The sequence below is a fragment of the Phascolarctos cinereus genome, unplaced genomic scaffold, assembly GCF_003287225.1.
Source record: "Phascolarctos cinereus isolate Bilbo 61053 unplaced genomic scaffold, phaCin_HiC Scaffold_4;HRSCAF=312, whole genome shotgun sequence".
NCBI lineage: Eukaryota > Metazoa > Chordata > Mammalia > Diprotodontia > Phascolarctidae > Phascolarctos > Phascolarctos cinereus.
In genome coordinates, this window is record NW_027555847.1 from 561,481,205 (window position 1) to 561,625,383 (window position 144,179).

General features: G+C 38.0%; 1 long non-coding RNA gene and 1 pseudogene across 1 annotated transcript; both read right to left on the reverse strand.

Annotated features, from left to right (window-relative positions):
• Positions 1-5,912: 5,912 nt before the first annotated feature.
• Positions 5,913-67,470, reverse strand: LOC110224054 (uncharacterized). Its single transcript, XR_013485739.1, has 4 exons — positions 67,404-67,470; positions 66,789-66,918; positions 22,451-22,547; positions 5,913-6,026 (listed from the first exon to the last, which is right to left on the reverse strand). It is a non-coding gene; the product is annotated as an uncharacterized LOC110224054 (long non-coding RNA).
• A 71,062-nt stretch (positions 67,471-138,532) lies between these two features.
• LOC110192013 (large ribosomal subunit protein eL32 pseudogene) lies at positions 138,533-138,938 on the reverse strand (annotated as a pseudogene).
• Between the last annotated feature and the right edge of the window lie 5,241 nt (positions 138,939-144,179).

Sequence of the window (144,179 nt, forward strand, 5' to 3'; positions counted from 1 at the left end):
TTACCCCTAGTAATTTGCAGGATTATAGAGCTCTGATGTTGAGTTTGAGAAGAAAGACACAAATATGACTTACCTCCTCATCAATTAAAGGTCTTTCAGTCTATTCCTCTAGTCTTGGTTTTGCTACTAATAAATTGTGTGAACTGGAGTGAGTAACTTAATTGTATGGATCTCTGATTTCTTATCTATATTCTTAAAAGTCTTTTTCATTTCTAGATTCTATTATTTTAATGCTATATCATGAGTTTATCTCTCCCTCTCAATCTCTTATATGTGTATATATGTACATGCATGTATTTTATGTATATATAAAGGAAGCATATTATATATGTGAATAATATGTATGTGTCCCAGGCATAGAGAGATATACATACATGTGTATATGTATGTGTGTGCATAGAGACAGACAGAGACACAGAAAGGAAGAGAGAAACAAAGAGGCAGAGACACTTCCAGACTTGGATACAGACACACAAGGAGACAGTGGCAGTAGTGGATAGAGGATTGAGCTCTGTGTCATAGCCTGAAGCATGCCAGATTTGTGACCCTAGGGGAGTCACAAAGAGATAGATAGATAGGTAGGTAGATAGGTAGGTAGATAGACAGACACATATGCATAGATAGATAAACACATATAGTTAGCTACAGGTATCTATTTCTATCTATCTTTAAGACATAGATAGATAAAAAGAAATAGAAACCAGTAGTTATCTAACTCTATCTATAGATATATCCAAAGTATAAATGTTCATGTATGTACACACATATATGTATATGTATGTATACATGTAGGTACGTGCATATATTAATATGCGTATATTAAATACATGGTTTATGTTGTTATAGACCAAATGTAGCTAAGTGATAAATGTTATATATACTTATATACATATCTGAGTATGTATATAAGTACATGTATATACATGTATATGTATATATAACTATGTGTGAATATATGTACTTATATGTACATAAACACGAAAGCATATACATATATTCATACTTGTACATATGTTTATATACACAGTCAATCCTCAGCATTTGAGTGTTTACCTTTCACATCTTTAAGCATTGGAGTGATTTTATTAATAACCTCATTTTCATTTTTGTGTTGTCAACTGTGCACATTTGCTGCTATATGTAGCAGAGAAAAAATGAGAGGCATGATGTGTGCAAGTTTGTGGAATGGCTGGTATCCTACTAGGATCTTTACTGCTCTTATTCACTCTGCTGTCGTAGAGTAAAGAGCTTCCTGGTGCATTGGGAGTGTTGCAGGAGACATCTGGACCTCATCAGAATCAGCGTCTTCTGAAAGCAGCACCTTCTCCCTTGGTTTTCAGAAGTTGGGCAAGGTAGAGAAGTTTACAGCAGTACAATTTCGTCTGAAGTCAATGGGCTTTTTTGTTTTGTTTTATTTTGTTTTTAATTATTGAGATGTTAGCACAAAATGTTATAGAATTCTAAGGAATTACTAGTGAGGAAAAAAAAGATGTTATCACGTTACCAATTTTACTTTGTAGGCTCCATTTTTGGCTTACTTCATGGTCATCATATTAGGAAAAGTACTTATTATCAGAAATAATGTTTTGCTATAAAGAATTGTATGCAGAAAATTGTATTTTCAGCAATCTCTAGTTAGATTATGGTTTTTAGCAGTTGTGGGAACCTAATCCCTTATTTCTTATAGGTTCAATCTATCAACATTAGCTTTTTTTGATTTTCACACCATTTTCTAGGAATATCATCCCTAAGAAAGTTGAGGATCCATTGTATATGCATATACATGTGTGCACATTCATGTGTATAGATACACGAATGCATATGCATATATAGGCAGTATACTTCATATTTGCACATATGTATATGCATATGTATATGTAATAAAAACACATGGGAATGTGTATATGTACACATGTGTATACATCCATGTGCACATATACATATATAGACTTGTGTGTATACATATAATCTCAGAATATATTTCTATGTGTATGTATATATATATGTTATATTTCTATGCATGTATGTAGCAGCTTATATGCATATTATGAGCTAGAGGTGATGGATTTGAAGTTGCATAGAAACAGATAGTTTGGCTCAATGTAAGGAAAAGTCTTCCAATTGTTATCACAATCGATAGGAGGAACAGGTAGGAAGTGAGTTATATAATGCTGAAGGTCTTCGAGTGGAGGCTGCATGATTCCTTGTGAGGGATTTTGCAAAGATTGTTGTTCAGGTACAGGCTAGCCAAATGACTTGGTCCACAAACTGAATATGGTAGAACCCAACTATAGTAATCCTGAGCTGGGGAGGGTGCTGAACCTTAAATGCCTGAAATATTGTGAAATGGGAAGGAAGTGCTATGATTCAACTATGAAGCCCCTTTCAAAGCCAAAATGACATCACTATGTTAGAGTCAAGTTACAGTGTGTCCAACTATGACTGATTAGACCAATATGAGCTTGGAATGCTCTAGTACAGGTTGGGCACAAATAGTCCATGTGGACATTTGGAGTGGATTCTCTAAATCTGCACATCTCACATTTCTTTTGAGCTACTTTAATTCTGCTTTGCTCGCAGAGCACAGAGCACCTTCTCTAATAAGGGCAGGCCATGCTGGGTGGTCCTGTGCTAGTGTCTCCCATGTCACACAAAAACAGTATAGGTAGGAAAAGGTAAAGAGGGTGACAGCCTTCCTGCAAATGAAAACTTACTTTGTACCATGAGTTTCTATGATGAGAGAGAATTATGAGAGAAATTGACACAGACTTTTTGTGGTCCAGAGCCAACTGAATATTTAGCCATTAAAACAATGTTTTCTACTTGTACAAATTTAGATAGTGAAACTGAAGTGAGTCTTGTATTTTGCTATTGTTATTCCTGTTTTGTTTTGTATTTTGTTATTGTTTTCCAAATCAAATAGGATAATAGATATAAAGTGTCCTGCAAACCTTACAAGTGCTATGTACATATTAACTATTACTGTTATCTTAGCAGACCCTTAGATTGAATGGTTATGCTCAATATGTACAAAACCATACTTGTCTAAACCCACTCCTCTACCTAACTTCTCTGTTTCTGTTGAGCTGGTCACCATCTTTCTAGTCATCCACAAACTAAGAGAAATCCTTTGCTCCGCTGTCCTTCACCACTCTCCTTGCCTCCCAAAGTTGCCAATTTCTGTTGATTGTACCTTCATCAGATCTGCTGCATCTGCCCTCTTCTCTCCAACCATATAGCCACGACTATCCCTCAACCATCTTTCACCTGGACCAGGTGTAAGGAACCTGCAGCCTGGAGGCCACATATGCGCTTCTAGGTCCTTGGGTGTGGCCTTTTGACTGAGTCCAAGTTTTACAGAACAAATCCTTTTATTAAGGGGATTTGTTTTGTGAAGTTTGGATTCAGTTAAAGGGCAGCACTTGAGGACCTGGAGGGCCACATGTGGCCTCGAGGCTGCAGGTTCCTTACACCTGGTCCAGGTGAAAGGTGGTTAAGGGATTGAGACTATTGTGTCAGCCTTCTCATTGGTCTCCATGAATCTAGTCTTTGGTATCTCTCCAAAGAGACCAAATTTTTATATTCAAAATATAGGTATGACTAAGAAGCTTTTGTTCTAAAAGCTTTAGTAGCTCCCTAGTGCTGCTAGGGATTAAATATTGCTAGGATTAAAGACAGACTCCTCTATTTGCCATTTATAGCCCTTCAGAATATGTCCTCAGAACATCTTTCCAGGCTGATTATATACACATTACTTTCCCCTACACATTCCACATTCCAGCTAAACTGTGCTTTTTGTCATTCCCTACGTACAAAAGAATTGGTTCCCTCAGTTTTTTGTGCTTCATAAAATCATTCTGTATTTATATTAATCCTATATTTACTTATCTGTGACCATATTACCACAGTTGGATATAAACTCCTTAAAAGCGGGAATTCTCCTGTATTTGTATCCACAATATTAAGTATATAAGACTATTAATAAATGTATGTTTATTGATTATTTAATAATCCATGACATTGAATAATTTTATTATTTCTTTTCACCTTTTTTCTTCTTTCTCATCATAGTCACACAAGGTGATAAAGTCAGCTTTATATTTGTAGTAAGGTTGTCAACTTCTTTATCTTATTGAATAGATAAAAAGCTAGAAGGATCTTGGGAGTCATGTAGTCCAATCTTGTTTTTATAGATTAAACCAAGTCCCAGAAAGAAAGAGTTTCCTTGTAATATTCTGTTAATATACTTGTTGAGTTAGTGGAAGCAATGGATAAAATTCTAGTGAGGATATATGGTTATTGTGATTGGTATTAGATAACATTTCAATAATTATCTCTTTTCTTGCATTTCTATCATCCTTACTTGTATTACTGTACCTGACCATATTATCTTCTTAGTTTTAAAAGAATTTTATAAAGATCAGAGTAATATTTATTTCTGTGTTTTCTGATTAGTGGAAAACACCCTTATCTCAGGCATGTTCTCAACAGTAATATCAACCAGCCAGGAATGAAAATATGAACACAATTTAATTACCGATAATGTAATACCTGAATTTTTTGTGCCAATCATCTCTTTTAGAACTGTAGCTCTTTTTTTTTTACATATATAATAAAAAGTGCTTTAGCAATAACAGGTTTCAACAGAAGCAGTTGCTACATGGGAGGAATTGAAAACAGGGACAGGCATAACATTTTCTATAGCTTCATCCGTTCCCCTTTCCATGATGTCAGTTATGTATGCAATTAATCATGGCATATCACCTTTTCTATGAGGAATTTGGAATCTTTCAAAACCCACCAGGTTTCTAATGTCAGTTCCCTCATCCCGCCCCACATAGAGTCATTTTAAGAGTTCAGAGAGCTTTCTTGAGAAAGTTTGACATTTCTGGATTCAAATGAAGCAAACCAGTACTTGGATGCCCTCCTTTACCGCCCACCCTCACCTCCCCATTCCCAAAGATCTTCTCCCCACAGAGAATTGCTTCAGAGAAGAAGATGGTCATTCAGTTTCACTCTGCATCAGAAAAAGTGGTATATTGAAGTTTCTCAGAATTTCAGGACATATAACATCTTTCTCTCTCTATTTTTGTCTCTGTCTTTGTGTGTGTCTCTCTCTCTTTCTCCATCTCTTTATCTCCCTGTGCCTGTTCCAGCCCCTGTCTCTGTGTTTCTCTTTCTCTCTCTATCCCTGTCCTTGCCCTTGTCTCTTTTTCTGTCTCTCTCATCATCTCTCTGTCCCTGTCACTGTCTCTCTGTTTCTCCGTCTCTCTCTCTCTCTCTCTCTCTCTCTCTCTCTCTCTCTCTCTCTCTCTCTCTGTTTCTCTCTCTCTGTGTCTCTCTCTTTCTCTTCCCCTCAGGCTAAATGCTTATCACTATTCTTGCAACACATTAAGCACTTTTTAAGACTTTCAGGTATTTGTAACAAAAAGATTGGAACTTACTGGAAAATTCAATATAAAATGCCCTCAAGAAATATAAGGAAAATATTAAGGACCAATTATAGGCACTTATTAAGGTCAAACTGTTTACTAATTAATATATATTATATTATATTATATTATATATATATATATTATATTATATTATATTATATTATATTATATATATATATTATATTATTTATATTATATTATATTATATTATATTATATTATATTATATTATATTATATTATATTATATTATATTATATTATATTATATTACATTACATTACATTACATTACATTACATATATATATATATATATATATATATATATATATATATATATATGAAAATGTTATCAGTATTCTTAAAACTATCATCATTACTGAGGTAGTTTGAAAGAAAGGTTGGAGCTGAGTTGTTTGTGAAGGGGTGATTCTTTTTGTTTTTGGTGAGGCAATTGAGGTTAAGTGACTTACCCAGGGTCACACAGCTAGTAAGTGTCAAGAGTTTGATGTCAGATTTGAACTCAGGTCTTCCTGCCCCCAAGGCCAGAGCTCTATCCACTGCACCACCTAGCTGCCCCCAAAGGGGTGATTCTAAAAAGCAAAATTGGATAAGAAAAGGTAAAAGGGAACAATTATATTATAAAAATGGGGTATGAAAGGAAGAACTAATACAAGGAAGTAAATGGGGGCAGAAGGCTGGTAATGTTTATAAATGCTTGTCAATTGATTAAGAAAACATCAAGTGGTAGAAAAAAGTGATGAACTTGGATTCTGGAGCAACCTGGGTTCAAATTCCTCCTCCAACACTAACTATATGACCATAGGCAAGTCAAGTTAACATCTCTGAACATCTACTTCATCATTTGTAAAACGGGCAAAACAAAACCTATAATAGCTACCTCACAGCCTTGTACTAAGAGTCAATTGAGTTTAACTTGTTAAGATGCTTTGTAAATCTTAAAATATTCTATAAATCAATCAGTTAGGCAATAAGCATTTGTTAAACACTCATTATGTGTCAGTCCTGGTACCAAATACTATGAAACAGTGCCTGACCTGAAGGAGCTGATATTCTAATTGAAGAGATCACATGTGCACATATAATTCCATATACCACATTTATACAAAATGAAAACATGACAAGATAGTTGGCAGAGAAAGTGTCCTCTCAGTCAGGGAGGCTTCATGATGGTGGCCCTTGAGCTGATTTTGAAGGAGATGAGGGATTCTAGGAGGAGGAAGTGAGAAAGGGAGGAACTACAGCCCTGTGTGTGGAGGAGAGCAAATATGAGAAACCTGAAAGGGAAGGATGGGGACCAATTATGCAGAGCTTTAAATAAAGAGGAAAAAGTATGGAGAGAACTGTAGCATCTTAGAGCTGGAAAGGTATTTATAAACCTTCAGTTCAACCTCCTCATATTTTAGACGAAAAAACTAAGGAGCAGAAAAGTGAATTGATTTACCCAAGATCCCATGAAAGTTTATTGGCTAAGATAGAAATAGAAGTTCAGCTTCCTGCCATCTAGTGCAAGTTTCTTATCATTAATCTTTACTCCTGGGTAACGAATGAGAGAAGGGCAGCTAGATGAAAGAGTGGATAATGCTCTGAGTCTGGAGTCAGGAAGCCTCATCTTCCTGAGTTCAAATCTGGCTTCAGACACTTACTAACTGTGTGACCCTGGGAAAGTCACTTAACTCTGTTTACCTCAGTTTCCTCATTTGTAAGATGAACAAGAAAGTGAAAAACCTCTCCAGAATCTCTACCAAGAAAACCCCAAATGGGGTCATGGAGAGTTGGACACGACAGAAAATGACTAAACAACAACAACAATAACAACAATAAATGAAGGAATGAGAAAGGATTTAGTAAGTGTCTCCTGTGTGTAAAGTACTGTGCTAAGCATTAGTAACACAAAGAGAAAAATGGAGACAGTTCCTGCTCCGAGGAAGCTCGCTTTCTTCTTGGAGAAAATAACATATATAGGAGGTTTCAGGAGTAGGTCAGAGAGTAAGGCCCAGTGGACCTTAGGGTAAAGCAGTGCATCATATGGTAATAATGCTTCTTCTTTGACACCATTTGCACTGACAAAATCATATGCATTTCTAATATTGAACCATTTGACAGTGCTGAGGAGGTAGGGGGGCTGTAGCACCTGCAGAAGTATTTGCCAGGCCTTATCTACAATCAATCATCAACCAAAATTTATTAAGTGCCTACTATGTGCCAGTTCTGTGCTAAGTGCTCGGGATAGAAAAAGAAGTAAAACGCAGTTTCTGCCCTCAAGGAGCTCACAGTCTAATGTATATAATTTAATATATCTTCTATGCAAGGCTTATTTCCTGGAATGATGGCTTTAGGGGCCAGAAGCAGGACCAGTACACTTAGAGGGATATGGATATATTTATATCTATACCTATATATCTATATCTATATACACATACATACACACACACATACAAGAGAAGTGATTATTTCTCTCCTATATTAACAGCCAATTATCGAATTAGGACTAATGTTTTTTCCCTTTCTTTTCCCTCATTTAGGAAACAACTACTTAGGCTATTTAGACAGCCTTTGAGGGGCAGGGCTGATAAACAGCTGAAATCTTGGGTAGACCACTCCACTGGGAAAACTTAGATCTGAAATCGCCCATTGTATTTTAGTCAGCCAGGGTCTGAGTACAGGTGGGCCTCCTTTTGTCTAGATTGCCCCACTTGGAGGTAGTCTGGGTAAGAGATTAAGTCTCTTTGTTCAAGACTGAGTGATCAGAGTCATGGCCCCCAGGCCTTAATTAGAATAAGCCAATCCCTCATTATAATATTAATTTCTCATTAGTTGTTAGCTAATGAAAGTTGATTTCTACCCTCAGACACACACACTCTTCCAAGTGTTGAGTGGGTTCCATGAGGCATTTGGCATTCGAGGGTTCCACTTACCCCTTTTATTAGTTATCCATGAACATAATTAATAAGAAGATTAATTAACTAGAAACTATGTCTCTCAAACTTTTTATACATCACAGTTTATACATATCTTTATCTTCATGAGCCTTTGATTTCCTTTTTAGCCTTAAGTATTTTATTATATGCATTTAAAAACATTGTTCTAATAAAAGGATATATAGATTCCACTAGATTGCCAAAGAGGTCTAAAGTACATACAAAAGGTTAGAGAACCCTAGAGCAGATAATGATTAAGGTTCCTTCCAGCTTAAAACTCTGTGAATTTTGGACCCTTTGCTTCATCGCTCCCTCCTCCTATCCTCCTGTGTACTGATTGGGTCCTACAACTTCAAGTGCGCCATTTGTGCAGATGATTATTTGAAACAGATTCTGGGGAGCTATCATATCACTACGGGTCACCAGGCCTAGCACGGGCAGAGTCCTTGGGATATGGGAGGTGAAAGATTTGCTTTGAACTAAATTTGCCATTATACTTTGGTACCAGAGAGACTCTTTTACTGAGGAGAAGCTCATGTAGCAATAGAGTGGTGAAAGTTGAAATAAAAATTGGGGGAAAAAAAAGACTCAAGGCATAGGGTAAAGGCTGCTACCACTGTCCTAGCCTATACAACTAGATTTTCTCAAACCTGCAATGGCATGTAGGCATGAGCTTTATCCTGTAATAAAGATTAGATAAAGCAGGCAGACAAAACAGACTGTGACCAGAGGCATGGGACCATGGGAGAAGAAAGTAGTTTGGAATGCCTTATTCATGATGACTAATGCATACTACCCCATCTGGCAAAAAAAACACAGGTGAGTTAGAACAAAATGGGGCTTATTAGCTAGTTAACCATTATAAGTAAACAAGAAATTTCCTTCTCCTTTTGCATTGGGAGATAAAGATGTCTGCTTGTTTTTCCTCTTTATAAATGTATGGAAGAAGCCCAGGAAGGAGGAAAGATCAGGATTAAACCCACTTGACCCTGAGGGTTTAGAGGAGGCAAAGTTGCTTGATTGGACCATGTGTCTTGACAGTATTGCTGCTAATATATTTTCTTTATGTCATAATGCTTTCTATTTAAAATACATTGTTTTTATTTACTTTTTATATGAAGTATGTGATTTTTTAAAATTTTTTTAAAACAGGGCAAATCTGAGAGATGTGGGGAATTTCCTGTGTTTTTTTTCCCCTGTGGGATGGAGTCAAGTGAAATAATGAGAAGAGAGTCAGAAAGATACCAGAGGCAAGTACTCCCAGGTATATTTATAATTCTGATCTCTAGTCTGGCTTCCACATATCAACCAGCCTGCATGTTTCATTCTAAATATGCAAAACAGAGCTTTCTCTCTAAACCTATTCTTTATCTTAACTTCACTACTTATATTTGCTCTATCTCTGTTCACCTCTCCTCACATCGCCCCACCTCACCCTCATAACCAAGTAATTAACACATCTCACTGGTTCTATTTAATAGCAATTTTTTGCATCTGTTCCATCCTTTATAGTCCCACAACTTGTACACCATTTTTTTTTTTTGGCTAGGCAATAGGATTAAGTGATTTGCCCAGGGTCACACAGCTAGTAAGTGTTATGTGTCTGAGGCTGGATTTGAACCATGGTCCTCTTGACTCAAAGTCAGAGTTCTATCTATTGTGCCACCTAGCTGCCCCCTTATACACTATTATAGCTATAACTGACACTTATATAGTGCTTTAAAATGCATAAACACTACTTTCTTTCAATACTGTAAACAGTATTTATTTTCTCTTACAGCAGCATAAGATCTACATACTAATGTTATCCCCTTTTAACAGATGAGGAAACAGTCTGAGAAAAGTTAAGTGAGTTGCTTAGAGCATTAAGCAAGATTTGAATCCAGGTATTATCACTGAGGGATGGCTAGGGGACTAAGTGAATAGAGTGTCAGAACTGGAGTCAGGAAGACTCATCTTCCTGAGTTCAAATCTGGCCTCAGACACTTCCTAGCTATGTGACTCTGGACAAGTCACTTAACCCTGCTTGCCTTAGTTTTCTCATCTGTAAAATGAGCTAGAGAAGGAAATGGGAAGCCACTTCAAAATCTTTGCCAAGAAAACCCCAAATGTGGTCATAAAGAATTCAACATGACTGAAAAACAACAATTATTCCTGAATTCACTTAGGCATTCAAAGCAGTAAGCCATTCTCCCGTGTATCCTGTTCTCCCTCTATATTCTCTTATCTCTAGAAGAGGTCCTTACTGTATTTTGGGCTACTCCTCTACTAAAATGCAAACTCCTGAGAGCAGGAATTTTACAGTCTAGCATAGTCCCCTGAGTACAGTAAGTGGAGGTTGAATGAATTTAGGGATAACTAATACAAAGTGGCATTTGGCCCACAATAAGCAGACTCATCTACCCTTTGTTGTTGTTGTTCATTCATAGCCCTTTATCTACCCTGCTCTATCTACCTTGTTCTGACTTCATCAACAATCCACGGTTTAATTAGTATCTCTATGGGGATGACTCCTTGATATGTATGTATTTGTGTATGCATGTATATAGAGATATGTGTATGCATGTATACATATACATGTCAGGGAATCATGTGCTTATATAGGTATAGATACCTATATAAGTGTATATATGTATATGTATACATAGGTATATGCATGTGCATATATACATACATATGTGTATATATACATATATACATACACATATGTGTATGCATATATGTATGTATGTGTGTATGTATCTATATCTATATATCTCCAACCCAGTTTCTCTGAGATTGATACCACTAACTCATTATTATACATTTTAAACTTGATACTACATAGGTATATGAAATTCAGCATGTCCAAAACAGAATTCATTCTTCCCCTCCCACCCATAGCCACCCCTCTTCTGAATAGCCCCATTACTCTGAAGCATTCTTACTCCTCTTTTCTCTTTTCTCTCTCTCGCTCTCTGTCTGTCTCTCTCTCCCCCCTCCCTCCCTCCCTCCCTCTGCACATGCCTAATCAGTTATTAAGTTTGCTGTTTTTTCCTTCACAAAGCTCTTTTCCTCTCTCTCCACCCACACAGCCGTTGATGGAGCTCAGCAGACCCTTACTGGATTATTTCAATGACCTCTTAATTGGCTTCCCTGCCTCAAGTCTTCATACCAACCTTTTTCATCTCCTACATACCTGCCAAAATGACTTTTTAAAGCATATGTCACATTCTTATTGGACAGACTTCAGCTGTTCTGTATTAACTCTAGGAACAAATAGAATTCCTGTTTGGCATTTTAGGCCCTTCACAATCTGGTCCCAACTTACCTTTCTAGCCTTATTATACATTACTCCCCTTCTCACGCTCTATAATTAGGCCAATCTGCCCTTTTTAATGTTCCTCACACATAGCATGCCATTTCATGTCTCTGTGGTTTTATACTGGTTGTCCTTTATCCCTGGAACACATGCCTTGCCTCATCTTAGAATCCCAATTCCCTTCCCTTCAAGACTCTGCTCACGAAGCTATTCCTAAAACCCAGGTGCTAGTACTCTTCCCTCCCCCAAATCACCAAATCAGTGTCTGTAATTTTTGTATATTTCTATACATACACACAACTTGTTTCCTGTAAAAGACTGTAAACTCCATGAGAACAGAGACTGGTTCACTTTTCTCCTTGCATCCCAAGGCCTTGCACAGTGCTTTGCACACTGGAGACACTTACTAAATGCTTGCTTGATTAAATTATTTGAGAAGCCATGTTTATAGTTTATCACATTACCTTAGCCACTCGTCATGGGTTACCTCAACCTACAATTCTTTTTCTATAGAGAAGAATATTTACATCACAGTGAAAAACTGAAAAGATAAAGAATTATTGCTAATTTTAACTTTAATATTTTTGATTCAGAATAGCTAAAAAAACCAATCCAGACATGACTTTTACTTATAGTTAACACATCCACATTTCTCATTAAAAGTAGGACTTTGTCCAAAGATGGATGGCAGGCTAGAGATCGCCATTTTGCATTTAATATACTAGTTCAGCCTTATACACTAGGAGGATATCCATGAGGATTTTCTTTAGGAAATATGTTTCCCTATTTAAAGAGTATTGAATTTTCTTTTTCATTCCACATTTGGCTTTATATCATCTGTCTTTCTTTGGAAAATTCCATTTAAAAATTTTCCTTTGGAAGGATAAAGCTCTTATTTGGGAAACTGAGATAAAATCTCTGCATATAATCATACAAGCCTGAGCAGGAGTAGTGAATCAGATGTGACTTCTGGGTTTAAGTCAGGAGTGTTCTGGTAAATGTTTAATAACAATCTGTCCAAAAATTCATAATACTCAAGTCTAATCTGTATTATTAACGTTTTCTCCAGCACTTGCTTAAGTCTCCAGCACTTTCTTAAGCATTTCTTAAATCAAAGCCTGATTTGTAGTGTTTAACAATTTCTAAGGTGTAAATGCTCACACTGAAAATTTAACACTCAGCTCATGTGAGTCTGGACTGTTGGAGTGGGCTCCAGCACATCCCTGGTTTAGTCCATTGAATGTCATGTAGCATGAAGTTGAAAATTCCACATAAACTGTAGAATAAGAAAAGAAATATGCTAGGAGGTAGGAGATCAGAAGTTCTAATCTTGGCCCTGCCAAGAAGCCATCAACTAGCCATGTGACTTTGGGCAAATTATATAATCTCTTTGGGCCTCAGTTGATTTATGTGAAAAATAGACATTAGACTATATTCAAAAAACATTTATCATGCTGTAACTATGTGAAAGACACTGTATTAGGGTCTCTTCAATATTTAGGGTTCTATGACTCAATGAAAGTTTACCTTATAATTAGTGCAATATCTTTTTGGAGGTGCTTTGGAAGGGATTAGAATAAGTTTATAAACTTTCAAATGCAAATGGAAGAAAAATTCCAAAACAAAACAGAAGATTCTAGAAAGGAAGATGATCACTGAACTGAGAGAATTATTGTAAACAATGATAGCTCTACAAATATGATAGAATAGAAAAAAAGGTCAAACCTGAAACCTAGGAGTTATAAATACTAGAATATCAGGTTACCTCATTTCAGACCAAAATACAATCTAGTCAACCATTCTGTCTAAACAATGCCAGGTTGAATTCAGTGTTTAGTTGAACTAATTGATCCCATGTCTCTGCATTGTAGAGACAGTCTGAACACACGCACTAATTTAATTGAATTCAGTATTTTTAAAAAGGTATATTGATTATAACTAAACCAACTTTGGTCTTCATGATGATAAATAACCAATTTTCACTTTCCTAGAATATTTAACTGGAGGGAACTAAATTTAGAGGTCATCCTGTCTAACCTTTTCATTTTCTAGATAAGGAAACTGAGGCCTGGAGAGGCTAAGTAATTTGATTTCTTAACGCTCAGCCTAGTGACTTTCCTAGTATATTATATTTTCTCCTCAAAAATTGTGCAGAAAAAATGGTTATGTGCTTACTACATGCCAGGCACTGTGCTATGCAGCAGGACACATATGTAAAAGTGAGATGGCCCATGCCTTCAAGAGGCTTGTATTTTAATGGAGGAGACCACACATAGGGGAGTAATATTCATGAAAGGCAGTTTTGGTCTGAGATATCAAGGGCAAGATGTATGTGTGTGTGGCATGGACCACCAGAAGACAGATAAAGCTAACATGTACTAGCTATGCAAAAAATGCTATCCTGGTTCAAGTGCTAAAGGGTGTCAGAATGGTATGCAGCTATGCTATGTGAGCTGACCTTTTTCTAAATGAGCTACATTCACTGGATTATAGCAAAGGCATGATAACAAAAGACAAGGTATTCATAAAGATATATTCATACTTCCAGACTGACAACCTATGTGTAGAAGGTCATAGGTGAAGAACTGTAATGATTAAGACACTAGGAGTATGATTTGTACTATTTTAAGATTGCTTCCTTGTAATTAGATGGAATTGCCACTTGTCAAAAGGAAAGGATTTTTCAGGAATATGTAATATTGTTTTTAAAAAAAGTTGCAAAAAATTACTGATTAGCTAATTGAATTTCCCATCTGTGGATAGCATCTGATGTAAAAATCATTTTCTTCCCAGCATATCATAGTGGCTTTGGTTATATTGGTGTGAGACAAGTTTCAGCACAGGCCACCCTTGTATGCCATCTTTAGGCTACCTGACAATGATACGTAATGATAATATTTAATTATAGGGACCTTGCTGACATTTCTGAGATGTGTGGTACTTCACTGCTGAAGGACTTTTCCACATTCCCTCATTCGCAGAAAGCAACTATTCTTAACATACCAATATGAGCAAATCAGTGGTGGTACCCAGAGAAGAAAAGTGATTTGCAGAACAGACAAATGTTTCCTGTGTTTGGCATGAGTGTTCTCTTCCTTCTTGATGTAAAGCAGGAAATGTAAATAGCTTTTTCTAAAGAATGAAATGCTTATTATGATCAGTCTCATCACAAACATGTGGGCAATTGGCAACTTGAGTATTGGAAAATTACCTTTCAAGAGGCTTGTTTCACAAGGGAGACATCTTTCATATGTTTGATCAATAAAGATTTTTGTTCTGAGCTTCAGTAATTCTGCAATATTGTGTGTGTGTGTGTGTGTGAGAGAGAGAGAGAGAGAGAGAGAGAGATCGAGAGATCGAGAGAGAGAGAGAGAGAGAGAGAGAGAGAGAGAGAGAGAGAGAGAGAGAGAAAGGCACGTATTTCTGCAGCATGTCCACTTTCTGTTATGGTTTGCCACCTGAGTAATTTTTAGCTTCTGATAACATGTGCTTAATAAATTATCTCCAAGTAAATAAATCTGTCATCAGAATAGGGTACAGCCAATGCTGTCTAAAAGAAATCTTTATCTGAGATCTTCCCGAATTTAGCAACATGCCTATTGACTGAAACAAACAAACAAGAAATACCCAAGAGTAAAAATCATCTTAATTTTGGAAATTAAACCTTATAAATTGATTGCTTAAAATAAGAAATTTTAAGCATATTTTCCTCTCAACTGTGAGTATTCAAAGTTTTCAAAGTGGAAGCAAATTTGGCACCTTTTTACTGATTTCAATTGCTAACAAGATTCCAGCTTTTCCTACATCTTCCCCCAAAAAGAGTGGGATACTTAGCGATTATCTAAATAACTTAATATATCCAGGCTGAACTGAAAGGCATCATGGCATAGTGCAGAGTCAGAAGACCTGGGTTTGAATGTTAATTGTGCATCTTACTAGCTCTGTGACCTTGAGCAAGTCACTTCTCTTCTCTGGGCTTCAGATTCCCCATCTGATAGGTGGAGTCATAATAGTTGTATCACCTCTGTTACAGGGCCTTTTTGTGAAGATCCAATGGTATGATTATAAAAAGTTTTATAACCTAAAATGTTCTCTAAGGTCAGCTGTCATTAATATTGTGATTCAATTTAAATGTATGGTCAGCACATTTTGGGAATGGTTTGGCCACTCCATATGGGCTTTCTTCAAACTAGGATTCTTGCCCAGAGGAAAGGGAGAGAAGAATATGTGTATGCACGTGTGTGTCCCTGTGCCCTTAAATGCACATGATTCTATGGGTGTCCTTGAACGTGAACTTGAGAGTTTCAGAGAGTGCAGGTTGTCGCTTGAAGGAATAACAGAAGTAATGTGAGATAATGTGAATATGAGAAGAAGAGGAGAGATGGGGAGTTTTTGTAGAGAAGCAGTCAAGAGTGGAGTAAGTTGTGTTTTTTTTTTAAATTTTTTTCTTCCTTGTCCCTATGAACTTAAGCCTATTTAGTTCCTTAAAGTGCTAAAACATATAAGCTACTAAGGCCAGTCACTCACGTCTTCTGATATTGTACCATAAAGAAGTCCCAGAAGAGACTGTTTCTTCTTGTTAAGTGCCTTTTCACTTCTGACTAAATCCATTGCTCCAAAGAATCCCTCAGGCAAACAGTATTCACTCTTTTCAGAAAGGTCCATGCAAAAGAATGAGTTCTACCCCATTTAAGCACCTTTTTGGGGATCTGCAGTGGAGGCTGGAGACTTCCCACCACTCAGTCAGCATAGGCAATTATCCCCACCCACCTCTTTAATGATAATCCCTGTGCTGATTTCCCTTCAAACAGTTGATTTCAGATTTTGATAACTCCTTCTGCCCACCTGAGTACACATCAATCAGACTTTATGTAACGGTACTGTATGCAATTCCAGAAATGAAATCTATTCTTCGGAACAGCTATTAATGGAAACAGGCTCACAGAGAAAAGATGTCAAGCACTCTGTCACATCCTAGTAATGGTGTAGATTTTCATAAATAATGTATGACACATCAAAGCTGGATCTCAAGTGGAGAATGGGAGGGAGCTCAAGGCAAGTGCTCCCCAATAGAACCAGGAGAGATATCTTTCAAGTTAGGGCACCACCTCCAAACAGCATGTCCCAAGAAGGACAATCAACTCCAGGGGGAAAAGTCAAGATATGGTCAGTGGAAGACTACTCTAGTCAAAATCATGGAGTTCTTCTAGAAGAAAAAGATATGCAAATACTTTCATACTTTATCTGGTTCAGTCACACAACTCAAAAAAGACTAGAGATGGTTTAGGTGATTTCCTGGTTTCACTCATAATGGGTTCAATTTTGATTCCCATTCTCTGATGTGGGATTGTAATTAATGCCGAATAAGATCTTGGGGAAGGGGTCAACAGACATTATAGAATGCCTTAGAAAATCTTTAAGGTATCATATTCGTATGCTTTTGGGAACTTTGATCTTTGGCGAACCCTATATGATTCCATCAAAGGCTTTCATCATTTTCTTGAATCAAGATTCAAGGGAGGAGGGTGTTTGCTGGACACTAGGTGGCAGCAAATTGTTGAGAGAAATATTTAGCCAACTGATGATTCGATGCAACTTTTGAGCGTGGTCACTGACCCTGCATAAGGGAAGAGGACCAGGGAAACGGACTTCATAAAAAACAGAATGAGATCAAAGAAGACAGCAATTGCAGAGATCCAAAGATAATGTTTATCTCTGTATATTTGTCTCCTTTCTTCCTCCTTATCCTCTTCATGGAAGCCCAAAATTATGATGAATTCTGATAGAACTTTTTTTCACCTCTCTAAAGAACTTAAGATATTATATTTTAGATTATATTTATTTATGGTTATGTCTTATCTCCCTAACTCTATTGCAAACTCCCTGAGGGAGAAGGCTATATTCTATTTATTACATGAATGTAAGAATATATAGAAGCTTCTTGAGGACATGGGTTATTTCATGTTCATCTTTGGAACCCCTTCACCTAACACTGGGCATGGCACACAACAGGTGCATAATAAATGCACATTAATTAATTGATACCTGTCAGGCATGAGCAAAGACCTTGCCAAATAACAGGCACAATATTATGTCCCTGGAACATAGTAAATGCTTAATAAATGCTTATTCATTGATTGGTTGAACAGCCTTACTATGGATGGTATATCTGGTGAAAAGAAAAGAAAGGAAGGGAAAAGAAAAGAGAAGAGAAGGGGAGGGAACAAAAAAGAGAAGGGAAGGGAAGGGAAGGGAAGGAAATATTATAGTGTCTTCAAAAGCAGGGACTGCATCTTCTTACTTTGAAATCCTATACAACAATACTGTGCAAGTAGCTACTAACAATTTTCCTATGACGATATAAACAAAACTCCTCTAATGTCAAATTGACTTATTATAGCATCTCATGTACATCTGGAAAGATTAACTTTAAAGGCACTGTGCTGATGAGTTACATTTTGCTTTGATCACACTTCTGGTTTTCCTTTGCACACTAGCATCTAAGTTCAAGCTATCAAAAACAAGAGAGAAACTTTTATATTGAATCACATTTTAAAGAATGAACTTTTAAAAATGTACACATTGCTTAACCAAGTTCAATTTATCATTCACCATTGCTTTAAAAATGCTCACTTATTAGAATATATATTTAAAAGACTATCAGATTATCAGGAAGAATTTTATACCCTTAACAGATGAAAAATAAACCAAATGAATAATGCAAATTGCTATCTAAAGATAATTCTTATTAATAGATGTAGATGACACCATAGTGTCTCAGGTTGAGGAATTTTTCTGTAATGCGGTGGGTTCTATTCTGTTCCAGCCCACTAGAACTGACAGGCTCAACTTGGGAAAATCAACATCTGGGTGATTTCACAAGAATCTACCCATGAGATATATTGTTTATTGACATATATCATGGGATCCCTCTGTTCAGCTTGTCAAGCTTATAGGTTAGCAAGGCTTTGCTTGAGACTTTGCCTCTTCCTGTGGAGGGTATGCACATACCCACTGATGGTTTTCTTGAAAATACTGGGGGATATTTCACTGATTGAGGCTAGGAATGAAACCTCAGGTTTATCTGGCCCCCTGGGATTAGTTCAAGTACCTCTGAAACTTACTAGCCATATGACCATGGATGAGTCTTTTAACCTCTCTGAACTACTATTAACTATAATAATAATAATAATAAATAATAATAATAACTATTATATGGGCAGGTAGGTGGTGCAGGGGATACAGTGTTCAGCCTGGAGTCAGGACGGCCTGAGTTAAAATCTGGTCTCAGACACTTAATAGCTGTGTGACCTTGAGCATGTCACTTAATCCTGTTTGCCCTAGTTTCTCATCTGTAAAAATGAGCTGGAGAAGGAAATGGTAAACCATACAGGATCTTTGCCAAGAAAACCCCAAATGGGGTCACAGCGGATGCAACTGAAATGACTAAACAACAACAAAAACTTATGAACAATGTGCTATGTGTCAAGCACTTTACTATTACTATCTCATTTGATCCTTACAATACCTTGGAAGGCGGGTACTGTTATTACCATCATTTTACAGAAAGAAACTAAGGCAAATAGAGGTTAACTGACTTGCATATGGTCACACAGCTAGTAGGTGTCAGAAGTCACATTTGAACTCAGGTCTTCCTGACTCCACTCACAGCGTTCTATCCATTATACCACCTAACTGCCCTTGTAGGCTAAATAAGAAGACTATTAAATTATAGCTGCACATAGTCTGACCCTATGCCTGAGGAAGTCACAATTCTTTAATGTACTAATGTAGTAGAGGATCATGAATCTGGAGCTGGAAAGGACATCAAAGGCCATCTAGTCCAAATCAATCATTTTATAGATTAAGAAACAGAAGACTAATAAGATTAATGATTCACTCAAGGTGGTACAGTAGCAAGTGGAAGAACTGGGATTTGAATCCAATTCCTCTGACTCAAAATCCTGCACCATTTCCAGTATGCCACATTAGATTGATAATTGCAGAAAGTTGAATTACAGAAAGTTTCCAGCGATGAATGGGATACATACTTGGATTATGTGGATTATGTGACCCTTCCCCATTCCCAATCTTTTCTAGCTTTGAAAATCTATGATTTCACAATTCTATGAAATGAAGATCATTGGAGTGGTTTGAAGAATCTCTGAGAGGTTTGGGTCTTATCACTGTCTAAACACTTACTTAAATGAAATGGTTAGAAGAATAATTTAGGATTGTGTGAATTGTATTTCATACCTTTAGAATGATATAAACATGCAGAGTTTCTAAATTTCTGCTGACTTGGAATAGTTGATGGATGATAAGCCTTCTTATCTGACAAAACTGGGTATCATCAAAACTTTTTTTGAATGGAGAAATTATAGTACATGATAGCTGTTTTTTGTTAGGTGACTAATAATATGTTTTGACTCATATGAAAATAAAAATGTGAATTTATAAATATCATATCTGGCTACTAACTATAGCTATGAAATGCTTACCCTTTTTTCTCATAGATTATTAATAAAATTGCTTAAAATGTTTTATGCTCTATTTACCATCAAGGCCTTTTCATATCTACTGACTTCAAGTATTGGCCAATATCTGCTGGTCTAGTAAGAAGTGACTCCTGCATGAATTTAAAATAATGAGGACCATCATGCTTTATCACAAGAGATTAGATTTCTTCTCTACTTCAGAAGGTTATAAATTGGTTCACAACATTATAACTATTTGCATTTGCATTTAAGGGCTAGTTTTCTAGATCATATATCTAGAACCAGAAGGCACCTTAGCCGTCATATAGTACAATCACCTGACCTGAAAATTGATGTAACTGATGACCTGAGAGATCATAGGGTCATAGGACCATGAATTTAGAGGTAGAAAGAATGTAGAGGTCACCTAATCCACCCTCATCATTTTATAGAGGAGAAACTGAAATCTTCAAGACGATGCGATTAACCCAAAGTTGCACAGGCAATAAGAGGAAGAACTGGAATCTAAATCAAAGTTCTCCATCTCCAGTTCTCCAAATCCAGTACTTTAGTATGTCCCACTACCTCCCTCAATCCAACTCGAGAGGTAGGATAAATGGAAGTCAGGCTGCCTAGAAATTTGGCAGGTGGAATAGAAACCTGGGAATATAAGCTCACCATTCTCCAGTCTCCACCCAGTACTAAAACCCAGATTAATTTCCATTTTACTGAAGTCTATGTTTTTGATTTGCAGCTAAAACTGAAAAATATGGTGGCAGTGGTTAACATTTAGTTTGTATAGATGCAATTTTCTCCAGAAGAACAAGCCAGTACCACTAGAGGTCACTCCCATTCCAGTTTATTGGCTCCAAAGCATTTAGAATGTCCCCCAACCATAATAGTTACTGCAATCCCAGCTTATGAGAAACTCAGCCTTTCCTTTTACCCTCAGCAGCTTTGGAAGAAATCACCTGATTCTAAAAGAGAGTGAGTTTAGAAATATGCGAAACAATAAGAGTTTAGATGTGTATTACTTGGACTTTGGCTTTGACATAATCCCAAATATGGAGTTATGTATATTTAATGAGAAATAAGTACATTTAAAGAGACAAAATGAAATCCTTTAAAATGATCAAAATGATAAATGCGGATTACAAGACTGAATGGATTGAAAAACATGGTGGGTGTTGCCACCAAGGCATGCACAGACACACTGTGATAATTAGTCAGATAATGTTAAAATACAAAGGAATCCCAGGAAAACTACTCTGTGATGCAGAAATAGGAAAGCTATATGCCCAAGGGTGAGGGTGAAGGAAAAACACTTTCCTCTTTGCTTTCAATTAGATAGTTTTGCTTAAAAGTATTTATGTTGCATTTTAGTCCATGAATTCCTATGCTGATCAGTCTGTGGAATAGCCCAACAGTTCTGGGTGATTTCTCTTGATCCAAAAAAAGGTTGATTGGGATTAGCAAGTCATTCCCTTTCGTATCACACTCATCCTTTCATCTCCCTAGAAACACAATAACCTTATGGTATCTATCTCTGGCCCTGCATTCCCCAATCTCATATCCCCCCTACCCCAATTCTCCATATTCCGATCTTTTCTTCCATACTATTACCCATCAAATAGTGTTTAATCTATGCTCCATGCATTAGTCTTTGTCAATTTCTGGGTGACTGGCTAGATTATCTAGCTACTAGATGATCTGGTCAATTACCTTTCTCTTCCAAGGTGACATTTTTAACAAAGGCCCTTATTAACCTAAAGGAGTGATTTATGGTGAGGATTTAAGGTGCCCAAATCTTTGTTGGCCAGAAATTAATTTGGGATTCTTCAGGTTACACTAGACATTCTAGACCTACCCAAATGCTCAGTGTAATTATTCATCTGATAAGCATTTATTAAGCTTCTGCTATTTGCCAGGTACTATGTTTGTTGCTGGATATAACAAACTCCAAAAGAAAATAGCTCTGCCTTCAACAGTTTATTTGAGGAAACAACACATGTATGTATGCACATGTAAACTTCTATATACAAAATGTAAACACAATAAATACAATGTGATTTTGGAAAGGAGATACTAGCAGCTGGGGATAATCAACTGAGTGATCTATGGCGTGGGCTAGCTGGGCAGGGAATGAATCAGATAGGTTATTTGGCAGGATTCAGTTTATTCAAAGCAGTCATACCAAACACACTTATAAAAATATTTATTCATTTATCTGCTGGGGCAGCTAGGTGGCGCAGTGGATAGAGCACTGGAGTCTCAGGAAGCCAGCCTCAGACACTTACCAACTGGGTGACCGTAGGCAAATCACTCAACCCTGTTTGTCTCAGTTTCCTCATTTGTAAAATGAGCTGGAGAAGGAAATGGCAAACTCCACTATCTCTGCCAAAAAACAAACAAACAAACAAACAAAACCAAATAGGGTCACAAAGAGATGGATATGACTGAAAAAAACTAAACAACAACAACACTTACCTTATGTCCTCCTCTCTGTTCCTTTCCAAATTAAGCTTCATGACCTTGTCCAGGTTTGGAATAGGTTGCATTGTATCCATTCAATGGATGAGTAATGAATCTAAGATTAAATGAGCTGAAATTTTGCAGAGTCACCCAGAGAAGACCTTAAACATTGGGGATGATCCTAGGAGTCCTGGAATAGGCAGCCCTATTGCTAAACAATGAATGTCTCCCCCTCTTCCAAAGGCATGATGGTGTCTATATATTTACATAACTCTTTTCATTGTACCATTTTCCCAAATATGCTGCCATCCTGATTTTAGATGAAGACACTGAAGCAAAAGGAGTTTGAAGTACATTTTTCCCCTTTAAGTCATGGGGCAAATCACTTCAAAAGTGAGCTTAAAACTCACAGTACTCTGATGTTCTGTTTCTAGACTTAGGTTCAGGAAGATATGGGTTCAAATCCCATCTCTGACACTAGTTGAGTGACAAAGGGCAAGTTATTTATCCATGTGAGCCTCAGTTTCCTCATCTGTAAAAGAGATGAAAATAATGCTTGCAAAGCTCACAGGAGATAATAACATAGGGAAAGTCCTTTGCAACTTTTAAGGTCTTCATAATCAGCTTTTTGAAGAGCTCTGCTCAAGGCTTAGGACATAGCTGGGGAGATGGGTAAGGACTGTATGATGAGGATGATGATGAGGAGGATTACTTAGATGTTTTACTATTACCATCTGATTCTTTAATGTTTGTGGGGTTTTTTATGGCACATGGAGATCACCTGAGAGATCTTTACTCCTCACAGGATCCATTTAACTGTGAGATGCACAAAGTGCTATGTAGCTAGGAGAAAAGCCCTTTCGTCTCAAAATGACATTCTCTTTCTTAAAAGACTTCTCCCTGCTTTCCTTCCTTGATTTGCCAGGTAGTGACATCATGCAGTGGGCAATGCCTGAGCCTCAGGAATGCCAATGATCAGGCATCCTCCTCCTCGCCTGACCTCCCCCCCCCACCCCATCCAAACAAACACCACAGTTGGCACCTGCACTGGCTGGCGTGTGGTTCTGGCATGGAAAATCAGGAAGGTTTCAAAGTTTCATATACAATAACAGGAAAAAAAAGATTAAACAAAGGAACATTTTAAATGGTAGTCCCCACCTCTGAACTACTCCTTTCCAGTCTCAGCTAACACTCAGCATACCTAAATTCCCTGGAGAGAAGAGGGTTATAAAACCTCTGTTAAAGACTTTCTTTGCACCACTGATAAGGAAATCTAAACTTTCTCCCTTACTCTGTTTTGTCCCCTTCTAGGGCCTTCTGAAATGAGAATAAGGCAGTTAGGGGGTAGAGGTGTCCTCACTTGTTCATTTCTTCCCTGGTACATAGTCCTTAGAATAAGCAGAAACCTTGGGACTCTCTGAATTAAATTTCCATCATTTTGTCTCCTCCTAAATTTTAATCTTGATTCTCAAGAATTGCAAGAGTATCAGGTTGAAGTCTCTCTCTCCAGAACATGGGTAGAACAAAAAGAAAAGTAATAATGATAACAAGTTTGCCTGTCTTTGTATCCCTAGCCAGGGCACATTGTAAGCACTTGAAAAATGCTTGCTGCCTGACTGAAATTCATTTAGGTTAGTATTTAAAAATCAAGTCAATAAGCATTTATTAAATACTTACTGTTTACCAGGAACTGTACTAAGCACTGGATATACAAAGAAAGGCAAAAACAAACAAACAAATGAATAAATAAATAAAAACAAATACAGGCCCTTCTCACAAGGAGCTCACATCCTAATGGGGGAGACAGAATACAAACAACTCTGTGCAAACGGATGTATATGTCAGGATAAATTGGAGATAATCACAGAGGGAGGACATTAGTATTATGAGGGGCTGGGAAAGGCATCTCTCAAAAGATGGAATTTTTGCTGAGACTTGAATGAAGCCATGGAAGCCAGGAGGTGAACAGGAGGAAGAGAGCTCTACAAAAAGTGAAAATACACAGTGTGTCACAAAATGGAGTGTCCTGTGTGAAGAGGCCAGATTCACTAGATTGGAATATTGGGGGAGGGGCAAGGGGGTGTTAAGATTGGGAGAGGGAAGGAACAAGATGTGAGAAGATTAGAAAGGTAGGAAAGATCCAAATTAAGAAAGGTTTAAAAGTTCAATCATGTCTGAGTCTTCGTGAGCACATTTGGGGTTTTCTTGGCAAAGAAACTGGAGTGGTTTGCCATTTCCTTCTCCAGCTCATTTTATAGATGACGAACTGAGGCAAACAAGGATTAAGTGACTTACCCAGGGTCACACAGCTAATAAGTGTCTGAGGCCAGATTTGAACTCTCAAAAATGAACTCCTGACTCAAGGCCCTGAGCTCTATTCACAGCACCACCTATCGATCCCTCACTGATATAAAAGCCTTACGATTTCCAAATAGCTTTCCTCAAGTCAACATATTAATAGGATCATTGAACCAGAGCTGGAAGGGATAAGCTTTATAGTTTTTCCCCTTACATTCCCTTTATCCAAATATAAGCTTTCTGAGGGTAGAGATTGCCATTGTGCTTATATTGTCATGTCCATTGCTTAGAGTAAGTAGCTTATTAATGCTTTTTCATCCATCCATTCATAATCACCCTTGCTCCAGCTTTCCAAAAAAGAGGATTTTTGGAAAGAGTTTTGATATGGTAGAGACCTATGTCTTAAGGTTATTTTGGTAGTTGTAGGTGTTTGGTGGAAGATGGATTGAAAAAGTGAGCCATTAGAAGATTAGAGACCAGTTAGGAGGCTATTTAGAATCCACTAGAGGACTTCCTCATAGTGGCCACCTAGTTTAACCCCCTTATTTTAACATTTGAGGAAACTGAGATCTGTGAAAATTAAAAACCTTGCCAGAGGTCACATAGGCAAAGTCACAGGTAGGCTTGGAACCCAAGTCTTCTGGCTCCTAAGTTAGTGATCTTCCTACTGCTGAATTTCTTATGCTAACTATAGGCAAGGCCCTATGCTAGGCACCAATAAAGCAATATTCCAGAATGAAATAGTCCTTATCCTCCATTCTGTTGAGGGATTATAACATGAACACACATAAGTATATTACAAGATTAATTGAAAGTTAGAGTAACAGTGATGAAGAATGAATGAAAAAGCATCTATTAACTGCTTACTATTATCACTGCAGATAAAATACAAGAAAGATGACCATCTCTACACTTAGAGAGCTTATATTTGAATAGGGCAAGAAAACTCACATTGGAAGTGGTAACCGGGGAGGGCCACATTGGTGCAACTTTCCAAGAAAAATACGGTAGTTCATTTGACCATGGTTCTAGAACCTTAGGGGGGTGTTGGAAAGAATATATGCATGGTAGCAAGGCAGTTGGTGAGGCTGATGAAAATAAGGGCAGAGAGTGACGTAAAGCATGGCTGAGGCCTTAATGACATAGTGCAACAGTAGAGTCAGGAGCCAAACAGTACTCTTAAATCCCTAAGGTAAAAGTGCTGGAGATAAAATTCCTAAAACCTTCAGGGCATGGCAAGGGCAACAAAGAAGTACAGATGGCTTCATGGAGGAGTTGACATCTAAGCTGAGCCTTGGAGGAAGTCCAAAGACCTAAGAGAAGAGCCTGGGCACACCAGGTTTTGGTGGAATATTTGTGTGAATACATAGAATCAGGAGATGGAGTGGCCATTCTGAGAAATATAAGGTAGTACAATTTAGCTGAAATAGGGAGTCCATGAAGGTGAGTAATACACAAAAAGGCTGAAATGGTAGAAAGGGGCCAGATTGTAAATGGCCTTAAATGCCAGACTGAGGAATTTATTTTCAATATAAAGGTTATGGAGAAAATGAGGATTTTTTGGGAGAAAAGTTTGCCATGATAGAGAGCTATGCTTGAAGTTTATTTGAATAGTTAGGGTAGTTTGGTGGAAGATGCACTGAAGAAGAGAGCAATTAGAAGATTGGAGACCAGATGGGAGGTGATTTTAGTAGTCCAAATGAGAAATGATTACAATAGTAAGAAGAACAACAATAATAGTAGCTATCATGTATACCACTTTAAGGTTTGCAAAGCACTTCAGATATGTGCCATCTAATTTGATTGTCATGACAACCTTAAGAAGTAGATGCTATTTATTATCCCCAGCCCCTTACTGATTTTGAAAAAGATTAAGTCACTTGCCCAGGGCCACACAGTTAATAATAAATATCTGATGCAAGATTTATACTCAGGTTTTCCTGGCTCCAGGTCCAACACTTTTTTCCATTGTACCACCTAGCTATGACGAGGGTATAAATTAGCGGAGTGGCTATGTGAATAGAGAGAAGAGGAAAGGTGTGAGACATATTCTGGAGATAAAACGGACAAGAATTGATGATTGGAAATAAGAAGTGAAGAAAGGGAAGTATCAAAGATGATTTTGAAGTTACAAGCCTACTTGATTGAGAAAGATGATGGTGTCCTCACTAGGAATAAAGAATTTCAAGCAGAAGGGTAGGTTTCAAAGGAAAGACGATAAGTTCTGTTCTAGGTATCCTCCCAACAACCCTGTGGAGTTGGTAGTATCGTGTTACCTCTGACCCAGGGTCCATTAAGATCACTGGCATTATACAGAATCATATGTCATCCTGAGGGCCTACAAGATAGTTACTTTCTCTCTTTGGTTCTGGTACTACTACTACTTGTTACAAAATAAACTTTCATGGATCCTGCATGTATGCTATATTACATAATTACCTGCTTGTTGTCAGTCTCCTTGAGAACAGGGACTGTTTTGCTTTTCTTTGTGTCCTCACTTCTTCGCACAATCCCCTGAATATAGTGAGTGCTTAAATAAATTGATTGACTGCCTCCATCATGCATCATGCCCAGAAACATTCATAGAATGACACAAGGAGGCAGCCAGGAGCTGAAGGTCCAGATACTTTTGTCTCAGGCTTTCTTAGTCAATAAGAAGCCACCTGCCATGTGAGCCTTGCTGGTCACCATGTTCTGCTCCTTGAGGTGGAAGGTGGGGGGAAAAATCCTCACTTCTATTCACCTCCCCCTTGCTGCACTCCAAGAGAGTGAAAACAAAAGTAGAGGAATTTAAAAAAGAGCTAAAATAGATGAGCTCTTTTGCGGTTTATTCTTATAGACTACAGAAGGGATGGTATCCCTGACTAGAGCCCATCTCTCCTGATTCTCGGGTATCAGCCATCTTGAAGGTAGCCCCAGTCCCTAGGGACCAATCAGGGGAGTTCCCTGAGACCTCTCAACAAGTGACTGGGCCACAGATCTACCTCCATGGAAAGTGTCCTTTCTGACAAAGGTCCAGGCCCTGGAACCTCATCAAGTTGATTGTGGACAAACATCAGATTAATCAAGATTTCATGATCATCCCTCTACGCAGATATTTTTATCATTTCCATTTTTTTGGTAAATGTACAGAGAAGCTGACGCTCAGCTTTTCGGAGATTATACAACTTGATCAGGTTCATACAAGCTAGTAAGTGGAAGAAGTAGGACTGGTGTACTTTTCCCTTGACCATACTGTCCTTGATGTGATGTCTTCCTTTTTAGGTATCCTGTTTCCTTGTTTTCTTTTGTCTTTCATTTAATCAAAAAACAATTAATCAGTGCCAGCTGTATGCAATGTCATGCACCTAATACCTACCTCCGGGGGTTGCAGAGATGAAGGACTCCTTAGTAATCAATTACGGCCTTTTGTAAATAAATAAACAGCTGCATCATTATTGTTAAGGCTATGATACAGGGACTTGAATGTCTTGCATTTAAAAACTTGGGTGATTCTCACTGGATTAATATCTAGTATAGTCTAGAGCAGGGCTTCTTAAACTTTTTTCCACTTGCAACCCCTTTTCAGTTCCTGCAGCATTTGTGGGCATTGCGAGGCCTGAGGGCACGTACAGGGCAAAGTGCACATACTTTGTATTCAGAACCAAGGCTGCAGTGAAGTTGCCTGATGCAACATGGGCGAGCGCTGTCAGAAACACCTTGGATTCATTACGCATTTGATTTTGAATTAATTTTTGGTCATTGTGCGTTCAGAAACCTTCTACTGTTGAAAAATTTTTCACAATCCCATATGGGGTCGTGACTCACCGTTTAAGAAGCTCTGACCTAGAGAACTATAGTTATCATTTTACATATGCAAATTCAGTGGCAAAGACAGGTGAAATTGATTCACTTAAGGTTCAGCAGTATGGAAATGACCTCACAATAGCAAAACCATTTCTGTAATGTGTAGAATAATACTTCTATTCACTGGGTCTCAGTTTCCTCATTTATAAAATAAGACAGATAGATTAGATGACTGAGGTTTCTCTCTTAAGAATTCATGAAGTGCTCATTTTTAGAACATTATTTTTCATCTTTATGATATCCTCAACAAGGAATAAGGAGCAGACATTTTATACCTTTTATAAAGAAGGAAGAATTGAAGCAAAAAAAGTGAGATGATTTGCCTTAAGTCCTATTATGTAACTGAGGCTAAAGCTCAAGATTTTAATATCACGAGCAAGTTTATTTTTCTCCTCTATAATCTATACTCTTCATTCTGTCAACACCTACAAATCAGTGTGAATCATAATTCTCAAAACTTGCTTGACATCTTCAGTAGGTCAAGTATAATTGTGTTCTTATAATCAAATGAATCTTGCTTTCATTTTGTGTGTGTGTGAAATAACTTATCTAAGAACATTTATCTAAGTTCCTTAAAATAGGATTATATAATCTGCATATGAAATTTGTGTTTTAAAAATTTAGGCTACCACTGTATACCTGATTTTGCAAAAAATAAAAAAAAATTAATTAAACAAAAACTATTGGTTAACAGCCATTCTTGATTTCTGAATTATTCTGTTCAAACATAAAACTCTTTAAATTGTAAAAGGATCAAATCCTGGGAATGAGTGCTGGGTCCCATTGAAGTGAGGCAAGAAAAGTGAGCATTATTAAGTTCCTGAAAAGGAGGAATTTCAGAAAATGATAATTAAGACCCATTTAATAATGTCTTCTATATTCAGGACGTTGTGATAGGTTCTGGAGACACAAAGAGGAAAAATGACAGTTTCTGCCTTCAAAAAGCTAACTATCACTTGAGATGAGGCATGCTGGGATTCATCATAGCCCCAAATAAGGTAAAACAAAACAAATAGCAACAGCCTCCAGTTAATCTCCCTACCCATAGCATCTCTCCATTCCAGTCTAACCTCCAGACTGCTGATAAAATTATTTTCCTTAAGCATAGATCTGACCATGTTACTCACTTACTCAATTCACCCCAATGGCTCTCTATTGCCTCTTTTTCCAATAGTATTTGTACTCTATATATTGATTCTGTATATACCTATATGAGCAGCTAGGTGGCTCAGAGGATAAATTGCTAGGCCTAGAGTCAGGTAGACCCGAATTCAAATCCAGCCTCAGATACTTACTAGCTGTGTGATCCTGGGCAAGTCACTTACTCTCTGTTTGCCTTAATCCATTGGAGAAGAAAATCATAAACCACTCCAGTGCCTTTGCCAAGAAAACCCCATGGACAGTACTGTCGTGCAATGGCCCATGAAGAGTAGGACATGACTGAACAATTACTAACCTATATTGGTACTTCTTGTTTCCGCACAAGAATATAAGGCTCTTATGAGTAGGGATCATTTCATTCCCAGCACCTAGAACAATGTTAGAGGTGCTTAATAAATAAATAGATGAAACATATAGAAGGTGCTTAATAAATACTTATTGATTAATTGATTGATATAAGAAAGAATGTGATAGGAGAAAAGTCAGCTGCAAACAAAGTGATATAGGGAAATTTGATGAGAGAAAGACCAGGCTTTGTCAAAGAGGTGAGCTGAACCCTTAAAAGAAAGAAAGCTTTTTTTCTTGTAGAGATGAGCAAATTGCGTGCTCCAGGAATAGGAAATAGTCTATAGAAAATCACTGAGGTTGCATTTCTTTGATTATATTCAATATATCTTTACGTATGTTAAGCCATTGCTTTGGAAATATTTTTTAATGGTGCTATGTGGGGGGCCTCTGACTGCTTAATCAGACAGCTGAGACTTTTAACAGGGATGGAGCCTTGAAAAAACATTGAGGTCAACTCAGATGGAGAGATCCTCTGATGTGGTCAGAGTAACACAATCTTTCTGGAGGACATTCTTAGACCATCCCTCAAAAAACAAAAGCATCGGTAGCCCGGGTCCTTTGGGAAACGGTGATGGATGAGGCTGTTCATAAAGTCTGACGGCTGTAGAGTTCTGTGCAGTACAACAGAACTACTTCCTTGCATTCAGATGGGAATGCCTGCCTACTATCATGGAAAGAGCTGGACTCAGAGTTAAAGGACCTGGATCCTAGTTTCATCTCTTAGGAGCTATATGACTTTGGAAAGGTCACTTAACCTCTTTTGGCCTCAATTTCTTCCTTCATCAAGTGAGGAAGTTAGATTAAATCATCTCTGAGAATTCATCGAGCTCTAAAATTCTATTAATCCATCCATTTCCTAGGAACTATTTGATGAGCTATTTTGAGGCTTAATAATGTCCCTGATTAACATGTTCCTTCATCTCTTAACCAAAATACCTTATTTTATTTTCTTCTATGAAGATAAAAAAAGGAACGATGCTAAGTTGGATTTATATAGTTTTGTTCTTCTTAAGAATTCAAAGCAAATTTACATATATTACTTTATTAGCTTCTTCCTAGTTCCAACATTACTGGAAGATCTGGTGATGAAAATATTATCTTTAAGAGCAGAGAATCCGAGTCACTGAAAGGTAAAATGAAATACCTGGTCTCAGACACTGAATCAGCAGCTCTCTTAATGCCTTTCTCTTCTCTACTCCCCATTGTCCATTCATTACTCTGATGAGATCCTAAAAATCAGAAGCTGTTAACTTTTCCTACCACTTAAGGTAATATTTCATAACCTTCAGATAGCTCTCCTTCAATTCAAATTTATTATACGGTAGCTATTCATTAACTAAATTTTATGTGATTAAATGCTAATTAATATCCTATAAGTTGGTATATGCCTAGAGGCAGTAAGGTGTAATACAATTCTGGAATTTGGACTCAAGACCTGGATTAAAACCTGACTCAGAGACTTTCTACTGTGCAACCTTGGGCAAATTGCTTAGCTCCTCTGGGCTTCAGTTTCTTCATCTGTAAAATGAATGGAATAATTCTAGATGACCTGTAAGGGTCGAGATAACTCTAAATCTATAATCCTAAATCTATAATCCTACTGTCAACAGAATTAGATAATGGGAGTGACTTCATTTCTATGTTACCTTCTCTGTTTTCCTGCCCTTAATGAAAGAAAGAAGTTTCTCCACTTACTGCTCAAAAAGGAAAGAATAAATGCAGACTTGGAAAGCTACCTTTGAAAGACGTCCACTTCTTGAAGTGAGCAGAACCCAGAGGACTTTGTATACAATAGCAGCCACGTTATGCAATGACTAAGAATGGTAAACTGAACCCTTCTCAGCATTACGAGGATCTAAGACATCTCCAGAGGCCTCGGGTTGGAAAATGCTGTCCACTATGGAAGTCGAATCGCTCTCACTTAATTTTACCTTAAGTTGAATTTTGTTTCATCTTTCTGATGGTTCCTCCTATTGGTTTTAATTTTTACTTACGACTTCACTAATGTGAAAATATGTTTAATGGGTATGTAAATGTAAAGCCTATGTCAGATTGTGCGCCATCTTGGGGAGGGTGGGGGGGGAGAAAAAGGGAGAAAAAAATTTTCAACTCAAAAGCATATGGAAAAAAAAAAGATGTCCACTTCTGACACATGTTACGATCCTTTACCCTTGCAAAGAATGTTGAGCTTTCCTTCTCTTCTTCCAGGCTATTAAAAATAACAACAACAATAACGACAATAACAACAACAAAACAAACAAACGAAAACAAAACCAATCCCGAGGCATCTCCTGAAGTGTCTTATTTTTCCGCAGGTTGCTACTTCCCCACCCTTCAATCTTTACCGTGGCCCTCCTGAGAGTGTATCTTGATGATCTGGAATCCTGGGAGGCAATTGCATCATTCTCCTCTATGTTCAAGGATGACAGCACAGGGCAAATTACTTTTTCTGCTCAGGAATGTAAACGGAAAGACTGATACATAATTTGATGAACCTCAGCTCTATCTAGCTACTGAATAAGTGAGAGGTGAAATGTTTAGAAGGAAGAAAAGATCATTCAAGGGAAGGAAACAAGCATTTGCATAGCACCTTCTATGTGCTGAGCACTTTTTACAGATATTATCTCATTTCAACTTCACAACAACCCTGCGAGGTCAGTGTTATTATTATCCCCATGTTGCAGATGGGGGAATTGAGGCAAACAGAGGTCAAATGGCCGGCCCAGGATCACACAGCTAGTATGTGTCTGAAGCCAGATTTGAATCAAGTCTTCCTGTTTCCAGGGCCAGTGCTGTAGCCACTGTGCCACCTAACTTCCACTGAAAGCCAGGTAAAACGAGAACCGTACTGTTAATGTTCAAAAGACCACGCCACGGGAGTTGAACATTGACTTGAATAAACTGCATGTGCATATGTGAGTATTTATCCCGTGAGGTTTTTTTGCACAAAGTCATCAAACCTTCCAGTAAGACATTGTTGTAGTCAGAGGGTTGGGCCACAGTGTTTAATAGCAATGAAACCAGTCATTAAAAAGTTTCCTCATCCAGTCAAACTGATGGGATTGTGGGCATATCTGCATCCATTTTTCTCTCTTAGAAATGTCAGAATCCAAACCTGGCAAACTTGATTAACTTGAGAAGCTTTTAGAGGGACTGTCCTATGTCTTAGTCTATGTTCCTTCCCAAGAAGAGTGAATTCACAGCCTTTTTGAAAGGATTAGGGGACACCTATAGCCACATGCCGAGTAATACTTCAGTGATAATGAGTATTGTTCCTTAAGTCTTAATATAAAATGTTTTCCAATATCTATACTCTTCTGGGCCTAGTTCAGGTAGATGGGATCTAGGAACACCCTATTGTTCCCAGCTTTTGCCTCTGCCCCCATTTCTACAGATTTTTCTGAAGCTGAAATCAGGAAATATTAGAACTCTTCATGATACTGGTACTCATTAATCTCAACAACTGCCAGAGCACATTTCCCAGGGCATTCCTTCATGTACATCACAAAGGTACTGGGGCTTAGGATCCCAGGAGATCTTTGTCTCCAAGCCACATTTTCGACATTATATTCTTTCTACCTCCAACCCCAGTTAAAGGAAAGAGGACAGGTGCAGGAAGGAAACAGGAATAACAACATAATATTTTGATTGTTCTACTGTAGATTTCTGAGTTCAATATTCTTTCTTCTCTTTCCCTTCCTTCCTAGACCTCTGTTTCCCTCTTGCCCTTTCTGACCTCTTTTTTCTCTCTCATCTCATTTCTCCTTAGATCTGTTATTCATCATAAAATGATACGATATATTGGGGTTTTGACAGAATAAAAAGGAACAAAAACCATGTGGCTGGATCCCATCCTTAAGCTCAAGCTTCTCCAAACAATGGTTTCTGGGCTAGAACCAAACAGGCGAGGTTTAACCCCACAGGACCATTTTTTAAAAAATTGCTCCAGGAGAAAGGAGGCCTGGGTTTAGCCCTATGTAGTCAGAGAGACTAAAAATAGGTTCTTTCCTTTTGTTCATAATAAGTGGAGAATGCAGATAAAGCCAGCAAACAGGGGACGAGAAAGGAAAGCTCATAAATTACAGCATTCCTCCAAGAAGCAAAGCCACAAGAATGCATATTGGGAAATAACAGGAATCAAGAGGCCACAGGCTTTGTGATGTGACAGGATAAGAAGCTGCCATCCTTTCCTCCCTAGCCAGGATGTCAAGGCCTGAAGTGCCCCTCCATTTTGCTGACCTAATCTCTAAACCAGCCATGGCAACCCCTGGCTCCATTTACCTTTATCTATTTTCTGATGGAAAGAGAAATGAACTGAAACAAAGGACAATCTCAACAGACATTTGAAGACTTTCTCAAGTTGGGCAGAAAAGGAAAAAAAGATTAAAAAAAGTAATAATACAGCAACAGACCATTCTCCCCCCCCATCCCCCACCTTCTCTCCCCCATACCTAAATATACAAACACATACAGATGCACTCACATGCTTTGGGACTTTTATCTAAAATAAATTTGCTCTCTGTCAAATCAAAGCCATCACACGCACCTCAAAGGAAGGGAACAGACATTTATATAGCACCTACGATGTGCCAGGCACTGCGCTTATTTTTACAAATATCTCATTTGACCCTCACAATACCTCCGGTTGTAGGAATTTTTATTTTCCCCATTATACAATTAAGGAAACTGAGGCAAAAAGAGGTTAAATGAGTTGCCCGAGCTCACACAACTGCTAATAATAGTAGCTAATGGCTAACGTTTATATGTTATTTATATACGGACAGCTAGGTGGCACAATGAATAGAGCGCTGGGCCTGAAGTCAGAAAGAGTCATCTTGCATTCATATCTGTCCTCAGACACTTACTAGCCATGTGACACTGGAGAAGTCCCTCCACTCTGTTTGCCTCAGTTTCTTCGACTGTACGATGAGCTGGAGAAGGAAATGGCAAATTACTCCAGTATCTTTTCCAAGAAAACCCCAAATGGAGTCATGAAGAGTGGGACACACCTGAACAACAACATTTATATAGCTCTTATCATGTGCCAAGCATTATGCTAAGTTCTTAACAATTACTGTCTCAACTGATCCTCACAACAGCCCTGAAAGGCAAGTGCTATTATCATCCCCATTTTACAAATGAGGAAATTCGGGCAAACAGAGGTGACTTGTCCAAGGTTACATAGCCAGTAACTATCTGAGGCCAGATTTGAACTCAAGTTTTTATGTCTGTAGGACCAGCTCTACATCTACAGTGACACCAGCTGCCTTATTAAGCTCCACTTCTTCCTTCAAGAAGCCTTCCTGAATTGTGTGACTCCCTCTTTCCAATCCTGATGACTTCTGTATTTTCTTGCCATATATATATATATATATATATATATGTATATACATATACATATACATATACACACACATACATATACTCATACACATACATATACATTATACTTATGTGTGATATATATGTGTGTATGTATGTATACACACACATATATCATCTATTATTCCTTTAAAAATTTATAACAGGTAGCATGTTGCATCGTTACTGTTATCTGGTTGTTTCATGTGTGTATGGCTTTCTTTAGTTTCTCCAACTGACCTGTCTCTACTTGAAGTTAGTATTGTAAGGGTAAGGGCATAGATTGAGACAATCAATTACTCCCACCCAACTTAAAATAAGTGACAAGATACTATGCCCTCATTTTTTTTTTTTTGGTGAGAAAAATCAATTAGTGGTGAGAACCAAACTTGGACACCTTAATTGAATCAGCCAATCAATGATCATAGATCTTAGACTAAATACAGAAAATGTCCTTGATTAATTTAGATGTCCTTGATAGCTGTTGGATGAATTAGAGTGATTTTGTATAAGAAATATGTGCAGATTAGTGGAGAGAATTTGCTTAGGTCTAGAGGATTTTATATAAAATAGCAAATCAGTTCATATTGTAAGGAAGCCTTCCAACCCTAAGAAGGAATCAATTGTTATGAAGGGATGGAGGGAGGAGAAGAACCTTAGGCTCAATCATGGTTTCTATTACACACACACACACACACACACACACACACACACACACACACACACACCCTTTAGTCTGAGAAGTACACTGTGAGCTCTGAAGAGTCCAGAGAATTTTGGACTTTTCATTGAAGTCCTAGTCCTACTGGCATTCCCCAGAGCATTTGACACAGTGTCAACATTAGAAACCAAGGACAAACTAGACACTTTGAGAAAAAGTAGCTTCAAATGTCTACAAAAGACATCAAAGAGAGAATACCCTACTACATCATGCCTAGAGGGAACTTCATGAGTACTCCTACAAGAGGAAACGGCTTCCAGGAGCCAGGAGCTATGAGTTATACCTTGGCCTCTTGGTTTTTCTGAGTTAGAGCCCATCTTGGATTCTATATATGAAGAAAGAACATTTCTCAAACTTTTAGTTGGGTGTTTTGTATCAACTATAGTAAATACAACTTTCTAAAGATAGGCTAACTATCTGATATGAACCAATAATCAAAATAAACACACTAGTAGGGGCGCATAAGGTATAGAAGTAGAAAAACCAACCTAGAATTCTGAGAAGAGAAGCAATGGCTATGCTCTAGGCACTTGATCTGCCAATGCAAGCAGCCACTTAAGAAAATAATTTCAAACGTATAGTATAGCATCATACATACCTCTTTTTCCTCTTGTACCACCCTCTACCCAACATTTAAATAGCTATCAGTGAACACAATAGGGGATAGAGCCCTGAACCAAGAATCAGAAAGACCTAAGTTTAAATCTGATCTCAGTTACTTCACTTAACCACGTTCTGCTTCAATTTCTTTATCTATTAAAAAATAACACCTACTTCCTAGGGTTGTTATAAGGAAAAATAAGATAATATTTGTACTTACTTTGCAAACTTAAATACTATATAAATGCTAGTTATTATTATTATTGTTGCTATCATATAATTACTATCTATATATTATCATAGAAGGGAGTTTCACATGTTTTGGAAAAGATGCAAATTATGGACAGCCTGAAGAAAATATAAATGTGCACGAAAATTCTTCCCCTCTAACTCTTCTTCCCTTCCTCCACCTCTTCCTCCCCTTCCATATTGGACAGCTAAAGCTTGTGTTTGATGCTTTAGGGTCCACTTGTTTATCCCTGAGAATATTGGCTCCTGGCTGAAGCTTTTGTGTAATAGGTAGAAAAAAATAGTATCATTCTTCTTGTTTTGAGAACAAACTGTTCTCTTTTGAGGGGGCCAGTATTGAGTTACAATATTCTTACTAAATTCTTAACAGAGGAGAGAATCATCACTTATGTCAGGAAAGAAGGACAGAAAAGAACAATTCAAATACATAGAACTTTCATTTCAGTGGTAGAGTTTTCTGTTTTCTGTTTCCTTGAATTCTGGAATTAAGATATACTGCTCTCATTATTTGGAATTTACATGAATACTTGATGTTAGTACTAATTAAAAACCAAACAATGGAACGGCTCATCCTGGGTCATCCATAAACAGGGCCAGCTCTTGGAAAATTTAAGAAGTAGTGAAAAGTCATTTCCTTTTTTGCCACCTTTGCCCCACCTTCGTAATGCCATTTTAAGCTGATGCCTTATTCATACTCCTGCTCTCCTATCACAGTCTGCTTTCAGGAAAGAAGTCATAGAACCTCAGTTTTAACTTGGTTTTTCCCATTATTCAGTTTGTGGTCTTGGACAGGTATGCTACCTCTCATGGCCTCAGTTTGCTGATGTTCAACATGAAGAAGTTGGAGCACGTATGTTGGAGTCTTCCTACTCTTATGATCTTATAATCTGTTGAGAAGAATCGTGGTTATGGCTTTGGCCTCTGTTTCAATCTCTTCTCTCTTCCCTTCTCACTTCTCACACACCCCATGACCTGAGCAGTACCTTGTGAGTTTTGAAGGGTTTTAAAGTATTATCCCTCTAATAAGAAGACATGTCTTAAGCCACAAGGATGAATCTTTCAATGGTGGCATATCAAATTTTAGAAATTCAGGTGGAAAAGATTGGGGTACACTGGACAGCAAAATACTTTCTATTTTCCCTGAAATCATCATATAGGTCAATTTCACTTCACCAAGGCTTCCCTCTCTACAGGGATTCCCCCATACTAACTTTCCTCACATTGAGTGGAAAGAATGTTTTGCAAAAATGAATCAAGATTGTTGCAGGTGTGGTATATGATTGTGATGGAATATTAATGTGCTTTAAGAAATGACAAACAGGATGATTTCAGAAAAACCTGGAAAGACTTACATGGACTGATACAAAGTGAAGTGAACAGAACCAAGAGAACATTATACACAGTAACAGCAATATTGTATGATAAAGAATTGTAAATGACTTAACTATTCTTAGCAATACAACAATCCAAGACAACCCCAAAGGACTAATCATGAAGCATACGATCTACCTGCAGAGGAAGAACTGGTATTGTTTGAATACGGACTGAACGATGCTATTTTTCACTTTCTTTCATTCTTTTTCTTTTATTCAAGTCTTCTTATGCAAAAATGACTAACATGGAAATGTTTTACATGATTCCACATGTATAATCTATATCTTATTGCTTTCTGTCTATGGGAGGGAGGAGGAGAAGGAGAGAGGAAGATACAGAATTTGGAATTTGAAACTTCAAAAACATGTTAAAATTTTTTTAAATGTAATTGGGGAAAAATAATGTATCTTAAAAAAAGATTGCTGCAGGGTGGATGTAAAATTGGCTGCCCAGTGGTATCAGAGCTCAAATTTTTAGTTCACTCATCACAGCTCTTCTTGACCCTTTACTGCTTCTTCTCTCCTATAAACTATTAGCTCCTTGTGCCCAACCAATCATGGCAAAACTAAAGCAAGGATGCCATTATCACTTTCCTTGTCAGTCAAAAGGCATAGAAGGCACAAACGAATCTTTTTTTAAAGTACTTGTTATTTAGGAGCTGAACGGGTATAAGTTAAGAATTCCAAAACTTTAGCACTCCCCTTTGACTATGAGTTTTATCTCCTCTGTAGATTGTAGTCTTCTATTTCAGCAGCTGCTTTCTCCCTTTGATTAACATTCTTATGGTTCAATTCTGACTTCTCACAGAACCTCTCTCTTCTTCCTCATCCAGTTGAACTCATATGGTTCCTTTTTTACGGTCATCAGCAATGGTGACATCAATGAATGTGATGACTAAAGACTCAATGCCGACTTAGAGCAGCCACCCCAATTCACCATTATCTATCACAATCTTTGACTCACAGCTTTCCAAGAACTAATAGTCCAAGCATCATTATGTTTACTTTTTCCAATATCAATCAGTTCCACAAATCAGACCTTGAAAGGTATTAGCAGATGCTTATAATTTTTTAAATTATCCCTAAGTCTCTTATTCACAAGCAATATAAAAAGCACAACTGACCCCTAATTCACCTCATGTCCCTCACTTCTTTGTTAATAATAATATTTTGCCATCATTTGCTAACCTTTTGGGAACTCAAAGCACATTGTTTCTATTAAATCATTTTCCCCCCTGGACTTCATTCAAAAGTTACCATATTTACTTAGCACCCTATTCTCTCCAGACTAACTCATCTAGAAGTACAGTATCAACTTCACCTCCTTCCAAATGGAAATAACTATGTAGGATATGGTAGAATGTGACCAATTAGAAACTAAAAGTTTTATTAAGCAGCCATGAATACAGTATAGTGTTCTAGACTAGGCCTTCTTAAAATTTTTTTCCCATTCACTACCCAATTAGCACTTCTTAAACTGTGGGTCCCACATGAGGTCACGACCCACAGTTTAAGAAACAATTTAGACAAAGTAGACATCAGTACTAGTCCTGGTTCTGTTGGTCACTAGCTGTGTGATCTTGGATAATTCTTAACCTCTCTGGGTCTCATTTCCTCAGCTGAAAGATGATAATGTGACATGAGGTTTCCAATTTATCTTTTGGTTCTAAATTGTTTGAGTACTAAGATAAATAGCAATTACACACACACACACACACACACACACACACACACACTCTCCAGCAACCTGCTATATAAAATAGATGATTTCAACCTCTACTATTTAAATAAAAAGGCTCTCAGAAATATATCTAAGTGGTATTGGGAATTAGGACACTGGGGTTAAAGTCAAATCTCTAATATTTCCTAGCTCTATGACTATGGGCAAACAATTTCCTTTTTGAGCTGAATTGCTTTCTTCCTCTAAAAGTGGGGATGAAATCCTCAAAAATATACTTTGAGGAAAATTTTTTCCAAAACTTAAAATGCTATAGAAGTGTGAGTTATTAAGATGATGGACTTTGAACAAATACAATTTTTTGTCTTGACAAACCACACATTTCACCCGTACCAATGAGTTTATTGGGTTAGTAGACAGGTTGTAGGGAAAGAGTAATACCAAGTTATCATTTCTGTGAAATAATAAAAATTGTTTTATGGGAAACTCTTTTCTCTTCCTTCTATATATTGTAATGGAATGGAGAGCAAATTTACAATGTCAGATGTGACCAACAAAGGGTCTCACATAAGCCAGTCTTCATCTGCTATAAACACACAAACATACACCTTCAACATATATGGACATGCCATCAGCTTGTTTGAAAGAGAGAAAATACACCATCATGGATATGTATCACCAGAAAAAGTATCACAACAGTCATGTGCCAAGAGTAAAGGATAACAGATAGACAATAATATACAGAAAATTATTGGAGAACAAAGGAAGGCTTCTAGTTGGCTAGGTTACTCCTCTGACTGTGAGGGATTTACAGAAAGGTATGGACAAATATTTCCCAGAATTTGTAGGTAGGAATGGGTTTTGAGCAGCAGAGCAAAGGGAATGCCCCACATCCAGGAGGCCAGGGAACACTGAAGTATTGAGATGGAAGTACAGGTAGACTTGACCTCCTCTGTGTAACTTAGCTATAATGAAAGTGCTGGTGGTGATAAGTGTGCCCCAGTTTATCCTGTAAGGACTACACAGGATATAAATGAGAATGAATGCCTTTTTTTTTTTTTTAGCAAAGGCTAAAGTTACCGTGAGATCACAGATTCAAAGCTGGAAGGGACATTAGAAGTCATCTAGTCCGACTGTGTCATATTATAGATGAGGAAGCTAAAGTGCATGGAGGTTAAGTGACTTATCTTTTAAAAAATATATGTTATTTTCCCCAATTACATGTTAAAACCATTTTTTGACATTTTAAAAAAGTTTTGAGTTCCAAATTATACCCCTTTCCTTCATCCCTTCCTCCCCCTGGAGACAATAAGTTATCAGATATAGGTTATACATGTGCAATCATGTAAAATATTTGCATATTAACCATTTTGTACAAGACTTGAATAAAAGAAAAAGAATGAAAGTGAAAAGTAGCATGCTTAAGTCTGCATTCAAACAGTATTGGTTGTTTCTCTGGAGGCAGATAGTATGCTTCACCATTAGTCCTTTGAGATTGTCTTCGATCATTGTATTACTGAGAATAGCTAAGCCATTCACAGTTCTTCATTGTACAATATTGCTGTTTCTGTGTACAGTGTTATCCTGGTTCTGTTCACTTCACCTTGCCTCAGCTCGTGTAAGTCTTTCCAAGTTTTTCTGAAATCATACTTCTTGTCATTTCTTATAGCACAATAGTATTCCATCACAATCATATACCACAGCTTGTTTGGTCATTCTCCAGTTTATGGACATCCCTTCAATTTCTAATTCTTAGCCACCACAACAAGAACTGCTATAAATATTTTTGTACAAATAGCTCCTTCCACCTGCCTTTTTTTTTTATATCTTTGGGATAGAGACTTAACAGTGGTATTGCTGGATCAAAGGGTATGCACAGTGTGACAGTCCTTTGGGCATAATTGCAAATTGCTCTCCAGAATGGTTGGATCAGTTCATAGCTCCACCAACAGTGCATTAGTGTGCCAGTTTTCCCTTAAATGACTTATCTTAAAGGCAGCTGGGTGGTGCAATGGATAGAACACTGGGCCTGGACTCAGGAAGACCTAAGGTCAAATCTGGGCACTCGCAAACTGTGTAACCATATACAAGTCACTTAACCTCTGTTTGGCTCAGTGTTTTCAACTTTAAAATGGGGATAATACCTTGCAGGGGCTCTCATTGGCAAACTTGGAATTTGAACTTAGGTCTTCTGACTTCAAATCCAGCCTCTTTCCACTGTTCAACATGTAAGAAGCGATCAGATTTTATGATAAAATACCACAAGTCTAATTAAATACTAGCCAGCTGACACCCAGAGCTTAGATCTATTCAGTTCAATTCAGTTCAACTAGGGTGTATTAAGTTTCTACTATTTGAATGGCACTGTGTGATGTGTGAGGACTACAAAGACAAAATGGGAAAAAATTATCCGTTTCCTCAAGGAATTTGTGTTCAAATGTGGTATATGACCAGTACACAGAAAAATAAATGTAAGATATACACAAGCTGAATAAAAGGGCTGCTCTCATTGTCTATACATTAGGAATCTTTTAATCCTTTTCATATTTTTAAAGGATGCTTTCTTCCCAGAACACCCATCTCACTCTCCTTCGTTCTCCTCCCATCAGCGCTGCCTTTTCCTGTTTTTAAAAGACAGTTTTCACTCTTCAAAGAATATTATGTTCCCCAGTAGCTATTAGGAAATGCAGCAGAGCACTATGGATAGAGCAATAGATCTAGCCAGAAGACTTGAGTTTGAATTCTAACTTTTCCACTCACTATCTTTAGAACTATAAGGATATCACTTAACCTGTCTGGGACTCAGTTTCCTGATCTATAAAATGAGGGAGCTAAATTAAATGTTAGATAAGCTCCTCTCCAGTTCTACAACCTACAGGAAAGGATTTACTAATCCCACCTTTGATAAAGAATGTTTATCATTCAAAGAATGAGTCAGAGACGTCCATTCATTGTTGAAGTGAAGAAAACTAAGGTTTCAAAATAGTAAGTGACTTTTGCAAGGCTACCCAGCTTATAACTGACAGTAGCGACTAAAATCCAGGTCTTCTGATTTCCTGAAAAATTCATTACTCTTCCTACTTCATCATGTTACTTTCAATAAGTTTTGTTCAATCATTTTTTCCACAGTTGACCAAGTCAAGTCAACTCCTTGGAAGGAAGGAATCCTCAAAATTGTGTTACTGCTGGAGCCCCAGGATTGAGCAGGAAGAAAAACATAGAGCCACAGCTTTTATAGAGGAAACCATCTTTGTCTGCATGGTCTGAAGGGATTCAGATTCTCTTTTTAACATAACCTAAGAAGTAGAGTTAATTTTGACAAAAGAACAAAATCGTGATTTATTATTATTTTTAAATCCCTTTCACCAAATACAATTTCATATGCTTGATATTCAGGAGTCAGTTCCTGGGTGCATTAAGGAAAAGCAGCCAGCAGAGATCATATAGAAAGCATATGACTGCTCTTGTTGCTTTAATTACCACTGGGGGAATCGTATTAACACTTCCTGCACTCAGCAAACTACCCAGGAAAGAATCTAATACGATTGATTAAATTTCTTCTCTTGCCATTAACATTCTCTTGCCTTCTGAGAAAACTCATTCACTTTATGTCTTGGAAACAAAGTCAATTTGGTCTAACCTTTATGAAATCATCACTTTGGGATTGTGCATATGAATAAGTTGAGAAGCTCTTGGGACAACAGTCCCTGTAGTTTTGCCAACACATATCAAAGTAGGCCTCAGTTCCTTAGAGACACTATGCCGCTCAATGACCTGACTGAGACACAGCTGGTCCATTTGTTTCAGCAGCCTAAAAAGAGTCATTGGGAGAGTGGAAAAACCACTGGATTTGGATGAGGGTGTAGATTCAAATCCTGATTTTGTTACTTACTTCCCAGTTAATTTGGGGCAAGTCATTCTACTTTTCTAAATGAGGAGGTTCAATTAAACAATTTCTCAGGCTCTTGCCAGCCCCAAGTCCATAGATTCAGAGCTGGCAGTTCCTCCAAGGCTATCTAGTCCTCCACTCCCTTCATTTTAAAGATAAGGAAATTGAGTTGCAGGGATATTAATAATGGTTGGAATTTATGTACAGTTGAAAAGTACTATACATGTAACTACCTTATTTTTATCCTCATAAGATACCTGGGAGGCAGGTCTTATTACTATTCATCTTACAGATGGGGAAGCTGAGATTAGAGATGTTAAATGACTTGCTAAGGCTCTGAAACAGAATTTGAAATCAGGTCTTCTTGACTGCAAGACTAACACTCTATCTATTGTGCCACCTAGCTGTCTATTTTTTTCTCCCTGTGTCCCCACTGTTTAGAACATGCGAAGTGTTTAATTAATGCTTATTCATTCATTTTCCTAAAATCACACAGTTAATCGAAGGTAGATTTTCAACCAAAATCTTCCCGTGTCAGAACTCACATTCTGCTTCCACTGTAATATTTGCATCACTCCGCATCCAGCCTGACCACAGAGATTATCGTCAATGACAAGAGTAGCTGAAAGGGCAATATTGGCCAGCCAAGCTCACAGCTAGGTCCGCACCAGACATCTCATTCGGTGTTTCCAGGCAGGGTCCCAGCATTGCTTTCCTTTTAATGTAGGCAGACTATTTACACCATTTTCAGCTCTCAGTTTCAAAGAGCATAGTGGCACCAGTCACCACTGGTAATCACCAAAGGTTGAAATCAAGGAATCACAAAGGGAGGCCCTGGAATGTGTGGCTGCCTTCCAGCTCTCTTACTAATAGGTAAATAGTATTGTTGTCTCACCCCAGTCTAAGAGTCTCTCTCCCCCGCCACCTTCTACCTTCCTTTCCGTACTCTTGGAATGAGTAGTTACTGTATGCCCAGTACCTCTCCCCTTCTAAGGAGTCAGCTTGGTTATGACAGGAAATATGGGAAGTTCATGATACAAACACAAAATGCCCCAAGATTGATCTCCTATGCTTTCATCTGGGTCTCGTGCCCAGTGCCTGGGGGGCTCCGTGACTTTCTCCATGCACAGCCACGTTTTATGAGGAGCTATGGCCATTCCTTGAATCAAGCCCAAGCCTGTATCAGTAAAGCCCATGATCGATTTACCGTGCCATCTTGCAAAACAAACTGAAATATAGCACCTTTTAACCAACCTTCGGGGTAAACAATACAGCATGTACTAGGCTTCATAAACACTAGGCTTTATTACAAAGGGCATTTCAAACGCAGTGTGATAGGACTTGACCTTAAAAGCTATAGACAATCTAGCGGGGCACAGACGGTTTCATAAAGTACAATCACTTCCTGGAATTCTTGGGGCAGCGCAGTCGGAGCCGTGCAAATCCTGTTTTCCTTGCATTGTTTCCTGCATGTGAATATCATCAGTCTAGCAGGTTCTGTAACCATGGCACTTGTAAACAGCAGAGGGGAGGCTTCTGATAAAGCCACTCGCTGTTACAGTTTCAAGGAATTTATTTTTTCTTTGAGAAGACAACGACCTAGATACAACATGTCTGAGTAGATATCTGTCAAGCATTTCTTTGATAACCAGCAAAGTTTAAACACACACACACACACACACACACACACACACACACACACACACACACCCCAGTATATACATTTTTTCACTGATATCGGGATGGGGTGGGCAGCTTTACACACCAAAACAAAGAAAACCTCAGCAGTGAGTGGATGTAGCCCAGGATTCAAACAGTTATTTCCCCAGCCTTTCTACAAAGTATCTGTGACTTTATACAAGTTGCTTTATGCTTATTCTATGCATCATTTCCCAATTGGCATTATAAGTTTATACTTCTCAATCCCCACATATGAATTGACTTCCCTATGGGAGACAATCTTATTTGTGAAACACTCTGTAAATTCTCAATGCAGTATATATTCTAGAAAAAAAAATCCATCTTAAAGATAAAATCAGAAAAGTCATTTCCCATTTCTGGATGATGGTTTCTGGACCTTGATTAAAGACCTATGTTCCATTTCCTGGACTCTAGGGAAATACTGCCCCTGTTGACATGGATGCTGCTAGGAGCTAATCTTATAGTTTGTTAAATAAACTCACCCCTATTAGAAATGGGAAGAATAAATCTTGTCAAAATTAATAGGCCTGATTGCTCACAGTGAGATTGAAAGTGGATCTTTTATAAGTTTCAAGAGAGACTTCATTGCTCATACTTATAGATGTTCCTGTGTGACTTTAGCAACAGCTAAAACTGAATTTACTGATTAGTTTTATATATATCCAATCCTGTTTCTCCAACACTATCCAGGTTTTTAATGTCAGTTAGAGTGTCATTAAGAACCTCCTGTGCAACACTAAACAAGTTACTCTCTGGGCTTATTTCTTTGTAAAGTGAAGAGCTGAATTAATTAGGAAATCTTTTAAATATAAATGTATCTATACCTACATACACACACACACATATATACATATATACATTTATAACAGGCATTTATATACATATATCTGTTTACCTTTATATATTTATAATACATATATAATCATACATATATCTACATATATTTATGTATATATGTATCCATATATTGCAATATCAGCTGTGTCCCATTTAGAGTTGCAAAAATTATCCAGGTTTGAAAAGCACACACACACACACACACACACACACACTGACCATAGAACATGTTGATGACAAGAGTGTTCTGTTTCAGTCTGAGAAAGACTTTCTCAGAAATGAAATACTGACAAGAGAAAAGATTAAAGTCTCCATTGCGCTCTTGTGTTTTCATAAGACTGCAGCTATCAATCTGCCCAAGGGAAGAGGATTTTCTGAAATTTTAGCTTTTCTGTTTCCCCATTTATTTCTGGATTTCAACTCTCTTGGTATTTTATGGATATTTTCCCTCCACTATCCAGAAACAATCTGAAACAATGACTCCAGCCAGAAATTCAACTTTCTAATATACTAGAAAATTAAGACTAACATGAAAAACTTCACTGTCAATATCAATAACCCTATCAATACTTATGTTAGTACTATAGGGATACAAGCTTTCAATTCTATGGGCATACCATGTACCGATATGGATGATGGTCTCTTTCACACTTTGGTAGATGGTTTAATGAGATACTTTGGTCAAAAAATTCCTAATCTAGTTGCCAAGCCTCTAGTGATGAGCCTAGTTATACTTAACCAGATTGGTCCCTAAACAACTGGGCCAATATTCAAAGCCCTTCTAGTGTGGTAAGGCCTATCATGGCTGAAGCTCTACCGGCTTTGTAGGGCTAGGATTTACCATCTGTTATCACCTCTGTGCCATGATGGGGAATCTGACTTTGCTACAGAAATAATAATAATATCTTATGTAAATTGGCTCAACAATTGTGGGAAACAATTTGGAATTATGGGAGAGAAATCACTAAGCTATTGGGTCAGAGAACATAAAGTAGGCATATACTTTAAGCAGGTCAAAGATAGAAAGATTGTGTGTGTGTGACATCATTTGCAGAGCAACATTTTATGATAGTAAAAACAAAACTAATAGCAATAAAAATTGGTAACAAATGGATGTCTATCAATTGGTGAATATCTAAACAAATCTGATGAATAATATAGTAGAATATTGTACCATAAAAAATTATTGATATGTGGAATTCAGAGAAACAAGGGAAGACTTGCATACGGTTGTAGATGTGGCTATGGCTAGAAGGGACCTCAAAAGTCATCTAATCCAAATCATTCTTTTTACAGATGAGGAAACTGAAGCCCATGGATATTAAGTTACTTACCCAAAGTCACATAACTAGTAAGCATCAGAGATCAGATCTGAATGAAGGTTATCTAACTCCAGAATCAATGCTCTTTCCACTGCACCCCATAACCTCTACGAGCGCTCACAGAGTGAAATAAGCAAAACTAGGAGAAGAAGACGCATGATGATTACAATAACTTAAACTAAAAGGACACTAAAAACCAAATGGTGAGTAATCCCAATATTGGGCCCAGAGAGTAGATAGGGAAGGTTTTGTTTGTTTGTTTGTTTGTTTGTTTGTTGTTGTTTTCAGTAAAGAGGTGCAGGACCATGAGTGTGGAGTGTTACATACACTGTGCAATGTGGCCACTATGTCTGGGTCACTACTGCTTAATCTTTTCTGGGTTACAAGAGTGGGTTTATTTGGAGAGGAGGATATAGCCAGGAGGTTGTGAGATAGCTCAGTGGATAGAATACTAGGTTTGGAGTCTAAAAGACCTGAATTTAAATTCAGCTTCAGACACTTACTAGCTGTGTGACCCTAGGTCAGTCATTTAAACTCTGTTTGCCTTAATCCACTGAAGAAGGAAATGGCAAACCATTTCAGTATCTTTGCCAAGAAAATCCCATGGACAGTACTAGCATGATACAGTATGCAGGATAACAGAGTCAGACATGACTGAACAGCAATCTATACAGAAATAAAGGTGATTTAAGAATAAAGGCATCAACAAAACTTGTTTTTAACCTAGTTATATTTATATAGAATTTTATGAAAATGAATAGCTTTAATATCCATTATTTTACCTAATTCCCAACCACCTCGGGAATTAAGGAGAATAGGTAGGTATTATTATTGTCATTTTATGCTGGAAGAAACTGAGGCCCATGGCAATAAAGTGATTTTATCAAGGTCACATAACTAATATGCAGCAGAGCTAGGATGTATACAAAATTTTTCCTATTCCACTAATAGCTTATTTCTATAGGAAGGAAGCAAAGGAAGGAAATAAGAGTCTATTATGTGCCTACAATGTGCCAGTCATTGTGCTAAATGCTTTATAAATATAATCTCACTTGATTTTCAGGACAACTCTGGGAGGTAGGTTGTTACTATTATCCCCATTTTACAGTTGAAGAAACTGAGGCAGAAAGAAGTTAAATGACTTGCCTACAGTCACACAGCTAGTAAGTATCAGAAGCCAGATTTTAACTCAGGTCTTTCAAGACTTCAGGTCCAGAGTTCTATCCATCTATCCACTATACCATTAGAATATTTTATAGTTTACAAAGTGGTTTACTCACAAAAACAAACAAACAAACAGACAAGCAAACCATGAGACAGGTAGTATATCTATCCCTGTTTTACAGATGGGGAAACTGAGGTCCAGAAAATTGAAATTACATTCAAGAGTTTAACCAAGGCCTTCTGACTCAAAGCCAAAGTCTTTGTTCTCTGGCCCATGCACTCCACAGCTCCCTACCCTGATAAAGTGACCAAAAATGCAAAAAAAAAAAAAAAAGAAAGGAAGGAAGGAAGGAAGGAAGGAAGGAAGGAAGGAAGGGAAGGAAAGAAAGACAAGAAAAAGAAAAGATGAACCTAGTCTGGGCGCATTTATAATACGCAACTTCCCCACCTCGGCATAGGTCCTGTCATTCATTTCTAAGATTTCCCTTTCACTGTTTCATTTAAAGGGCTGAAGGGAGGAATCTTCAGGATCTGTAGTGATAGCCTGAACTGGCAGTTATGTTCTAAAGACTCAGAAGCTTCAGGGAAGAATTGGATATAACTGGCAGAGGAAGACAGGGAGAGGCAGACCATGGGCTGGCGTCTGAAACCAATCAGCTGTTGGCAGAGAATTCCAGGTGAGTAGAAAGCCATATACCTGGAGCTGCAGTATGCTTCAGACTCCACTGTCTGTCTCCATATGTCCTTTTCCATTGTCTATTGTGGGCTGTGGTGAAGTCTATTTCATGTTGTTAAATTCTTACAATATTTTGTCTCCCTATGGTAGACATGTGATTGAGAACTAACTGAGAATAAGCAATAATAAGACACACCTTTGTGAAGTGAGGTAATGTCTATATAATCTAATTTTTTTCAATACCCAATTTCAATCTGTTAAGTCATAATAGTAAATCAAAGAAACCACATTGGCATAGTAGATAGACAGGCAGACTTGGAATAGGGTGGACTTAGATGCAGATGGATGCTGCCACTGAAACATACTACCTGTGTCATCCTAGGTAAGTCATTTGACCTTTCATTGACTTTGTAAACACTCTAGGACCATGAATTTCAGATCAGCTGCCAATCTGCATTAGTACAAGTAATTTCCCCATAGGGAGTTGCCTACATCCGTGAAATCATAGGTCAAGACCAAGAAAATATGTTAAATTATAACACATCACCTAAATATCAGTAACATGAATTGTGTCAGTAAAAATTTAAAATAATTTTATAATTTTACAAATGATCTCATATATGTATATTATACATAATTTAATTTCACAATTCTCAAAGTAGTTGGTCTTTGCTTTGCATCTGCTCAGTAATAGGATCATAAATTTAGTGTTGGATTTGAACCTTAGAGGCCTTTGAGGTCAACCCACTCATTTTACAGATAAGGAAACTGAGGCACAGAGATTTAAATCACTTGTCCAAGATCAGAATGTTGTTTGCCCTTTATTCTCAAAGAGAACTAAGGACATCAGGAGGTTGATGTCTTGACTTGCAAGAGAATTGGATTTAAGTGACCAAAATCACAGTTAATATATGACTAAATCAAGATTTGAACCTAGGTCTTCCTGACTCCAAAACCAGTGCAGTAATCACATTATTTCTCTGAAGAGTCTCTCCATCCTGCTGCTTATCTCTGTAGAAAAGTAGAACTGGTATGCTGTGATTCATCCCATCCTGTTGAATGAAAATGCCTAGTGATATTCATTTGCCATATTTTCAGCAGCACAGTAAGCTTGAAAACCAAATTCTACCCTTGGATAAGCATGAGCAGCTTCCTCTAAAGCCAAAGGGAGTTACATGCATGTCATTTGGGCTGGACTTGGCCCCAAATATTTTATTTATTTTACAAAATTCACTTACTGGCATAGGCAGAAGGAAGATAAAACATCTCCTTTTCATGAGGGTCCCTGAGGGGCAACAGGCATACAATGTTGCTCCAGCAGAATTCATACCACACAAACGATACAACACAGAACACTCTGCTTAATAAAATAAACAACATACAGTCATACATCTGAGTTCTTTGGACATTGACAATGCTTTTTAAAGTTAGATTAAAATGTATTTTGGATTTTTGGAGAGAGAGAGACTTAACGTCTGAGTGGAGCAAAAAGCCTTGTGTGTCTTAAGTTCTGAGCCCTGCACGTGATGCCCAAAGCTAATTTCTGTTTTGAGTGTCTAGGTGAGTAGCAAACTCACAGAAGTATGGTATGCTGGTGACTATCCAGCTTCTGAATTCTGTCCCTTTTCTAGATCCTAATCATATCCTCATTCTACAGAGTTCTAATGCTATTTTGGACTCTAGCAATCCTCTAGACCCCAAGTCTATTCTGGAGTCTTATTCTTATTTTAGTTTCCATTCCTGGTCTGTGTGTCTAGTCCAAATTTGAGGTCTTGTTCCTATTCTAGGCCATTATTCTGATTTTGGATCTTTTCTTTTGGATTCATGCTGAGACAGTTTCCATGCACTTTTGGTACGATTTGCATCCTTCTCTGGCCATGAGGAAAATTTGTTGGCCGGTCACCTACAGCACTTCAGACAGTCAGAAGGAAAGAATCAGTTTGAAATGCATTGATGAAAAGAAAAAAAAACAACAACAAAATCTTGCCACCAAGTGATTGACTAACCGTGCTTTTATTGTATGAATTTGAGCCTTCAGGAAAGTATTGGTCAATATGGTACACTAGGGAGTTGAACTTAAAATTAGCAGCATGTGATTTTAAATGTTGCTTCAGATATTTTTAGCTGTGTGACTCTGAACAAGTTATAATTTAACACCTTGGTTTTCTCGTCTGTAAACTGGGAACACATAGACATATACATTTATAAGTACATATACATATACACAGGGCAGCTAAGTGACACAGTGGATAGACTGCTGGGGCTGGAGTCAGGAAGGCTCATCTTCCTAAGTTCAGTCTGGCCTCAGACACTTACTAGATATGTGACCCTGGGCAAGTCACTTGGCCCTGTTTGCCTCAGTTTCTCATCAGTAAAATGAGCTGGAGAAGGAAATGGCAAACCACTCCAGTATCATTGCCAAGAAAACCCCAAATGGGGTCACAGAAGAGTCAGGACATGACAGAACAACAACAACAGCAGCAATTTTTTTTAAACAATAATATGTGTTTTTTCCTCATAGGATTGGTGTGAGGATGAAGTGAAATCATGTGTATAAGGTACTTTGACAGCCTTCAAATGCTAAATGAATATTACTTTAAGGAAATGTGACAAATTTAAGTTATAAGATTATTATTTTGCATTTCCTTGCTCTGAATTCTACATTATATCTCTATAATGGCTTTTAAGCAAGTGTCAAAATTTTTAATGGAGAGGTTGTAGCTAGTTGGTTCTGGTTCTAAGTTAATAAAGGAAAGGAGGAAAAATAGGGAGGTTTAGGTTAGAAGAACTTCCTGAACATAGCAGTTGTGACAAGTTAGCCTAGTAAGTGATGCCTCTGTTTTAGAAATTAAAGAAAGATAAGAATATTTGCTTTTACCACACAAGATATAAATCTATCTATCTATCTATCTATCTATCTATCTATCTATCTATCTATCTATCGTCTGTCTATCCATACATATTTATATGTGTATATGAACCACTATTGTGGTTCAGTCCTGTCTGACTCTTCATGACCCCATTTTGGGTTTTCTTGGCAAAGATACTGGAGTGGTTTGCCATTTCCTTCATTTTACAGATGAGGAAACTGAGGCAAACAGGGTCAAGTGACTTGTCCAGGGTCACATAGCTAGTAAGTGTTTGAGGCCACATTTGAACTTAGAAAGATGAGTCTTCCTTACTCTAGCCCCAGTACTCTATCCACTGTGTCACCTAGCTGCCCTGTGTATATGTGTATGTATTTGTAAATGTGCATGTCTATGTGTCCAGGTATGCAGATGTATATCTACTATATATCACACACATATATAGTATCTCAATCTCTATCCTACCTATTGTAAATATAAATAGATGAATATACATATATAGGTAGTTTGATCTTAAAGTAGGACCTCTGGCTTTTTAACCTTCTGGTCTTAAGGGAACTACATACATATATTGTATATCTATGTGACTTATACTTTATGTATAGTGGATGGTAGATAAATATTTAGTGAACTAAAATTTAATAATTATCACTTTCTTTCTTAATCTTTCCTTTATTCACAGAAAGGAATAGTCCTACATTCCTAAAATTCTGTATGTATATGGATGTATATATGTATATACATATGAATGGAGACATATGAATGTATGTATATATATGAAAACTCATGTATATACTTCCTCTACACATATTTATATCTGCATATGCTTGCATATACATGTCTGTTTCTCTGTGTCTCTCTGTTTCTCTTTGTCTCTCTCTCTGTCTGTATCTCTCTCTCTCTTTGTTTCTCTGTCTCTGTTTCTCTCTCTGTCTCTCTGTCTGTCTGTCTCTCTCTCTGTAGATGACTCCTAGAGAATAACCTGAGACACCCAACCATTAAGGTTCAGAGATAGAATTTAAGCCCAGATCTGCCTGACTCAAAGCCCAGTACCCTATCTATAGAATCATGTTGTCTCTTTAATATACATTAACATAGAATAAAAATAATACTAACCATATTAATCATTATGCCTATGACTCTTCCTCCATTTGAAATGTCTGACTTTACATAGGACTGAGGTACATACACTTGGCCAGAGAGAAAGGAGCATGGAAAAGAAATGTTGGGCCCAATAATAGATATGCATCTATCTATACATTAATACATGTGAGTGTTAACATATGTGTATATATACATACATTTATTTGTCTAGACCTGTGATTTCATCATTGTCAGAAACTTCTACTGGTGAGGAAATTCCCTGTATCAAGCAGATATCACGTGCTGATCTGATTTGCAATTTATGACTTTAAAAAGGTGTCTGGGGCAATGGGAGGTTAAGTAACCTACCCAGAGTTGTAAAGCCAGTACTTGTCAGAGGATGGACTTGAATTCAGTCCTTCCAGACTCTAGAGCTGCCCCACCCCCCTCATACACAAAACTTCTAAGATTTATGTTAATAATACCTTATCTATACCACTTTACAGAGTGTTTACATTTATGATTGCAAATGATTCTCACAACAATTACCTTATAAAGTTTGTAGGACAGATGTTATTATTTCCATTTAACAGATGAGGAAATTTAGGCTCATAAAAGTTAGGTGATTTGCTCAAAACCATATAGCAAGTTTGAATAGATACTAGAACCCCATTCTTCTGGTCTCAAGTTCACTGATCATTCTACTATGTCATAATTAGAATAGCTTTTATTTACATGGGATCATCTGTTTAGAGCTAGAAGAGACCTTGGAGATCATGGAATCCAGCCCTCTCATTTTACAAATCAGGAAGCTGGGACTAAGAGAAGCAAATGACTTGGCCAGGGTCACACCACTAGTGTGACAACCACCCTCAGTCGTGAAATTCAAACCCAGGTGTTCCTAGCTCCAAATTCCCCACTCTGCTCTATACCATACCGCCCCAGACCAGAAGGTTAAAAAGCCAGAGGTCCTACTTTAAGATCAAACTATCTATCTATGTATATTCATCTATTTATATTTACAGTAGGTAGGATAGAGATTAAGATACTATATATGTGCATCTATCTATCTGTCTATCTATCTATCTATATATAGTAGATATACATCTGCATACATGGGCACATAGACATGTACATTTACAAATACATACACATATACACAGGGCAGCTAGGTGACACAGTGGATAGAGTACTGGGGCTAGAGTAAGGAAGACTCATCTTTCTAAGTTCAAATCTGGCCTCAGACTCTAAGGTTTGCTGAGCATATTCCTCACTACAGTCCTGTGAGGTAAGTAGGACAAGTATTATTTTCTCTATTTCACTGATAAGGAAACTAGGACTCTTCGAGGTAAACAGGCAGGTGCTGTTGCCAGCTCCTACCAGCTCCTACCAGCTCCTACCAACTCCAGAGAGCCAATTGTTACATTTTACACCTCAGAAATCAGCAAGTTCTAAAATCAGAGCTTGTTTTATTGTTTTGTTGATTGTCTAGGCTTAAGAAAGTGATGGAGAAAATGTTAATAATGGAAATTAAGCTTTAAAGTGTGTCAGGATTATTTTTTTTTCCTGGAGACCTAGTTGCTAAACATTTACCAGCCCGTCTGTGGTTATAGGCCTTGTCCATGGTTACACAGCTAGTAAGTGTATGAGGGAGGATTCTTACCCAAGTCTTCTGGTTCCATGTGAATTACTGTCTTCATTATTCCAGGCTCCTTCTCAAAATACTTTGCACACAGTATATCCTAAAACCAGACATTGGTCCTACTCTGACATTCTAATAACTGGTGTCTTGTTAGGGTGTACTTTGCTTCAGTCATTTATTTATTTACTGTTTGAAGTAAATGAAAGTATAACTTAAGAATAACAGGTTAAGTTTTCCATTTTTTCAGAATATAAATTTTGCAATTTGATTGTTGCAGATTTCTGAATATTCTGGTTTATGAAAACTTCCTCAAGTCAATCTGAGATCTCAGTAACATCGACACTTTTTTGAATAAGAGCTTTCAGAAATGACTATTTGAAACTTTTCAGGTCACATTGATCTTCCCATGGGAATTCTCCAAACTCAATAACCAGATGAAGTCAGTTGCTGAATTTAGTGAAATTTGTAGAGTTGATTCCCTGATGTGAAACTCTGTCCACAACAACAAAACGTGGTTGGGGAGTTCCTTGTTGTAAGTGATGTTTACTAACTGAGCATGAGGAAGTCCTCCTCTCCAAAAGGCTGATTCAGGCTCCGAGACAAATAAAGACCTCTTCAAGGGAGCTAAGCCCCAGAACAGCATTTTTTCCTAATTTAGAAAGGGAGGGATGAATTATCAGTTTTCATGCAACAAGGACCCATTCAACTCATTCAGAAGCAGAAACTTTCCACTGTTTACAAATGACATCACTTGTTATCAAACTTTCCTACCCAACATTAGCACTCCTCTCCAAAGAGAAGAGGGTAGAAGTCTTTTTTTTTTATATGTTTTTTTTTTTTAATTTGGCTAAGGTTTTTAACCTAATGCAGGGCTTGTTTGAGAAAACATAGGCAGGTTTTCCTACCATTTCAGTCTAATACAAACAGATTGAGCTAGCAATTCCAAGGCATTGCATACTAAAAGGTAGAAATTGCCCAGGATTCCTAGTGTGAATTGTCCTGGATTCCTACTTATCTTCTACCTAGTCAGGAATGTCTCCTCAGCTACCATGAGCTTCTTTGAATTTAGGAGACTGTCAGATGAAGGAATTCTTTACAAAAAAGCCTTCTTAAGAAGCTGACAGTTAGATTGGAAAATTAAGTGTATTGTAAAGAATGTAGACCCAGAGAGTCAGGATTCCTGAATACTAGCTCTACTTCAATCAGTCAACAAACATTTATTGAATTCCTCCAACATGATAGGCATTATGTTAAGTACTCTACTTCAATCAGTCAACAAACATTTATTGAATTCCTCCAACATGATAGGCATTATGTTAAGTACTGGAAATGTGAAAAGCCAAAATGAGGCAGTCTCTAGTGTTGCCATTTTCTCTGTGAACTTGGACAAGTCAACTGACATCTCTTTGTAATAGTTTCCTCAGATATAAAATGAAGAAGTTGGACTAGATAATCTCTAAAGTTCCTTCTAAATCTAATTTCTATCATCCTTCCATCCTTTCTTCCTTATGATCCATTCATTGCTAACATTTTATAATATTTCATGCATATATTTCACAGAATCAGCTATGATGGGGCATTTGGACACTGAGATAGAAAATGCAAAACAATGATTGAAATGGTATTTGGAAGGTGGAGAAGTAGGGAATTTTCTTTCTTAAAAAGGCTCTTTATTGATACCTTTTGCCAATTGGCCAGTTCTGGATGGAAACCCTCTCTCACCCCTTGATGAACCCTCTCATTAACAAAGAAAAACAATTAAGCAATAACAATAACAAAATACAGTAACTGCAATTGACAACGTATACAATATTCTGTCCTAGTAGTCCACCCAATAGCTCAGTTATGAGGAAGAAATATATTTCCTTACTTGTTCTCTATTTCCCTTATCTTTGTTTGTTGCTTTTAATTTATTCCGTTTTTGCCCCTTCTTCCCCTTAATGATCTTCTCTTCTTCATTGTCCTAATATTTGTGTATAATATCTTTTCTTTCTGCTTATGTCACTCTGAATTAGTTCATAAAGATTTTCCAGTACATCTCAGATTTCAACATGTTTATCATTCCTTACTAGATGATAATATCCCATTATATTCATACAGCAGAGGCTTGTTTCACATTTTTTGCTGTTAGACATTTTACCATGGAAGGAGATTTTTTAGACCCTTTTATGCCCAAGGTGTGCAAAAAAAATTGAAGCGTGTAGACTAATCTAACAATAAAATAATCAAAACTATTAAAGCCAATTCTTAACATTGTTTACCATTGGTCCTAATAACCATATCATTGAATTCTCTCCCAAATATCACAGACAAGTGCTCACTTATTTTCTCTTTGACTTCAAGGGAAGAAGCAGAGAGACAGAGTTACACAGTAGAGTGCTATATTTGAAGTAAGGAATTAAATTTAGTGTAGTTCAGTTCAATTTAACTCAACAACTTTTACTTAACACCTACTGTGTGCCAATAACTATACTGGACCTCAGAGATACCAAGAAAAAATGAAAATAGTACTTTCTCTAAAGGAATTTATATTCATAGGGATGTTGTTCAGTTGTGTCAGACTCTTCATGACCCCATTTGGGGTTTTCTTAACAAAGACATTGAGGCTGTTTGCCATATCCTTCTCCAGTTCATTTTATAGATGAAGAAACTGAGCCAAATAGGGCTAAGTGACCTGCCCAGGGTCACATAGATAGTAAATATCTGAGGCCAGATTTGACCCTATGAAGATGAATCTTCCTGACTCCAGGCCCAAAACCTCTATCCACTGATAGCTACATTGACTGTAGGTTAAAATATAAATACCTATATTCAACTTTGAAAACCCTAGGAATATAAACAGGCCTGCCTGCATGGATTCTATTCATTCTTAAGGGCATACCTTTCTGACCTGGCCTTATGGTGGTAGTCAGGAATAGTGTTTTATTGTGTAAATGAAGAATTGTATCTTTTTAAATTTTATTCTAAGTGAAGTTATTTTCATTGCATTTTTTATTTTTACTTTTGGTCTGTGAGTGTGTCCTTGCATTCCAATCATGAACCTGATTCATCGGACAAGCTTGAATTAAGTAAGCCTGGTCTAGAGTAGATACTTACTAGCTATGTGACTCCTGAAGCTTATAACAGTTTCATTTTCTTCACCTGTAAAAATGCAGATAGAAATGGCAACTTCACAAGGTTGTGAAGATCAAATGAGGAAATCTAAGTCAAGAACTTTGTAAGCCTTAAAGTACTATGTAAATGCTAATTATTATGTTTTTATCTTTCTTTCCCCCCCCTCTTTTCAGTATCAATATGCTCAATTTGATTGTATCAAGTATGAAATGTTTTAATTCCATGTAGTATGTTCTCTTCTTGATGCTTTCATCCTATTTGAGGTTAATTTTGACTTTTCCTCAAATTAATTAATGATCTGACTACACACAGATATTTGATAAGAAATGATTCCTATGTAAGTAACCAGTTGTTTCCTACCCATTTAGTGGAACTGATTTCAATTTTCTGTTATATTGTATGGTATGTCACGTCCAACCCTTTGTAACACCAAGCATTCAGAATATACCACTGTGAGGCTTCTGGAGTGTACTACATGCCTAAATGGCTTCTGTCATTTTTTTATTCCTAAACTACATCTTCTTCTTCTTCTTCTTCTTCTTCTTCTTCTTCTTCTTCTTCTTCTTCTTTCTTCCTTCCTTCCTTCCTTCCTTCCTTCCTTCGTGCACACATTTACATTGAAATTACCAAATGTCAAGGCACATGTTGACTTTGTTTAGATAACATTGTCCAGTTTTTTTTTTATTTTCTTTTCTTTTCTTCTTTTTGCAAGGCAATGGGGGGAATTGACTTGCCCGGGGTCACACAGCTAGCAAGTATTAAGTGTCTGAGGCCAGATACAAACTTAGCTTTTCCTGAATCCGGGGCTGAAGCTCTATCTGTTGTGCCTTCTAGCTGCCTCTTGTCCAGTTGTTCACAGGCTTTCTTCACCTGCTCATTGCACATAACAGATACTGGCACATAAGCTGTTGTGACCTTTATGCTGACCTTTTGGAGCATGTTCATCATGAGCACTGCAAAGTGAGATGATCCATGAATGATACTTCTCCTTGCTTTGAAGTACAAGCCAACTCATTTCTTTGCCTTTCCAAAAAATGTGAGCCACCTTCCATTTAGCTAAAAATTACTTATATTTTCTGGGTTTATCTATAATAATTATTTACAGTATTTTTATAAATTTATATAATTCTTCTGGCACCATGCCAACTTGGGAGGACTTATTGGACAAGCATCTCACATTTAGAATATTAGCAAGACAGGTTTATACAAAGTCTAAAAATTATGTCATGCTCTGCCCCTTTCTTGGTACTCTTCATTTTTGCCACAGAGACAGAAGAAAGTACATAGACTCATGAGTCATTTTTAATTTTTTCTTTAATCCAATGGGCTGCCATGGCCAAAGACTTCATTACCTAGGGACCAGACCACTACTTCTGACACTCTGTACACAGCTCAGCAGGTCCTGACAGCACCTGCAGTCCATTCTTAGGACCATCCTTGAAGACTTCCTAGTTTAGGAAAACTAGAGAGAGCTTGTGCACTTCTAGGCTGGCTTTTGAAATGCCAGAATTAACTCCAAGCCACAATGAGACCTTAGAGTATAGTATTTTATATCTATCCTTTTTGAAGATGAAATGATTGTATTGGTCCACTGCTCCATACTACACCTTTGTGAAGAACCAAGTAAGCTGATAGAGTCTCCATTTGTTTTGCTAAATCATGTCATCTTTCAGAAAAATAGGGGAAGTAACAATAGGGACAGTTAGCTGGAGTTGATTCTGACTAATAAGAAGAAACTGGTGGATGAAATGAAAATGCCAAGAACCCTAGGAGACAGTGGTATCCTAGGTCCTATCACTGGTAAGGAGGGGGATGCCAGTCAGTGTTTGATGTATGTGCCCTACAGAACAGGGATTTTCAAAGAGTTTAGAGATAAGGTAGGTAGATTCCCATGACCTATAACTATAAAAGGAAAGTCATCTCAGGAGGTATGAGGAAGGTCTCAAAAATGATCCCATGAGTCAAAAATAGTGTCTGAAGATGGTTCTTGTAAATATAGTATTTGCCAGAAGGGCACACACAAGGCCTTGAAATAGAGACACTGAAACTAATGACTATGGAAGAATTATGAAACCTCTGGGGAATCACCAGGCCATTCTTCTCCTGAAGGCTTTAGTCATTATTCATTTTGTTTAATGTGAGCAAACAATACCAGTGATTCATTCTTCAATTACTTGGTCACTTAAATTAACATCAGCCATCTGAAGGGCCTGTGCTGTGGTATGGATGATAAGGTTTGTCCTGTGGAATTGTGCTGGAAAATTGTTTTTTTTTTTTCTGTGGGAAGCCTTAAGGCATCAAGTGGCCCTGGATTTCTGGGGTGTGTGTGTATGTATGCGTGTGTGTGTGTGTGTGTGTGTGTGTGTGTGTGTGTGTGTGTGTGTGTGTTTGAGAGAAAGAGAGAGAGAGAGAGGAAAAGAGAGAGAGAAAGAGAGAGAGAAAGAGAGAGAGATTTGGAACAAGAATACTCAAATATCATTGCTAAATGATAAATTGGATGAGGTCCTAACTGAATCAGGCCTGGGCAATGGCTCTGAAAATCATGAAGCCTATGGGTCTGGACCTGTTGAGTCCTTGAAAATCAACAGTGCTAGGGTGCTTAGCCTGGGTGTAGCCCCAACTAGAAGCCTCTCTAGGACAGAAAACAGGAAAATATTATGTTCTGAGTTGCCCAGGAAATGAGCACACTGTAAAATGTCCAGGCATGCTCTTGTGGCTAGGAGGGGTCTTCAAAGTTCATACCTCGTTTACCTTTCTCCTGTGGGTGCCTTATTCAGGGCTCTTAGACATTTCTGGATGGCTCTTGGAAAGCTAATAAAGGCTTCTCTTGCTTTTTGCTTAATTGGGATAGGGTGTGATCAGTACTAGACCCAAATCCCAAAAGAATGGATTCTTGTATTGGTCCATCTGCTTACTGGCATTCATCACACCTCCCAACTTCAGTTTTGTTTTTGTTCTTTTGCAATTCATAAAGCAGCTCAGTGTAAGGCAAAGGGTGGTTGACCTGGAATTAGGAAGGATCTGGGACCAAGTGTTGGGTTTAAATATAGATCCTTAGTAGCTGTGTGCCCATAAGGAAGTTGCTTCTCTGATGCCTTATCTGGAAAATGGAAATAATCATGCCCATATATAATAGTATATAATATATAGTGATCATACCCAAATAATATTTCAAAGAGCTGTTGTAAGGATCATATGTACGTAAAGCCTTTGGTAATCCTTCAAGAGCTGTTGCTATCCATGAAGTAGCTATTGCTGCTATCCTATCCTTAAGAAGGTTGGTAGCATCATATAATATGCTATTTAAATAAATTATTTTTAATAGTTGAGGTTTCAGGCTTTAACCTTAAAATATTTATACAAGGAGAATTTTAATCAAAGTTTTTCAACAAACATGTAGGTCCTGGGATGAAAGAATTCCTGAAAACCTATTCAACATTGGAGTGGAAAGCAAGGAGGGAGAAAAAGGAAGAGAATGAGAGAGAGGAAAAGAGAAGGATAATAAAAGGGGAGGGAGGCAATTCAAAGGATAGGAGAGGGAGGATGGTAGTTGTTTCAAAAGAACTGTTTCATTTCCCAGAGCTCTTGGATAGCAGGGATGAAGTTTTTTGTCTTTGTTCACCTTTCTTTGCATTCTTAACTCAGCCCAGGGCCTGGCATGTAGTTGGTGCTTAATAAATGCTTGTTGATTTGACTTGAGTAAGTGTTTCTTGAACAGCTGTCATGTTAGGAGGCAGTGAAAAAGCACTGGTTGTAGAATAAGAGGACCTGGGTTCGAATCCCACTTTTGACATTACCTACCTGAATGATCTGGGCAAGTTACTCCCTGAGCATCAGTTTTCTGAATTGTAAAATGAGGAGGTTGCCTAGATGGTCTTTGAGGTCACTTCTAGGTCAAGACTTATGATCCAATCTTTATCATGGCACAGAGAAGGATCAAGATCCATGGACCCTGTCTACATTATGTCTGATTAGTCAGTGAATCAACTACCTCTGAATTAAATCATTAATTAACAATGAATTAGACAACCTTAGAGAGAAGACATTATTTAGGTTCCTAGACAGGAAGGCAACGTAGCAAATCAGGTCATCTCAGGGAGCCACCAACTTGGAGATGTAGACCAGAGTTTCCAGTGAAACAAACGCCAAAGGAGTTATTTGTAAGCATTCAGCTCTTTCTCTTACAAATGAGTTTTCCCTGCTGAAGCCCTAAGGATTTTAAGAGGGTCCCAATTATGTTGGGAGATACAATTGCTCACTGTATCTGCAGTACTCTGTGACTGTAGGAAGATGATCTAAGGTACTCTTGCAGTTGTCCTTTATGTGGGAGTTTTTATGGGTCTTTCAGGGTGGCAAATGTTTGAGGTATTTTAAAATTCTTCTGTTTGTTAGTTTCTAAGTAGAGAAACAAGTATTGCTTCTGTTTAGAGCTCAAGTGGCTCTAGATCTTCCTTTTGGTGGTTATGGTCTTCAGTCCATCCCTGAGCTCAACAAGAGGACTCTGCAGCCTCAGACAGAGTCAGACTTAGCACTGGAGGGGTAAAATACCAGGCTTGAATTCCTTTGAATCAACAAAGATGCCTGTCAGATTAAATCAGAGCTTTCTGGACCATTGCTCAGAGCAGCAGGTGATCCCCTGCAGCGAAGGGCCTGCCTCAGTCCCACAGGACAATGCCAGAGAAACCAGCTCACTAACTACGAAAGGTGTCAATGAGTTTCATTTTTGGAGAATTCCTGAAAACCTATTCAACATTGGAGTGGAAAGTAAGGAGGGAGAGAAAGGAAGAAAATGAGAGAGAGAGGGGAAAAGAGAAGGATAATAAAAGGGGAGGGAGGTGATTAAAAGGATAGGAGAGGGAGGATGGTAGTTGTTTCAAAAGAACTATTTCATTTCCCAGAAATTAAATAAATGTTCTGCTCAAATACTACCTCTGGCACTTACTACCTGTACAATGTTTGGTAAGTCACTTAACTACTTTTGGCCTCAGTTTCCTTATCTGTAAAAAGGAGAGTGTTGGATCAGATGGTTTCTGAAGTTCCTTCAAGCTCAAGCTCTATAATTTTATGAAAGATAATACAATATAATGTATACTAAAACCCCTTTCTACTCCAGTAAGAAGTGAGTGGAGGTTTTCCTAGTGGTCTGAAGCATACCACTGTGTTGCCCAAATGCTTATAAATGTTTTCTCCCCTGTCCTCTAAGCCCTGATTCTGTGGCCTGCAGATTGGAGGACACAGAGGAAAGTTCTCTTGTGGGTGAGACAACTGAGTTCTCCTTATGAGATGAAGCTAAAAGGAGGAAATTGTCCCTGAATCATTGGAGAAGTTAGTGCCAGACCCTGAGACCTTGGAAGAGAGTATGGTTATTATGAATACCACCAACACTCCCATGAGCAGAGAAAGGGCAATGGATTAGTAGCCTCACTTTAAAAAGACACAGAGGTATTAGAGAGGTGGTGTGGTATAGGAGAAAGAGTGCTGGACCTGGGTTCAAATCTCACCTCTGATGCTTACTGCCTGTATGATCCTGGGTAATGAACTTAGCATTCCTGGGCCTCAATTTCCTTATTTGTAAAAGGAGGATGGTGAGCTTGGTGACTTCTGAGGACCCTTTCAATTCTGTGTCTATGATCTCATGATTTCATCGAAATGTCCCTGCCCATTAGAATGTCAGCTTCTTTAGGGCAGGAATTATTTTTCCTTCTTTTTTGTTTTTCATTTGTTTTTCAATGATTAGCTCAGTGCTTAGTACATAGGAATTGCTTAATAGATGTTTGTTAGTTGGTGGTAGATTGATTAGAGGTCAATACCAAGGGGAACTTTGAAATTACTTTCTAGGATAAACATTCCCTTCCTGTACAACAATTTTCAATCATCTCTGACAAAGCCCTTCCTCACTCACAAGTACCTTTTTTATCCCAAAACACAAGTCCTTCAGTGCTGATATATCCCCATGGGACCACAGCATGAGTGCTTATCACCATAGAAGATGCCCTAGACAAATTGATCTAGGGTTTTCCTGATCATTCTGCTATCTTTGAGAAAGAATGGGAACAGAGGTAGCAATGTCAAACAAAGGACAGTCATCTTGGATCGGCTGGGATTCTCTCTGTCTGATTTGCCAAAGTCAAAATTCTTCACAACCAGTATCTACAATAAAGACTTGAATTTGTCATAAGTTCAGAGTATCAACTAGCAAGTCCTAGTCATTAGGCTCATTTTCCTGTCATATCTTTTATAAACCAGGGATGGGAGGCCTCAGTAAAGCCGATCTTTCTGACAGACTTCCCCATAGTACCAGTTCCGAGAGAATTGTTATCCAAGGAGCTGGAACAAACATGTAGAGTTCCATTAAAATCCCCTAATTCCAAAAACATAGGGAAATTAATATGCAACATATATCCTGTCTTGTTTCTGCAGGCATGCATGCCTTTCATTCTTATAGGAAGAGTTGACCAGAGTTAGGTTCCTGTTAGCCAGAGTGTTTCATTTCTCCTTCATCCACATGGATTCATGGAAGTTATCAGAAGAGTATTTAGTCTTTAGCTAAAGATTATGCAAACTTCTTGCTGTTGCAGATTTCAATTTGAAAATTCCACAAGCATTAGTTCTTTCATGAACTTTTGGCTGCAGCCAAAAACTGGAAGTACAAAATATAGTGATCTAAACATTTTGGTTTTAGGTTCAGTTCTAAAACTGGAAAGGTATCCACCCATCATTAATGAAAATAATGCCTCCTATGACTGGCTGCAAAGCATGTTGTTATGCATGATATAAATAAATAAGCTTTCAAATAAAATCTTCCTTTAATGGAATTTGTTGTGGAAAAATTCAAACGGACAAACTGATAAGTCAGGAGACAATTATACTCACTACAAAACGGCTCTTGACTGGAACTCAATAAATACTTGTTGAACTTAATTTAATTTATATCTGAGGGTTCTTTTAAATAACAACTTCCATTTGCACAGTTGAAATATAATTCCAAAATGTGATGTACCTTGAACTCTACGGGAACCCCAGTTTTGTTAGCACCATTTAGAAAACCCCAAATTGAATCAGTTAGATGCAACATAATCACTATGGATGTTCCATAACAGTGATCAGTAATATTTTAATGTCATCTATAATTTCCAACCACTGATGGCAGGGGTATAAATATGGTGACTTTAAGGATGGACTGATTAGGGATGAGGGGGAGAACATGTGAAATACATTCTCTTGAATTTTGGGGGAGCTGGGGGGGGTCTACAGGAATATTCTAACTCTTGAAAAGGGCAGGAACATAGGAAAGCAAGAGGTAAAAGAGATGGTGGAAAGTAGCCAGAGGTCCATTGAGAAGCAGACCGTGTGCCATCTTAGATACACATGCCATTGGTGGATGACCCTGCCCTAGATGCTCTAGTTTCTTTAGAACTACAAGCTGATAGTGAAATAAATGATAGTCTTGCACAAGTACATACATATACATGTGTGTCTACACACACACACACACACACACACATATACACTCATGAATGTTGGTTGGTTGGTTTTTGTCCTTTGTTTTTGAAGAGGACCAAAGTAACATCACTATGCTGGAGTCAAGTTTTAGTGTGTCTAACTATGGTTGATCAGACCAATAAGAGTTCAGAATGTTCTACCACAGGTCGGGCACAAATAGTCCGTATGAACCTTTGGGGTAGATTCCCTAAGTTTGTGTACCATGCGTGTCTCTTGAGCTATTTCAATTCTGCTTTGCTCATAGAGCACAGCACCTTCTCTGATGTGGCCATGCCATGCTGAGTGACCCTGTGCCAGTGTCTCCCATGTCACAACAATCACTTCCAAAGTTCTTAAGAGAGACCTTGAGAGTGTCCTTGTATCGCTTCTTCTGACCACCATGTGAACACTTGCCCTGTGTTTTGGCAAACATATATTTTGTATTCGAACAGCATGGCCAGCCCATTGGAGTTGCACTCTCTGAAGTAGAGTTTGAATGCTTGGCAGTTTAGTTCAAGAAAGGACCTCAGTGTCTGGTATCTAGGTGACTGGAGTAGTGTCAGATATGAGAAACAATAAGTAAGCCAGTTTAGGTGGATACACAGCATGCACGAAGGGGAATAATACACAGTAAGACTGGTGAGGTATGGAGAATCAGATTGTGAAGGGCTTTGAATACCAAACAGAAGAATCTTATATTTTATCCTAGAGGCAATAGGATCTGCTAGAGCAGGGGATGAAATGGCCATACCTTTGCTTTTGGAATATCACTTGTGGAGGTTCGGTTGGAGAGTGGAGACTTACAGGTAGGGAGATGAATCAGCAAATATTGTAAGAGTGCAGGTATAAGACACGGTGTCTTTGCCCAAAGGGCTTACAGTCTAGTTGGGAACATAAGGTATAATGATTACATACAGAATTAAATCATGTGTGTTACATAATGATACATCAAATAAATAAAGCACAGTAAGTATCAAAAGACAGTTGACAATTGTCCATGAGCAGTATAGATAATAAAAATGAGTAATGAGTAACATCTAATAGAATTTAGGGGTAATATCTGAATTTATTCCACCTGCATATTCCCCCAAATATGATATTTAAAGCTGAAATCCAGCAAGAACCTTAGAGGTACTTCTACTATTATAGGCAGAGTTGTGACTCTGCCCTTTCCTCCCTCATGTACTTGGGCCAGAAAACAATCAAATGACTTGCCACTTGAAATTTTTGACCTACTGCACAGGGTTTGAGTAAGTATTATTTCAAGAGTCAATTTCTACAGGCCTACTAGCATACACCTCTCACTTGCACATACTGTAAAAAAGGACAAGATAAACTGTATTATAAAAGAAGAAAGATGGCTTACCTCCACTTGAGTACTGAAGAATCAAGACTGACACCAAACCAGCCATCTGGTGAAATCTTGGAATTACTGACATGTTTGTCTGATGAGTCATTTTAAAGAATTTGCGAAGTGTTCTGGGCTCTTTTCATTCTTATGTTTTGTGGTTTTTCTCCTTAGAAAAACTTCCTGGATCTTTCTTCCTCTAGAGCTATTGTTAATATTCACAGATGATGTCTGGTGGGCAGTTCACAGGTCACTTTGTTCTCTTTCTCTGGCTAAAAACACGAGGCAAAAAAATTTACTCTTTTCTGTCACAGAGAGAGTGACAATTTCATCAGCTGCTTCATGTTTTAAATGCAAACCCCAACCTTAAATGTTTTTAGTTAGTGGACTCCCATGAATGTGTTCTATAGAGAATTTGGCATAAGAAGTGTGAAAGGTTATTATCTCCAGACAATAGTTTACTTTAAGAAATCATTATCCTATGAAAATGTATTCATTAATAATGACTTTTGGAAAAACGATTTTATCCTGGATTAAAAATGCTAGCTTCTTGAACTACTATTGTAGCCCTAAGTAACTCAGATACTGGGACTGGTGATTATGATGAAAGAAGGAAAATAAATTAACACGTGCAAATAGACTATTCGGCAATTTTTATTTCAATCATCCAATATGTACATTGGTTCTTAGCTATGATTTCAGTAGCACACATCATAAAACGTACAACAATATCCTACATAGATGCAAGACTTTATGGCTTGTTTGTTTGTTTGTTTTTGGCAAAGGACACTTAAATTAGGTATGTTAGAAAATTTTAAACAATAGCAACTCCCAAGTAATACATACATAAACAAGTAATCCGAAAAAGGCCAAGAATAAAATAAGTAACCATGTGAAAAAAGAAAATGAGAATCAAATGGAGACAATAGCTGAAAAGTTTTTAATTGACTCTGAGGAGAAAGGAAATGAATGACTCTACCACATTCAATATAGCTGCCAGAAAGCATTGAAATCTATCAAATAAAATGGTCAGCTGCTTATGATATATATTTTTTTTAAATTGAGAACCCTCAAAGTATTTAGATTTCTTAAAGAGCCATTCCTGAATCAGGAAACAGGAACCTGCCAAACCTAGAACATGAGATGGAAGATTAGTCATTAATTGAGATATTCAGATAATAAATCCTCTTTTACTTCTCCTCCCACACCATCCCCTAAGATTTCTACAATTATGGATAATTGGGGCCTAGGAAAGTTTGAAGGAAAAAAAGGAAATATGCTAGAATTAACTGGCACAGAGTAGGTGCTTAATAAATGCTTGTTGACTATGACCTTCCAGGCTTGGAATTGGAATGTTTGAAATGAATGCGACATATCTTAAAAGTTCTAATTCTTATTTCCTCATCTAAAAAGTGAGAATATTAATAGTACCTACTTCATAGTTACAGTGAGGATCAAATGAAATTTTCTCTAAAATGCTTTGCAGACTTTAAGGCCCTATATAAATATTTGTCATCACTACAACTAATAAGCTATGCTTCATAAATTTCAGCATGAAACCACAGTTGAAACACTTAACCATTATTAATGCTTGCCCTACATTAGAGAAATAAGTCCATTGTTGATAAAGTCAAATGAAACACGTCAGTGTTTTTTAAAGATATTTCTCACTAATTTTAAGATTAAGTCCCATTGAGTTGAATGTAGCAGAGCAAGCAACTTCTAGGTCTCAGAAGGGAATTATCAGCCTGATACACAGCTGCTGCGATTTGGGACTGCAACAAGACAAATGATACAAGGCTCAAGGCCATAGGTGGTAAATTTGCACTGCTTGAAAATAAAGTGAAAACTGAAGCTATAGAGTGATAACAAATGGGTCCTGATAAAACATATTGATGAGAGAGAAAGACAGTGATGAGGAAAATATCCTGAATTATAATTCCAGGGAATGTCAAAGTACACCAGAATGGAACCTAAATTAGGTAACCAGTTCAGGACGGGGAGTGAGGCAGATAGAAGACATAGTCATGCATGCTCACACATGTGTGTTAATTTTTAATTCCCCTTCTTAATTACCAAGAGCCTACCCTAGAACTTTGGGGTCTACCTTTACAGAAGCGTTGGAAAGCATCCTGGAATGAAATGAAAAATTTAAATCACCTTTACTATATCTTTGCCTTCTAAACAAGGAGCTCCCCAAATATCTACCCAGCCATTCTCTTCAAGCACTTAGAGAAGTGTAATATCTGGAATAAAGTGTGCGTCAGCATAGCAGCACAAAGTAGGAGGAAAGATGCCATCTTTTCCCCCTAGATCCCAGGTCCTTGTGGGAGCAGCTCCATAGGAATTCATATGAGTCATACAAAAGTATCCAAGTGACAGCATACCCACATATAACACACATGCACATACATGTGTGTACAAAGTATATGCAGTACCCAGATATACACATGTACATATTCACGCGCACACACACATTCAAAGATAAATCTTGCATCCCTGGCATGTTTTCATGTCTAGCCTTAGCAGGTCCTCACTGAGCAAATTCTGTAAAGCTAAATCTTGACCAACAAAATTCTTTTCTACTAATTCTAATTGGGCTAGACTTGAAAACTGTCAGCTAGCTTACGAGTTAGTTAAACATTACTTGCAAGAAGGGCTATTGGCTTTTTGCAGAGTAATAACATAATTCTTTAGATGCTCATTCATTAAACACATAGCTATTTAGCACCTACTAAGAGCAAGGCATTGTGCCTTGCTGCCAATATATCTTTGTTTTCTGTTGTTATGACCTTACAAATACAAGTGCAAACCTACTAGAGAAAAGAAAAAATGTGCTGGCAATCTCTCAGTTGGCCTCTTATGGCTACAAGGAGAAAAATGTGATATGAATGTTTGGAAGGGTGAAAGAATCCAGATGTTTGGCATTGATGAACAAAATATCTGGGTAGCTGACTTTCTATTCATGTTTTGGTACAGTGTAGACATAGCTTTTGCAGAAGGTTTTTGTTGCAGAAGGTTTGTATAGAAATACGTGGTATCTTAATTAGGGGCTAGGGGGCTAGAAGTAGACCATGCATATAGGGAACTTCTAGATGACTAAATTCTTTCTACCCAATGCAAGTCATCACCTTCTCTGCAACTTGCAGGCTTAGAGGATTGCCTAAGTCATTGAAGGGTTAAAAGACTTGCCCTAGTCAAACAACCAGTATTATCAGAGGAAGAACTAGAACCCAGGTCACTTTATTTTTCATGATGCATCTCAAACAATACCAATCCTCGACAATAAAACAAAGTAAGGAAAGTGTGCCTTGGATTCTTCTTACCTCCTGGATCTGTCAATTGATCTCTTTTGAAGACTGTCCCTCCTGTTCTCCCTGATATCCAGAATCCCTATTTATCTGTCCTCCTGACCCCTATCAGAACCTGCTTTACATCTTTCAGCATACTAAGGCATAAGGTATAGGTTTTTAGAATTTTAGAACTAGACAGGACCTCAGAAATCATCTCATCCTACCACTCTTTTGATAGCTTGGGAAACAGGGCCTTAGAGATCACAAAATCATGGACTCTCAGAGTAGGAATGGAATTAAGAAACTATCCAGTCCAATCTGTGTCTGAAGAGGAATCACCTCTACCATAATGAATGTTCATCCTGCTTCCTCAGCAATATGGAGAAGATGCAGGGATGAGAGGGACTCCCTATTTAATGAGGCAACACACCCCACTTTGGGATAACTTGAGTTGTTCATTCAGCAGCATTTCTTTAGAACAATTTGAAATCTGCCTCTCAACAACGTCTATCTATTGCTTCTAGTTTTGCTTTCTAGAGTCAAACTGAACAAGGCTAATCTCCCCTTCACATGTTATTGTTATTTTTCAGTTGTTTTAATCATGTCCAACTCTTTGTGACCCCAGTTGGGGTTTTCTCAGCAAAAATAATGGAGTGGTTTGCCATTTCCTTCTCCAGCTCATTTGACAGATGAGAAAACCAAGGCAAAGAAAGTTAAGTGACTTGCCCAGGGTCACATATATTTGAACTCAGGAAGAGTTCCTCTTGACTCCAGGCCCTATGATCAATCCGTTGTTGCCCTCCTCCACATGAAAGACATTCAAATGCTTGAAAATAGCTATCATGTACCCACCTCACCCAATACCCAGTCTCCTCTAGGTTAAGCATGCCTACTTCTTTTAGTAGATCCTCCTAGGTCTCTGTTGTGGGGGCATTGCCAATCGTCTTGACTTACACCTTGTCACTAGACTCTGATGACTCTGAAGGAGAGAGTGAGGCTGATGACTTTGTAAGCTCTGACTCACTTAAATCCAATTCACTTGTAAGTCAAGACATTACTCTCCTGACTGTGATTGATCCTTTTGGAGAACAAAGGATGCATAACAATAAACATAGTTCTCTGGTTCCCTCCACATCGTGATGACCACTCCTGTGCGTGCATTCCAGTTTGTCGATACGTTCCATGAAATTTGGAGCTCAGAATTGGACACAATATCCCAGACATGGTGCAAGGGCAGAGAACAGCAAAATGATCACAGCCTTCATCTGGACCCTATTTTTTTTTTGTTTGTGTTTTTTTTTTTTTGGCTAGGCAATGGGATTAAGTGACTTGCCCAGGGTCACACAGCTAGTAAGTGCCAAGTGTTTGGTCTGAGGCTGGATTTGAACTCAGGCCCTCCTGACTCCAGGGCCAGTGCTCTATCCACTGTGCCACCTAGCTGCCCCTGGACCCTATTGTTTTACTAAAGCAGCCTAAGATCACTTTAGATTTTTTTGCTTCTTCACCAATTCATTAAGTAGCAGAATTGGGATTAGAACCTGGGATAATAGAATTGGATAGCATAAACTGTCACTTGGGTAGAATTTTTTGTTTTGTTTTATATTTTAACAGGAATGAAATTTTAAGATAAAGGGGGTATATAGTAGGTGCTTCATAAATAGCACATAGCATAATGTGTGGTATATAGTAGGTGCTTTGTAAATGTTTATTGATTGAAATAGCTAACATTTATCGTTTAAGCTTTTTTGAAACATTCATGGATTGCAAAGCACTTTACAAATATTATCTCATTTTATCTTCACTGCTAACTTGAAGAGGTAGGTACTACTATTATTATCTCCATTTTACAGATGAGGAAACTGAAGCAGACAGAGGTCATAAGGTTACATGATGTGTATGAGTCTCAGTTTTCTTCATGACTCCAAGTTCAGCATTATATATGAATGTTTGTTGAATTGGATTAGACTGGCTTGTACTTAGATGAAGCCTTCATGGTGGAATTCAGGTATCAACCATCAAATGAAGGAAAATTTGCACATTTCTGTATTTAGCCATGGCATTCTATAATCTTACCTACAGTATTCCAAATAATCTAGGCTCAGTGAGAATTCCTTCCCTGAGTCACTGAAATCACACCTATGGTTAATACTTCCCAGATTCTCCCATCTGAGTATAAAACACCCTACAATTCAGTATAGGATCCTTTTGCTCATAATCCTACAGTAAATGTCTCCTCCACAGTTACAGCCCCAAACCTCATGGAAGCAGAACTGAGACGTTTGTCTATCAGGAAAGTATTAACTCTGCAGGACAACATTCAGTCATATCCTGCCTTGTATCAAGGACTTTCCTTTTTTTTATTTTTCATTGGCCTTCTGACTGTCAACCTCAGGAAATATATATAAAAAAACCCAGGATGGCAAGGATGGTTTGAGAAAACCTTGTCATCAGTTTGAGATATCATTATTGAAACAGCTTCCAGTGGTCAACATCTTCGAGATGAGATGAGGGGGAGGGAGGGGGGGGAAGTAAAATACTTCTTTCCCCTTGGTGTTTGTTTTTGCCTCTGATGGTATTCCCTGCCCAGTAATATATGTCTTGACTTCATGAACTGCTTTCCTGCAATAATTCGTTGGTGGAAAATACAATAATTCTGCCAAGAGTTTGAATTTCCCGATGGCCCCACGTGCCCGGGCCAGAGATCACAGTTCTTTGTGTTTAAAAACACTTCCAGCCAGGTTATTCTGTTCACTGTTGAATAAACTTTACTTTAAGCTGGACTGCAAGAAAGCCTCTCACAGAGAGAATTCTGCAACTTAAAAACATTTGTAGGGGAAAATAGGCTCTGAGGGAATGGGGAAGAAATTATCGAAAATGAGTTTATGGTGGGCTATCTCATCTCTACCATTTTTTGTGCGTGACTGGGGTGGGGGGTGGTTAAAAGAAGGGACCAAAAAAATAAGGAACAGCCAGGATCATAGGATCATGGACTTAGACCTGAAAGTGCCCTTAGAGGTCATTAGGTCTAATCTCCTCACTTCCCAGATGAGAAAACTGAGGCAGAGATTTTGTGATTTGCCTAAGATCACACAGTAAGCAGTGGAATTAGAGCTCAATGGCAGGTGCTCTGATCCCAAATCAACCTTATTTCCTCTAACCAATGTGACTAATCATTCCCCCTCCCTCAAGTGGCAGTTGAGTAAATAAATTAAAAGTTTCACTCCAACTAGTGACGAATACAACAATTATATTTACTCGGTTTCATTCAGTTCAACAAATATTTGTTAAGTGACTTCACTGCGGAGATTCTTGGGAGGTGGGTTGGAAGAGGAGGCAAGTTACCAGATCCTAAGGCCAGTGTTTTTTCCTGTAATTCCACATTGCCTTTCATGTTTTAACTACCAAAGCAAGGATTTTCAAACTTTTTGAAGTTACAGAAAATATCAGAGCATCTTGACCAAGCAGTAAAAATTTAATGACACTTATAGGGGGAAATGATACATGTTCAGTAGTCTAGTCTGAAATACTCTTTTTTTTCCCCCTTCAATGTTCCTATGTCACTTTTCCCCCCTATCTCTAGAAGACAATACTTATACTATTTGTTTTCAGACAATGTCTCTGATTAAACTTGAGCAAAAATGCACTGTTACAGGGTAAAGATGAAGGTTTAATTTGGTGATAGAAGAGAATTTTATGGAAGGAATTTTATGCAAAAACAGCACACTCATATGCACTTAAATGATTAGGGAAGGAGAAGAGAAGGGAGAGCTTCAATAGCATGACAACCCTCAGAAACTCAGCAAATTTTTTCCTAATGCAATCCAATGCAACAAGCATTTATTAAATACCAGTTTTGTGTACCTATTACATTAAGTACTAGGGGTGCAAAGGAAAAAAATGAAATATAGCCTCACCCTTCAGGAGCTTACATTATTCAATTTAGGTTCCTGAGGGTCAAGAAACATGGATGGATGCCTCTTGAATTTAGCCATAAAATCAGAGAGTCATAGAATGTTAGAATTGGAAGGGACTTTAGAAATAAAAAGTGATGATCATAATAATAGTTGTTGTTTATATAGCTCTTTAAACTTTGTGAAGCTCTTTACACACCTCATCATTTAATCCAAAAAAACAACCCATGGGCTAAGTACTACAGGTATCTATATACTCATTATATAGAAGAGATCATATGACTTCAAGCTCAGTCTTGTGTACCCTATTGATGAAGGAGAATTGCGCTCAAACAAGAACAGTTTGGAAGATGAGAATTTTCTAAAGCATGTTCTTGGTTATCCTGGAACTTGATATTTTAAGATGCTCCCCTCTCCCATAGCAATATAAAAAGGAGCTTATAATAGATCACATACTTTGATACCTTTTATTTTTGTATCACCTGTATTTCCCAATACTTGCCTCCTTGACTCTTTGGATCTAAGTGTTTGCATCTGTAGAATACGGAAGTTGGGCTACCATGATCTCTATGGTCCTTTCAAGCATGACTTAATATGCAAAACAAAGCATTAGCTACTAATTTATATGCTTTAAAGATACAAATTTTTCTTAAAGAACATTTATTTAAAGTGCGGGCACACCTGAATCATGAGTAACATGGAGAAGAATCCTTATTAAGGAACAGCGTCTGTATAATTTCCCTTTTCACCAAGAATCCAGGTTAACACATCTCCCTCTCTCTAGGGAATGTCTGAGACACTTTAGAAATGACAAAGAGGCTCAAATACCCATCAGGTATCAGTAAATACCAAGATGCTGTTTCTACTGGCACGGGCTTGAGTCTGGAGATAACAATGGAGCTTTTGTGAGGGCACATGTGGGGCCAGGACTTCCAACGAAAATAAAATGATGTCATTGCTGTGCCACTGCATACTAGGAATTTTTGGAAGCACAGCTGTACATTCCCAGATAAAATATTAGGTCATTTCAGGGCTTGAGGTGGAGTGAGGTAGGATGGTGTCCCAGTTCTTTTTTTGGTAGTTGCTGTGCTAGGACAAAGCCAAAGAATGAAACAATCTGCTGCTCATCCAGGTGATGATCATTCTGTTCATAAAATTCTTTCAGAGATGATGCCACCAGCTTATATCCAAAATTTAGTTCCTGTCTATAACAGTATTCATTTTATAACTTTTTTATTTCTTTGTGACTACCCTAAATCCTTGATTCGATTGTGTGACATAAGCCCATTTCCTCTTACTCTAGCCTCAGTGATACTGAAAGACAATTTCTTATCCTATCTGTTAGGTGTCTCTAGAACTTCCTTCTCAGTATTTTCTCTTCTGGGTTTAATAAAAGGCAAGTTCCATATAATAGCAGGCAATTATTTGTACAGCTCTCCACCAATGTTACCTTATTTGATCCTCACAACAATCCTATGAGGATGGGCATTGCAAGGATTAACCGCCTCCATTTTGCACATGAGGGAGCTGAGACTCAGAGAGCTGGAATGCCTGCCCATGATCACTCAGTGCATCAGAAGTGGAATTGGAACTTGTATCCCCCTCACTCTAAGTTCAGTGCTGTCAAGGGAAGGAGGAAGGGAGGGAGGGAGGGGGGAGGGAAGAAGGAAGAATGGAAGGAAAGAAAGAAAGAAGGAAGGAAGAAAAAATGCATTAAGTACTTACTCCATGCCAAGCACTGTCCTAAGCGCAAGGAACACAAATGAAAAAGTGAGGATAGCCTTTGCCCTCAAGGACCTTACATTCAAATAAGGGAGATAAGACATAGGGGGAAGGTGGCCAAGGAGGGACATTGTGGTTAAGATAATTACAGGGATAGTGGATGGAGCCATAGAGAAGTAGAAACCAGATGGATGGAGAGGAGTATTTAAATATGCTTTAATCTCCTTTCAGGGTTGTGTGCAAAGCTGTGTGCAAATCTGTACAAATATCTCTGATTCACAGATATTCACTGGGGACCAATTACATATCATACAAACAGCTTCTACTCAGGAAAAGCACATTGCGTTACGTTTGTGTCTCATAAAATCCAAAAGAATGATTCAGCTCCACGTAATATTTAATGAAAACAGCTACTCATTAGAGAGCAGTTCCTTCCAGGCAAGTCATTATCTGGGAGATCCTTTTGCTCTTGCCAGTTGAAACTCACTGCTTTGTTTTTAATGGTAGCCAGAGACTTCCTTTCTTGACAGAGCACAATAAGTATGATATCCAGAATGTATGGAGTCAAGAGCTGCTATTAAGGTTGCTCAAAATTTCATAATTGAAGCAGGTGAGGGCCTTATGTATTTTTAGTGACATTTCTCACTTATATGAGATCTCTCATTACAGGCACCCTGAACTATCCTCCATTAGCCAATGCCTCTTTATCTCCTCACTCATGTTCTTTCATTTCTCCTCCATTTTCAGTGGATGAGGTGACCCTTATCTAAGTTCAGGTTAATCCATCCATTTGTAGTCTTGCTTGTATGTTTGTATTCCTACTTGTCTCCCACGGGAACCTCTTCCCTTCCCCCACCCCTCTGTTTTCTCTCTCTCTCTCTCTCTCTCTCTCTCTCTCTCTCTCTCTCTCTGTCACTGACTTTTTGTCTCTGCCTATTTCTGTCTGTCTCTGTCTCTCTGTCTCTGATTTTATATCTCTCTCTCTGTCTCTCTCTGTCTCTCTCCATATCTTTCATACTCCCTCCATCTCTACAGGTCTAGCAGCTAATCTAGTATATCAACTTCATCTGGGTAGAGGCGTCTTTGAGGTATACACCCCATCCTTATCCCTTTCCTCAGCTTCAGAGTACCATTTCCAACTGCCTGCTGTATGTAATTACCTGGACATCATGTACTAATGAAGGAAACAACATGCAAATAACTATATACATACCAGACGTATACAGTGTACATGGAAAGTAATCTCAGAAGAAAGGCATGTGGGGGGGTGGGATCAGGAGAACAGAGAAGGAACAAGAAGGGTCTCTTGCAGAAGCTAGGATTTTATACTGAGTCTAGTAAGAAAACAAAGAAGCTAGGAACTAGAAGTGAAGAGGGTGAACATTTCAGGGAGAACAGTCAGTCCAAGGACATGGAATCAAGAAATGAAGTGTCATATGTGAGGAATGTCAAAGAGGACAGAGTCACCAGGTCCTAGAGCATATGGGGAGGAGTAAAGTGTAAGATAACTGGAAAGGTAGGAAGGGGCCAGGTTGTGAAGGGTTTTGAAAGCCAAACAGAAGATTTTATTTTTGTTCCTAGAGGTGATAGGGAGCTACTGAAATTTATTGATAAACTTATGTTTTAGGGAAATCACTATGGCAGCTGATGGAGGATTCACAATATCTCTTGCACCTTTCTCTTGCTCTGAATTCACATACCAGTCCTCTCACCTCTTGAACTATTGAAGCAACATCCTCTTCTCTCCAAGCCATACTTCACACAAATACCAAAATAATCTTTCTAAAGCACATATTGGACCTCATTATTTTCCTAATGACTAATCTTCATTGATTTCCTATTGCCTATAACCATTCTCCATGCCTGGAATGCTTTCCTTCTTTGTCACCACCTTATAGAAACCCTTGATTTATTAAAGACTCAGCTCTTGAGACTCCTTCCAATTATTTTTCAATTCTCCCAGCTATTTGTACCCTCCATCCATAAAGTATGTTAATTATCTTATATAAAGTATATTAATTCTGTATCTATTTCTACACGCATACGTGGCTTCCCACAATAGAACGGAAGTCCTTTGAAGGGAGACACTTTCACTTTTGCCATTGCATCCCCAGTGTCTGGCACATAGCAGTTATTTCACAAATGTGTATTGATTAATTAGCATTGGAGGACCTTCACTATTTGGAAAGAACCCTTCTCTTCAGCCCTATTTCACACTTCACATGTAAGATTCAAGCTATTCATTGACCTTGTCTTACATTGTCCTATCTCTGTACATTTGTGCTGGCTGTTTTCCATAACAGTGACTCATATTTATATAATGATAACAACAAAAATAATAATAATAGTTAGCATTTGTGAGTTTAAATATGGCTTCAGACACTTAATAGCTGTGTGGCCCTGGGTAAGTCACTTAATCCTATAGTTTCTTCATCTATAAAATAAGCTGGAAAAGGAAATGGTAAACCACTTCAGTATCTTTTCCAAGATAACCCCAAGTGGGAGCCAGACTTGACTGAAACAACTGAATAACAACAACAAAATCTGTATAGTGTTTTAAGGTTTGGAAAGCTCTTTACATGTGTTAACACAGGTGATCCTCATGACAATCCTGTGATGCAAGGCTCCATTTTACAGATGAGAAAACTGAGGCACAGAGTGATTGAATGACTTATCCAGGTCACACTTTAGTAAGTGTCTGATTCAAACTCAGGTCTTCCTGACTTCAAGTTCTGTACTCTATCTATTGTGACAGCTAGCTTCAAGCACTATCCTTATAGCATCTTCATAAGAAAGGTGGTGAAGTATTATTAAGCCCATTATCTGAATGAGAAAACTGAACCACAGAGAGGTTAAGCAACTTGCTGAGAGTCAAACGGCTCAGACTCAGGAATCAAAGTCAGGTGTCTTGACTCCAAATTCAGTACACTTTTCACAACTCTGCGTTGTCTCTCATAACTCTGATATACTCCACACATCCTCCTCTTTGCTTATTGAAAGCATTTTTAACTTCAAGGCCTGGCTAAGTGGTCAGCTCCTCCGTGTGATCTTTCATGATCTCCGCAGCTGAAAGTGATGTCTTCTTCCATTTTCGTGGATCACTTTGTTGAGGCATCTCCTTTGCCCCTCTCACATTGTACCTTAAATCATTCATGACTATAGGTTCCATGAGAGGAAAATCTATCATCTTCTTTTCATCTTTATATCCCTACTACCTAGCAGTGCCTCTTACCTTGTTTGATAAATGGTTTTTTTTTTAATTTGAACTGAAATGTATGTATATGCAATGTCTTTGTCTCAGGAATTAAAAATATTCCACGGCTTTCAAGAGATTTTCACAGTGCTCCCTTAACTTAGATAGCAGTCAAGTCAAAATTTAATTTTATGAAAATAATAAAGTTTATAATAAGGCAGTAACTTCAAGAGGTATTACAATATATCTAACCCATGGTCAGTTAACAGAAAAAGTTTGTTTTAGGGGAAGTAGGAAAAGTGAGTCACACAGAAACCTAAACACTTGATGTAACTTTATGTTCTCAATAGATGAATGAATGAATGAATGAATGAATGAATGAATGAAAAAGCACTCATTAAGTGCTTACTATGTGTCTGACACTGAGCTAAGCACTGGGGATATGGATATAAGTAAGCAAGACAGTGGCTACCTTTAAGGAATTTACTTTCTAATAGGAGAAATCAAAACATACAGTAGAATGGTGGCCCATAGCATATTTGGTTGACATGTCATTTCCAGGAATGATAATGTTCACTGTTGTTGTTCAGTTGTTTTTCAGTCATGTCTGATTCTTCATGACCCTATTTGAGTTTTTCTTGGCAAAGATACTGCAGTGATTTGCCATTTCCTTCTCCAGCTCATTTCACAGCTGAGGAACTGAGGCAAATAGGGTTAAGTGACTTGCTCATGGTCACATAGCTAATAAGTGTCTAAGGCCAGATTTGAACTCAGGAAGATGAGTCTTCCTCACTCCAGGCCTAATGCTCTATGCACTGCACCACTTAGTTGCCCTATGGTAATGTTATTTGGATTACTATACCCAGAGCTAGGATTAGAAAGCAGAGTGGGGAGGGGTTAAGTAAAGTTCTACAATCTGACAAGACAAAGGGAAGCCTCATGATCAGAGTCCAATATCTGAAGAGTGGGAGTTAGAGTTCATGGTCTGAGCAGAGGGAGGGAGAGAGAGACAGAGAGACAGAGAGACAGAGAGAGACAGAGACAGAGAGACAGAAACAGAGAGACAGAGACAGAGAGAGACAAACAGAGGGAGACAGAGAGAGACTAAAGCATGGGTGGCATTGCATAAAGATGTTCAAGAAAGAACCCAGGCCTCTCACCTCATGTCTATGGACTTGAACCTCATAATTCATTCAGTATTGTATTCACTACTTTGAAAATACAAAGTCTTTAGCTTGGCATTTAAGGCCCTCAATGATCTGGCTAGAATCCACCTTGCCAACTTTATTTCACATTACTTACTCCCCTTCACATACTCTACATTCCAGACAACCTGGACTACCTGACTCTTCTCCAATTTGATCCTCCATCTCCCTCCTTCAAGCATCTGTAGGAGCCATGGTCTTCATGGCTGGAATGCGCTCACTCTTTATCTTCCATCTCACAGAAAGTTTATCTTCTTTTAAGGAGTATTCAGATGCCACCTCCTCTACAAAGTCTTCCATGATCCCCCCTCCCCAGTTGGTAGTGCTTCATCTCTCCCAAAATAACTGCTGTGCTTTTTATTGCTCTGTGCAAATGTTGTATCCTTCCAATAGAACACAAATTTCTTGAGGGCAGATGTGGATTCATTTTTTTCCTTGCCTCCCTAGCACCTATTGTACAGCCTGACACTTAGTAAGTGCTTGATAAATGCTTAGTGACTCAGGCTGAATTCTGTAGCTCCTCAAACCTGAATATACTGGTCATTAAATGATTTACAGAAACATTTTGTAACAGGTTTCCTATTCAAGCAACGCATTACTTGGGTTCAGTATAGAGGAGAAATATGAGCAAGTCTCCATCCAGTGTCTACTCACAAAGAAGGAACAATAAAGCAAATAGCAAAGTATTGAGCAGAAAACAAAAGTTAAAAGGGAAAAATCATACGAGAAGATCATTCTTACCCCTCTCTACCCCCATAGGCAAACAAGTATAATTACCCACAAACTCATAAGGATTTTTTAAAAAAAATCTCTCGTCTGGGAAGGGTTTGTTGTCATCTGCATTGTAAGAAACCTTTTCTGCTTAAGATCTCACGGCCGTGTCTCCCAACTGTGCCTTAGGACTGATGTCAATGTCATCTTCCACGTGGTTTGGTGTCTCCTTTGATACTGTCACAACATCTGGTCATGAATCTCTGTTCTGTTATTTACTAGTCTGGGCAAGTGATTTAGATTCTGTGATCTATCAACTACAAAATAAAAATAATAACGCAAGGTGCTTATGAGGATCAAATAATTAAAATGCTATTTAAATAATATTAATAATCATCATAATAGCTACCATTTATATAACACTGCATGTCAGGCACTGTGCTATGTGCTTTACAATTATTAACTCATTTGATAAATGTGAGCTACTGTCATTATGGGAGATAATAATGATAATGATAACCAAAGCAATAATAATAATAACACTCTGCTTAGCCCTTTTCCGGTGATGTCTGACTCCTCATTACCTCTTTTGAGGCTTTTTTGGCAAAGATACTGAAGTGGTTTGCCATTTCCTTCTCTATCCCATTTTACAGATGAGAAATTGAGGTAAACAGGGTCAAATGACTTTCCCAGGGTCACATAACTACTAAATGTCTGAGGCTGTATTTGAACTTAGGAAGATGAGACTTCTTGACTCTAAGTCTAGCACTGCATAGCTAACATTTATTTAGCATTGTAAGGTTCAAAAAGTACTTTGCAAATATGACCTCATTTGATCCTAATGACAACGGTGCAATTCAGGTGTCACCCCATTTTACAGATGTAGAAACTAGGTTGAGAAAAACTATATAATTTGCCCAGAGTTGTCGTCGTCATCATCATCGTTGTTGTTGTTGTTGTTGTTGTTGTTGTTGTTGTCTGAGACACGATTTGAACCCAGGACTTCCTGACTCCAAGAGAGACTGTCTGTACAAAGACCAAGGTGGAAGTTGGAATACAGAGTCTGGGGACCAGAAAGGCCTATGGGGCTGGATTGTGACAGGAAGAAGCATCAAATGAGTCTGGGAAAGTAATGTGGAACAAAGACCACACAAGGCCTTTACATGGTTCAGCACCAGTCAGCTCCCACTACTAGAAAAAAGTGATTCATGATGCGTATCTTGGTCATTAGGATCACTTTCCTGCAGAAAGAAATATCCTGATATTAGGATGAAATGGAAGTTCTATTTTCATTTAGTTCCTTCGTATTAAGAAATTTTCATATTTATTTCTTATTTGAGATACATGTAAGGTATTATTAGAGAAGACAAGCACTCAAAAGGAATGAGAAAGTAAGTTTAAATAAAATAAAGGTCATCCAAGCTCCTTCCCCAAAATCCAAAGCAGCCTTTTCTTGTTGGCAGCTGGAGACAGCTTACACTGATCCCCCGACTTGCTGGCTTCCATCTTGGAACTCCTGTACTCCAGGAGAGCTGTATATAAAAACAGGACAAGGCCAAGTGGGAATGATTTCCTCTTGCCATGCACATCGATAAAAGCCTACTTTGAGCTTTTGCATGCTTCTGCCGACTGCTAGGTTGGTCTGTTAGGCATCCAAGCTTATGACAGAGAATTCTCCAAGAAGAATGAGGTCATAATCACTAAATAGATTTCTCAGAGATATCCAACCTAATTTTGCAGACACTTGAAAGACCACTTAGATTCTGAGCATCTGGACTTCTTGTTGGCTATGGGATCCAAACATTTGGAGGTTCATCTTCCAGGAACATCTACACAACTGTTGCTTCCACATCCAATTACAGGAAGAGCAAATGCCCTCTCTCACATGGAATTAGGTTCTAACACCAAGGAAATCTACCAGTAGCCAATGATGTTGTTGTTGTTCAGTTGTTTTCAATAGTGTCTGATGCTTTGTGACCCATTTGGAGTTTTCTTGGCAAAGAGACTGGAGTGGTTCACCATTGTCTTCTCAAGTTCATTTGACAGATGAGGAAACTGAGGCAAACAGGGTTAAGTGACTTGCCCAGGGTCACATAGCCAGTAAATTGTCTGAGGCCAGATTTGAAAATGAGTCTTCCGGGCACTACATTCCATCTACTGCACCATCAAGGAAATCTACTAGTAGCCATCACTATAGGCCAAATTGACTCTCTCCAATGGAGATACTATAATTCAGTTAGATATACAGTCAGCTGCCTTTGATGGTACAAAATTGGTCTATGAAAAACCTCAGCTGGAAAATAGCTATAGCTCATTAATGAGAAGAGCAGTGAACTGGCCTTTTTAGCCTAAGAGATTGCTTTGTTCTGGTCTACTAGGGAAGCTAGAGTGAAAAGGGGCTGCTCAATGAGTGGAAAAGATCACACACATTGGCTATGTCTCCTATACAGCTGAGGGAAATTCCATATACCAATGTCCCTTAAGTGCTTGCTTTTACTTAGGAAATGTTCTAGGAATCAACCTTCAGTGTATAATCTAGCAGGAATGGCATGCCAGGATGAGAGGGTGTATTAATCAGCCTCTAGCCTGTCCTAACAGTAGTTCATTGTCTTGACATGAAAATATTTGTTTAAATATTAAACAGTGAAATCTCTCCTGGTCATTAAGCCAATAACAAAAGCAGGATGGAAATGGGTTAATAATCTTTGCCTCTGGCCAACTGAGCAGCTGGAATGCCATCAGTCCTTTGGCGGCATGTTACCCACCAGAAGGAAGCCCCGTGCATCTGCGCTTGGCCAGTCCAGACTCTATTCCCACACACCATGTAGGTCTCTCAACATGATACGTGCCTCCCATCTCATAAACTATGTGGATGGTGAGCAAAAGTTTCAGTTTTCCTTTGGTTTGGGTTATGCATCCACGAGGGCCTACATTCTTCATTGTATCTTTGACACGTAGAACTTCTAGCCAAGGAAAGACACATTCAATCGAGCCCATTTTTAATCTGAATTCCAAACAAAAACATGTCATTTATTTGGCTCTTCTCTCCCTTATTTAAATCAGTCCAAGTCAGGCATTATTAAACAGCTACATGACGCAAGACTGTCCTGGATGCTCTTGGGAGATCCAAAGAATTAGAAAGGACAGCCCCTGCCCTCAAGGACTTTACAGTCTAGTTACTTAAGCACACCTGAGGGTAAGATTCCAAGGAGACAATCTACAAAATGTGACTGTTTTGAACTGTGGTAGGCTAACCCTTCAAATCTTTTATCATTAAATTTTGCCAATAGAGCATAGTACACTGATCTCCCTACCTCCCAGTGTACTGTAGGTTCCCAACTCCTGGTCATTCTGTGCCATGGCTCACAGTTCCATCTCCTAAGCCCTTATCCCTATTCTACTCAGTCCTACTCCTCTCCAGACCCACTCTAATCTGGTTTGCCCATCTCTTCACCTCTTTCGCTGAGCTTTGCCTACTCCCACTCTCTTCTCAATAAACTCCCTTGCAACATCAACTTTTCAACCAACACTAGCTCCACCTTTTCTGGTTAACAGAGACTAATTCTCTTTTGGGCCCACTACATTCCTTGTTGGCTTCTCCATGGGTGGCTACTCCTTTTCCCACTCACCCTGGCTTATTCTGCCTGCATTCCATGGCCATTTCAAGAGTATGCCTCTACCTTCCCTACTTTATCTCTTCGAAGTCCATGATTGTTGCCATTTACTGAGTTCCAAGTCATTCTACCAACTTTCACAGTGACTTCAGGACTTGTCTCGCAGCATTCCTCTCTACCCCATTTGTCTACAGAGCCACCACTCACAAAAACTCCTCTGTTTGAAAGCTTGGGATTTTATCTTGGAGTCTACTCTCCATTATCTTTCTTATCAAATCAGTTTGTTGACACCTCTCACATTGGTGTCCCTTCTCAATTTCTACTGTTACCACCTTAGCAGGACCCTTATTACCACCCACTTGGATTATCACTCTCACATGTTGTACAACCTGCTTCAGAGGGTCGTTGTGAAGATCAAATGAGATAATGTGTGAACCAAAAAAGCTTATCTTAATTTACAGTGGTTGGGGAATATGAGAAGAAGGAAAAAAAAAATCTGTGACAGGACTGTCCAATTTTTTTTTTTTAGTTGCTTTGGTGGAAAGTGAATTCCTTTTTATGGGAGGTTTCAAAAGACAGCTAGAGGATCATTTGTCAAGGAGCTTGTAGATGGGATTTAGATAGGAACAGAACTAACAAAAATAATAATAGCTTACATTTTCTAAAGCTCTGTAAGGTTTACAAAGTATTTTATTAGCATGATTTCGTTTGATCCTTTCAGTTAATCAACCAATAAACAACTAGACGTTATCTTTCTAAGATAGGTACATATATCAGGTACTGCTATCTATTTTGTGGATAAGGAGACTTAGACTGAGGGAGGTTAACTTATTTTCCCATGGTCACACAAGGAGAAAATGTCAGTTGGGATAATCTAGGTATCCTGTAATTTACGGTCCAGTAGTCAGGTCTCTTTCAGCTCTAAGATTACATGAGTCTAACTATCAAGCACTATATAACTTCTAAAATTTCATAATGATAACTAACATTCATATAACATTTTAAAATTGGTAAAGCACTATACACATATGATATCATTTGAGATTTAAGGCAACCCTGTGAGACAGGTGCTACTATTCTTCCCATTTTACAGATGAGGAAACTGAGGCTGAAAGAGATCGAGAGACTTGCCCAGGGTCACACAGCTAAATGATTGTCTAAGGTGAGATTTAAACTCTAGTCTATCTTGGCTGCAAGTCCAGCCTTCTATCCACTGAACTACCAACTTGCCTTAATATACAGGACTTGTCATAACTGCGACTGGTCAAATATAGTACTAAGAAGTAAAATTCTGTGAGCTCCCAGATCTAAAACATTGTCTTTTTGAAGTAGCCTGCTTTTATTAAAATTGGCACTATTTATAATGCCATAAAAAGATGGATTAAGAGAGACTCAAAAAACATTAAGCACCAACAATATGCAAGGCATTATTTTAGACTAGGGAGAAGATGGTGGTGGTGGTGGTGGTGGTGGTAATAGTGTCTTTTTTTCAAATTGTAGTTAAAAATTCATTTTGTTATGGCAGTACCCAATAAGAACATAAAGAAAGCAAAATACATTTCCAGAAAAAAAAAACACCTATATTTATTTATTTATTCCAGAAAAAAAAACACCTACTTTATTTATTATTTATTTATGATTATGTTAACAGTAAGGAGGGATCTGGTTTTTTTTGACAGTATGGTGCTAAAATTGACCATTGAAATTAACCAGAATTTTGTTACCTCTCCATATTGACTTTATTTACATTGTAATAATGTATATATATATATATATATATATATATGTATATATATATGTATATGTATATAAATTATTTTGGATTTACTTTCTTTACAATATATCAGTTTCTACTATCTTCTATGTTTCTTTGAATCCTTCATATTTGCCATTTTTATAGCAGAGTGATATTCTATTGCCTTTTTATACCTTGATATATTTAGCAATTCCCCAGATGTTGGGCAAATATTTTATTTCTAGCTACTCATTATCACAAATAATGCTTCTATGAGCATTTTTGTGCATATGTATATTTTCTTGTTGCAAATAATCTCCTTAGAAGGTTGTTCCAGTAATAGAATCTCTGGGTCAAATGGTATAAATGGTTTAATAACACTGATTACATAATCCCATTTTTTTTTTACCAGAACAATTCACCAGTTCATAGCTTTACCAGGAGTGAATCACCATGCCTGTCTTTCCATAGTCCAATTATCTTTTACCATTTGGGACTTGGCATCTCAAGGTTGCTTTACTTTGCATTTCTTTAATTATTCCTTCTCAGGGACTTAGGTAGAAGGGTTTCTACCACTAAGCTGTCAGATGCTCAAAGGCTCTAATTCTAAACTTTCTTGCTTGGGAGGTAGGAGGTGGGAGCTTGTACAGACCCTTGTTGTGCTATACAAGTTTCATAAGACATGATTAAATTTCCTCAACCAATAGAATATACTTCCTATGCAACATCATTCTTTTTAATGCAATGGTTTTCAAGAACTTTTCTCATACTTAGTTCAAATGCCTGGGATTGAGTGATTGATTGAATCAATGGGGATGTCTAGACCTTGTTCACATCAAGTTGTGCCACTGATTGATGAGTAATTTAATTGAGAAATCCAGGCTCTCTGTAATTATTGAGATAGTGGTGTAGAACATCCCTCCTACATTCCACCCCCTCTACCCCAGTTCAATATGTGATGTCATTAGCAAATCTACTGGAGGATATTTGGCTAAATGCATAGACCCAAATCTTGAATAGCTCTGGAATCACTCAGGCAGATCTTTCATACCTTTTTGCATTTCTTCTCCAGTCTTCTGCTAAAGAGTCTTGGAAAATGTCTGTATCAACAATTTTTAATCAAATCCTGTAATTAATATTCTTCCCTCTCCAGAAAGATAAAATACCAGTTATGGGGGTAGGGGAACTTACACTGTAATGAAAGAAAACAATACATAAAGGTGAGGGAGGGGGAGGGGAGAGGAAAAGAGAGAAGGTCTGAGAAAAAGAACACGGAGGTGAAGTTTGGGGAGCCAGAAGCACAACCAGGAGAGTAATCAAGTATGGCTGACCTGGGCCCAACACCAAAATAGAAGATCTCAGAAGAAGTGTGACAATGAAATAAAGAGGTCACTGGAAGGATGGCCCAGAGTAAGAAGGCAGCTGAGTCATGGTGACAAAGTCTAGAGAATCAAAAGCACAGCCAGCAGGGAAATAAAGTGTGAATCAAAGACATAAATTTTCTTCTTCTTTAGTAATATTCATTGCCTCAATTTATTTTCCTTATTTTACTGATAGCACACCTAACAAGTAATAGGTGAGAAAATAAGTATCCTTGCTTTACTCCTGATCCTATTAGGAAAGCTTCCCATTTTTGTACTTTATTTAAAAAGTTACTTGCTAGTAGTTTTATATAGATACTCGATCATATTATGAAAGTTTTCTTTATTTCTATGGTATATACACACACATACCCAACTGTCTGTGTATAAATATATTTCATTGAAAGCTTTTTTCCATGAGTTGATATACTGTTATTTTTACTATTTTATTATTGATAACATTCATTAAGTTCATAATTTTTCTGATGTGGAACCATTCTTGAATTCCTGATATAATCTATTCATAGCAAATAATTTTTAATATATTGCTGCATACTACTAGCTAATACTTTATATAGTATTATTGCATTCCTACTTTCTAATGATATTGGCAAAAATTTTTCTTTATATCTCTTTGGTTTGAGTATCAGGAACTTCATGGGAGGAATTTGGCAAGGTACTCCATTTTTTGTGAATAGTTTATATAATAGAAGAATTATATGCTCTTGATGTTTGATGGAATCCATTTTTAAATTGTTCTAGAATAGTGATTTTTTTCTGCTTTGGTAATTCATTTATGGTTTACTTGATTTCTCTTTTTGATAATGGGTTGCAAATGCTGGCACTTTAGAAGGACAGTGATTTACGGTATCTGAATATACTTTAAATGAGGGATTCTTAATCTTTTTTTCTGTTATATACCCTTTAGGCAATCTGGTGAAGCCTATTGAGCCCTTCTTGGAATAATTTTTAAATGCATAAAATAAAATATGTTGGAATATAAATAAAATCAACTACATTGAATTAGAGTTACAAAATACATGTTAAAAACAAAAATAGAGGACCAGAGATTTAGAACCCCTATTTTAAATAATAGCAACTATGAGTCCATATAACTAGCGGGTCCTTACTTTGTTGAATGTACTTGTCATTTCTCTCATTTTCTCCTCATTAAAATGTGAGCTTTTAGTTTTTGTCCAATCACAATCTTCTGTCAAACTAACAAGTAGTACCTGACAAAAGGATGCATTTGTTGTATTGAGTGATATTAATCGTTCAAGGTTAGTCTGGTTGGTCAAGGTTGTGTGTTCCATGGCAGCCTGAATAGCCGAGTGAAGAAGACAAAGCTATTTTCTAGGATCCCAGAGACAAAGTCTGTATCTCTCTGTAGTATGACCACAATCAACAATGAAAACCAAATTTCATCACTTCAAAATGGCCCCCTACAAAACCAGGCTGAAATGGGAACAAAGACAAGTAGAACCCTCCCATTTTAAATACAGCATACATTATTTTCATATTTTTAAAAATTTCTTTCCTGATCTTATTTCTCTTGTACATCTTCAGTCTCTCCCTCTTGATTTGTTCCTTCCCATCTACCTTCAAACATGCTTCATTCTCTCTAGTGAAAATCCTAAAGCTTTCCCAAATCCTATGTACCTTATTGAGCTGTTGTCCCATCTCTTTCCTCCCTTTCACCACTAAGCTTCTTGAAAAGTTGTCTGTATTTGATATCTTTGCTTTCTCACTATCTACTCTCTCCTCAGCTCCCTACAGTATGGCTTCTATCTCCATTTTTCTGCTAAAACTGCTCTCTCAAAGGTCTTTGGTGACATCTTCATGGGCAAATCCAATAGCTTTTTTTCAGTCCTCATGCTCCTAGAGCACTTGCAACATCTAACACTGTTGACTGCTTTGTCTTTCTTGGTACTTTCTCCTTACTTCACCTGAAAGGCATTCACTAAAAAGGATGTTAAGGGCTATCTAGTTCATCTGCCCACTCATTGTATATATGAGGAAAATGAGTCTTAAAAATATTAAGGAACTTACCCAGATTAGTGCAAATAGTTACATGGTAGAGCCAAAATTCAAATTCAAACCCCCTGACTCTCAAGTACAGCATTTTTTCCACCACACCAATGTTGCATTCCATTTCTCCCAAACTCAAAGCCTATCATCATACAGGACAACTCCATTTGACCATCCTACCAACACCTCAAACTCAAACTATAGAACTTTTACCTACTATCTATGCATTTAAACCTGGTCTTCCTTCTTTTTCTATTTCTGTTACTGTACCCACCATTCACCAAGTATTGTCATTGACTTTTTCCTCTCCCTTACCTCCAATAGTCAAATAATCACCAAATATTTTAGGTTTTTACCTCTGGCAAAATTTCTGTCATCAAACTTTTCTCTATTATCATGACTACCACCCTAGTATCACATACAGTTTCTAGTTTAGCACAGTGCCTGGCACACAGTATACATATTTAATAAATGTTTATTGATTGATTGATTAACACTATAAGCCTCATCAGCCTATCCTTGACTATTGGCCTCATTAGTCACAACAACTGTCTAACTACTTTTTACCACCTCCACTCTCTCCTCCTCCAAGCTATCCTTTGCACCTCAGCCAAAAATTAATTGTTCCTTTGTGTGGATGTTTATATCACTCATCTGCTCAAAACTGTTCAGTGGATCTTTATCCAGCTGGAATAATTACTGAATAAAGTCCAAACATACATAGACTGAATAAAGTCCAAACTTAGTCAGCCATTCCAGGCCTCTACATTACCTTTCCAGCCTTATCTTGAATGACTCTTCTCCATACACTGTATGCAGCATTCTAAAACCTGTCTCTGTGCCTTTCTTTATTCATGCCATTGCCTATACCTGGAGTAACTCACCTTCCCTTTTTATCCATGGAAAAACCACTTTTTTATCCCATGATTGAATGAGAGAATAAAAGAAAAAGCATTTATTAAGCATTCAGCAGGTTAATATCACTGTCAAGTGCTAGGGGAGAAATAAACAAGGTCCTGATCTCAAAGAGCTCACATTCTAATGGGAAAGACAATACATTACAAGATAATTCATCAATAAATCCAATGGAAAGGTCCTATGGTCTTTAGAGAATAGTGACAAAGCAGATGATAAGCATCTTCATTAAGATAATACCATCATCATATGGTTGGCCATGCTATCATTCTAGATCTTTGTGATGGGACAAGATGCTCTTGCCCAAAAAAGGTCAATGAGATAACCCATCATAAGACCATTGATTTGGAGCTGAAATAGACCCCAGATGTCATAGTTAAATCCTTTCATTTTTGTAGATGTGGAGACTAGGGCCCTGACAGGATCATCATATAGCTAGTAAATGTCAAAGACAGGATTTGACCACAGAGCCAACACTCGTTTGTCTTCAAAAGAGGCACCAACTAAACTTTCCCATGAGGTATTCAAGAACTAGTGTCTCTTTTCTAGAAGTCTCCCTTTTCCTGAAAGATGATATCATCAGCTCATTTTCTACCTATTTGAGAACAATTTGTAGAATTGTCCCCAAAATTTCACAGAGAAAGTTGATGGCTAGGGTAGGTAGTGAAATAAAAATGCCAATGGAATCCATTCTTACAGTGACCCTATATAATCCTTAAATGTTTCCATGGCAACAACGGCTATGGAGATTCAAAGGGACAAGGTTTTCGGGACTGAGCAATAAGCAGAATCAGTGATATGGAGATACCTACTATTATAGGGGGTTCTTGAACTTACCTATCCATTGGTAGTGGTTGGTAAGTGGTTAGTTTTGGTGGTGCTAAGGAAGGTGAACCACTTTTCCATTGTGATTATTCACCTTAATGATGGCTGTAGGGATGGAGAGCAGGATGAATAGGCTATGGGACACTGTTATTCCCAGGATTCTTGTGTTCAATGTACTGAGCTGCCTCTATCAGGACCTGAGGTGGTTTTCTGCCCTGGCACATGCCTTCTCCTTTCTTCCAGGCATTTTGTTGCTTGTACTCCCATGAAGTTTCCTTAATAGACCCAGTCAGTAATGTTATCTCATGCCACAGAAGGCAGAGCCACATTGTACTTCACTTAGGCATTGAATGTGAGGCTTCCTATTGCCCCAGGAGCAAATCCGAATTACTCTGTTTGGCATTCAAAGCCCTTCATCACCTGGTCCCCTTCTGCCCCAACACCTACTCATAGACACAGTGACACTGGTCTCCTGGCTGTCTACAAACAAGACACTCCATCTCTTGACTCTAGGCAGTCTCTTTAGCTGTCCCCCAATACTCTACCTGCTCTGCTCTAATTACTGACCTCACTGACTTCCTTTGAATCTCAACTAAAATTCCACTTTCTTACAGAAGCCTTCTTCCAACCCCTCTGAATTCCAGTGTTTCCTTCTCTTAATTATTTTCTGTTTATCTTGAATATAGCTCACTTTGTCTATACTTGCATGTTGTCTCCCCCATTAGATTGTAAACTTCTTGAGGACAGGGACTGTCTTTTGCCTCTTTTTTTTAAGCACAGTGCCTCACATATATCAAGTGCTTAATAAATAAATTCGTATTGATTGATGTTCAATTTTGTGCAGCAGTTACTCGTGGATATGTTATATTCCTGCTTCCAATAGAATGTAAATAATATGGGAGCAGTAGATGTTCCTTTACAAATATTTCTATTTCGCCTGACAGAGGGATCATGGTACAGTGAATAATGGAGTTAGGAACACCCTGGTTTGAATTCTGCTTCTCGGGTATACCATGACATACATAGCTGTGTTTGCTTGGGGAAAGTCACTTAACTACTCAATGTCCCAGGGAACTCAACATTTTAATACCATTATCGTTTAATACTAATACCATGTAAGGCATCCTAATATGTTTAATACCATTTTGTTGGTAGGGGTTTTGTAAGGCTCAAATGAGATAACAGATATGAAGCACTTTGAAAACCTTAAAGTTCTGTATAAATGTAAATTATTCTATTTTTATTAGTTTACCAGGCCTCCAGTCTGGGGATGCCTTCCTTCCCTGGGCCTTCTATGACACTTATGCTGAATTTATAAGGCAATATATGGGCGTGCTGATATTTAACAGTTAGGGGGTGGGGGAAGGCAGGCACACACTTATAAGTTTAATCTCCATTAATAATACTTCCTTAATCTAGACAATCAACGAAACAATAAATCAGGCCCTGATTCATAGCGAGGTGTAAAGAGGTGTAAAGACTCAAGCTCAAAATTTAACAATAAACTCAATTAGTTGGAACTGGCTTCAGCACAACCTAGTAGGTTCCAGGTGGATAGTTAAGACTTAGTTACAAATGAAATGCTGTATAGGTGGAGACATTTTCTATACGAAATCATAAGCCCTGACTAAAACAAACAAATGAACAAATGAAAAAATGCATAAATAGAAAAATGAAAGGGTGAATAAATAAATGAATTTCCCCTAACCCCTTGCACAGATCCCTTCACTCAATAAATGTTGACTGAATGTTATACGAATTGTTGAGATGCAGCTTTTAAGTATTAGTTGCCAGGCTCTCCAGCCTAAGTTATTTCACAATTACTTTGCATATATTTTATATTCGCCTATTGTTGTTGTTGTTAGATTATTTTTTGATCATGTCCAACTCTTCATGACTCCATTTGAAGTTTTTCTTGGCAAAGATATTAGGGTGATTCACCATTTCCTTCTCCAGCTCATTTTGCAAATGAGGAAACTGAGGAAAAGGGGATTAAGTGACTTGCCCAGAGTCACACAGCTAGCAAGTGTCTGAGGCCAGACCTGAACTCATGATGAGTCTTCCTGATTTCAAGCCCAGAGTTCTATCCATTGCACCGCCTAGCTGCCCCATATGCACTTACCTGTGAACATGCTTTGTGTCACAAGTGTGATGGCAGCCCCTTGATGGAAAGGTCTGTCTGGCTTTTGCATTTGTATCCTCTGATGACTACAGAGTTCTTGCCATATGGCAAGTACTTAATAAATGTCTATTGATCAAATCCTGCTCATGAGGTTGGATACTCAGTACTCTTTAAACTACATTGTCCCTATAGTAAACTTTTTATCCAGGTTGGGGAACACCATGTGTTGGTATCATACATATCATGTGTGGAACAAAATGCAATAAAGTATACAGGCTTAAAACCAGACTGAGATAAGGTAAAGCTATGCAAATCTTATTCTTGTTCTTGTTATTCTTGTTCTTCCTCCCCCTCCTTTTTCCCTCCTTCCTCCTCCTCCTCCACCTCTCTCCTTTTCCTCCTCTCTCTGCCTCCTCCTCTTCCTCCTCCTCCTCCTCCTCCTCCTCCTCCTCCTCCTCCTCCTCCTCCTCCTTCTTCTTCTCCTCCTCCTTCTCCTCCTCCTCCTCCTTCTTCTGTATTCAGGACATCATTCAATGGTTAAATCTCCATTTCATTACCAATACTGTGATAAATGATAATCAGTATTATGGACATTGATTTCTACTGGTACTGTAGGTGTCAGAGTGTATGTTGGTTAAATTGATATCTGTGATATAACTTACAATAAAAGGTATCTGGGGGGAGGTGAATAAATCACTGATATTTGATATGGTTTGGTCTTATTTAATGAAATTAGAATGCAAAACACGCTTCCCCAAAATTCTGGTTATTTGAGCTTTTTTGTTATTTAGATTCCAAATAAATAAATTGTCCTACCTCTCCAAGACAAATAAAAGAATGTGGCTTAATCTGAAAGTTTAATTCCATTTGATCCAATCTGGCCCAATAAACATATGCTTAATGCCATTTGGGTATTAAATGCCTACTATGTGCAAGGAAGGAGGCAGCTAGGTGGGTCAGTGGATAGATGCTAGGCCTGGAATCAGGAAGACCTGAGTTCAAATCTGGCCTCAGACACTCACTAACTATATGATCCTAGGCAAGTCACTTAACCTAATTTACCTTAACTCACTGAGGAAGGAAAATGGTAAACCAGTCCAATGTCTTTGCCAAGAAAACCTCATACAGGGTCACAAAGAATGGTACACGACCAACCACAAATGCGCAAGGAAACTGGTAACACTGATGTGCTGACTCTCATGAACTAAATACACTGGTTTCAGATCATGACTAGCTCACCTTAATCACCAGCTGTAGTGAAATTATTGCTTGAAATTGCTTCCTTGGATTGGAGTTTAGAAGTCTGACAACAGAAAATTGATACTGTGGTGAAAGGTCATGTTTATAACATGTTACAAAGATTGTCTGGAGTTACTCTGGTCACTATGGAGAATTGTAACTCCTCTCCTGTATCTGGTTTCAAACCATTATGCAAATTGACCCTTCAGTTGACATGCCTTTTGAAGATTCAAAAATCAAATACATGGTCTGTTGAGTACAGAGAAAAAAGCTACTTGGGGTACTAATGAGCTGAGGAAATGAATGTATTTGTTTCATTCTATCCTGGAGAGTGAGATATGGGTCCTAGGAAATAGAGAACCCAGCAAATACACAAACTCAAATGTCTTTTCTTAACTGTAGTTTAAACCAACTTCCATAGTTCAGAGAATGGAGTAGGGAGAGAGATTAGTTGGTCCTTGAGTAGGAAGACAAAGTATTTCGCCATATATTGCTGAACACGTTGAGAGACTCAGTAGGAGACATAGGCCTAGGCAGCAATTTTCAACACTCCCCAACACCACAAAATGGCTCAAGGAAAAGCAGTATATCCCAATGACCTCACGTTGAAAGCAATGTCTTTACCTGAGAGGTCTTTGTCCTCAACTGGATTGCAAACTCCCCAAGGGCTAGGGCCAAATCTTCTATTTCTTTTGTACTCTACACAAGATACCTAGTAAAACACCATAATAACAGTACTCTCAATAAATATGTTGCCTGACTAGTAACATCACAGTGATAAGATTTAATAGAACTACAGTACAGTAAAGGGATATATATTGGATAGCATTTTAAAAGGAGTGTGTGTGTGTGTGTGTGTGTGTGTGTGTGTGTGTGTGTGTGTGTGTGTGCATTATAATGCTTAGTTTTGGCCCTGGAAAAGACATGAAGAAGCACTATTTTCCTTTCAGGAAGCTCTGTGTCTGGGGTGGGGGGCGGTGGGGAGGCAGGAGTAGCGAGGAGGGTGCTATATGTATGGAATGTTCTGTTATATTTGAACTTTACCATTGGGCAGCTTTGTTTATTTGTTTGTTGGAGGGGTGGGGATGAGGGGATTTTTTAAAATGATGTGTTAAAAATGTCATCAATAAGACGAACTTTTAAAAATTAAGAGGTGTGTGTTTGGGGGAGGAGGGTCAGTGAAAGAAAGTGTTGGTTAAATCTCCATTTCATTACCAATATTGTGATGAAGTTTTCACCTAAAAACAGAAGCATCATAGAGAGCTGTCAGTAAGGAATACAGGATGTACAGACAAGGAAGGAAATCTCCCTTGCCTAAGCAGGTCTTTCAAGTTTTCCTTCAATATTTATTTTCTATGAAGCCTTCCCCAAATCGCCTTAACTCGTCCTTTAACCCTTTCCCAGCTTTCCCCTCACTGCAGAAATAATCAACTAAATTGCCAACAAATTTCTCCTTCATCTTGTTTTTCTGTTCTTGATATAGTCAGACCATTGAGAAGATGTCCTCTCTGTTCTCTTTAAAGGCTTTAAAAAATACTTACTTTGTAGGTGGGGACAAATCCTTGTTCATACCTCTGACCCACCAGAAAAAAAAAAAAAAGGATAGCAGGTCCTGTGCAAAACAAAGACCCTGCCTTGTACCCAAGCTGAGTGTTCCAGCCTCTTACAGGCAGTAGGGGTGCCCCAGGGGCTTCCTGGAAATAAGGCGGTGTTAACATGACCTTAAGCTCCCTCTGAGAGTATTAGTCACCTGTGGGACTGCCCTTAGCTGCATACAGATTTGCTGAACAGTAAGGCCAGGTCAGGTGGCCTCAGATGAACTGTTTGGGGCTGATACATCGCCTGTGGCAACTGTATTCATAGCATCCTTTCTTAGCTCTTTGAACCAAGCATTCTCAGATTAGTATAGTGGAAAGAGTACTGATGCCAGGGTCATAGGCCCTGAATTCAAATTCCACCTCTCATACTATTTGTATGACCTCGGACAAGTTATTTAATCTCCCCATCTTCATTTTCTTCATCTGTAAAATGAGGGGATTGGACTAAAATTCAAGGGTGGGGAACTTGGGGCCTCAAGGCTCTCAGCTGTGGCCCTTTGATTCAGTCAAAGAGACTGCACATGGCCTCACATGTGGCCTCGAGGCCACAGGTTCCCCATCCCTGGAGTAGTTGAATTCTGAGGTCCCTTCCATCTCTAGATGTATGACCCTTATTGATAAAATAGGAACACTAATAACACCTCTCTCTCCAGGGCTGTTGAGAAAACTGAATGAAATCATGTGGCACAGCGAAATGGATAGAGCAAAAGACTTGGAGTGTGGAAGACCTGAGTTCAAATCTAGTCTCAGACACTTACTTGCTGAATGACTCTAGTCATGTAACCTCTGTCTGACTTATTTCTTCATCTAAATGAGAATTTATAAATCAGTAAAATAAGGCTAATAATAACACCTAACTCCCACAGTGGTTGTAAGGATAATATGAGATAATATTTATAAAACACTTTGCAAAGCCTAAAGTGCTATATAAATGCCAATTATTATTCCCAATCCTTTGCAAACCTAAAAACTCCAAATAGGCATTAGCTATTACTATTACATTTTTACAATTCATCTTAAATGAAAAGTGACAAAACCTGGCTACTCTATAGAGGCAGGGAGAGTATCCCTAAATCCTCGAGGGTAATTTTTACTGCAAGGAAAACACTTGTTAGCTTTCCAGCTATTTCAGATATGGTTCCTGAAAGGGACATTCTTTCATTCTTCTCCACATAGAGGCATAAACATTCTGCATTTTTAACTCAAAACACACAATGTTATCTGCTTCTGGTGTCTTATGTAACTTTTCAGGAATGCTGAAAGACTTTCCGGGCTCTGTGAGGTTGGGGGGTTGGGGAGAGGAGGGAAAGGGGCTTGCAAGTATGTGTGGGTTGAGGGGAGTAGACAGAGAAGGAAAAAGAAATCCTTTTTTTTTTTTATCCCATATATCATTGCATTGGCTGTTTTTGACCAGAAGTTATTGCAATTAAGATATAAGCCGGATGTGTGGGCTCAAAATCCCAGCTGATATCACAGGCATTTATTGATAATGAAAATTTTGAGGAAGAGATCTGGCAAATTGTTGTCTTTACTGGTTTCCTATGAAGTGGAGAAACCATATGGATTAATCAAAAAATTACAACACCTTATCTGGAAGAGGAGAAGTGTGTTTATTTTACTGCAAAGGAATGTTTCTGTCAAGTTTTATGTGTCAATCTTCAAAAACAGTGCTGCATCTATTGCACCCGACCGCACGAACAAGATTGCTGGGGCCTCTGGTCCTGCCTTGATGCGAGTTCCAAACCTGACTCTACCCCCCACTCAGTACGTGACCTGTCCCAAGGTCTTGCGCAGAGGGGAGCTTGAGAGACGCTTGATGCTCTGCTTTCACAAATGAGTGACTTACATGTTGCCTTTCCTTTCGATAGGATACTGCTCATGAACTACTATCAACATGCTGTGGGCTGATCCAGCCCCATCATCCTACCTGATTCTCTTTGTGGCCAGTGACAGACTTTTGAGGTACCAGCTGTCTGAGTATGGTTAGGAATGGTATGGTCTGTGTATGGCACAGTTAGATATGGTATTTCGGTGATAACTGCCTCTCATTTCATAGTATCGTAAGAGATACCAAAGAGTGACCAAAAAAAAAACCCCTTCAAAAACAAGGCAAAACAGGATTTCAGTGAATTATTCAAGTGAATTTCAGAATTGAAAAGGACTTTAGTAACCAGCTAGTCCAACCCAGGCATGTAAATTATTCCTGCTCTGGCATACTTAACAAGTGGTTGATTCAGTCTTTACTTGAAAATTTTCAGTGACAGGGAACACACTAGTCAGTTAGTAACATTTATTAAGCACCTACTACATGCCAGGTAATGTGCTAAGTGCTGTGGATACAAATATGACAAAGAAAGAAAGGAGGCAGGTAGGTGGCGCAGTGGATAGAGCACCGGCCCTGGAGTCAGGAGGACCTGAGTTCAAATCCGGCCTCAGACATATAATACTTCCTAACTGTGTGACTCTGGGCAAGTCACTTAACCCCAATTGCCTCACTAAAAAAAAAAAAAAGACAGTCTATGTCCTCAAGGAACTTATAAAGAGAGAAAACACATGTAAAATGGAGCTAAAAAGTGGGGGTGACGGAAGGGAGGAACCCAAAGTACATGGGGCATGGTAGAAAAATCAGAGACGTCCCAAAGTATTGCAGCCAGGTGACAAATGAGATATTTGGGGCTGAGCTCCTTCCTTGAATGGAAGTAAGAAGGGCAGAGGGTCCCTCTTTGAGTACAGTTTATATCTCTAACACTTGTGGTAGTATGACATGTTGTTGCTATTCGTCCTTTGTTTTCAAAGAGGACCAATGACATCATGGGGTGATGTCTTGACTCGTGTGTGAACTGGATTTAAGTGAGGCAGAGTTGGAAAAAAGTCATTAGCTTCATTCTCTCTTTGAGAGAGTCATTGAAGTCCAGTGGCAAGACAAAAGTCAGTAGTACCACTGCCCAGGATGCAGTAGATGACCTTGGTGTTTTCAACGTCTAACCAAGCATCTGCTTCAGCCGCCTTCGTACTCTTGGAACAAATTGTTCTTATCTGACCATTCTGCTGGTGGAAGTCTTTACATGCTTGGTGTAGACACCCTCTGAACTCACTGAGGAGTTTGAGGCTTGTTGGCTACCCTCAACCTGGTTTAGCCCATCTGCCCAGATAGTTTACCGGGGGTATGGCTGATGTGCATTCTGTAACTTTTTGGAATCTCAGGTGAGAGTTGGGTGACCGGTGGACATCAAAGGTGGATGAGCAGCCCTGAAAAGGGCTCAGCAAGTCCTCACACCAGAAATGCTAGCCTTCCCTGAACACCTTATACACCCCCTTGGCAAGTCACCTTCTTGGACCTGAGTTTCCTCATCTGCAAAATGGAAGAGACTGGATTAAGTGACCTCTCAGGTCCCTTCCAGATTCTATCAGGTAATGCTACTTTCAACCTGGCAACAATCAATTTTTCTAGACTTATTGTATATTACTGTCCTTGCACACCATGATACAGTTAAATTGACTTTTTTGTTGCTTTTCAAACGTGAAATTCAATCCTATTTCTCTATATCCTTGCCCTGATGTCGCAGGCATTTATTGGTAATGAAAATTCTGAGGAAAAGATCTGGTAAATTGCTGTCTTTAATGGTTTCTTATGAAGGGGAGAAACCATATGACTGGAAAGTATTTTCGCCTCATTTCTACCTCTTAGAATACTTAGCATCCTTTAAAATTCAGCTCAAATATAAACCCTATATGAGATCCTCCCTCATGCTCTCAACTCAAAAGCACTTGTTTTGAATAATTTTATAAATACGTATATGGTACATGTTGTATCTCCTTATGGAATATAAACTCCTTGAGGACAGGGGTTGGGTTCACTTTTGACTGCATCATCAGCTCCTGATGCATAACCAGCATTTAAATGCTTATTGATTCATTGATTGTTCCACTGATTAATGTTTCTGTCATCCTGTGGGTTTCTGTGAAATAAACTGGCACATCAATCAGGAGAACAAGAGAAAACAGAACATAGAATTCCTGGGCCTCATATAACACAATACTGTATTCTGTTCACCCACTAAACCACAGTTTTGGAAAATAGAGATAGTAACTCCTCCTCACATAGATTTCGCAAAACCCAATGGACCAAAATTCTTGGAATTCTAGATGTTTAGGGAAACATTGTGAAGTTGAGAAAATGTCAGAAACACTGGCAATGCTGCAATTATTTGAAGAGGTTGCCTAGAACATCATAATCACCAGAAATTAAATGGAAAAAAAAAACCCCAGAGACTCAGATCTATCACCGAAAAGGAAAGGCGAGGAAAGATATGGAAACATCAGGGCTAAACATATGGAAATTAAATTGAGGAGACATGACAAAAAGAGAAAGCAAAAGGGGAAATACAATTGTCCATTTCTACTGCCCACATCCTCTCTTACCAGGATACAATAAACGTCTTCCAGCTTTCCTCATGCCTCCAACAATGCATTCTCCACATATCTTCCTAAGCAATCTCCTTAAGACCAAAATCTGGTCATTTCATTCAACTATTCAAAAACTTCCTTTAGTAACCTGTCATTGCTGAACAAATGTAATTCAAAGTCAAGAACTCTGCTTGCAAGGCCCTCCCTAATGTAGCTCCAATCTGCCCTCCCATAACAATTCTGGTCATTCATTCTTCTCTAGACACACTGGGCTCCTTGCTATTCTCTGATCTTGTCCTTCTCTTTCCTACCAAGATATTATCTAGTAAGTATTTATTAAGCATACATGAGGACAAGCTAAGCTCTAGTGACAGAAAGACAAAATTCCAAAATGTCTGCACTCAAGGAGCTTACATTATATTGGATTTTGCAGCATATAAATAGAAATATATGTGTATATATGTGTGTTTTTGTATGTATACATATATAATGAATAATTAAACACACATATATACATATATATGTTGTATATATATAACATATGTGCTTATGTATATATATTTGTATATAATAGAAGTATGTATATACATGCTTATATATGTTTATGAGTATTTATACACATATACTACATATACTGTATATGTATATATACAATTATATAGAAATATGTATATATGCACACATATAATAATATCTAGTACATGTGTATATACACACAAATATTATATATACAATTATCCCTTTCCCATTGAAAATTTCTCCATCATGATTTTCCCAATTATAGTTTTGATATATTTCAGGCCAGCATAAGAAATTAAATAGGAATTTGGGGAGTGTTTTGAGGAAGCTGCAGATGACATGTGAAGGACAGCACACAATGCCAAAAAAGTTTAGAAACTCAGAAATGCATAAAATATACATATAACATTGTATAATACAGCCTATGACCAAATACTTAACCCAAATTTTACAATAAGGTACTGTAAACACCACATGAAAGAAAAAGAAAAAAAAATTCAGACTTCTTCTCTGGTACAAAGGGAGGGCCAAAATTTTTATGAAGATTTTCCAGATCATGAGGGCACTGTACCCCTAACCCCCATAATGTGGAAGGGATAACTATATACTATATGCACACATACACATATACAGATAAACATATATATATATATATATATATATATATATATATATATATAGTGTGTGTATATATGTGTATATATGTATATATATGTATATATATATATATGTTTATCTGTATATATGTATGTGTGCATATAGTATATACACATATATATATATATACACACATATACACACACACAATAATATCTAATGCATACACACATATACAGGTGTGGATGGTATAATATTGGACCATGAAGAGGGGCATTAAAGATTACCCAGCCCAATGCTTTCATCTTACAGATAAGGACACTGAGGGCCAAGGAAGGGAAATAAGTAATGCAAAGCCACACAGGTAGAAAGAACCATTTATCATCATCTGCCTTAGATTAAAATTGTTTATCACTTTCCCTTCTGCCCTTCTAGAGTGCCAACTCTTTGAAGGGACACACTATGCCATCTTTCGTCTTTGAATCTTGCCATCTTCAACTGGCAGGTGTATGATACATGTCCATTTAACTGAACTAAACTCTTTGCTGAAGATTTCAAGATGTGGAGTCTTTTGTTGATAACTATTACTTCAACGTTGCATACTCTGAATTGGAATGATCAGTTGTAATTTTTTGATTATTTTTGGTTTCCTCAAGAAACAATTTTGTTTTGGAAAATATTATGTTTGGATTTAAACTTGGACATAAAGATGTAAGCATTCTTCCAGCTTCCTATAGTTGAACAAGAATTTTGGGGCAGCCAGAATACCCGCCAAAAAAAAAGTAGACCATTACTCCTTGAAGATCATTGAGCTCCAGCTAAATGTTTTACAGTTAACAATGCTAATGAACAAGAAGCATATGGACTCACATTTCTATGACTACACAAATGGGCTTAAAAATCAGCAGTGTGGGGTGCAGAGGAGAAATGTGCCAGAGGACAAAATCTCACTACAGTTTTGTTAAGCTCAAAACAACCCAAAGCCAGTCTGAGCTATTTCACCCAAATCCCTGCTCACCCTCTCCCTAGCACTCTCTCAAGGAACAGATTCAGATTGGGGCTTACCTTCTATTTAAGAGAATCTAATAGGTATAAGGTTTGCTTGCTGATATTTCCCAGCATGCTAACGGCATCAATGAGTCAGACCCAGAAACACAGCAACTTCACCTACTCTAGGCAGTTCATCAAGGATTAAGGTTGTTCTTCTTGGAAGTCAAAGGGGTGCTAGCCAGGGGAAAACTTTCTGGGTGTTTGCTAGTGATACCTTATCATTTAAGAGAAAGGCCAGAAGGAATGATATCAGTAGTGTATTGAAAAAGAGCCTTGGATTTAGCAGGGTAGAACCTGGGTTCTGCATTGGGTCCTATTTGGGGTTTTCTTGGCAGAGATACTGAGGTGGTTTGCCATTTCCTTCTCCAGTTCAATTGCTAGGTGAGGACACTGAGGCAAACAGGGTTAAATGACTTGACCAGGGTCACCTAACTAGTAAGTGTCTGAGTTCAGATTTGAACTCAGTTCTTCCTGACTCTAGGCCTGTTGCTCTTTCCACTGTGACACTTAGCTGTCCTTTTCTATCTCCAGATCCTACTACAAAAGTCAAATAGCAGCTGCCCTTCAGTATGATGTATTCAGGAGTTCATTTTCTAGCATTGTTTCTTGCTTTTCTTTCTGCGTGGTGAGTACGTGATGGAGAGTAAAATTCATTTCTGAACACAGCTGAAAAGGAAGGAACACACGTGTTGGCACATCAACTACATACTGTACCTAAAAATCTTTTTAAAAAATACAGCGGATCTTGACTCACTGAGAGCAACCAGAGGACACAGGAGCTCCTGCAATGACAGCTAATGACACTGCAATAATGGGGTATTCATGTGACAATTGGTTTCCTTAGCAACAAGCAAACTGTAGAATTCCACTCTGCAGTGGGGTGGACATGTGGGTGACCATGAGAGAAACTAATAGGCATTTTTGTTTGGCATTTCAAAATCCAACTTGCCTTCTTGGATGAGGAGAATATGAATAAGCATGAAAGCTGGCTTGGACTGAATGCATGACACGAAGTGGCATCTACATAATATCTAAATACAACTTCCCAGATGCGGGAAGCAATTTTACATCTGGATCCCATATTCCTAATGTGTCAGTTGTATTTCTCATGTTTCATGTACAACAGTCTTCTGAGTGATCCCTAGAAAACAGTCCTCACTGAATGGGCCAGTCCATCAGTAAGACTCAAACCATCACATACATGGTCAACCTATAGTATTTGAAGACGTAGGGGTAGCCTGCCTAGTGATAGACATCCCACACTTCAACTCCCCTTCCCTGACCTCTTCAGTAGTACATGCCAATAGGCCAGTATTCCTTATCCTTTCCCATGTTACCTGGTCCTGGCAGTATGATGTTAAGGTGAACATCTCAGGACTCCCACCTTTAACCATTCTTACTAAGTGTACTTGCTCCACACTGCTTCTGAATCTTCTATTGCCTTTGCTCTGGGGAAATTCCTTTGTGTACTTGCTGTCATTCTGAGTATGAAAAATTAAGTTGGAAGGGACATTTCAGATGAATATTCAGTTTTGTATCTTGCAAAAATTAAAGAATATCTGAACTGGCAGGGACCCAGGGGACATCTAGTTGAAACCACACCTCACCAAAAATTTCCTTTAAAATATAACCCAAAATCGACCATTCAACTATTCTCTGAAGACCCTCAGTTAAGAAAGACCTATTCCTGACCCCAAAACGCCAATACTACTATTGGGAAATTCTCCTCTGTGGAACTTCCACCCTTTGCTTCTAATTCTATTCTCAGAGGCCAAGTAGACCAAGTCTGATCCATCTTCCCCACAACAGCCCTTTTAATACTTGAAGAAAATCATCATATCCCTTCTAATTTTTATCTTATCCAGCCCAAACAACCCTAGTCCCTTCAACCTGTTCTTATTCAACATATTCTTCAGTCGTTTTATAATCCTAGTCATCCTATCTGGGAGGAACATATTCTAGCTTGCCTGTGGCTTTCCTAGAATGTGGTATTCAGACCCTAAAACAAACAATACTCCAGGAGAGAGTATAGCAAAGCTATTGTCCCCTTCATTTTGAACCCTATGAGTCTCTTCATGAGAACTATTACCATTACATTTTTTTTTGGTGGCCATGTCACACTGCTGGCTCGTATTGAAATTATAGGTCACTAAAATTCCCAGACTTTTGACTTTTGACTTTATTTACTGTTTTTTTTTTTTCTGGCCATGCCTCCTCCATTCTGATTTGTAAAGGATTTGGTTGCTTTCATGAAGCCTAATGTAAGACTTCATTCAGCCTTTCAAATTTGAACTTTCTAGCCCATCAAGATCTTCTTTGGATCTAGACTTTATCATCCAATATATTTGCTATCACTCAAAGCTCAGTGTCATTTGAAAATTTAATAAGCAGGCCAATGAATCCCTCATCCAAGTCATTGGCAAAACAGATTCGACATCTCAGGGCAAAGGAAAGATTTCAGTTATGCTCTGCTACAGACACTTCTCTAAGCTGACATAAATTCATTAATGACTATCCTTTGGGTATAGTCATTTAACCAGTTTCAAATACACGGAAGTATACTTCCATCTAGCCTTTATCTGTCCATCTTGGGTATAGGCATAGCATTAAAGAGCTTCTCAAATGTTTTGCTAACAAAAACAAAAAGACAAAAAACCAAAGTATTTTCTATCTACACGATTCCCCTGATCTATGAGCTTAAGACCTGATACTGAGGAAGTCATGTTGTATTTCAATGATCACTGTATCTCAAGGTGCTCTCATGACAGTCTCTTAATTTAGATATCCTAGAATTTTTCCAGGGATCAAAGTCAAGTTCGAAAGTTTATAATGTCTACTTCCCTTTTGGAAAAATTAGGACAACATTTGTTCTTCTCCAGTCCTGAAGTACCTCTTAAATTTTTCAAAAATCTTTCAAGGATCAATGGTATTGCCATAGAAATCACATTGACTCTTTTTTTCCAGTATTTTAGATTGTAGTTAGTCTGAATCTAATGATTACTTACCTGATCTTGAATTTTTGTTCCCTGCCTTCCTTTTTTTTTTTTTTTTTGGTTCTAGGCTTCCCAGTCCAAAGATCATTCTCCTTGGAAGGGAAAATAGAAACAAAATAAGACCTTATCTGTTATGATTATTCTATTCATCCCTTCTTTGACTCTCTGTTTGCCCTGAAAATAGTTTTATTTTTAGCCCTCTTAAAAACAAACAAACCGAACCCTAAAAGATTCTCAGAATTTCATGTCCTGAAATAGTGGGCATTTCAACAATATTTCAGCTCTGTCTCATTCATTGTAAGGGATTTCCCACTAGGATGCTGAATGGCAATGATTGAATCATAGACCCTTTGAATATTAAAGTTAGAAAGGTTTTAGAATCTTGTTCCTCCCTCTCCTTTCCATGAGGGAATTTTACACATAAGGAAACTGAGGTCCAGAGAGGTTCACTTGCTTCAGTTTACTGTCAGAATTAAGAATAGAAACTTGACTTGCTGAGTCCCAAGAGCCAGGTTTGATTCCTCTCCCCCACCTCATTATAGGATACTACTCTCTTTTCCTTTGTTCTCTTCCTTTATTCCTCCCTTTTTGTTTGTTATTTTTTTTTAAAATTCTTCTTATTCTGAACTTGACAAATACCAACGGATATGAATATTTCCTTACACAAAGAAGATCAGAAAAAAAGAGGATTGCATTTGAAATAATGAATTTCTATTGTATATAATTTTTTAGGCATATAACAAATTCAGTATGTTCATTCCAAAACTGTCTCGATTGCCTGTAAGTCTCTCTGAAGTGTCTTCTGTTTTTTTTTCTGCACTTTTAAAAGATGCTTCATTGATTCTTTTATTGCTTTTCATTTCTATTACTATCACTGGCCCTTCTCCTCTCCGTCCTCCTCCCTCCATCTCTATACTCCTTCCAAAAAACCATACCCTATTCGTTACTTGTAACAAGCATAATAAAGCAAAACAAATCTACACATTTTCCACTTTGGAAAATGTCTCATTCTACACGTCTAATCAATCCATCATTTCTCTGTGTAGAGATAGGAAATATGCTTCCTATCAGTCTTCTGGAGTAGTGGTTAGTCATTGCATTGACCAGATTTCTTGGGTGTACCATGTTATAGGTGTTGGATAAATTCACCTGGCTCTACTCACTTCACTCTACATCATTTCATACAAGTTCTTTTAGTTTTTTTTCTGAATCTATCTTTTTGATCAGTTAATTAAGCGTAGTAACACTTCATTACTTTCACATACATTCAACCATCCCCAAATAATGGAAAACGCTTTATTTTCAGATTTTTGCAGGGGTTTTTTTGCTATAACAAATAGAGCTGCTATGAAAATTTTGAAATATGGGTGCTTTCCCTCTTTCTTTTATCTCTTCAGTCACTGCATCAAAGAGTATGCACAGTTTAGTGACTTTTGGAGTATAGTTAAAAATTGCTTTCTAGAAAGGCTGTTTCAATTCATCACTCCACAAGAAATTTCATCATCCCTCCCAATAATTGTCAGTTTCCTTTTTTGTCATCTTTGACTTTCTTTCCATGTACACAACTCCAGAAAGAGAGTGGGAGGATGTTGTTTGAGGAGAGTGCCTGATTAATACAAGACTGGTATAGGCTTAGAGATTATTTGCCTAAAATCCACAATTAACTCCACTTTTATAATCTTTGTGTTTCATAGATTGTTCCATCATAATTCTGGACTTAGAAGTCATCTAATCCAATACAATAATTTTTCATATGAGGACACTAAGCCTCAGACAAGTGATTGACTTTTCCAAAGTCACATGATTAGTAAGGGACAGAGAGCTGAGATTCTAATACAGGTTATATGGTTTCAATTTTAGTGCCTTCAGTTCAATACACCTGCCATTGCATCAGGCTGCTGGTCTAGCTATCTCCATTTTAAATTTAAAGCTATTAAGACCAAACTATTTGAATTAGCTTTAGTTGCTTTAGATTTAAAGAAACAAAATTCTTCCCCTTTTGGTGGGGAAATTGTTTTGGTGGCTCATGTACCCATTTTTTTAGTTTCTGTAAAATATCTGTGGCACAGCTGCAGCAGAATTCCCTTGAGACATTTAATTGGATGACCCTAAAGGTCTGTGAATTCCTGAGCTTCCATTAGATATTACAATTGTTGGTACAGAAAGTAGTTAGTGGTAGTTGCAGCAGTAGTAATGATAACTACAATAAAAAATAATAACAATGAAAGATTATCTTTTTATCCCTTGCAGGGAGAACTCAGTCTCTGGAGCCAGAAACTCATTCCAGGTAACCTTATGTGAGAAGGAGCCAGCAAGAGCTGTCAGAGAATACCACAGAGTTATATACCCTCCAGGTATAAATCTGCTGATCTCACTGAGGCAAAGATACTACTAACTTCATCAACTAGATGGTAGAAGGGGTTCACAGTGAATTCTCTCTGCGCATGAATAGTGCTATTCTTGCATTGACAGAATGTGAGATTTGAGCCTGTAACAAACATGTTTGCAGGTTTTACTTTTAACATGTGAGGCCTTGAATTAGGGTGGTGGAAATGTGATGTGTCTTGGGTATAGAATTAATAAGACAGGCAGCTGAAAGCACTCTTTTGTGTTGTTGATTTCCCTTGAATCTGTGTGGTTCCCATCTCCTTTTCTACATACCACTGAAGCTGCAAGTAGACCAGATAAATAGAATTTGAACACACACTTTTCTGGAAATACTGGCACAAACTTGAGACATAGTCATAGTCAAGAAACATCTATTGAGCACTCCCTAAATGTCAGGCACCATACTAAATGCTGGGGATACAAATAACAAAAAGAATGGCAGCCCCTGCCCTCAAGGAGCTTACAGTTTGATGGGAAAGACAATACTCAAAAGGAATCAGAAGAGAAAGGTGGAGTTACTACCCAAGGAAACCCAGCACAGGGGCCAAGCATGGTGTCGAAACCAGCAGAACAACTGATGAGAAATGAAGTTAATTAGAAAAGCCTGAGTCCTCTCTAAGTCGAGGGCTTGGGAGGGGTTCATAGATCCACCACTCAGCCCTCCAGCACAAGGGGAAGGGTAACTGAGGGTGCTGAGGAGGTGCTGAAAATCACAAGTGAAACAGTCTCAATCATGAAATTTCAGAGGATGAGTTTATCCTGGGGAAGACATGCTGTTCTCGGAATCAAAACCAAGCCTCCCCAGGGCATCCTAGAGAGCCACAGAAAAAAATTAAGGGAAAGATGCTAGGACTTCCAAGAACTGATATGATTAAGTCAGCTGATTGTGTCAGAAATGTGTTCTAACTCAGTGATCCTCACACTGACATTCACTTTACAAAATAGCTCTTCCTAGTCTAGCAATGCCATTGGCTCTCCACCGCTACCTACCTTCAAGTGGTTATGGTTAATTCTCATCCTCCCACTTCCAGGAGCCAACACCTGTGTCCTGCTCCCTTTATGCCTTTCTTGCATCTGCATTTAATGTTTCTCATCCTTACCTTTGTGGTTGTTGTCTAGTTCTTTTAGTCATGTCTGACTCTCCATGACCCCATTTGGGTTTTCCTCACAAAGGTGCCGGAGAGGTTTGCCATTTTCTTCTCCAGCAAATTTTACTGATGAGAGAACTGAGGCAAAAAAGGTTAAGTGATTTGCCCAGGGTCATACAGATAGTAAGTGTCTGAGGCTGGATTTGAACTCAGGAAGATGAGTCTTCCTAACTCTAGGCCTGGCACTCTAACCACTGTGTCACCTAGCTACCTATGTTCTTGTCTACTAATGACAAAAGAAAGAACTTCTCTCTTTCAATACCAAGGATGCCAATTCCTTTCAAGGTTCAATGGAGTGAAAACACTGCGTCAGGAGCAGGGGGGCAGGGGGAAGGGAGGAGAGAGAAAAAGTTGGCTAGGAAATGCATCTGCAATGTCATTGAAAACTTCACGCCCAGGCTCTCTCTTACCTTCCCGTTCTCATTATGCTCCATTTCATGCACTATTCATATCAGGTGAACTGGCGCTGTTGAAGATTTTTACTCAAAGTGTTCCATCTCTGATCTCTCTGCCTTTTTATAGGCTGTTTCCCATGCCTGGAATGTTCTCCCTTCTCAATTTGACTCCTTAGAATCTTTAATTGTCTTTAAAATTCAGCTCAAATGACACCAGTGTAAGCCCTTTCCAGATTCCTGGTTTCCATTGTCTGGTGCCTCCATCCTCAAATTGTCTTGGATCCATTGTACATATTTTGTATATATTTACTGTAGGTATTTGTGTCTCTCCCTATAGAATACAAGCTTTTTGAAGGTAGGGACTACTTCCCTTTGCCTTTGTAACTCCAGCACCCAACACAATACCTTGTACATCATAAGTGCTTAGTAAATGCTTGTTTACTCTTCACATTCTTGCAATGCTTTGAACACAGATTCCAAGAAAGAGGACATATCCCAAGCTAGGACTTACTTGAGAAACTTTTCAAGCACTACAGGGATGGACCGGGATGGTGAAGTTTGCCATCTTTATCCATATATCCCCAGCACTGAGCATTTCACTGTGCCTTGCACATAGAGGGCACTTTAGAAATGTTTGTTGAATTTAGGTTTCTTTGGATTACTTAGGTTAGGTTACTTTGTTAAATGAACTGTCAACAAGGCAACCATTTGGGTAAGAAAGGAACACTTCTGTCTCTAAAGCACAGCACAGAAGTACTGAGTTTACCAAAAGTTCAAATCTGTCTCTCTGTCTCTCTCCTCCTCCTCTTATATAGATGTGTCTATATAGATACAGATATAGAGATAGATCTATATGTGTATATATCAGTATCCATATGCATATATGTGCATGTTGTATATATATATGCATGTGTATATGTGTATATACATACATACATTTATGTATGTGTATATGCATATATATGCATATATGCATACACACATATATATGTGTGTATATATATATACAGAGAGAGAGAGAGAGAGAGAGAGAGAGAGAGAGAGAGAGAGAGAGTGTTGAACTTTTGGTAAACTCAGTATTTTTGTGCTTTGGAAACAGAAATATTTCCCTTGTACCCAAAAGTTTGCCTGAAACTTTATGCATACACACACACACACACATACACACACACACACACGTATCTATTGTCTATTTATCTCTCTAGAGGGATGGATAATAGATATAAGCATATAGACCAAAATATACATGTAGACCTATATATATATGTATATATATGCATATATTCATATATATAAAGTTTCAGTACATATACTTTTAGAAAATTTAATAATATATACATGTATAAAGGCAAATATAATTCAAATTGAAAAAATCTCATTAATTTACTCCTGAATCAGTATATAACTTTTAACACAGTTGGAAAAGTTCAGATAAGAGTTTATACTTTCATGTTTTCTTTCTATAGAAAATAGGACATGGGAGAAAAGGGTGATTGTAGAAAAAATATGTCCCCAAATGCAAATATTTGGAATTAAAGGTAGCAGGGCTTTTAATATGTATAGCCAATAGCAAAAAACTTTACAATGTTTAAGTACAACATACCTCCCTAAACCGTATCAAAAAATAAAATTCTCAGACAGATACAAGATTGGTATCAGAATGATTCTGATCCACCTATCTATAGCTTGAACCTAGTCCAGAGCCCAGGTCCAAGAATTGCAATCTCAGAAAGCCCTACCCATAGAGACAGGTTACTCTGCAGAATTACCTGAGGCTTGAAAATTTAAGGATTATATAAGATCACTTTAAGAAGGGACTCCATTTCACTCCATATTGCATTCCTTACCCCTTGAAATTTCTGGGGACTGTTCTATAGAATGGTCTCATGCAGGTAGAAAATGAGCTGATGATATTATCTTTCAGGAAAGGGACCCTTACAAAAAAGGAGACTTCCAGAAAAGAGACATTGGCTCCTGAATACCTCATAGGAAAATTAGGCTGGTGCCTCTTTTGAAGACAAAAGAGTGTTGGCTCTAGATTCAGAAGACCTGTGGTCAAATCTCAACTTTGATACTTACTAGCTATGTGATGATCCTGTATGGGTCCCAGTTTATTCATCTGTAAAATGAAAGGATTAAACTACGACTGCTGGAGTCCCTTCCAGCTCTAAATCAATGGTCCCATTATGGGTTATCTCATTGGCCTTCTTTGGGCAAGAGCACCCTATCCCATCACAAAGATGTAGAATAGCATGGCCAACCATATGATGAAAGTATCATCTTCTCAGTCATCCTCCATCACCTCCAGGATCACATACAAAATCCTCTGTTTGGCACTCAAAGCCCTTTATAATTTAGCGCCCTCCTACCTTTTCAAGTTTATTATACCTCATTCTTCAATTCAGTGACACTGGCCTTCTTGCTCTTCCAGGAGCAAGACATACCATCTTTCAGGGCTCTCAGAATTTTCTCTGGCTATCCCCAATGCTTCAAATGCTCACTCTCCTCTGCGCCACATACTGACCTTCCTGACTACCAATAAGTCCCAACTAAAATGTCCTGTTTTACTGAGGATCTTCCTCAATCTTTCTTAATTCTAGTGCCTTTCCTTTCTTATTCATTTGCTACTTATTCTGCATATTTGTACCTATTCATTTGCTTGTTATGGCCCCCCATCAAATTGCGAGCCTTTTGAGGATAGGAACTGTCTTTTGCTTCTTTTTGTATCTCCTGTACTTAAGCATGGTGCCTGACACATAGTAGACATTTAATAAATGTTCGTTGGCTAACTGAGCATTTCTGTTTGGACTTCAAACAGCAGAGAGAGGAAAATTATTCACTAAGGAGGATTCTAAATTTTTGTTTAAGTATCCAACCTTTCCTTATCATAAGAATCTCAGTGCACTTCTTTAATAGTTTAAAATTGCACTAAGGGCCACTCTTTGTAGTCATTTTGGGTTTTGTTTAGTTGCTTATTTTTCCACCCTGATTATGATTCAAGAGAAACAAATGTTCATTCTCCATCACACAAATGAATGGAAAGTAGTCTTACTGTTAGTAATAACAATAATAAAATAATCCCCATTTTTATTATGCTTTAAAAAGGAGTTTTTTCATAACAGCCCTGTGAGAAAACTGGCACAAGAATTATTATCCCCATTTTATATATTATCTCACTTTTACTTTTGTGTCCCTGGTGTCTAGGTCAGTGCCTGGCACACTGAAGGCACTTAAATTCCTTTTTGATTTATTGATTGATCGGTTGATTGGTTGATTGATGAAGATAAAAGCTCATGTAGGTTAAAGGCTTTTTTGAGGTTATACATCTATGATGTGATAAAACTGGAACTGAAACCTAGGCCAGAAGATCACAGTATTGTAGTAAGAGCTAGAAGGACCTATAGAGATGTTGTTGTTGTTCAGTCATTTTCCAGTCATGTCCAACTCTTCATGGCCTTCTTTGGCGTTTTCTTGGCAAAGATACTGGAATAGTTAGCAATTTCTTTCTCCAGCTCATTTTACAGATGAGGAAACTGAGACTAACAGGGTTAAGTGACTTGCCCAGGGTCACACAGCTAGTAAGTATCTGAGGCCTGATCTGAACTCTGGAAGATGAATCTTCCTGACTCCAGTCTCACCACTCTATCCACTGTGCCAATACAGAGATAATCTATTCCAAACTTCCTCATTTTACAAATAAATAAACTGAAGCTCATATGTTAGTCAATAAATGGTTAGATGACTTATTCTTGGTTACATAACTTGATTGGTGTGGTAGAAATAGCACTGGGTTTGGAGGCAAAAGACTTGGGGCTTCATCTTTTTTTTCCCCTCTCTAATTTACTACATGTATATCTTTAAGCAAGTCCGTACCTCTCTTGGACTCAGTGTCCTCATCTGTGAAAGGAAGTAAGTGGTTTCAAAGGTCTATTCCAATTCCCATAGCCTATGTCCTTATAGCAGGTATTTCTGATACAGCCCTCTTCTGGAAGTCTTAGTTAAGGGAACTAGATCATTGAATCAATAGAGAAGGTAAGAAAATATACTTAGGTACACGTTTCCCTAGATCTCAGCTTTTCATCCTTTTTTCCCTTGAAAAGACTTCTTGCAATGGATTTTGGATGCAAGAGAAAAGACAGAACAGAGAAAAGTGAGAGAGACATACGTCTATTGGTCATGCCAGGCAAAGAAAATGAGCACTTTTGGCTTAGGTCAACACTTAAATAGTTGCCATAGCCAGAAACGGCTGTGTTGTGGACCAGATAGGAAGCTGAGGTCCAGATATCAATAAAGATACCACCTACCTATAAAGGAAATGAGAGTCAGTGCTGTCAGGTCTGGAGTAGGGATGGATTTCAAGATGCCTGGACTAGTAGCTTATTAGAAAAGAATCAGCTACTGAGATCAAGTGGAGACAAACTCCTCCCACATTTCTTTGCTCCCTGTTGATATAGTTCCATGCTCCCAAAGAAGGGGATATCAGACACAATTCTTTCCTCTGATCCTTTTACTGTCTGGGAAAAGTTCAGAGGAGGGGTACCTACCCAGGGGAAGACTGGCAGATAGACCTTACACATATGCCCCTGTGCAGTAGTTTCAAATTTATTTTGGTTTTTGTTGACACTTTTACTAATTGGGTAGAAGCTTCTCCTTGTAGAACTGAAAAGACTCACGAGGTATTAAAGTCCCTATTAAAGGAAATTATACCTTTATTTTAAAGGCTAAGAACCCCACACAGTATTTATTTTACAAGTATATTATTCATTATCATTCCATAGTAAAATATATTTAGATACAGAGGACTGCTTGTGTAATAATAAATATGGAGGGATCAAATGAGAAGGAGAGGGACAAAAAGCAGAAATGGGGGATGGAAAGCAGAGATAAAAGATTTTCTTATTTTAATCATTTTGGAATATAGACTATATCATACTCTTAGACCTTGAATCTTGAATCTCTTGAACACTCTTGAATCTTGGACAAATGAGGATATTCCTCATAGGCAAGTAATTAGTCCTAACAACACTCTATTTTTCTATAGGGTTGCAGACAACAGGCCAATATCTTTTGATTCAGGCTGCTATTCTTCTATAACTCCTTTGGAGCACTAAGGAGTACCTACCCAGTTCCCACTTTCTCTCTGTCCACAACCCTATAATCAGAATTATCCAAGCTGGAGGTTTAGCCTCATGTCTTCCAATTTAAAGTCCAGAGCTCTTTGTACAACCTCTGTCTCTAAATCAGTAGTCTTTCTCTTATATAATGCGAGCTCACTGTTAAGAGAAAAACCATTCACACTAACTGGAAGTTAGCCCTAAAATTCATCTCTGATAGCCCTGAGAACATACTGCACATCTCTATCTGGTTTCTAATGGGAAGATGCCTATAAGATAAAGGCATCGTTACTACCAATGAAACTCTCATGTTACTGGCAATGCAGCTGTGAGGAAACTCCCACTGTTCTCGGGATGAATTTCATGATTGTTTCAAATAATGCCTCACCTGCCTGTGTCACAGGGTCACTGGGATATGTACAGGAAACAGAGGGAAGTACTTGCTTTAAAAAGTTAAAAGCTCCATACACATATTGAAAGGTATTCTCATCCAGGACAGAGGTAATTAGGTTCTCCATCTCTGATGTTTTATGAAATTCCTTTACTTCTAAAAACATATCAGAGGCATGGCCTCTGGAACATATTTCTACCACTGTCCATGGATAAGACTGCTCAGTCTCTCATAAAAGGCAGTTTCCTGCAGAATCAATTCTGAAATGCACTTTCCCCTCACCTTCCTTTTATTGAAATACACTAGATCAGGAATTCTTCTAGATGACTACTCAGAGAGAAGGAAGGGGCCTCCAAGAACAACACTGTCAAATGTTCCATTCAAATATATTGAGTTTCATTTTGCAGTAAATTCATTCAAAAAAAAGGATATTCATTCCGTGCAATCAACAAATGTCCTCATAAGTCCTCTTGTAATCAGTTTGGCATATTATCTCCTTTCATTCCTTGGAGAGGAAATAGAATGTACTCTACCAGCAGATGGTTACACAATAAAGTCTGCTTTTAAAAAAGGGGGGCACTTGTGTACTGGAAGAAAACTAAGGGCTCAACAAATCTTTGAAACTCATTGAGATTAAAAAAGGGGAAAAATTATCATGATTGTTATTTTAACTATTGCACTTGATAGCAGCTAGAAGGACAACTTATTTATATCCTACTGAGGAGAAATGAGGCAGCAGAGAAGAGTTTGTTGATTTTTTAAAAAATTTAAATGAGTGAAGGAGTAAAATAGCACCTGCTCGAGAACTAATGAATTTAGACCATGACCATGTTCTTTTACTATGAGACTAAAGCACCAGTTCAATCAATTGAACGAAACCTATTTGTAATGAATATATCATTTTTTCTTCACCGCTTTTAGATTTCTTTCACAAACTAACCTTACTGAAAGCCAACTTGGGACAATTCTAGCTCCTTGGGAGTTAGAATATCACTGCCTTCATCATCACCCCTAACAATTGACTGATGATTGATAGCAAGAAGAGATAATAATAATACTTGCTGCTTTCACCTTGACCTCCCTGACTTCTACCTCGATTATGTCTACTTTCTTTGTTGGTTTGGGATCCATTTAGACTGGAAGCCCTCTGCCCAGGGATTTTGTCTAAGACTATATTTTGGGTAGTATCTTTTGGAGTAATCAATCTATTTTGTCTATTATTATCAAGCCTGACCCTACAGTCAATTCTAATCAGTTGAATTTAAAAAGATTATTAAATAAATAACATATGCAAGGCAGTGGGATAGACAATCAGGATAACAAGATGGCACTTGACATTCCTTGTCTTTGTGAAACTAATGATTCAATAGAGAGGACGTGACCTATACATCATATATATGGATGTATGATGAATAACTAATCCAGTGACTTCAAAGATCTATAATTTCATTGTTAAGAGTCCTCCTTAGCATCCTCAATGCTTAGCATTGTGCCTACTACACAGTAGCAATTAATAAATGCTTATTGATTGATTGAAAACTCAGATTGCAACTCTTCTATGACATAACTTCAACATTTGCCGACATACATGCATACGTATATGTGTGCAAATATATATAGATATATACTTGCGTATGTACTTACACATTCAGAATAAATATATGTATATGTGTACACACATGTATATACACATATATGTATGTGCATGTATATACATGCATATATACACATGCATATGCACATATATTCATCATGATGTAGCTGCTCTGATAATGAACTTCTCCCAACTTACTAGGCTGGATCTTGTATGACATCCAATCCATGTTTAAGGTCTTTCCAGATTGGTAGAATACATCAAAGCTTGCACTCCGTTAGAGAAGCTTTCGATAACCCAGAGACATTTCTACACTGTGATAAGGCATCAGAGTGAGAATTATATTACAAGTTAAAATGGGATTAAATACTCAGAAGACATCAAGAGAGAGAGACATGAGGCTTCTGAAGGGCATGAGGGATCTCCTCCCTTTTAGCTTAGGAGCATCAGGGAAAGTTCTGTGGAAGAAATGGTGTCTGAGCTGGACCTTGAGGCAAGAAAACTCTCTTCAAAAAGCGTAGATTCCTTCCTGGGAGAGAGGATGATGCATGCAAAATCATAGCTAAAGTAGGGGAAGGCAAGGAAAGATCAGGAACAGTGATTTAGAGCTAGAATGGATGTCAGAAACCAGCTCATTTAATACTCTCATTTTATGGCAGAAGAGACCAAGGAAGCTCTAGGGAAATGGAATAATAATCCCAAGGTCAGACCTAACCAGAATTAAACCAACATCCTCTTTCCAAATATAGCACATTTTCTACTACACTAACCACACTACATGATCTCCCCCATGGGTTATGGAGGGAAGCAATATAAAGGCTGGTAAAGATGGTTGGAACTAAATTATCAGGCCTTGAATAATAAGTTAATGAGTTTATATTTTACTTAATGGGTAATAGGGAACCATGGCAGTTTAAAAGTGGGGAAAATGATGTGATCTTCTCTAAGTATTGGGAAGACTACTTGGCAGTGGTGTGAAGGATAGCTTATTGTGGAGGGGAAAATGGAGGCAGGGAGGTCAGTACAAAGATTTTTACAATAGATCAAATAAGATGACTCAGGACTGACCTGTCCAACTCTTCATGATCCCATTTGGGATTTTCTTGGTAGAAATACTGGAGTGGTTTGTCATTTCTTCTCCAGCTCATTTTACAGAGGAGGAAACTGAGGCAAACAGGGTTAAGTGACTTGTCCAGGGTGACACAGGTAGTAAGTGTCTGAGGACAGATTTGAACTCAGGTCTTCCTGACTTCAGGCCAAGTACTCTACCCACTACACTACCTAGTTGTCTCCTAGAAAGAGTAGAATCAAGAAAATGCTAGTCCAGAAAAGAGGAAATCAAATCCTGAACTTGGGCAGTAGCAGTGGGAATGGAAAGAGAGATACTGCAGAAGCAGATTGTATAGGACTTACTAGGCTGTAGATCAACTGAGGGACAGGGAAGAGACAAAAGTGATTTGAAATTTCGACTAGGAGAATGACAGTGCTCTCCAAATAAACAGTAAAGTTAGGAGAAAGGAAATGTTTTGGAAAGATGTTCAGTTAAGTTTAAGACATGTTGGGTTTAAGATGCTGATGAGTTTATTTAGGAGTAGACCACTGTAGGCAGTTAGGATGCATTGTGTTAGACTTGGAGTCAAGAAGATCCGAGTTCAAATCCTACTTCAGACACTAACCTATGTGACCCCAGGTAAGTCTAAACCCCTCTAAGCTACTTCCTCATCAATAAAATGGGGATAATAATAGTACCTACCATAGGGTTGTTTTGAGGATCAAATGAATTAACATGTGTGAAATGCTTTGCAACCTCAACGCACTATATAAATGCTAATGTAGTGGCAGTAGTAGTAGTAGTAGTAGTAGTAGTAGCAGCAGTAGTAGTCTTTGTTGTTGTTGTAGTTGGAATTGGAGTAGTTGGAGTAGTTGAAGTAGTAGTTGCAGTAGTTGTTGGAGTAGTACTAGTGAGGAGGAGGAGGAAGATGAGTTGGTGGTGGCGGTGGTGGTAATAGAAGTAGTAATAATAGTAGTGGGGGGCGGTGTTTTCCCATGGACTATTGCAAACTGGGAATTGTAAATGGGTGTATAGAAAAAAAGTGTCATAGTCATTTGGTTAACAATGGTGTTTGAAGCCATAGAAATGTACAAGATTTCTAACAGAGTTCAGAGAGACTAGGAGAGAACTGAGAACAGAACCATGGGGGTCATCCTCACCAAGAGGGTAGATATTCCCATATCTATGGATAAGGAAATTATAAATAAAGGCATAATTTATGGGGCCATAAGGCCCTTCCCACTCTCCACCAATGAATGTCCTACCATTAATTTGTCACAGGATTTAATGAAGCCTGTTAATATGTATACATTACCTAGGAGCACGAATAAGACCAGAGGTTAGCCTTCTCACATTAATTTGTCAACATATCTATTTATAAAAAAGTCACCTAGCTAGGAAATAGTGGGTGTGATGAAGGGAAAGAGGCCAAGGCAGTCAAGAAATGTAAAGCATTGCTTAAAGGAGTTAAGACTCTGTATATCTGAAGGAGGGGGGATGGTGGGATATTCCCAACAACTAGGAAGAGAAGGGGTCAACATGAAGATACCACAGTTGCTTGAAGCTGTGTATGCTTGATTTGCAAATTTGCCTTTGCCTAACCTTGTTCACTGTAAAGGCAAAATCCTTGTCACTGCTACAAAGCTGTAGTCTCAGAGAGAGGAATTTCGAAGTTAATTTTGCCTAGAAATCAATACCAAAAAGTAAATGACCACCCATTGTCTAACAGACTAGGCTGAAGGCATCCCTGAGGTAGGGCTGGAGAATTGAAGGGTGGGGAGGAGTGGTAGATATAGGAAGACTGGCAGTATAGGTCCCATACCTTGCCAAAATCTAATTGCTCCATGAAGACTAAAATTTTAATTAAGGCTTTGTTTCAGTAATTAAAGTAACCATGATTACCATGCAATTATGAAACATATAGCTCAAGAACAAATACAGTTTAGGAGTTTCACTTTAAATTAATCTAAGTCATTGATTCAACTACTTGAAACAAGGAAGAATTTTTGGACTGTTGTACTAAAATTAAAAGCACAAGGAGGAAAATAAACTCAGGTAGAATTCAAGCACTCTGAGGGCAAGAGCCATTTGGTTTCTTTTTTGCACCCTCAGACTTGCCCAATGTAGGCACTTCATGAAGAGTTGGCAAATTGAATGGAAAAATCTGGGCACTCCCAGTTCCCTTGTTTGCAGTACTCCCCATAAGATAGAACACACTGCCCCCCTCGAAAGGCATGGCAATAGTCAGGCCTTTAGAAACCAGAATTCTCTTTATTAAATAACTACACTCAACCCCCGAGGGATGGGGTGAAGAATCCACGCTGCATTCTGATGGATGTTTACATCCCAGTTAATTAAGAATGAGTGAGGCCCCAAGGTGGTCAGGTCCCAGCAGCTCATTTTGAATAGCTGTATCTGAAACTGGAAACAAATTTGTTGCTGAAATACAAATTGGAGGAAATTGCTTTTGTGGGAAAACATTTCCTCTCCTCAGTGGGTTTCTCTTTTGTGTTTTGCCTGTTCTGATACTGTGAATTTTAGAGGCAACTGTGATCTCCTGATAGGGAACCTGGATTCTGTTCCAAACTCTAGTGCTGTGGCCTTAAGCAAGATTCTCTCTCTCTCTCTCTCTCTCTCTCTCTCTCTCTCTCTCTCTCTCTCTCTCTCTCCTTTCCTCTCCTTTCTCCTCCTCTTTGTCTCCCTTGCTATTTTTCCTCTCTCTTCCCCCTTCCCCCTTCCCCCTTCCTCCTTTTTTCCTCCTCCTTCTCTCTCTCTGTCTCTCCCTCCTCTTCCTCCTTTCCTTTCTCTTCCTGCTCTCTCTCCCCCTTCCTCCCTTCATCCTCCCCTCACAGTTCCCACGGAAAGGCAGGTGGGACTAGGGAACTCAAATCGTTGTCCCTTCTTCTTGCTTCATTAAATTGAATTTATTGAGGACTCCACTCACCATTCTGAACTAGGCCTAATTACAAAAAAGAGAAGAAGAAAAGAAAAGAAAAAAGAAAGAAAGAAAAGAAAAAGAAAATCGCCTGGCTTTGAGGACCCTAAATGACAGGCAGGAAACAAACAACTAGTAAACACTGGCCATTTTCTTCCCAAAGTATAAAGCCCTAAAGGACTTTCTTTACTAAACACTGACTAATTCTGCCAGCAAAAGAGGGTATTTTATTAATGATAGCTTGCATGCCCAATAAGATGAACCTCCAGAAATTAATCTTCAGGGAAACTTATGGAGGTGAAAGCCAGCCCTTGGTATGTGGTGATGAGGCATGGGGGAAGGGCCTGTTCCCCTATGTCAGTTCATTCCATGCAGATGAGCTGGCAAACCTATGCTATGCAATGTCCATAAAGAGACAAAAAAGTACAGCATTATTCATCACCACACCCCCATACTACCCAAGCCAAAGGTGGGAGAGTCAAATAGATTCACAGAGGTTACCTTTGAAACATATTGAAAAAAAAAATAAATTCTTCAGTGACAATTCAATGGAAGCCTTCTCTCTGTCAAGTTAGATGTAGGCCCTACAGTGAACACAAAGATGGATATTCTAGGAGAGGAATTAAGGCAGAAGTACCTGAAAAGTTCATAGTAAAGATAGCAAGAGACAACAGGGCCATACTATATGAAGAAAAGCCACACAAGTTGTATGGATACCACGTGCTATTAGCCTAGTTCCAGGAGGAAATATCATTTCCAGTAGAGCCCATCAAAAAAGAGCCAGGCTGATAAATCAATTAGAGAAGATTATTCGATCTTTCACATCTATCAGGGCCTTCAAAGGAAAGGTGGCTATTTGGTCCATTTTGTTTTTTCAAAACTTCCCATTTTCAATATTTTAACAGAGAAGATGAAAATAATTGAGATAATTCAATTAAATTCAACAAGAATTTAATAAAATCTACTAAGCAAAGATTTCTGCCCTGGAGCATATAAATTAATAGATGAGGATAAATAAATAAGTGAATAAGTAAGCAAATAAAGAAAAGAATAGAGATGTGGATAGATACATAGATAGATAAAGATAGGTAGATAATATCAATAGACAGCTTATACCTTCCAAGGTGTATTATTTTAACTGATGTCTTTTCTCCAATTAGATTCTGTAACTCAAACTTGTTCTAGCAACTTAGCTACCAAAATGCCCCTAGCTGTCCTTTTTATTTCTCTCCCAGTTACGCAACTGGGAAAATCTGAGCAGCCCTCCACACCTCGACCTCTTGCCCCAGAGCTCTTCTATAACGTTTCTAACTTCTGCACTGTTACTTAGCCCCTTCATCACAAATTGTTCAGACATTCCTTGCTGACAGGGTGGAAGGACATGTGTAGCATACTTAATTTATTATCTATGTGAGCACTCATTTATTTTACGAATGACCTATTCCATTTCAGAGAAAGTACAGTGACTTCTCACTTGTCCTGCATCATTAGGGAATGAGGTATTCCACTTAAGAGAATTTTTTCCAGATAATTGAAGTTTATCCCTTTAAATTCTGAACATTTCAAAGAAAAGATAATCTTGGATGGGAAGAGATTTCAAATGTATTGCACAATTTGATAACTGAAAACAAAAAATTTAACTTTTTTTTTGAGACTCAAGTTTATAAACTTTTTTTGACAGGCTTTATGCCTTCATTGGTACAGGATTTCCTGATGAAGAAACTAACTCTACCAGTGTCGATTAGCGTGTCCTCTGTAATTTAGTCTTACACAGTTCCCTGGGGGCACTGAGAGTAGAAAATGACTTGCCCAGGGTCACAGGGGGAATATGTGACGGAGGCACATAAGTCTTGAGCCTTTGCTGTTGTTGTTCAGTAATGTCTGACTCTTGGTGACCCTGTGGACCATACTGTCTGTGTGGTTTTCTTGGGAAAGATACTGGAGTGGTTTGCCATTTCTTTCTCCAGTGGATTAAGACAAATAGGTTGAGAGACTTGCCCAGGTTCACATAGATAGTAAGTGTCTGAGACTGCATTTGAACTCAGGTCTTCTTAACTCCAGGTCCAGGGCTCTACCCACTGAACAACCTAGCTGCCTCCTGTCTTAAGCCTAGGTCTTCTTGATTTCCAGGCAGGCAGACTCTCTGGTTTCTACATCATTGGTCTCCAAAGTGTGGACTTGGGACCCAGGAGATGAAGGGTCATGATCCCAAGCCATTTGTGATCAACCACTTGGTGAGTGGGATTCAGGTTAAATCCCACCATCCCTTCAATAGCCACTCATGGGACTTGTCTCTAATGCAATATCTACCCTTTACCCATATTCCCTCAACATCCCTCTAACTATTGTGCATACCACTAATCTCTCCCCCTTATGCCTCAATCATCAGGATAGTGTGTGTAGAAATTCTACAACTGGTTTTAGTCTACTAACTGTGTGGTTAGAAGTCTTTTAAATTGATTGCATAGCCAAAACTAGAGGTGCTTTCAAAAAGACATTAGCTGATCAGAGTTTTGGTCATTCCCTTTGGCTGTTTTCTCTTGGTAGGCCTCCACCCTTCAATGTAGCAACAATATCCATTTTCTAGCATATCTATACAGTAGTAACATAAAGTAGGAGGAAACTATTGAGAAATTCCTTTCAAAATAACTACAAAATACACAAAGTGTCTGAGAGTTAACCTACCAAGACACGCTTAGTACTTGGATAACTATAATTTCAAAACACTGCAAAAATAAAAAAAATAATAATTGAAAAGGGATTGTTTATATGCCAACAACAAGAAAATAAAAATCTTAATAAAAGATTTATTTAATCTTACTGAGATCAAAGGCAATGTGGAAATGATGCTAAGTCTGAATCCACTGTCTCCAGACACTGAGGTGGTATAGGGGAGAAAAGGTACCCAAGATGTTGAGGGAGGGAGGAATATTCCTACTTTTCTTCTCATTGAACCTTCCAAATAAATATCCCCTCGTAAAGTCAATGACTGTTAGCTGACAGTGAGTGAACACAACTTTTTGAAGTTGTGTTAATATTAGGGAAGAGACGCTCTACTCCTTGGTGATACATCTAGAACCCTGAAAAAGTGATGGAGCAATCTCTGAGAGATTGAGTCCTAAGGTATCTTCACTACAACTGTAAGTCATTGGTTTACTACATTCTTTCTCAACTGAAGAACAACTATGGTCTCCTAGAGCATTCTCACAGAAGATATGCACAAGAAATACACATTTACTCAGCATCTACCACATACTCAGTATTGGGTAACATGCTCTGAGGCTATAAAGGACACAATCTCTATTCTGAAGGAATATTAATTGGAAGAAGAGATGATAATATTCATCATCATCATCATGATTACTGACATTTATATGATATTTTAAAATTTTCAAAGTGCTCATTTGCAAACAGCATCCATTTATACCTAACAACAGCCTTGTAAGGAAGTCCTGCAAGTAGTTTTATCCATAATCAACACATGTGGAAATTATACCTTAGTGTTTATTTATTGATTTTTTTATGAGGCAGTCAGGATTAAGTGACTTTCCCAGGGTTATACAGCTAGCAACTGTCAAGTTCCGGGTTTGCACTCAGGTCTTCCTGACTCTGGGGCCAGTGCTCTATCCACTAATTGCCCCACCTTAGAGTGTTTAAGGGATTTACTCATGGCCACATGGCAAATAAGAATCAATGGTGAAACTGGAATGCCAGTTTTCATGACTCCAAAGTGAGTATTCTACCCACTATAGCACAGGCACATTGATAGATGTACGAGTAATTACTAGTATATGATAACTGTCTAATTCAGAGGCTCCTAATCTTTTGTGCCACGGACCCCTTTGGCAGTCTAGTGAAGACAATCCCTTTGCAGAAAAATGTTTAAAAAGATACAAATAAAATAATTGCATTAATTATATAATAAATAAAAAATGAATAATTATAACAAAGTCAATTCAATATATAGGATTACAAAGAAAACTAAATATATTGAAATATTTATATGTAGATACATGTATCTATATGTAAATAACTATTTCTATATTTTATATATGTATCTATATGTAGATATGTAAATGTATTTAATTGTATGTGTACATATGTTTATATGTGCTTGCTTATGTATGTATTTATATATGTATGTATCTGGAGTCAGAAAGACCTGAGTTCAAAACAGGACTCAGACACTTACTAGCTGTGTGACACTGAGTAAGTCACTTAACCTTTATCTGCCTCAGTTTCCTCAATTGTAAAAATGGGCATCATAATAGTACCTACCTCAGAGGATTGTTGTGAGGATCAAATGAGACATCTATAAAGCAGTTAGCACTGTGCCTGACACACAGTAGGTGCTTAATAAATGCTTCTTTCCCTCTCCCCTCTCCCCCACCCCACTAAGTTATAGGTGTTTGCTTTGTTTTGTTTTTTCAGAGAAGAAAACAAGAGATTGCTATGAACTAGACTTTTCAAGGAAATCTTCCTGGGTGAGGATAAATTTGTGCCAGCTTTGAGGGACCAAAAACAATTTCAACCAACATTTATCCATTGCCTATTGTTTGTAGGTTTTGTATGGGCCCAGGTGATGGGTAGGTGTTGGGGGGGGGGTTGGGGAAGGACAGAGGGTACGTTTACGCAACACAGAACACATCCCTGGAAGTATTTTATAATCTAGTAAAGGAATAAGAAATGCTACTTCAGATACCTTACATTAGTTCATTTTATTCTTACAATAACCTTGTGAGTTGGGTAGGATAGACATTATTAACTCCATTTTACAGACAAGGACATTGTAGCAAAGATAGGGTAAGTAATTTGCCCAAAGTTGAATAGTTAGTTGCAAGTCTACAATAGAACCCAAGTGGCCTATTTTAATAATAATACCACCTCCAAATCCTCTATAGCTTGGAGATTGTTTTTCACGCAATAACCTTCTAAAGTAGATAGTAGAAATAGTATTACATTTGCTTCATAGAGGAGGAAACGGAGTCTCTGAGGCATTAAGCAAATTATCCATGATAAAATATGTATTTGATTCCCTGAATGAAACTAGTTAAGGAGAATATCTGTGGCCACATAGTTGTCTTCTGAACTTGGAATGTGGCCACACTCATATGTGTGGAAAGCAGCAAAGCGAATTTTTACTGTGATCTTAGAGATTTACTCAGAAGACAAAACATGAGAGTGCTTTGGGGAAAAAAATCCCTACCTCTCACAGGCACACCTTTTGGCAACAGTCGAGATGCAGTAATGGGTCCAGGTGACAGACTCTTCCTTTGCAGTCCATCATGGTGCAGAAAATTTTTTAGTTACTCTTAAAATCATCCAAATAAAGAGATTTATATGTCTAGATGGCTGCTGCTAATTTTTTTCTTCCTTCTGATCTTTCTTCTTTGGTGTGGAATAAGAGACAAGCTTTTGGATTCCAAGCTCACTGCAAATGTGTTGATGTTTTTATGGGCCCCAGGATTCCTTTTTTGGTCCTTATCCAAACCTCCAAGGTAGACTCAGTGGCTCCAGAGTTATGGTACAGATATAAGTGATATAGAAAGATGCCCCTCCTCTGCTTACCCCAAGGTAACTTCACCTGAAGATTTTTTTTTTATCCCTGGCTTGTTTATGCCACCAAGGTGATAATCTTCTTACAATCAGTAAGACATTATTTCCCATGGATTAATTTGTGCTGGCAGATAAGAAAGCAGATTAAAGTATAATCTATGAAAGGCAGATTTTGTGTGTCTTTGAACCCTAAATCCACTAGGTTTGATAAGGTTACTTTTTAACATTTAAAAAAAAAATCAGTTGTGGAGATGGCAAGCAATGAGTTCTGAGCAAAATCAGCTCCTACAGTCAGCAAAGTTAAATTTAGAATGTTATCATACCTAGTCATATTTTACATGCAAATACTCCAATTAGAGTAGGTTATCTATAATAAATAGCCTTCATGGTGGAGAAGCTGGGCAGATACCAGAAATTCCAACTTTCTAGTAACTGTTTTATGCCTTAAATTGTTCCAGGGCCTATCTGGAACATGTTTATGAGAGGTATTTCCTATAGTTGGCATTATTTTAGTCATGTTGTATAGCCAATAATGAGAGAATCAAAGCTCTCCACTTTTCAGTTATTTTCATGTCTATGGAATTGACCAATCTGTAGTAATGAGTAATTAAAATTTTTTTTTTTGCTTTTTGGTGAGACAGTTGGGGTTAAGTGATTTGCCCAGGGTCATACAGATAGTGTCAAGTGTCTGAGGTCAGATTTGAGCTCAGGTCCCCTGACTCCAAGGCTGGAGCTCTATCCACTGCACCACCTAGCTACTCCATGTAATGACTAATTTTTGCCCAATCCGATCATACCAAGCCCCAGTCTTGATTGCCCTCATCATCCACCTCCTTGGCTCCTACATATGAGCTGCTGACTGGGTACGCTTCAGATCCATGTTATCTAATCTCATTCGGGTCCTCATGTAGCAACAATATCCATTTTCTAGCATATCTATACAGTAGTAACATAAAGTAGGAGGAAACTATTGAGAAATTCCTTTCAAAATAACTACAAAATACATAAAGTGTCTGAGAGTTAACCTACCAAGACATGCTTAGGACTTGTATAACTATAATTTCAAAACACTGCAAAAATAAAAAATAATAATAATTGAAAATGGATTGTTTATATGCCAACAACAAGAAAATAAAAAATCATCCATTTTCACCTCAGTGGATTCTATCCCACTTTCCACATAAGCTGATCTAAACCTTCTGTTCCCCCATGTCTCCTATACTCCCTCCCCTCCCCCCCAACACATCCACATCCCCACACACTTACCCACTCTTTCAGAGCCAGGAACTAATAGAAATCACTTCCTATGAGCTTCCTCTTCTCTCATTCTCTATGTCTCACAGCATCTTGACATCATATACACATCCCTCCCCCCTTTACTCTAGTCTGTAATGAAGAGGTAAATCATTCTTCTCATGAGGCCAATCACTCTACTTAAGAATATTCTCTTTCCTCACCTCTAGCTCTTAGAATGCCCAATTTTCTTGAAGACCTAGCCACCTTGTACGTGAAGCCTTTCTTTCAACTGCTATTGTTTTCTACCCAATATTGCCTTGTATTTATTGTGTATATACCTCTATCTATATATCATATCTCCCCCCCAGTTCAATTGTAAACTTCTTGAGGGTTTCGCTTTGGTTTTTCTATGCTTAGCACCTAACACAGCGCATGGGATATAGTAGTTATTTAATAAATACTGGCTGATTGAGGGAAGGAGAGAATAGAGTTTGGGACAGGGGGGAAAAAAACCTATCTGGTTGGAGCACAGCATGGATGTTTGAGAGAAATAGAAAATAAGGCCAGATAGGTGGGGGATAGGGTCAGATAAGAAAGATCTTAAAAGCCAGTCACATTTTTTTAAATTTTATTTTTATTTTTCAGTTTCAAATTATTTAAAAAACAAGAAATATAATACTTGTTATATATATGAAGTTATGCAGAACATTTCCATACTAACTATGTTGCAAAAAAAGCATCTGGATGCAGATTGAAATATATTTTTTCACGTTATTTTTCTAGAGGTGAATAGCATTTTTCATCACGAGTCCTTCAGAATTGTCATAGATCATTGAACTGATCCAGGGTTGGGGGACTTGTGGCCTTGAGACCACATGTGGCCCTCTAGTTCCTCAAGGGCAGCCCTTTGACTGAATCCAGGGCCACACTTGAGGATCTAGAGGGTCTCAAGGCCATAGATTATTGATTACAGTAGCTAATTCTTTCACAGTTGATTGTTATTAAAATAGTGCTATTACTTACTATACCCAGTTTGGCTCATTTCACTTTGTATCAGATCATGTGTCTTCCCAAGTTTTTTCTGAAGCCATCTCCTTCATTATTTTTTGTAGCACACTGGTATTCTGTCACAATCATACATCATAACTTATTCAGCCATACCCTAGCTGATGGACATTATCTCATTTTCCAATTCTTTGCACCAGAAAAAGAGCTGCTATAAATATTTTTTGTATTTGTGGATTCTTTTCCATCTTCTTTGATCTCTTTGGGATCCAAAGCTAATAGCAGTATTGCTTGTTCAAAGGGTATTATGAACAGTTTTATAGGCCTTTGGTACAGCTCCAAATTGTTCTCCAGAATAGTTGGACTAGTTCACAACTTCACTAACAGTGCATTAGTGTACCTGTTTTTCTACATCCCTTCCAGTTTTCATCATTTTCATTTTCTGTCACGTTAGCCAACCTGGTGGGTATGAAGTAGTACGTCAGTATTGGTTTAATTTGCATTTCTCTAATTAGTCATTTAGAGATGATTGTTGATAGCTTTCATTTCTTCTGAAATCTGTCTGTTCATATCGTTTGACCATTTATCAAATGGGAATGACTCTTATTTTTAACATATTTGGCTCAGTTACCTATATATTTGAGAAATAAGACCTTTATCAAAGAAACTTGCTATAAAAATTTTCCCCCGATTTCCTGCTTTCCTTCTAATTTTGGCTGCATTGACTTTGTACAAAACCTTTTTAACTTAATGTAAACAAACATCCATCTTATCTCCTGTGATCTTTTCTAACTCTTGCTTGGGCATGAGCTCTTCTGTTATCCATAAATCTAACAAGTGATTTTTTCCATGCTCCCCTAATTTGCTTGTATCAATCACCCTTTATGTCAAAATCATGTACCCATTTTGAGATTATCTCAGTATAGGGTGTGAGATGTTGGTCTATGCTTAGTTTCTCAAGCAGAGGAATTTGAACTTGATCTGTTTTATAATAGAGAATGACTGTGGATTTCACGTGTAAAGGACATAATGTTTTTCAAACAATAGATTTTAGGAACACTAGCCTGGTACTGGCATGCAGGATAGATTATGGGGAGCAGAGATTGGGGGTGGAGACTGTAATCAGGAGACTCATGTAGTAATCCAGGTATACATTGATGGTGACTTAGGCTAAGATGTTGACTTGGAGAGGAAATGGTGAATTTGAGAGACATTGTAAAGGGAAACAAGCCCCAGAACCAGAACTTGGTCCTGACTGGACAGGAAATAAGGGGTTTTTTGTTTGTTTGTTTGTTTGTTTTGCCTGAGAAACTATAAGAAGAGTAGTGTCATTGACAGAAGTGGATTGGGAAAGAGATTTGATTTTAAGGGGATAGAAACAAGCTGCCAAGCTTGGTTTTTATCATGTTGAGGTGAATTTGAAATGACAGTTGGACATCCAAATGGAGACAGTTCAAAGAAAAAAATCTGTGCTCTGAGAGATGTAGCTGGAACCCTTCACACTTTTCCTTCTCTTGGAGTCTATGTACTTCTGCAGAGTTGCCTGGGGATGGAGTTGATAAGATATGACAAGTTGGAAAGGAGTCAATTAGATACTGTATGCAAATTAGTAACAATAAAGCATATCTATGTTATTGCCTTAGGTAAAGATTACTTGGATCAGCTTAGAGCAGTGGTTAGAGTGCCATTAGTTCAGATCTAGCCTCAGACATTTACCAGCTGTGTAATCCTGGGCAAGTCACTTAACCGTGTTTGCCTCCATTTCCATATCTGTAAAATGAGCTGCAGAAGGAAATGGCAAGGCACTCTAGTATCTTTGCCAAGAAAACCTCAAATTGGGTCACAAAGAGTCAGATAAAACTGAAAAACAAGTGAACAAACACAAAAGTCATTATCATAGTTATCCGTAACTTAGATCATAAGCAACATTTCTGTATAACCTACTGAGTTAAAAAGGCATCCTTTATCTGAATGTATAGGATGAAATTAGGTTATCAGAGACATAAGAAAGAAGGAAATCTAGGGGAGTGTCATGTAGTGCCTTACTTTTTAAACTGTGGGTGGCCATGCCCTATGAGATCACATAACTGAATATGGGGGTAGCAAAAAATTTGGCAACAGTAAAAGGTTTTTCAATGCACACCAACCAAAATATCAGTATCAAATATTCCATCAAGATTTAAATCTTTCTGTAAAAATAGACAAGCCCATCCATCTCATTAGAATGAAAATTTGCTTTCATTTTTAATAGATGGTAAAATTATATGTATACCAAAGAATTGTTTTAAAATACATTTCTTTATGATTTATTATCAGTAAATGTTTGGTTTGTGTATCTATTTCATATACTTATATAGCTGGGGCTGCATAAAAATTTCTCTAGCAAAAAGGTGTCGAGAGTGGAAAAAGTTTAAGAAGCCCTGATAGTGTGTTTGCGTGACTGTAGAAAGCAGGACAGGAAGTGGAAAAGGTTAGTTATCACTGGTGGGACAGTTAAAATGAGTGTGTGTTGAGTTGTGGGCTAATTCATTTAGGTGGATAATGTCTTGGAATCCTTTTCAGCAATACAATTTGCAGGCTTAAGAATAACATCAACCACATAATTAGATGGAGACAAGGACTGGACCAGGGATTTTATTAGTATAAGAAACTTCCTTTACCAATACAAGGCTGTCACATTCTCTGCAAATGTTTGGTCTTATAGAGTTGCCTGAAGGCACTAAGAGGTTTCCTAGAGTCATACCTGTTGGAGACAGGTCTTCAATCCAGGTCTTCCTGACTTCAAAGCTGAATCTCTAGCCATTATACCACACTGCCTCATCTTGCAACATAGTTACCCAATGAATATTTTAGAACATCTTTTTTCTGAACTTACACGTCAATACTTCAGAAGGTACTTGCTTTCATCGATATGGACACTTTCCAATGCAGAACCCATCCAGGACTTTTCTTACTGAGCAATTTCTGTCCTTGCCACTTCATATAAATTATCCTTGGAGGATCTACCAAACATGCCAGAAGACTTCCTGTAGACCTTGTAGGAATTTGAATGGGTACTTGGGCTGTCCATGACCCCTTCATTCTTACTATGCAGCTAGCCAATCTCATTTTTCAATTACAGAGGTTATGTTTATTGGTTTTTATACTACTTCATATATGCAAGTAATCTTTGGCAATGTGTTACAAACTATTTGTACCCACTATAAATAACTCTCTCCATTGGCCTTTGGGCAAATTGTGATTTCGATTATTTAAAGATTCTTGTCTTCCATGATTTATAGCCATATAGGATCATCGGAAGATTATCAGTATTAGAAGCATGGGTTTTTATATTTGGGAAAAACTTAAGATCCTAAATCTAGAGCTTGAAAGAACCTCAGAAATCTCAAAATCTAAATCCCTTCATTTGAAAGATGAGGAAATGGAGGTTTCATAGCTGCCCTTACTCAGCTAGGTGGTGCAGTGGGTAGAGTATTGGACTCACACTTGAAGATCTGAGTCTGAATTTTGCCTCAGACAATTACTAGCTGTGTGACTCTAGACAAGGGTCTTAAACCTCACTTTCCTCATCTGTAAATAATAGCATCTCCCTTACACAGTTATTGTGAGAAGCAAATGAATGGAATGTAGAAAATGCGTTGTGCATCTGAGAATGCTATGTAAATAGTATCTAATATTGCTCAAGGTCATAGAGGCAGGAAACGTCAGAAAGAGTTTTGAACCCAGATCTTCTGACTCTGGGGTCAGTGTTTTCTCTGGCGTTTGAAAGCATTTTACAAGTTACCCAGTGGGCCAGTGGATTTTCTTTATGCTTTTGAATTCTGGGCCCAGATCATAGTCCATCTGTTGGGCTTGGCCAAAATAGACTTATTAATGTACTAGTGCAAGGGGCTGCCCATCCAAATGAATAAGGTAGGCCGTGCAACAAGCAGTTTTCATCTCTATATAAACCTTTGGAAAATGAAAGTTTCTCTAAAAGAAATTGTGATCTATCAGGTCCTTTGCAGTACCTGAAGAAGTTAAACACAATTCTATTCCTTTCAATGATTTAGTCACATAACAAGTACTTCAAAATTTTAGCTAAGCTTGGATTTTCTGAAGATGTTGCTCTAAATAATAGAAGGCATTCAAATTAAATAAAGTGCAGAAGCTGTTTAAATTTAAAGTGTAGAATTCAACTTCAAGATACTTTATCATAACAGCTTCAGGAAGAGGTCTCGGAGTGAAGCATTTTTAATCTTTCTTCTTCCTCTTGACTAACTCTTCCACCTCACTGCTGAAGCATCACAAAGTTGCCTCAAAATGTTAAGGTCCTAAAAGTTTTAACTGCATTCAGAAGCAGTATCAAACTTAACAAATGCTGGGATTCTGGGACTCATTTAGGAGAAACTTTTCTTAATCTTATAAATTTGGCAGTCATTAGAAACAATCTAGCCTCAGACACTTTCTCGCTTTATGATCCTAGGCAAGTCACTGAATCCTGCTTGCCTCAGTTTCCTCATCTGGAAAGTGAGCTAGAGAAGGAAATGGCAAACCACTCCAGTATCTTTGCAAAGAAAACCTCAAATGGGGTCACGAAGAGTCAAACATAATTGAAAAATGACTGAATAACAACAAACAGCACTAACATCTGAAACAACAAATGAAGTTCAGAGGGTCATCAGCAGAGGCAGTTGATGGGAAGGATCATTCTTCCATAGCTGAAGTAATGACCCTTTTAGTATAACTCCTGATATGTTATTTTTTCAGTCGTTTCAGTTGCATGCTATTCTTCATGACTCCATTTAGGGTTTTCTTGGTAACAATACTGCAGTGTTTGCCATTCATTTCCTTCTCTGGTTCATTTAACAGATGAGGAAACTGAGGCCAACAGGGTTAAATGACTTGCCCAGGGTCACACAGCTAATAAGTGTCTGAGGCCAGATTTTAACTCAGGAAGAGGAGTCTTCCTGATTCTAGGGATCATGCTCTTTCCACTGTGTTACTTGGCGGACCTTGATGTTTATATTTAGGCCACGGGTGTGGAACCTGCAGTCTTGATATTACTTGTGGCCTTCTAGGCCCTCGGGTGTGGCCTTTTGACTGAGTCCAAGTTTTACAGAACAAATCCTTTCATTAAGGGGATTTGTTCTGTGAAGTTTGGATTCAGTCAAAGGGTGGCACTTGAGGCCCTAGAGGGCCACATGTAGCCTGGAGGTGGCAGGTTCCCCACCTCTGGTTTAGGCGTAAGCATTTCTGTTCTTATTGTGGTGGCCAAAAAGGGAAATGGAATTAAGACAGAGGGCAGATGAGAGAGGGAGTTAAATGGAGCCATAAATCTGAAACTAGACGACTTTGTTCCGTAGTTGGCTTTATGTGAGACATAGGCAAAATATTTGACCTTTCCAGGTTATTTCAGTTTCTCCAGTTGTTATGTGGGGTTACAATGTGGGGTTATGTGGGGAAACAATGACGTTTCATAGTAAGAGATGCTCCTGTCAATGCGATATAGTTTGAATGGAAGGAGAGAATAACTGAAGAACATGTAGATATGGTTTTGCAATGGGATGCCTCTGTTCTATGCTCTTATTGTCTAATACAGATTGCAGGCTCTAGAAGAGGTGTGGCTCCCAGACAAGCATCTTCTTTAACCATTTCATGAATCTAGAGCTAGAAGGGACCTCAGAGACTGCCCTTTTAATTTTAAAGATGGGGAAACTAAAGCCTAGGGAAATGATGCAACTCATCCAAGGTCAAACATATATTAAGGATTGGAGGCTGGATCTGAACCCTGGTTTTCTACATCTAGAGTCTTTGAACTCAGGTTCTCTGCCTCTAGAGAGGTACGACTATACAACACCTTAGAGTCCCAATTTTTATGTCTAGCAATAAGTGTCATTAAGGAAAAGGAGCACCTGAAAACTGTCCCAGAATTAGCATGTTTCCCTATGACAGAAATAATACATCAACAATACCTGGTGGTTGCTTATGTTTTGTTTTGTTTTTTTTAACTAGAAAGAAGCTCTCTGCATCCCGAGAAAGAACTGATAAATAGACATATGTATAGAATAATTTTACATATATATACCTATTTGTGTCTAATGGTAGCCATCACTAAGGTAGGGCAGAAGAAAAAAAAGGAAGGGAAATGTAAATGATAACTTCATTATATATTTAAAAGGAATAGCAAGTTGTACATAATGGATTTGAAGTTTCATGTGCAACTACCTTTTTTTAATTATACTTTGTTATGGAAATTCTTGTTTTATTCCATAAATTACAAATACATAAATAAATAAACCTATATTCCCTTTTATGTACAACAGGCTTTGCACAATCACAATTGAACCTAATTTCAAACATTGCTGGGGCCTGAAATATAGCTGATTTTTCATTGGATGTTGTTACCGTTATGCTTGGAAATACACCTCAGTCTATTGATAAAGAGTTTTATTTTGCACATAGCTACAGGCGTTTTGCTTTGTTTTGTTTTCTTAATTTATAATGACAGTTTCCAGGGCCTCAGCATCCTGCCAGAGCACAATTTGTAACAGCATCTCTATTTGAAACTCATGTAATAAAGATAGTTTCAAGGAAGTGTCAGCCACAGGGATGGTCTTGTCCTAGCCTAGAGAAATAATGCCCCAGCACCTCCACCGACTTTGCTCAGAGCCATGATTAATAATAAAGGGGAGAGACAAATCTAAGCTAATATAGATATGGAATTGTTATTTCCCTCATCCTCCAAATTCTGGCTATCATTGGATAAACATTTCCTTCCGCTTTGGCTGCCACTCTTCATTATTTAATGCCTCCGTGCCAACAATGTAGTGGGCACTCTATAGAAGGATATAGAATTTCCCAGTCATTTGCTAGTTGTCCAGCCTGTCCAGCCCAAAGTGTCTGGCCTCTGCTCCAAGTACCCCCAGAAAATAAGACATCATCTCCCCAAGTCAGTCCTCCCCAAATACCTCTTGTTTCTTTAATAGCAAAAATAAAAACCACAACCTCTAGTAAACTTCAAATCTTTCCCAAACTAAAATGTTTCATAGAGGAAAAGAGCCCAGAAGTTAATTTCAGAAGGTGACAGCCCTGTGTTTCACAGTTAGATGTCAAAAGCACACTGTATCATCTATATTTGAGGCTGAATCTGTACTGTTAATGTCCAGGCAGTAGGCCTGATTGCTTGAGTGTGAGGATACAAGTTCATATTAGCCAAAGGCCCAGACTGTACTAGAGTCATATACACTTGGAGTGCTTCTTTGGTATACAATAGTGTCACATGTTGGATTATCCCTGAAATCAACACTAAAATACACTGAAATTGTACAGTGTGTAGGTCGGGATGGGTTGGGAGAGGGGATGATTTAGAAGTTGACATACAAATGTAAGACCTACCTCATGAATTCTTGACTTTTTGTGTGTATTTTGAAGAACCTTTGCCAGTTTGGTGAAGCCTATGGGACCCCAGAGGGGCAGCTTGGTGGTGCAGCAGATAAAGTGCTGGGCCTGGTGTCAGCTCACCTTCCTGAGTTCAAATCTGACTTTAGACTTAGTAGCTGTGCGACCCTGGGCAAATCACTTAACCCTATTTGCCTCAGTTTCCTCATCTACAAAATGAGCTAGAGAAGGAAATGGTAAGCCATTCCATATCTTTGCCAAGAAAACCCCAAATGGGGTCACAAAGAGTTGGACATGACTGAAATGACTCAATACAGCAACATAGAATCCCTTCTCAAAATATCAGGTTTGCTGCCTACATTCACAATTGCAGAAAATGCTAAATTTCAACTAGAGATTTGTGACAATAAAGGTATATTTTTTCCCACTGAAGTCAATAACCTCCTTAAATCTATCCATTGATCTCAGGTTAAGAACCCCTGACTGATAATGAGTTTATTTAGAAAAGAGTTGAAGAATCAATGTATTTGACTTGTATGATATAAATGGTAACAGAAAATAGACCACTTGGTAAAGGGTACAATGAGAATATTCATAGGTAAAATCTGGATTCTAAACACTCACAAATCATCTAATATTAATTATATGTTGCCAGTCTAGGAAGAATGAGAGCAATAACAGCTTACATAAGATTTTCCTGCATTTATTCAGTCCTTTGTTCAGTACAAAGCACCTACTATGGAGCTTTGCACATTCTACCTTTGTAACATCCCTCATATATGCCCTCTTTCCTCATCTGGCACTGCCATCACCCTGGTGTAGGCCCTCATCACCTCACACCTTGATTATTGCTATACCCTTCTGGTTGATCTCCCTGCCTCAAATCTCTCTCATCGCTAGTTTAGCTCCCAGTTATAGAAGTGTAATTCTACCTACGTGACACACTGCCCCAGCCCAGTTCAATAAATTCCAGTGACTCCCTATTACCTCCAAGATCCAAAATAAAACCCTCATTTCGTTTGTAAAACCCCTCCTAACCTGTTTCCCTCCTACCTTTCCAGTCTTTTTAAACCTTACTCCCATTCACATAACCTATAATCCAGTGACATTGGCCTCTTTGCTGTTCCTCACACAAGACACTCCATCACCCAGTTCCAAGCATTTTCACTGATTTTTCCCCACCTCTAGAGCAAACTTCTTCATTTCTGCTTCTATGCTTCCCCAGTTTCCTTTAAGTCTCAGCTAAAACCTTACCTTCTATAAGAAGCCTTGTCCAGTCATCCTTCATTTTAGGGCATTCCCTCTGAGATAATCTCCAGTTCATCTTGTTTATACATAGTTGTCTGCATGTTGTTACCCCAAGTAGACTGTGAACTTCTTGAAAAGAAGAGACCATTTTTTTTAACCTCTCTTTATACCTCCAACACTCAGCCTGGTGCCTGTTGTACATGGCAGGCACTTAGTAAGTGCTTGTTGACCTGACTTAACTTGTAGGTGCTTAATAATTATTCATTGAATGTTATTTTAAAAAAGAAACATGCGAAGAAAAACCTTGAATCAAATTACAATGCCCATCAAGAGGTTTTTGGCCAGCACTGAGTTATAGGATTTCACCTCTTTCTTTTCCTAAACAAATTCTACTTAGCTTGGACCCAACTCCTTGAGACCCTCTCCCAAATACTTAAGCTCATATGGATCATTTCCCAAATAATAGTAAGCATCTTCCTTCTTCAAATTGCACTCTATCTACACCCAGCTCTTAAACTATTCATGAGACTTGCACTCACCTAAAATCTGCTAAAGGCTTGTATTAAATTTTTATTTATTTTTAGGCTTCTTTGACTTCTTTTTCCCAATCTATTTTTTTTTAGTAGTTGGAAGCTTTATTTAACACAAATAAAAACATGCAAAACATTTTACTCATTTTCTTCACTCCTCAGTCTAGCATTTGAATTGGTAATCTCGAGGGCTAGCTGAGCTGCTCTCTCAACAATGACTTTCCCATTCTTGGAGGACACATTGTGAGCAATCTTGGCACAGTAAGATTTTTTGCACATCAGAAGCACTTCTAGCTCTTTGACATTGTGTACCAAAAACTTCCTGAATCCACTCAGTAACGTGTTTTGTCTTCTTATTGCTTCCACAACCAATATTGGGCATCAAGATCTGGCCCTTGAATCGTCTTCGCACCCTGTTGTCAATGCCTCTTGGTTTACGCCAGTTTCTCTTGATCTTGACATATCTGTCGGAATGGTGCTGGATGAACTTCTTGGTCCTCTTCTTGATGATTTTAGGCTATACAAGAGGTCTGAGGGCAGGCATAGTACCAGCGGAGACATAGCTTTCCCCTCCAGAGGAAGCACCAACAGAAAGAGAGAGAGCCTCATCTATTTTAAGAAACAATTTTATTGTAGTCCTCTCTAATTGTTTCATTAAATAGATCTTATCTTGACAATCAGAATACATGCTCCTTAAATGCAAGGACCACGTCTATACTTTTTATTGTGTCCCATCCACAATGACTTAAATAATGTAGGTGCTCAATGAATACTCAATGAATACTTGTTGAATTGAATTGAGTTATTTAATGATTAGGACTAACTGCTCTTTTCTTTCTTTCTTTCTTTCTTTCTTTCTTTCTTTCTTTCTTTCTTTCTTTCTTTCTTTCTTTCTTTCTTTCTTTCTTTCTTTCTTTCTAGAAAACATAATTTTAATGCATTGTTGACCATGTACAATTAACCTAGCATAAACCCATACTATTTGTGCAAAAATCTTGAGCCAAAGGTTATTCCTTTATAAGCTCTTTTTTCAATTTCTTGATTCCTGGGTACCAGCTATTATTGCCATTAACTGAACTTTCCTGAGTTTGAATTGAGGGGATCCTTACCCCCCCCAAATACCCCATATTCAAGGTTTTTTAAGGCAAAAGAGTAGTTTCTTTCCTATCAGTCTGTAAAGATGACAAACTTTGCTTACCCCTGGGGCAATTTTGGCTTATTTAACCAGACTTCTCTCAATTTACAATCCCACTGCTAGGATGCTTCAACAACTTCCTTGCTCTTCTAATGCTACCTTCCCTCTCCAAATGAACTGCAAAGTAGCTAAAAATTATTGCAGAGCAAGAGGGCAAAAAAAAATTAAGTTATCAGTTATTTCCCAGAATATGTGGTAGCTTCTGACACAAAAATTTTCTGGACCAAAAAATGAAGAGCTTCTGTCTGTTGTCAAATGTTAATGTATTGCAATAGTCTCCTTTGTAGCTTTAAACTTGCTGGGCATTCCACAACACCATTATTAATGTCATCAACGACATCATGAAGACATCTGCCATCATTGTTGCAGCCCACAAACTGGACTGTTCCAAGTATTTTTTTTTAATGGTTCCAGAGAGGTCTAGTATGATTTTACCTCACATTTACACAGCAATAATACATGTGTGTGTGTATGTGTGTGTGTGTGTGTGTGTGTGTGTGTGTGTGTATCAGCATCCTGAAATTCAAGCAATTTACATATTCACCATGGACATCCATATCAAATCACGGATTCACTTTTGAAATAGCACACCCTAGTAGTATACAGGGTTTTGTACAAATTTCTCGCATAAATCTCATTTTACAAATGAAAACACCTGAAGCTCAGATTGTTTAAGAGATATTTGCAAGGTCACATATCTAGTACATGGAAGAGTTGGTGTATGAACTCACATTTGATGACTTTGTACAGCCCTGCCTCACTTAAATCCAGTTCACTTACAAGTGAAGACATCACCTTCCAGATGTCATTGGTCATTTTTGAAAATGAAGGATGAACAACAACAATCCTGATAGCAAGACACGGCTGTTTCCACTACTATGAGAGAGTGGCCATTACTTTGGAACCAAATGGTTGTTACCCTTTGTCTAATGCTTCTAATATCAACATTTGTTTTGTTTTGTTTGTTTGGGAGGAGGGGTGGTAGCAGTTTGTAGCAATTTTTCCTTAATTTTAGCATCTTCTTGGCATGGCCTTTATAATCTATCTCTACTACAGTCATATCCATACCAGATAAGTGTAAAATTAGGAAAATAATATTGAAGTATCTGAAATGTTGGAATACAAGGATAATTGGACTGGTGGTCCACGTGCATTTTTGGTTATTCTGTGAAAAAGAGAAGTAAAGAAGAGGGAACGAATGGAAGAAGAGAGAAAGTGGGAGTCCCAAGAGAGGGAGGGCAAGAGAGAAAAAAGAGAGGGGGAGAGAAAGGGAGAGAGAGAGAGAGAGAGAGAGAGAGAGAGAGAGAGAGAGAGATGGAGAGAGAGATAGAGAGAGAGAGAGAGCGCTTAGTCTCATGGAAGCCTTTTCCCATTGCTTTGACACCTTGGGACCAAAGGAACTAAGTTCTATAAATAGGTACACATTTAGTGCTATATTTCCTAAGAATTCGTCCTAAGACTTACCTGGGGACTCTGACTCCTCTAATTATACACACCTGAGTCCAAGTTCTCTTGGGAACAAAACATATATTTGCACAGACAGACTTAGCCCAAGAGTAAATTAATTTGGTCTCATGTTTAAAAGTAATCATTCTGATGCTAAAGCCACATATTATTCCTATACTTAATACTTTCACAAGCATGTACAAATACATTAAATCATCAGACATAGGCATGGGATAGCAATCTGTAGGACTGATTATGGAAGCAATTGCTTTGGGAAATGTAATGAAGCCAAAGGGCCTAGGTCTTTGCTTCTCAAAAGAAGCATTTATTCTTTCTCACATCTGTTGAGATTGTGCCATACATTTATTCAGGATGATGGACAGCAACAGCAAAGACTAATTGCAGTTCCAGATCAATTTAATCTCTGTATTTTGAGGTGATGTTTGTTGTTAAGGGGGGCCAAATCTGTAGCACTGTCTTATTGGTGTGGAAGCCAGTAAATCTCACCACTGCTCTGGGGTGCCATTGCTGGTGAAATATAACAAAAACTACTTTTCCAGTCTAAATATGAAGGGCCACAAGACTTGTATTCTAGCACCTGAGTACATAAGATTTTTGTTGAATTCAAATTTCCTAAAGGTTTATATTAACTTTCTTTTATCTTGATTGTGTATATGTGTGTTAGAGTGGGTCAAGGAGGGAACGCATAAAATTTTCTTTGGTTCATTTTAAGGTTTTTTTTTCCCTTTGTTCTTTTCCCCAAATCATTAAAACCTACAGATGCACTTATACTCACAAAGTTTTAAAAGACCTAGAAGACCTCCAGCATATTGGGCAGAACAACTGTGGAAGATTTCTGGAAAAATATAGATAAGACTTTCACAAGATTGAATTCCTTCCCTTTCCCCCAAAACCATGGAAGTTTGTAAGTCATCAGAGTAAATGCATTTGTCATTTTTTTGTTTAAAAAAATATGGAAAAAAAACCAACCTCCGTCTTTGGAGTATTTTATTTTGGATGAATATATTTTCATGTGTTTCTGTACCATGGAGGTGTTCAGTAAATGTCTGACTGTCTGGGATAGCTTAGTGCAGTTGTGCCTAGACATTTCAAGATTAGCTAACCTCTGTATTGCCTTGAGGGTAGCTAACCCGAGGCCACTGAGCATCTGTACTCACTACAGGGTCAGGGACCAAGGTCATGTATAGGGTGTGCATTCCTAGGTCGGCCTATACTCTAGGGCAAGCTTTACTAGTGGCCTTTGTCCTGAGGAGAAAAGGAAGGGCAATGATAGATATTGCCTCAGGTGTTACTGGCACACCCAGTCTATTCTCTGTAGCCCTACTTCAAGGACCTTTGGATTGGGGTGTTGATGTAATTATAGAAATAAAAAGTAACAATGGGTCTTTAATACCTGGGCAGAAAGAATTCTACTGAAGTAATGAACTCCTTGTTGGTACCTTGCTTACTCTGACTCTATAGATTCACCAAGCAAACTTCTGGCCTTAATTTAGCTTGCCAGGTGAGTTTTTCTTTTTAGTATATTAACAAAATATAGTTCAGAAATATCTGTGGGTCTTCTAGATACTTTCAGGGGATCCATAAGGTCAAAACTATTTAAATAGCTTATTTTGATACTTTAAGCAGTTAGGTGGTGAAGAGGACAGTGCATTGGGCCTGATGTCAGGAAGACCTGAGTTCAAATCCAGTCTGGAGATATTTAATAGCTGTGATATTGGGCAAGTCACTTAACCTCTATCAGCCTCAGTTTCCTTAAATATAAAATTGGGATCATAATAACACCTACCTCTCAGGGTTGTTGTGAGGTTGAAATGAGATAACAATTATAAAACACTTAACACAGTGCCTGGTACATAGTAAGCACTATGTAAATGTTAGCTGTTATTATTACCTATTAATGTTAATAATATATTTCAATTTCAAATATGGTAAATACGGATGGCTATAACCCACATCAACAAAAGCTCTTGGGGTCCTCAATTTTTAAAAGTATAAAGGGATCAATGTTTGAGAACTATTAGTGCAAAAAAGATTTTTACTTAGTGTAAAAAATATTTTCCATTGCAAATTATTCTAAGTATCACCTTTGATTTTGTGATATTAGTATCACATGGTGAGGGAGGTAAATAATCCATAGCTATTAATGAATTTAAACAACTAATTAAACAAACAAATGATCTCTAAGTCTGCCCTTTCCTAGGTGGTAAAAGTTACCCACATTTAAATAGCAGTCTAATTTTAAAAGCACTTCTCTTCGTCTGTGAGATAATGTATTACTGTTCCTATTTTACAGATGAGGACATTAAGGTACAGAGAGTTTAAATGATTTGTCCAAAGTAATGTGGCTAGTAAGTATCAGAGCCAAAACTTGAATTCACATCTTCTGATTTCAAGGCCAATGATCTTTCCACTATGTCACTTTGCCTTATAAAAGTAGGAAAGCTCTACCAAGGGTAGAACAATTGGGGCTTTGTCCCAGAGAGGTGAAATTTATAGGACTCTGGCAACACTTGTGCTCTTCAGGAGAGAGAAACTGAGTCTAGAAAGGACAAATAGTTAAAATAGGAAGCTACCAGATGGCCACCACATGACCCAGTGAAGTCTTCCCCAAGTTGGCTGTACGTAGTTTCCCTGGCCCCCACCATCACAGGCACATTTCCAATTGTCTGAGGTAGAAAAATAGCTAGGTTAAGTTCAGAAAATAAACATGTGACAAAGGAGATGGGAATTGATATAAAAACCTATTGCTAAGAGAAGCATTGTGTGAGAGACCAAAAGCCCCCAAATCTGGTCACTATCAACACACACACACACACACACACACACACACACACACACACCCTGAAAAGGATATGCCTGAATATGCAAAATTTCTTTCCACACCTATTCCCTTGCTACTTCGGTGGATATTTCTAGAATATTCTATGGGGCATTGACTGGAGCTGCCAGGTAAAAGTTCGTTCTAGTCATAGAAAAAGCATGTAGAATATTTACCCAAAGTGCTCTTCTTTCAGAATGCTAACTATCTCAAAATAGGGGCTTAGAATAAATGTGTCTCCTCTACCCAAATGATAGCATTGCTAGCACGATTTATAATATCACATGAGATGACTTAACATGTCC